This window comes from Pogona vitticeps, chromosome 2, assembly GCF_051106095.1.
Source record: "Pogona vitticeps strain Pit_001003342236 chromosome 2, PviZW2.1, whole genome shotgun sequence".
Taxonomy (NCBI): domain Eukaryota; kingdom Metazoa; phylum Chordata; class Lepidosauria; order Squamata; family Agamidae; genus Pogona; species Pogona vitticeps.
In genome coordinates this window covers 204535339-204679517 of record NC_135784.1, presented here as the reverse complement: position 1 = coordinate 204679517, position 144179 = coordinate 204535339, and the positions used below count along the sequence as shown (strand labels likewise).

Below are 144179 nucleotides of genomic sequence, written 5' to 3'. Positions count from 1 at the left end.
GGATTGTTGTGCTCTGCTGTTTTAAATTTTTTTTTAGTATTGATTTTATTGACCATTTTAAATATAATACTTGTTTAATTCTTTTTAAATATTTGTACACTCACTGTTTTTAGCTTTTAAATGTTGTATTTTAATTGCTGTAACCTGCCTTGGGTTCTTTTAAGGAGAAAGGTGCTGTAAAAATACTTTAAATAAAAGCATTTTTAAGTGAGTTATGCGTTTCTAAAGCAACATTAATCAAAGATAAGCGGCTTCTTTCTTCTAAAATCCTCAAAATGATTCTAGCCTTGTCTTTTCTCCCCCCCCCCCCCCCCCATGGTAAATGCTTGTGTTTTAGATTGCAGCCAGGATTGCTGGCTTGGAAGATTTTGAGAGTTCAAAAACGTAACTACTTCCTATCATCATTGTTTTCCCCTGGACCAGGTCTACTTTCAGGCAGAAGAAAGTAACTACCTTGAGTGGCCAATAATGGGAATGGGGTCTGGCTCTGAGACAGTGAAGGGCAGAGATAATTTACTTTGCATAGAGGACACTGCCCCACTATTATTGCTGAAGTGACATTCCACTACTAGTCTGTTTGGCTTCTGTACATCAGACAGGACAGGGAGGAACTGGCTTGGCCTTTGCCTGGACAGCAAAATGTCTTGGACTGGTCCTTGTTTGCTTGGAATCTCTTAATTGTGGGGCAGTGGTTAATTTGCTGTACTGCAGCCAGAACTGTTCTCATGACCCAGGGTTCAATCCCAGGTAGCTGGCTCAAGGTTCTCTCAACCTTCCATCCTTCTGAGGTTAGTAAAATTAAAACCCAGATAATTGGAGGGGGGGAATGTGTACCCTGCATAATTAACTTTTAAACCACCCAGAGAATGCTTTGATTGCTATGGGGCGGTACATAAGCAGCATGCTTTGCTTTGCTTTAATTGTCACAAACCAATTCAGAGCATCTGAAAGTTTTGGAGGGACAGGGTTATATGACATTAGATAGGATGGAGCTCTGTCCTATGTTTCTACCCCAGCTCCTGCGAATGATCTATATTTCTCTTCCCCATACAAACACCTGCTTTCCTTAGTGTTGAGACTTTAAGGCATATGGCCCATATTAGCATACAATCAGAAGTTATACATTATGCCCGTAATGTGGCGGAGAAAATGGAGGCACGGTTGAATGGAAGCATTGCTAAATTAGACTTGCAAGAATAAGAAGACTGCTGGTAAGACAGATGGCAGCTACATCATAAGTACCGTATTTTTCTGTGTATAAAACAACACTTTCCCCTAAAATAATTAGAGGAAAAATTGAGGGTCATTTTCTACATGGAAGGAGGCAGAGGCAAAGGAGCAGTCGCACACGTCCACCGCCGCCCAGTTGCCTCCTCCAGGGCTCATGGCTTGTCCCCTCCAGAGGCAACAGCAGGAGGAGATGGAGGCAAAGGAGCATTCACACGCGCTCAGGTGCCTCTTGCTGCTGCCTCCCCCACTCGCCCAATCACCTCCTCCAGTGGGACTGACAGGGCTCACCTCCAGCTCACGTCTGCCTTGTCCCCTCCGGTGGCGGAGGCAGCAGCAGGCGAGACAGAGGTGGAGGAGCAGTTGCCCATTAACTGCTCCTCCGCCTCCAGCAAGGGTCAAAATTAGGGGGTCGTTTTATACATTGGGGGGTCATTTACATGGAAAAATATGGTATTATGAGAACTGGAAGGAAATTTATAGAGAATGATAAGCATTGTGAACCCCACAAGCCTAGGATCTATTTGGAAAAGAGTTGCCAGGTCTCAGGATGTTGCTTGAAGCCTCAAGGAACTGTGGTGCTTCTGCGACGTTCAGGCAGGAAGACAAATTTCAGGGCAAATAGCATCACAGGAAGTGGAGGTTTGAAGGAAGCTTTTTTCTGTGTGAGCTCTTGATGCTCATTTCCATCCATTCGCAGCTGTCAGAAGGGCCCACCTGATCATTGTGAAGATATCTTTGTGTGTCTTGCACTTGTGCAGCACTGACACACTTAAAATCTGGGAGTGAGAAGAAGGGATGAGGAGAGAGGCAGTGGGCTCAGGCACCTGGGCCCATTAAGCCATTTGGAGCTCCATTTAGAGTGGAGGACCTGCATTTTGACTTGCGAGCCTTTCTGTTAAAAAGGGCCTGACAGCAGTGCTGCAGGGCCTGTGGTAGTGGTGGGGAACCCAACTCCCTGGAGGTTGGTGGTGAGCCTTGCACATATCCCAGCAATAAGGCTTGACCTGGAGGACCTCTTATGTGTCATGAGTATGTGAGTTCTAGTGGGAGTGATGATAGCAACATGGATCCACTACTTGGACTCTGGTTTTTGAGCTGAAATCTTAAGGAATGGAAAGTGCCTAACCAGCATCTCTAGTTTGGAATGATGCTCATAGTTGGGTTGGGGAACACCCGGTGGCTTTTCAGATGGGCCTATAAATGACCCACGTTTCTACAAAAAATCCTTGAGTCTGGCTGTTCTGTCCCACTTCTTTTCTTCTACTGCTGCAAACCTTCCCTCCCCATTTTGTATACTGTAAGATCACAAAGTAACAGAAGCACTAGGGAGTGGAAAGCTGTTAATATGTCTACAAGTAAGTATGTAATGACTATCTGTATTTTTACTGATTGCTAAGAAAATGTATACCCTGTCCTTTCACTCCAGTTGCAGCATTCAGAAAGATACTTAAAAGGAGCTTTTTAAAATAAAATAAAATAAAATAAAAATAAATTACAAATGACAACAATAAAACAAGAGACAACCATTCTAGCTTGTGGGAGTCAAAACGGGAGTAAATTCACAGTTGAGAAGAACTGTCTTGAACATAACGAAAGGTTTCTGAAATGTATTTGTGCCGAAGGAGAAAGATAAATAGAAGTAGCACGAAGGGCAGCACAAGAATAGTTGTCGAAGGTGGTGTACCAGCAGGCAAGAACGAGGAAGGCACAAAATGGGACAATATACAAAATCACCCTGTGAAATAGCAAATCATTGCACTAAAAGCACTGTGTTTAAAAGGAAGCCAGCAGGACTAGGCAAAGAACAAAATGTACATTCTGAATACAAAGGTCCACTGGACAGGACAATAGAACCTTTTTTTCAGTATGGATTATGAGATACTACCCTCCTTTCCTCCTGAAGGTCATGGACTAGATATGGGGGCACAGGCCAAGTTGCACAGAGCTGCACACAACTTTTGCCTCCAATAGCTTGCTGCCACCTCCCAGCATCTTCTGCCTAAGTTTGAGCATCTTGGCTTAATGGAAGGGCCACTCCAGCAAACTCATGCATGACTGGAGCAGCCACCGCAACAGTGGGTGTTGGTAATACTATGCTGCCTGCGCTTCTTTGTTTGAAGAACTGGGGCATGATATCTATTCAACAGCTCCCTTAGCTGTAACTTAAAAGCCACAACTCCATTGTGGCCTGCATCTTTCCTGATGTATGTCTAAGATCAATGCCTGGCTAAACCTACTGGCCATAAACTTTTGGGACTCTGGCCTTTTTGCACTAAGGAGAAGACACCGGTGCAAGCCTGAGGGAGTGGCCTTTCTGATCCACAAAGGCTATCAGATTGTATGATTTCTTCAGTGTTCTATAAAAGTATTGCCTGCTCCTGCATTGATCATCTGAGAGTTAGCCATTTGCAAAATTCCATCTCAAGAAAGTCACAGCTTCTTTTGCGGATAAAAAAAATGCAGGGTCATTTCAAATGCTGATGTCCTACTCTGCACTTCAACATCCAGGTCAAATGAGCAGCTGCATCTTTTCTGAAGAGGCACCTTTGTTTGGAAGTACAGCCCTTAAGAGCATATGTGGGCGGTGTTGACTTTCTCTCTTGTGCTTTTCCCTTATGGTAGCTCCTTTACAAATGCGACTCACCGCTTGGTGTCACTGCAGTCCCTCAAGGGAGAAACTGAACTCATATATAAGAAGCACACTCAAGAAAACCTTGTAAAAATTTTCTGCACAAAACCAATTTCGTGCTTATCCTTTGCCTAACATTTAGGCAAATTTGCCATTTGCTGTCTCTCCTAGTTGCCTTTCTGGGCCCCTGTGTTTTGTGTGGTAAACAAGTCTCTGTAATCATTTTGGAGAAAGAGAAGAACAGTACACTCACCCACTCCAGGAGAAAACATGCACCCTCAGTCAAATCTTAACAAAAATGCCAAAGCCTGCTTGGAATTCTAGAGGAACCTCATGGAGGCTGGCTAGAGCTTAACTAAGTGAACTACTTGGGACTTTGTGTGTACAGGTTCAGAAGGAAACGAGGACAGGCAATCCAGGCAGCAGGAAACCCCTGGGTTTGTCAGGCCCTTATAGTTTAATAAAATTAGGAGCACAGTTCCAGTGATCTTCCTTGGCCAGTAAACCCATACCGCTCTTAATTTTCAGTTTCCCATTCCTTGCCACTGTTCTGGCCCCAATCCCAGCTCTGCAACTTGCCTCAGGGACATCGTTCAGGTTAGAATTCAGATACAGTCTTTACTTGAAACTCTAATGAACTCTGCTAGACCTGCAGAAAAGGTTGTGACCAAAGCAGGCACCTCACCGCCTTGTTTCTCCCATGAGCTGCAGTTACCAAACACACGCAAGGCCCAGCCCTATCATTAGGCAGATTGAAGCAAGTGTCTGAGGTAGCAGATGTTGCTGTAGATCAGCTTCCTCTCTGTCCACCTGACCTCCACAGTTGTTCTATTTTGCCATGCAATTTACCCTCACTGCTCTTAATCGAGGGATATTTTAGGGTGCTCACCTAGTAACATGAGTTTGAGCTGCTCATTTCAGGTCCTAGAGACACAACATTATCCTTCACCTTAGGCACCCTAGGATCTTTTACTGGTCCTGAAGGCGTGCTTGCTTTTCCTCCACCATAAGAGGCTGCTCTCTCCATAGCTTTTTATGTTGATGAATTATCTCCTCCCAAAAAATCTTTAGCAGCTATAGTCCAGTGGCACAATGCAGCTATTAGGTAGGTGATAATCCATCTTGCTTTCGGGGAGTGGTCCAAAATTCACTGCTCTTGAAATCAATAAGTTCCTTTTCCATTTGCATGTGGTGCAGGCTCATCATCAGCCAGTGTTTATTAAACTGCTCTTTTTCAGTGTTATTTCAAGCACTGATATTATTCAGTTTATAGTTCTATCAAACTTGATTTAACAACAGCAGAACAGCACCACTGTGCTTCAACAATAATGAAGAATTCACACTCAGCTTGTTTGTATAGCTCATGAAAAAGTTTAATTGTAACCATTTGAGTGTTATGGCCTATAAAATTTGAATGCCAGCTGTCCCTAGCTTTACAGATTAAGAAAATTTCTGAGGTGAGCCTCACCAGGCAGCACCTTATTTCACACACCCGTGTCAGATTCTCCATTCCTCCTCCTCCTCCTCCTCCTCGTCTTCTTTATATGCCACATTTCTCCCAACAAGGGACCCAATGAATAAGTGCTCCCATTTCCAGTAAGGTCATGGTTGTAAATACATGCTAAGAGGACTAATTATTAACCTTACCCGGACTCTCTTCAAAATCCACAGGGTCAACTGTTTGTAGAAGATTCACAGGTTTTCTGGTTCAAACTCACATGATTTTCTCCTACATGTGCACAAAGTAGCACATATCCCTCCTCTCTTCCCAAGTTAACCTTGACTCCAATTTTAATATTGTAATGTTGAATATATATTTTAAAGAGTCTCATTTAACCATGATTGCATGTATCCATGCATGTATGTACGTATGCACATATTTATTTATTTATTTAGTGCTTGTTGATTTAATCTCTTCATTAGACATGCTTAGTGCCAGGTTTTCAGAATTCATATGGCTTTCCCTCTACTATGGAAAACACAAATGTTACTGCTGTGAATAAACCTGGACTTAGCGTGACAAGCAGTCTTTTCCAGGGTGGGTGGAGCGACTGGGGCTTTTGGTTCATGCTACCAAAGTTTGTTATGTGCCTTCAAGCTGGAACCAACTTACAGAGACCTTAAGAAGGCTTTCAAAGTAAGTAAGACATTTAAGGAGTGGTTTTACCAGTTCTGCACTCCCAGTGAGTTTCCATGGCTGAGCGGGGATTCAAACCCAGGCCTCCTGAGTCCCAGTCCATTACTTTATCCACTATACTGGGCATCAAAATCAAGAGGTGAATCTTCTGGTGTGTATGTTAGGAAAATAAGTGGCAACACCCCCCATTCCTAGTCACATTCCTTTTTCAGAAAGCACAAAGCTTTTCTTTCTTTGGGGCACATACCATGTTCTCCTCCTCCTTTTCAACTGGAGGGGGGAGCATGTGCCCATACCTCGGGAAACTGTGGATAGGAAAAGGTGTCACTTGCCCTGGGGCCCAAAACGCCAGTTACAGCTTTGATCCTTGGTCACCCAAATGCAATGTTTCATCTGCACAATCCAGCCAATGATTTCCTCACTTGAAAATATAATCAGTGTACTGTACTGTTGTTGCATAGTATCTCTGGGACTGTTCCCTTTCAAAACTCATGACATTCAGGAAACTGGATTGTCAGGGGGAAATGCTACTCTAGAAATTGTCTCACTTTCTGACCTGCCAGTTTTCCTTGGGGCGGTGGGATGGGTGGGATTTTATGTCAAGACCATTCAAACACACTGTAGAACTCTCTCCTTGCAATAATTCCAAAAAGTTCATATCACATGAATCGTTTGTGGGTTCATATGTGTGATTGGCTTAGTAATTGGTTGTCTGGGAGGGGTTTTTAAGTGGCATTTTGTTTACTATTTTTAGTGTGATTTGTTTCTTTTAAATATCTGCATACTTTTTTTTGCATGTTGCCTTCCAATGATGCAAGCCACCTTGGGTCTTTTTTAAGAAAAAAGGCAGGGTAAAAATATTTTAAATAAATAAATAACAAATAGATGGGTGGTGGTCTGAGGACTGGCGAGACTTGTCCAAATGTGTTAAACCAGGATGTTCAAAGTGTTTACATTGTTATAAGAATCTGCTTTGCAATAAAAAGAATGAAGAGCCCTATGACCCCATAAAGACTACCCAGTCTCGTTTTGGCAGAAAAATTAAGGTATTGTTGCTCCCTTCGTTAGATGCACAGAGCATGGCTTCTGATGAAGTGGGATGCTGCCCATGAAAGTCTGGGCCAAATAAGGCAGATTTATCTTCAAATGCTACACAGGTCCTTTATTGCTTTTGCCACAACAGAACAACATGGTTCACCTCTCAAGAAATGCTTTCAAGGCTGTCTGTGAGCCACCAGATTCGATGCTCAGTCCATCATCTTGGAGATAACTCAACATGCAGAGTCAGGTGTTGGGTCCAGCCTTTACTTTACTGATCCCTCCCTCTCAGAACCCATGGGGTCTCTCTGTAATGCACAGACATATTGAGAAGGTTTTGACATGGGGATCATTTTAAGTGAGCAGCCCTCCATGATCGTTCTGCCCATGGGTGGTTGTAGCAAGTCACTATATCTGAACCTTGAACTGACTCTCATTTCTGAATGGGTGTTCTTCAGGATTAGGGTACTGCTCACTCATGGCAATGGTAAGTGTTCAGATAACCTGTCTGTGCTATCTTAGGGTCATGAAAAAGCTCGCTATGAAGCAGAGTCCTATTTAGTTTTCTTACCATTCTCCTAAGTGTTGTTGCATGTAGCACCAAGGAAACGAATGCGAGGTTTTGGCTTTGCTTCCCCGTGCATCACCACCAGGGGGCATTGTTTACTTTCATACCTCTTTAATGCAATTATTATGTGCAGGGTTATGCAACTTCCTGCTGAGCAAACTCCACATGAGTCATTTGTGTTATGAAGGACAGGTGGAACCTGCAACAAAATGCTGCAGTAAATTTATCGACTCACTCTGGGGGACTTTTCAGACAGACAACAAGAGATCCTTCCCTCTGGATATTATAAGCTCTTATTGATTTAGTTCAGTCAATTTGTTTACCCTCAGTTTTCTGAGTTTGCTTTTCAAGTTACACAACACAGTCTGCACTCGTGAATCTGTCTCCATTGAGCATTGGCCCCTGCTAACTGGGCTGTTTGAGAGGGTAGGGGGAATGGGATTTTTTTTGGAGAATTTCTTGACAGGATTTCTTTTATTTGTACCTTTGCAACTATCATCCGCACATGTTCTTATATTTCCCTTGCTTTTAGGAGCCCTCTTTTTCACTCTGCGGGCACTAGAGTAAGCAAAGTGGGTCTCCATCACCAAGCCTGTATGTTTGGGACTTTCCCATCCTCCGAGGCGGGGGGGGGAGGTGAATTCGGCTCTCACAACCCTTCTGGAGGCATAACTCACCTTTTAAAACAGACTCCAGCTCCTCTGCTGCACAGTTTAGCACCCAAAATGTCAGGGGCAGTGTGTGTGTGTGTGTTCCATATCACAGGCCAAAGACTTGTAGCATCCAGTTTTTAAAAAATAACTATAGTAATTATTTAGTTGCTTTTGAGGAAAAGGAAAAAAACACAATATTTTAACTTTTAAGCCATAATGGTAACTAATAATCACTTTAAGCTAAGAAATAGTGGCACCTTTCCAATATGATAAAGATGGAGGAAGTGACTGGGCAAGGCTAAGTTGTATGGAAATGACAAAGAATTATGGGTCTAGTAGTGCTCGCCTTTGGTGCTCAGAAATCTCAATTCTGGAAGTCTTCCTGGAGGCTGGAAACCTTTGCTTGTCATCAGTTCAGTTGGGGAGAAGGCCTAGCTCTACCTTTGCTCTAGCTCCAGATACTGGAAGACTGGCATTCTGCTCAACTAGGAAGCCCATTTTATGTTACCCATGGAAAAGGGGTGTATGTGTGGGGGGGGAGATAGACTTCGGGCTCAGTCTACCAAGAATGGAAGTTTCCATAGCCAAGAGGGGATTTGAACCAAAGTTGCCTTAGGCCTACTTCGTCAATATGTCCATGCCACCTCACTGAATGTCTTTAAATTTGGTTTAGTTATTTTTATTTATTTCTGTGCATCTCTTTATGTGCATTCGTCTTGCAAGGATTGAGCTCCCCATCCCTTGCCGAGCCATCATCTGTTCTCACGGTTCTGGAGGGGGCCACTCACAGAAGCGGTTTTGAGGGCATATTTCTCCTTGGGTCTCACAAACAGCATCTGCCACTTCCCAAGTTGGCTATTTTTCATGGTGTTGTTGAGGCACTTCCCTTTTCAGACCCAGGGAAAGAAGAGACACACACGGGGTGTCTTTCCTCCTCCAGAACATAGGATACCTCACCTTCAGTCTCCTCCTCCACCATGTTTGTCTTTTTTGGGATCACACACTTGAAGATCTCACCATCCTCCAATGGGTTGGGAGCCACTTTTCGGTTCCTCTGCTGTAGTCCTATCCGAAAGAGTCTCCGGCTGATCTGAGAAGGGAAAGTAAGGCATCATCAAGGTGAGCCTCACAGCTGGGCTGAACCAGCAGCCAAGTCAGACAGGGATCCGGTGGGGAAGAAAGACTGAGGCAGTGCATGGGGTGGGGGAAACCCAGGAGGGTCTTGATCTGGGAGGGACTGCTGGGCCGTTTCCCCAACTTTTTAGTTTTCCCTTTGGAAATGAAAAGCTGTCTTGAGGGTGGGGGTGCTCAAACTCTTCTCAGGTGCTTTCTGTTTCAAAATAACCAAAGTACCCTTTAGAATTTCTGTTTAAATTCCATGTTATATTTATTGTAGGAGAGAGGAATGGACAAAGTTCACCCTGACAGCTGATTTTGAAACCTTTTTGACAATGAAGAAAGGAATCCTTAGTAACCCTCTGCTGTGCTTTACTATCTGGAAGCTTTTAGGAGCAGCTAGTCCTATGTTAGAAGAGTCACACACCCTGCTCTGTATAATAGTATCCAAATACCCCCCACACTTTCTTCCAAATGGGAGGTGGACTTCTGCCCATTTTTGATTTTATCTTTTCATTTAAGGGGTGTTCTTGATGCTCTTTTGTCCTGCAGAGGCTTCTGGGGATATCAACATGGGTCCCCAGCACCCCCATCTTTGCCTATCCTGACAACAGGACCCACACCACCAGGCTTGACATAGATCACCCCAGTACTTATAAGAGGTATAATATGGCAGCCGTGGCACTCAGAGCAGAAATGGCCACCTTCTCAGTCTTCCGATAATGGACAGCCACTCTTCCCTTTATCTGAGTGGCAAGTGATAATAGACATGTTGAACCGGCATTCTTTGTTTACTGGCGTCTCCAGAGAGAATGGAAAATAGAATGCCCCCTTCCTCTCTGTTCTGTTCCTCCCCCTCCCAGCTGACCTTTGCCTGGTCAGGTTCTCTGGAGCCCCTTTAGTGGTGCTCCATCCATCCCGTTCCAAGGGATCACCATCCTCCCAGGGTTTTCTAGGTACTCCATCCCCAAAAGTGGTTCCCCAGACAAGGGCCACCATTGGTGTTGACCTGCGACCCCCCCTCCATGCAGCTTGTCCAAGGCCACCCAGGTGGGACATCGTCATCATCAGAACTTCAGAGCTGGAATGGACCCTATGGATCATTGTGTCAAGGAGGCCCAGTGGGAAATGAAACTTTCAACTTCTGGCTCTGCAGCCACATCCTTAAACCACTGAACTATCCCGCAGGTGTCATACATTCTCCTTTGAGTAATCTTGGTTGGCCCCAGGATTTGGATTCTGAGAGTCCTTTTCCTGTTGCTCTCTGCCATTGGGGTGTTTTGGACGTTGGATTTGTTGTCCAGCTTGCAGGCAGGGGTTCCTGAAAGGTGCCTTGCAAAGAGTGGAAAAAGGAACGAGACCTCCCAGGAACTTGCATTCATAGTTGCCTGTGTTACTTTCTTTTGGGGGAAATCAAGCTGATTATTTTTTGTGGGGGAGGGTTAGCAAGGGGTACCTCTCCCAGATGCACATCCTTCCACTGCAAATAAATTTGCTTGTTTAAAAAATATTAGCCTCTTCATTGGGGAAAATAAATTTGGATTGGTGGGCAAAAACTCCAAGCTGGTTCTCATTGACTTGTGCTTTGCGGAGTCAAGGGAGAAGAAGGCAAATGTGACCAACCCAACCCCAGAGCCTTTCCTTCCTTATTTGTGAAGGTAGCCCAATCCTTGGTTGGACCTTCCTGGCCCTGGGCTCCTGTCTTTTTTGGGTGTGTGTGTGTGTCTGTTTCAAGGAAGAAAGATTCTCTGTTTCCATGGGCCTGTTGGAATTTTTCCTGAAAGTCATTCTCACCATTTCAAACATTTCCACCGTTTGTCATTTCGAGAAATAGCTGCTGCTATTCTCTGTGTTAAAACACTTCCCTCTTGTGGGAAAAAGAATCCATCGCGGTCCAGCCTCTTTGAATTCTTGAGGTACAATTTTGATTTCTTGGCTTGGGCTCCCTGAGAAGCCTTCCTTTCAGAAAGGACCTCTCTTCTTCTGGCTGTCTTTGCAGGGCCACTGCCCAAGGATGGCTTTTATTTAAGAGGTGCCCCTTTCAAAAGCTGAGCGGCTAAAATTCAGGAAGAGGTTTCCCTGTGATTGGCTGCATGTTGCTTAGAGAAGCCTTCTATGACACCCCTGCCTGGTTTGATATCTGATTTTTATGCCCTGTGTTCTTCTGCCTGATCTAATCTATGGGGTCGTGAAGAGTTGGACACAACTTAACGACTAAACAAATAGTCTCTTGATTTTATTTAGAACTCTATTGTTGTGTGGTTATATTTTATTTTGCTGTAAACTACCCCAAATAGTGAGTTGCATGAATGGGGTGATAACAAACAAACAAACAAACAAACAAACAAACAAACAAACAAACAAACAAACAAACTAACTAACTAACTAACTAACTAACTAACTAACTAACTGTGGCGATCCCCCTTTGTGCCCTTTATATCTCTGGGCTCCACAAAGGTAAATACGCCCTTTTCGCTGCCACCAGGTATTATCCTAATACCAAATCAAGTCCCACACACATAGGAGCTGTCACCCCAAAGGATCATATAATTTCAGGAATCAAGGGTTTTAAATAAATATTCTTTTATTATTGAACAAAATCATAAGGAGAATCAAATGTAACTGTGTCATATATTCATGTATATTAAATCAGGTGTTAAAGTATATCAGATCTTGTCAATATTTCTCTTGTTATACTGATGTGTTCATTCCTGCTTGTTCAATATATTTTACTCTTTCAATTTCCTTTCATAACCCCTGTTAGCTATTCCTAAACCCTAGCACTCTCTCAATAACTTCTGGTCCCTAACTCTCTCTATCCCTATCTCTTTCCAACTCCTAACTGTCTCTTCTAGCTGTCCCAACTGTCATTCTGACTCCGCCCCTCCTGCTCTATCCTCTGATTGACATGCAGGAATGACATCATACTTTGGGTTCCATCACACTAACTAACTAACTAACTAACTAACTAACTAACTAACTAACTAACTAACTAACTAACTAACTAACTAACTAATTAACTAACTAACTAACTAACTAACTAACTAACTAACTACTCCAAATAGTGTGGGTAGCATTGGGCTTCTTTCCAATTGACACAATTCAGTGGGAGATCCTCTTCCACCCTGTGTGCCAAAGCTGATTGTTTTTGTGGGGGAGGGTTAGCACAGATGCACTTCCTTCCACTGCAAATAAATTTGCAGCAGAACACTTTCCCTGTTTAAAGATGCATTTGTAACATGCGCCCTGAGAAAGTAAATATTAGGCAGTGGGCATTTGGAAGGCATGTACTGTTGGAGAAGTTCTGTTTCTCTGCAAACTGAGAGGCAGTTAACAGTCAGGCTGAGCCTTCAACTGGTCAGGATGGATCTTCCTGTTGAGGGTTGAAGGTGGGCTTTATGACTTGTTTACAGCTATGGTGTCATAGTGGATAGAGTGTCAGGCAGGAATTCAGGAGGCCTTGAGTGAGGAACCTAAAGGAGTGGATAGGAGCTTAAAATATAACTTTATACTGAAAAGATTCAAGGTCCCCTTGTACTAATAGTCAGCTACCTATTTTCCTTAAAGATGCTCCTGAAATTATTAATACCTGAGTGTCAATTAAGCTATTGATAGGGAAAATATGTCCTGTGACTGAGGATGTCACACTTCAGGTAACGAGTGATCCCCAAGGTTTGGGATCTGTGTCTTTGCTTTTCTACTGGAAGCAGGCTTTTAGGTCACGCTAAAGGTTTCTTTGGGTATTGTTACGAAGGCTGGTTGTGGAGAAAGAGGTTGGGAGTTGAATTTTCCGCTGTCCCTTCAGGGAGGAAGAGCTGGCCTGTGTCGCCTTGGGCAAGCTCATCACATGCCAAGCAGAGCTTGATAAAGTTGCTTTCTTTGACTGCAGCTCCCACAATTCTCCTAACCAGCCTAGCCATAGGTCAGAATCCTCCGATGTCAGGATGAGGTCACAATCTGGTCTGTATCTCTGCAAACTGAGAGGCAGTTAACAGTCAGGCTGAGCCTTCATCTGGTCAGGATGGATCTTCCTATTAGGTCAAGTTGCAGGTTGGTGAGTTATATGACCTGTTTACAGCTATGGTGTCATAGTGGATAGTGTGTCAGGCAGGAACTCAGGAAGCCTTCAGCAAGGATCCTAAAGGAGTGGGCAGGAGCCCACTAAAAAGCTTCAAGACCCCCTTTTACTAATAGTCAACTACCCATTTTCTTTAAAGATGCTCCTAAAATTCTTAATTCCTTATTTTCAGTTAAGCTATTGATAGGGAGCCAGGTAGGTGGGACTCGTCAGCCTTGGAAGGCAGCCCATCTAGGAGAAGGAAAACTCCAAATTCAAACCTCCACTGCCTTGTGGCTATATCCACTGAGGGAAAGGGCTTCAAGAATTAATCTTGAGGCAAAATCCGGAGCCGGAGTCCCAGAGGCAGTTTGTGTCGTTCTGGCAACTCCTGTGATGCTGCTGGAACCAGTTGTATTGGCTCTTGCCTTTCCATTGGACCATTTCAGCAATGTGGAGAGGGGGGATTTGCTGCTTGGGTAACAGCCTATCTTCCATATTATTTTACCCAGGCTTCATGCTCTGGAGAGGACACTCAGCTTCACATACAGTGTTGAAGTCCTCCATACAGAGCACATTACCAGAGTCTCTCAAGATTGAAGGATGCCTATGACTGTTGCCCTAGTAGTCTAGAAAAATCCCCTCACCTAGGGCTTTAGCAATCATCATCATCATCATCATCATCGTCATCGTCATCGTCATCGTCATCGTCATCGTCATCGTCATCATCATCATCATCATCATCTGTGATTTAACAGATACATAGGTTTTTGGTTAAAACATGTATCTGTTATATAATACTAGTCAATGTTTTTATAATTTTGATTGACTGTGCTATCATTTTTGAATACTACTACTAATACTAAGAAGAAGAAGAATCCCAGTTTGCCATTACTAAGGGGCTTGAAACCAAATTAACTTCTAAAAGTAGCTTTCCAAACATTATTTAGTAGGGATATGCACTGACTTCAGATACATGTGTAAATATAAGCTGAATTAGAGGTTGTCACACACACCCAGTTCCCCTGTTTCTTCTTCTACATACCCAGGTTCACTTTCGGGCATGACGTTTAATTTTCACTCTTTTCCGCTGCCACTAGTGGATTTCTTTTATCCACAATGTAAATTATTTCACTCAAAGACTGGCTGGCAATCATTGAAGGTTTTTATTAAAGTTACAGATGTTCTTTATTTATTTACTCAGAATCACAATCATTGCAATGTCTTCTTTTGTTTAATTATTTGCCATTTAATCAGCTTGTATATTTACTTATTACTATTCTCACTTCTAACTTTGACTATCCAGCTCTTTCTCCAACTCCTGACCAACTAAAATCTTAACTCTAACTCTTACTCATCCCTAACTGAAGTCCCTAACTGATCTTTAACTGTCATCCATTCTCTTCTTATATTTCCTTGGTTCCGCCCCTTCTGTTCAACCATTGGTTGCTAAATCAGGGTTCCATTGTGATGGACAGGTTACTGACCTGTCCATCACAGAGGTATTTGTGCCTCTCTCTAGGGTTATCATGGGGCAGAGCAGAAGGACCAGAGGCATTGACAGGGCAGAGCAGCACCCACAGAAGTCCCTCATGATAGGTCCAGCATGCATGCATGGTGGTTAAAAGTGGGGAAACAGAAAGTGTAGTGGAAAGCTGTGCATTGGTGCACATATGCATGCCAGTGTATTAACATGGAAGTGAGAATGGATTTTAAAAAAAAGAACACTTGCAATCATTGGCATGGCAGAAAGTGGGGCAGAGCTGATTTTCTCAACTGCACCATTAAATCTTGGGGCAAAGAGGAGTCTGGATCAACAAACTAGTACAAGAGGCTCCTTTCCGGGTCAGATTCTGAATGACAACATTCTTTATGTGACTGCTTCAACATTAAAAACAGAACTTTTAGAATTTACTTTTTTTGGATAACAATTCCCAGAATCCCCAGTTTCTAGACCTGGCATCTTACTTGTTATTGAAACCAGTTCAGCTGAACTTGATTCCACGGTATGTTAAAGTGGTCTTCTTCTAGACTACAGTAGTCTGTTTAGATTGTTTTGCCAAGAAGACTGGGGCAACTCTTCAATGTACACACAAAGGACTCTGGTGTCTCCCTGGGGACCCATTAAGAGCTGTTGCAAGACGAAAGAGGGTGTGAGTAACAGCCACAGAGGGGCAGACTTGGCTTTTTGCTGGGACAATCAGAAAAAGCATTCAAATACTCAGTGACTCAGAGTTCAGATATTTAATGAGTCATGTACAAAAGGAGTCACGCTGCTGGCTGCTGCCTCGTCCTCCCTGGGAGGCCTGAATCTTTTCTTCCTCTCTTGTTAGGAAGAGGCTACGAGCTATATTCCTCTTTTGTGAGAAAGAAAACGAAGGTAATAATAATAATAGCAATAAAGATCTATATTCTTTATGCAAGTCCTTTGGCTGTTCCTGATGTTTCCATATGGACCTTGTACCCATGTGCCCCAGAACCTCCTCCCTCCCTATCAGTGATATGGTGCTTAAGAGTGGCTTTGCTTCATTTCAGGGAATAACTGTAGGGGACTCAGGCAGTTCAGGGTCTCTCCGCCAATTTCCATAGAATAAACAAATCAGGAGGGCAGGCTAGAGAAGCAAGTGAGAAAGTGTGTTTTCCACCCACACAGGATTTGGGAGCTTAGACTTAGGGAGCCTAGTTTCGTATTAGGGCTTGATTCTATTGACAATAAGAACTGGTGTTGTATCATGCTCTGTTTTTTTTAACAGTTTAAAACAAGGTGTCTCCATGACGTAAACAGAAGAACAGATTATTTTGCCAGGGAAGCACGTTTTCTGGTTGGAAAGCATCGTAAAATACTCTTCCACCAAAGGGTTTTTTATTTTAGCATGCCTATGAAACTTGATTTGTTTCAATCATAGGTAAACCTCTCTGTTGCTGCGAATGGCTTGCACCTTTGGGTAACCAGCAGAGGGGAGTGAGAGAGGAGGCGGCAGCAACAAGAACCACAGCTTGGAAAAGAAAAGAGAGATGGGTGGGCACAGGGTTGCCTGAGAGGAAAGGGAGGACACAGCCAGGCCTTCTCTCACAGCCCCTCCCCACTCTTGCCATAAACTGTCCCTTTAAGAAGGCTCCTGCTGTTCTCTGAGAGGCAGAAAGAAGCAGCATTTAGGAAAAGAGGCAGAGAGAGTGAGCGAGAGCGGTTAGGGAGTAGAAAGAGCTCTTCACTCCTCCAACTCTGCAATTCAGGCTCTGCCATTTGCCTCCCTCAAGACTGAACAGGCTCACATACTGTACTTTATGCCTCTTTTCCTAAATGCTGCTTCTCTCTGCCTCCCAGGGAACAGCGGGAGCCTTCTTAAAGGGACAGACGCAACCAAGCTTTCTAAAGGGGCAAGCAGCTTTGCCAGCAGACCCTCCCTCTCTCTCACCACAGCAGCAGGGGCAAGCGAGCAGTGTGAGAGCAAGGAGGGTGAGCGTAGGACAAAGCCTCAAATGCAATGCTTCTAAAAGCCAATGCAGGCCCCTCAATCAAGATACAACACAGGTTAAATATGGATTAAACGTTTTCCCAAGAGGATCCATGCATTGACCCAATTATCATGTGACTACCACTGTGAGATTTCTAAATTGATTCCATTGAGAATGGAGCTTATTGTGAGAGAAATGTAAATATAAACAAGCTAAGAGCTACCTCCCAGCTCAAGGAGATGTTGTGCAAAGTGGATGGACTTAAATCTAGGTCCCTGACCCTCGGGAGATAAGGGCTGGAAACAATAGTTGCCCTCACAGGAGTGCTGAAGATCTTGCAGCTGCTGAGAGGCTACTGATGATTTAACCTGGACAAAGGACTGACTTTTGGTACATTGCAGTGTGGAAGTCGTTCTGTTGTGCATCAATCCCTGACCCAGGACTAGACAACCTACAAATTATTTTGCCTTGCTATGATACATTGAACCCCCCCGCCCCAACAGTGGCTGCTCAAAAGTGCCAACAGAGGCAGGAGTTGGAAAGTGAGGTTTCAGAGAACTGTAGGCTGGCTTTGTCAGCTGGAAGATTCTGGGAGATATAGTTCAAAAATGCAGTTCCAAATGGCTTTGAAACACAGATCATTTTTAAAAGGTGGGTGAAAAAAAACTCAGCAATTAAACGAGCACCACCCTTTCAGATTTCAGAATTGGATGGCAATGGGATTTAGCATACTATACATGACAAAAATAAAGTATAATAATTCAGTATACATGGGGGAATATAATGCATCATTCAATTGGGGACACAATTATTCTCTATTACTGTTTATGTATGCTCATCAAAGTGCATGGGTTTGTAGAATCATGCAACACAAGGCTGGTCCTTATCAAACGATGCTCTGCAGAATAGTATTTAGCAACAGAGCTACAGCTGCCCATAAAAGGGTTTATGCCCATTGATAACAGCTTCCCGTGATGGATTTTGTAGTCACTTTTAACAGCATATTGCATCTCAATTAATCAATAGTCCTTTATTTTCCACTGAGGTCTTATGTAATGCATTTAGCACGCCAAACCACAATTTCCTGGAAGGAATATTTATTTGTTCTGCATTTGTCTGAAAGACGCACAGTTCCGCCAGAGATGTTTATATGCAGTGGACCAATTTTGTTGTACTATATGTGCCTTCCCCATTTGCCTAGGATGCACATGTGCCTTGTTCTGTGTGCAAGTTTGTTACCTCTGGTGCCTACCATCTACTGGAAACCATCCTCCCCCATTTCAATGTTTATCTAAGCATCTCATTGCATCACAATTGCCCTTGGGCACCTTGTGAGGCACATGAATGGCTTTTGCTGGGGGCATGTTGTCACAATATATTTGCGTACTTAGAGTTTGCATAACTTTGATCAGTAAGCAGGTACAGTACTCGTTTTATCGTCTTTGATCATATGCCACTGCAAACCAAATGTATAGTTAAAGCTGGTTACTATTAGATAATAAAATGCAAATCTAATCTAGATAGCCAACAACTGAACTGCTAGATAGCTCAGTGGTTTTAGCCATGGAGCCAGAGGGCGGGAATTTGATCCCTCCCACCATGACTCCTTGACAAGGGCTGAATGAACCATGGTGTCCCTTCCAGCTCTGGAGTTCTAAGAGTATTACAGTGGACCCTCTACTTAAGGAATTAATCCGTATTGGAACAGTGGCTGCAAGTCGAAAAGTCTGTAGGTCGAATCTCCATTGACCTACAATGCATTGAAAATCGATTAATCCCATAACTGGCGGTTTTTATTCTATTTTTGTTCCATTTTGGGTTTTTTCTGGTCTGTAAGTCGATTCTCCAGCTGCAAGTCGAATCTAAATTTTGCAGCCAGAGAAGTCTGTAACTCGAAAAGTCTGTAAGTCGAGGGTCCACTGTATTATGACACTACAACTTCGAGAATCTCCCAGCCAGCTTTGGTTATCAGATCTGTAATTCAGAAATAGAGAGCTGGTCACTTCTGGTTTCTTTTTTTTAAAGAATATGATATATTCTGATATATATAAAGTTGTTGCTACTTTGATTTTTAAAAAATGGTCCTGGTTTTGCTCTCTCCTTTTCACACTGGTGACTCCTTGGGCTCTTCTGCCTCAGTGTATCCACATTCTCTTTGACGATAACTCCTCTCGGCCCTGGCAAGGGTCTTTGACTCACTCATAAAGGGGAAACGTATAAGGACCCATAGCAAAGAGGAGAAACAACAGGGCAAAGGTGACCTGCTGGTTGGCCTTCAGTTGAGGCATAGGTCTTGGCCTGTGGCTGGCAATGCTGAATGTTGGCTGTACCTACTCAGATGACAAAAGCTTTGATGTTGGTATCATGGCAGCATGGACTATCCCGTTGGATATGGGGTATTGTGGAGGTCAGGAGAGCAATGTATAATTCCAGATGCCATGAGACTTAGAAGCATTGCCAGTGGTCAGGGGAAATTGGAGATATCTGGTTAGCAACATCTAGAGGTTTAACTCCTGGGGATTCAACAAGTTAGAGCTTCTGCTCCTGCCCATGCAAACTGTACAGCTACCCTCTAAACTGTGCATGCAGATATGCAATTCAGGTAGGGGTGGGGCGTGACCCCTGGCCGTGCTTGCCCAAAATAATGAGAATTTCAGTCCCAACTACTTGGAGGGCACTAGCTGGAGAAACCTGGCGTGTGGGGCTGTACTCTAAAACATCTGCCAAAGGTATTGATTTATATAAATGCCTTTGTTCACAAGCAAAGAGGAAAATATGATTTCACACATACATTTAGAGTAAGACATGCTACTGCTGTGAGCTATACTTACAAGGCCCCATGAGACCACCAAAAAGAAGAGTCAGCACCAGATGATAATAATGATGATTACTACTGCTTCTACTTTTGTTATTATTATTGTTGAAAAAAGTTTGGGTTTTTCTGTATTTTTTTTAAATGATGATTGTACTTAAAGGCTCTTTGTAATCTAAGACCCTGAGTTGTTACTTATGTAGCTTAAATCAAGCACTATAAGCACAAGTATGTGTGTTGACTTCCCCACCCACCCAAACTGTAGCACTTTCAGCATCCAGGCAAAGTTACGCATTGCCACGTTTCATTGTTTTCAGCTGGAGGACAAGCAGTGTGCTGAAATTTCTCCCGTTGAAATCCAGAAGATCCAAGAACACTCCCTGGATTGTAGCCTCTGTTTTCATAGTTGGTGTGTGTGTGTGTGTGTGTGTGTGTGTGTGTGTGTGTGTGTGGAAATGACGACGCACACACGCAGGCAAATATTTACTGTTTCAGAAAACTGGAGGACTCAGGTTCATGACTGAATTCTTCAAATTCAAAGTTAAAATGTAACCTTTTAGGAAATCTATCTATCATTAGACGTTTCCAGTGTGTAGGCATAATCATATAAATGACTTAATCATATAAGTGACTGGCATAAACATATAAATTATGTGGTCAAGTACGCCTTCCTCTCCCACCAGTAAGATATTAGTAGGCTAGAAGGAACCCCAAGATCTGCAGAAGTATGAAAAACTATTTATATTTTTCTCCATAAAACCGGGTGGCGGAGGTGGGCAATTGCTCTAAGAGCAGTCCAGTGAGGCCTGGACCTACAGTGGGGTCTCTACTTAAGAACGTCCCTACTTAAGAACAATCCAACTTAAGAACAGCTCCATTTGCTAAATTTTGCTTCTACTTGAGAACAGAAATCCAAGATAAGAACAGGGAAAAAAAACGTTCCTGCTCTTTTTTTAACCTTAGGTCATCTTAGGTTAAAAAAAAATTCTCCCCCTAGTGGTAGAGTACGTATTAACCAGCTTTGCATTAGTTCCTATGGGAACTAATGCTTCAATGTACGAACACACCGCTACATAACAAAAAAACAGCCAGAATGGATTAATTGGTTTTCAGTCCATTCCTATGGGAAATTTTGCTTCAACTTAAGAACGTTTCAACTTAGGAACACCATTCCAAAATGGATTAAGTTCTTAAGTAGAGGTTCCATTGTAGTTTCTATGGACGGAAAAGAGCAGATACAGATTAAATGGTTTTCAATGCATTCCTATGGGAAATGCAGATTCAACATAAGAACTTTTCAACTTGAGAACCACCTTCCAATACGGATTAAGTTCTTAAGTAGAGACCCCACTGTACTCTGTGGTCACAGACTGTTAAATTTTAGCTGTGGAAAAGAAGCCAGGCATCTTCAAGTGTTAAATAATCCTAGTCATGCCAGCCCAGGCCTGCTGAATCTGTGGGGATTTGGTGAGCCAACTCTTCCATAAATTCCATCAATCCAAATGGGTCCACTTTGGTTGAGATTTACTTCAGCACAGAAAGTTGCAGCTAGACTAGGCCCATTTGAATCGATGGCACTTAAGGAGGAGTTGAATCCCCAAATTCCCATTGAATCAATGGGCCTACTCAAGTGTGACTTAACAGTACTATGATTTCACTCACAACATATTTAGCATACGTGTGTGTGTGTGTTTGGGATGAGAACACTTTTGGAATATTCTTCCTAAGGATGCTCCTCTGACTACTTCTCCCACTGCGAAGGTTTTAAACCACCAGGCAAAGATCTTTTCAATTCCCCCAGGCTTTTAAGTCTTCCTGATTTGTTTTGGTTATCGAGCTTGTTCTTGTGATTTCTATATTTTTGGACCACTTTGATAACATCTGCTGCTTTTACATTTGTGTCTGCATTGTGTTTTCAGGGGGCTTTATTGAACGACACCCCAAATAAAGGACAGAGTATAGATGTAAGTACTAAATAAAGCAAGCACATGAACTAACCCATGATAATTTACCTGCAGCAAGATTATTGGTGCAGTTTGATGACTCATCTGTTTTATGATGCATGAGGCAGTGTGCCTTTTGTGGGTGTAAGTGGCACTACATAGGTTTGTTTGTTTGTTTCGAAGAAGACTGCCCACAAATCTTTGAGCAGCTCCAAGATGGGAGTGCGACAGAAAATGAGCCGTCTCTGGTATGAAACACAGGGAAGTAGAAAATGTCCTCCTTCTTAAAACATGCCCTAGGGTGGTATGAGTTTGCCTCTGCATGAATCCTAAATGCACGGAGCAGCATTTTCTTCCAAGGAGTTGCTTCCAGGAATTCCTGAAAATAAATACAAATTAGTTTGTCTTTGGCAGACTACAAGGAGGAACTTACATTATAATGACAGCTAGTACATTACCTTTCTCTTGTTCCAAGACACTTCATTCGACTCTTCAGGCCCTCCAAGGGAAGCAACTTGACACTACCTCCTGCGGCATTTGGTGGACTGCGATCGGAGCTTGAATTTGATTACAACACGAGCAGAACTGCACCCCTGGGAGCCTCGTGGGGAGAAGAGGGGGCAAACCACGCAAGCACATGCTGACAGCGTCTGGTGTGTGTAGGCGTTTTGGAAAAGAGACGAAAACAGCCTTGGCTGGCGTCCATCTGCTGTACAAGCCCTCCTGGAAAGATGTACCATTACAACCTTTACAGGTGGCTGTGGCAAAGGCATCTCTCTCTGCACCAGCCATTGCCTCGGAGAAGGGAGAAGAGGAAGTGGTCTTGGTACTTCTCCGAGGAGAGAAAACAAATGACCAGGGAGCAACTAAGAAAAGGCGAAAACCTGATTTGCATGATGCCCAAATTTCTCTCTCTCCGTCTTCCACCCCACCCCAATTATATGATTATTATTTATTATAAAGTTATACATTACAAAGCTGAAATGGAATTTCAGGCTGGTTGGGATTGATGGTACTTACGACAGCTGAAATCAAGAATAAATATGGCTGTAGCTGAGAGATTCTTCCATCAAAAATAAATGAGACTGCTTAAATATACAAGACACTTGGTGTATGTGTACGACTGCACATAGACATATAGGTTGGGGCTGGCAGAGTATGTTCTCTATCTTGTTTAAACCATTTTGAAGCTGCAGTGCTATCTCTAGCACAGATATGAGAAATACATAGGCTTCCAGAAGTTGCTGAACTGCAGGTCCTTTTAGCCCTCCCGAGTTGGCTTACTGCCTTGAGCTGATAGGAGGGACATATATTCCCTTTCCTGATGCAATAATGCAACTTTTCCATGTTTACCAAATTTTGAATTTCTAAGATAGCGAAGCAGAGAGCAACGCCAGCAGGAGGCCAATCTCCGTTATGAGCTTGAACAACTAGAAGGGTCATCCAAGGCAGAATAGTCACAGCTGAGACACCAGACCAAGATGTAGGTTCAAGGTAGCTACTGGGCAGTGGCAGCAGCTGAGGGTGACAATGGTGGAGGGGAGTGACATTCAGGATAACTTATTAGTACTGTGCAGATGGTGGCAATGGTAAACCCTTACCATAAACACCTTGGCATAAGAAAATCCAAAATGAAACAAGAAATAGTGCTGAAAGATGAGACTCCTGGGTTGGAAAGCACTCAATCAGTGGCTGGGGAAGAGCAAAGGACAAATACTAATAGCTTTGTTGCTAATGACACAACTAGACTAAAGTTGAAAGGACATCTAATGGCTGCCATGTAAAAAGGAAAGTAAAAAGGAAAGTCTGATGTTGTACAACACATACAATTGAAACATGGAATGTGAGAAGTATGAATCAAGGTAAACTGGAAACTATAAAGCAAGAAATGGAACATATAACCATTGAATTGCTTGATGTCTGTGAACGAAAGTGGATTAGAATGGGATATTTTCAGTGACATAACTATAAAGTATTTTACTGTGGAAATGACAAATCCAAAAGAAATGGAGTGTCTCTAATACTGAGACAAGATTTGGTAGAGGCAGTTAGGGGCTACAATGCAAGGTCTGACCAAATAATATCCATCAGACTCAATGGAAAACCTATCAACATCATTCAAGTCTATGCTCCAACTCCAGTGTTGAAGAAGATGAAACTGAAAGCTTTTATGCAAGCATCCAAGAGGAAATTGGTCACACATCAAAACAAGACATGCTTATACTACTACAGTAGTTGACTAGAATGCCAAAGTAGGGAACAAAGCAGAGCCAAATGTTGAAAAATTTGGCCTAGGGGAAAGAAATAAAGCAGAAGGATGGCCCATAGAGTTCTGCAGAACCAATACATGCTTCAGGTAACTGAATAGATGGCTATACTGTACACATAAACATCAACAGATAGTCAATATACAGTAGAAATCAAATAGACTACATAACTGGAAGCAAGAGACAGAGAAGCTGTATTCTGTTTGCCAAAACAAGACCAGGAGCAGATTGCGGTGCTGATCATGAACTGTTAATATACATTACCGCACAACTGAAAAAGAACACTAAAGGAATTGTAGTGCCAAATATAATTTAAACAACATTCCTGATGAATTTAAAGTCCACACAAGGAACAGATTTGCATTACTTAAGTCAATTGATCATGAACGAGAAGAATTGGATTGAAACCAAAGATATTATTAGGAAAGAATGCAAAAGGACAACTCCTATAGTAAAAAAAAAAGAAAAAAGAAAACTCTAAATGGATGATGGAAGAAACACTTAAAATTATAAAGAGGAGAGAAACAAAAGTAAAAGGTGACAGAAACTGAACGCAGTTTTTCAACAACTCTCATGTAAAGACAAAGAGTATTATTACAATAACCATTGCAAAGAAATAGAAGAGGACAACAAAAGAGGAAAAACAATTTTATTTGTTTGTTTGTTTGTTTGTTTAAACGCCACCTATCTGGTCATTTTGACCACTCTAGGCGGCTTACAACATAAAATATAACAAATATAAGAAAAAAATTACACAATTAAATAATTCCGCAAGATGGGTGTGAGGGTTCATTTGCTGGAGGGTCAGTCACACTCAGTAAAGGCTGAGATGGGTTAAACAATCCAACAGGTTCAGTATTTATTGGAACATTAACTTTAACAGGAACAGCTTGCTTAACCTCATTTAACTTCTCTTGAGCCTCTGGTCTAGGGCGCAAGGGTGTCCACAAACTTCCCAAAAAGGGGTTAGTCTCTTCTACCATCCAAGGACCAGTTACCTCCTTCACTGGTCCCCCAGGTTCGGGAATACCATCACTCGGCAGAATCAAGGGAAGGGTTTCTTCATCGCCGCTCCAGCCCCATGGGGACGACTTCTCCGGGGTCCTTCAACCAGGGTCCGGGTAAACCCCCATCTTCCCCAATTCTTCCAAATGCCATGCCTTTTTCTTTTCTATCTCCCTCAACACCGCCTCTCTCTCCTCTCGCAACTTACGTCTCCAATCCTTAGCCTCCGTTTCCCCCCAATAAGAGGGTCGGGGTTTCAGACCTTGTCTCCTTCTTCTCTCCGCCTCCTCATGAGGCACCCTCACCTGCTCCCACTTGCCGGTCCACGGATCTTCCACCCAGATCCATTCCCAGCCACCTGGGATCTCTTCCCGCTTTTCCCTTATATCCCCGGTGGCTGCCTCTATCTCCTCCCTCCCTTTTCCCACAGAAACCTTCTCCCTCTTTGGTGTCAGGGTTAACTCCTTCAGCACCGAAGTTAAGTCTCGGGTATCTACCCCAATCTCTTGGGTTCCTGGTTCTTCAGGTGTCACTCCTAATCCCTCAGTATCAACCTGCTTATCCTCCCGACGGGGTGGAGAAGGAGGGGGTGAGGTTTGGGTAATTTGGGTCCGCGACGGGAGTGACGGCACTCCTACATAGGCCTCCTGTACGGGGCCTCACAATGGGAAGCATTCAAAATACTGTAAATCAAATAGAGATAGGAGGGAAGAGGGTCAGGAATTAACTGTGGGGGAAGGCCTACCTATACATCCACGTTTTTAATTGATTTTTAAAAGTACCCAGCGAGGATGCCGCACGAATCTCCAGAGGCAGATTGTTCCAGAGGCGAGGAGCCACCCCCGAGAAGGCCTGGTTCCTTGTTTTTTCCTTCCGGGCCTCCCTCGGCATCAGGCTCCTCAGCCTCACCTCCTGACTCGCATGAGTGACACGGGTAGAGCTAGGTGGGAGTAAGCGTTCCGCCAAGTATCGAGGCCCTAAACCATTTAGGGCTTTATATGTAAACATAAAAACTTTGAAGTCAACGTGGAACTGAGTGGGCAGCCAATGCATTGTGGCCAAAATAGGAGAAATATGGTGTAATTTTCTTGCTTTGCTAAGGATTCTGGCTGCTGCATTCTGCACCACTTCGAGTTTCCATGTCAACTTCAAAGGTAGCCCCACGTAGAGCGCGTTACAGTGGTCTAATCTCGAGATTACGAGCACATGAACCAAGGTAGTGACAAGAGATCTCTTGCAGAAGAGTCAAGAAAACAAAGGGACATTTATGCCTAGATTAGGAATGCTGAATGACTAACAGGGAAGTTCATTATCTGACCAGGAGAAAATAAAAAGGAAGTGGAAATAGTATACTGAAGACCTATGCAGAAGTGATAAAAGGATGAGAATCTCTATTGAAGAAGAAGCCTATGATGATGAACTTACGGTTCTAAAAAATGAAGTGAAAGCAGCTTTGAAAGCACTAGGAAGAAATAAATCTTCAGGGGTGAATGGAATTCCAACAGTACTATTTCAAGCCACAGAGACTGAACCTTTTAAAATCCTAACAGGCATAGGCCAACAAATATGGAAAATAAAGCAATGACTTACAGACTGGCAACATTCAATACACATTCCAATCGAGAAAGGAGATGCCAAGGAGTGTATTAACTATAGGGACATTGCTTTAATTTCCTATGCAAGCAAAGTGCTCAAGGTATTGCAACCAAGGTTTTTTATCTTATGTGGAGTAAGAAATGCCTGATGCTCAAGATGGATTTTGAAAAGGAAGAGGCACTTGAGATTGCGAATATCTACTGGATACTAGAGTGCACCAAAGAATTTCAGATGATCAGTCTATTCTTTATAGACTACATCAAGGCTGTGGATCTTAAGAAACTATGGTTTGTTCTGAAAGAAATGAGTGTGCCTCAGCACTTGATTGTCCTGATGTGTAGCCTATATTGCAGACAAGAAGCTACTGTTAGGACAGAATATGCAGAGACAGGATGGTTTCCTACAAGCAAAAATGTCAGACAAGGGTGCATTTTATCACCTTATCTGTTTAATCTGTACACAGAAAATATCATACTGAAAGCCAGACTAAATTCAGATGGAGGAGGAGTGGAAATTAGTAGAAAAAACATCAATAATTTAATATATACAGATGACACTGCCCTACTTGGTAGAAAGCAGCAATGACTTGAAACGACTTTTAGTTAAAGTGAAGGAAGAAAGTGCCAAAGTAGGATTGCAGTTGAACATTAAGAAGACCTAAATCCTGAATACAAAAGAACTACACAACTTTAATGCTGACAATGATGGAATTGAAAAAGTTAGAGATTTTGTATACCTTGGTTCAATCATCAGTCGAAATGGAGATTGCAGCCAAGAAATCGGAAGACTGAGACTAGGAAGGGAAGCAATGAAAGAACTAGAAAAGATCAGCAAGTGTAAGAATGTGTCATCAGAGACCAAGACCACCCACACTCTTGTATTTCTGATTACTATGTATGGGTGTGAAAACTGTTCAGAAAAGAAAGCTGACAAGAAAAAAAAATGGATTCATTTGAAATATCATGCTGTGTGGATATCCTGGATTGCCAAAAAAGTTGAAGTAGTAGGTTTTAGTTTAAGTCACCCCATCTCTGCCGGCAAAAATTATGAAATGGAGACTGTCCAACTTTGGGCACATTGTAAGAAGGCAAGATTCTCTGAAAAAAGACAATAATGCTAGAAAAGGTTGAAGGCAGCAGGAAAAAGAGGGAGAGCAAACACAGGTTTGATTGACACCCTAAAGGAAACCAAAAGTTTGAGTTTGCAACAGCTGAGTAGGGTTGTTGTTGTGGACAGGACATGATGAAGATCTCTAATTCGTAAGGTTGCCAGAAGCTGGAGGCAACTTGACTGCATGGAAAGATAACAAAAAGGTAGACACAGAGGGTTGCATTCACAGATGACATCAGGGTGGAGGTTAACTATGGAGTCTCATCCAAAGAATTTCAAGCCGGCTTCTATCTGTGTGACCCCATTATGTGTCTGTTCTTTTGGTCATTTTAGAGTCTTCCTGGTCTAGAATGTAACTGAATGCTGGGAATTCATGGTTATGGAGTGGCACAGTTAAGTAATTGTAGACCTCAGATACAATGATGTCCTTCAGATCAAGAGTGGTGAGCAACTTGAGATCCTCCAGATGCTGTGGGATTACAACTCTTTATCACTCCTTCCATTAGCAGCTGGAGGCCAGGAACTTCCAGAGGGCTGCAAATTGCCTCTCCTTGCTTCTGATGGTTATATAATGTATTTAGCTCACTAAAATGTGGTGATCCAGCCCTGCTGGGTTTGCAGATTCTCCTGCATGGGAGGTCCTGTAAATAAAGTCCTGCTTTGTTGATAGCTCAGTGGCTTTTATGTACATACAGCAGTCGAGTGATGCTTTGCATCTGTCCAGATGTTCTGCTCCAGATCCTGGTACAGAACAGAGAGGTCAAATTCTCTCCAGATACTTTTGCCTTATTCTGTTGAGCATTCTCTCCACCCACACCTGCCATCTTTAGAATTTGCTAAGTGCAGCAATTTCTTAAGCAAACTCCTCCAAGCCATCAGATTTCAGACACACTCCTGTCTCCAGGGCATTGTGACACAGACCCAAGACTGGAGCTCTGGAAAGTATTTTAAGCGCGGCAACAGTCCCGTCCCTCTGGACCTGCTACTGCAGGCCTTTGTTTCGTCACTTGTGAAATAAATAACCCCTTACAATAATCTAGCACAAAGATCATGGAAAGGCCTGGGCAGCAAAAAGACTGCAGATTTTAGGAATGTACTTTAAGAATACTAGGCTCTGTGGTTTTGAGAGAATCACTAGGAGCATGCGACAAGAGGTTTTGGGGCCTTATCACAGACTTTGGGTTCCTAATAGAGCCCTTGCTGTACAATGAAATGAAGGCCATGCTAGAAGGCCATGGCTTAGGATACTAGAGGCTCAAATACATCCTGTCATTTCACGTGGGAAGCTGGGGTGTGGAGTGGCCATACATCCTCTGGGTAGGAAGGACCGCCCCCTGTTTGAAGGTGGCACCTATTCAAAGAGCTATCTAGTCCAAGTGTGATTTAGATCAGTGGTTCTTAACCTTGGGTTACTCAGGTGTTTTTGGACTGTGATTCCCAAAAGCCTTAACCACCAGCTGTGCTGGCTGGGGTTTCTGGGAGTTGCAGTTCAAAAACACCTGACTAACCCAAGGTTAAGAACCACTGATTTAGATAAGCTTAAGGAGGTCAGGGGCCTTGAAGTAGCTCATCCACAGTGAACGCCTGTAGGGCAGGCTCCGCAGGCACATAAGTCTCATGGTCACAGTCTCACTCAAACAAAGTGCACCATAAATCCATATAAACTGTAAAAGCCATTCCAGATTTGGGGCTGGGCATATAAAGAAATACATGCCATGTTATGCAAATCAGCAACCCTCTTTTGTCTTCCTTTTGGGTGTTTAAGTAGCCACCCTGCAGGAGAGGCAGGTTGATACTGAGCTAAAGGCTTTGCAAGGGAACATAATTCATTTTGTAAGCAATAGTAGTAGAAGAAGTAGTAACAACAACAACACCAACATGAAACCAGCGGTATATAAATAGGTTTTATCTTCATGATCCCACTTTGATTCACCTGTCAAACATTTTGAAGATGGGCAGTTTATTTCTTGTTGGTGGCATAGTTTTCAATTAGCAGCTTAACCCCTGGCTAGCTTCAGTGTGGGAGTTCAGTTCCCCACTGTGCTTCCTTGCAGGGGCTGATCTCTATGATCCATAGGATCCCTTCCAGATCTGTCATTCTAAGGGATTATTATAAATTTTATTCTTAGAGGCCACCATTTTATTTTTGCAGAACATAGGACAGTCTTCCAATATCTTGGAAGGGTCGGCACAGGGAAGAGGGCATCAAATTATTCTCCATTGTGCCTGAGGGTAGGATAAGAAACCAATGGGTGGAAACTCCTCGGAGGGAGACCGAACCTGAAAATAAGGAGGAATTTCTGGACGGTGAGAACCATTAAGCAGTGGAACAGCTTGCCTGCCAATGTTGTGGGTGCCCCATTGCTGGAGGTTTTCAAGAAAAGATTGGACAGCCTTCTGTCCAGGATGGTGTGAGGTCTCATGCCTTGGGCAGTGGGTTGGACTAGAAGTCCTCCAAGCTCCCTTCCAACCCTACGACAATTCTATTATTCCATAACATTACATTGTTCCAGGATGTTCCAGAAATCATAGCAGTTGCTCTTGGGGCACTTGATTTGTAAATGTGAATGTGGTCCACCGTTTTTCATTTCACATTCTACCATAATAGAGAGCAACCTGAGGAACGAAAATGGCCGCTCCTCACAGGGCCTTTTCAAACCATGCCAAACATGTAAAAGAAAGAAACAAAACAAAATGTGATAAAGCAAAAACAAATGCAGTCTTTGAGAATGAATAATTAAATAATATTTTTTACAAATGGCCAGGAAAAAAAGAGCATTAAGTAATTAGTAATGAAATGAAATAATAAAATGGTTTTCCGCCCCTTGTGTACTTTCAACAAAGAACTCTTTCTTAAAACCTCTCTTGTCAGTGAATGGATTTGTTTTGCCCAGGATATACCTCAGGCAGGGAAACATTTGCAAAAATCTTTGAAAAATGAAGACTCATCAAGTTGAGGTGGATTTAAGGTTTTGGTGACAAATCTGTCTCCCGATCCCTTGGATTGCTTAATAAATCTGAAGCTGGATCCCCAAGCCTGTTTGACACCTCTGCTTTGAACATATTTCCTGTCTTCTCTGATTCATCTTCATTCTTTGTTAAGTGAAAAAAACAACAACACAAAATTCTGCAAAAACTGATGAAAATGAGGAAGATGTGTATGATACCTCATCCAGCTTTCAGAAGAAAATGTTCTGTTTCATGTCTACGAGAGGATGTGTCTGCAACTATGACGTATCAAATTTGGTTCCAAACTGAGCCTTTATATTGATTTTTTTAGAGGGAATCTGACCTGATTAAATCTTTTTTAAGTGAGCAATGTGTCAGGCTCCAAGCTTGGTCTTCAAAACGTGACCCAGAAAAACAGGTACATGTTTTACAAATAAGTACAATCCTCCAGGATTTTTTACTTCTTTCCCCAGGCCGATTGAAATGAATGGGAGCTGCCTGAAAATGCACACATGCTTTTGAATACATCCAATTTATTTCATTGGAGTTTTCCAAGAGAACTTTGTAACAGGTCATGCGCTATGAATGTATAAAGAACTCGTGATGAGACTACAGACAGATCAAACTGAGCAGCCTTATTCATGAGGACTAGTGACATCAAATTATGGCATAAAACACACATCTGGTTCAGAAAACAATACATTATTCAAACACTGAACATTTAGTACATAGTGCCATTTTGCCTTCAGCTGAATCCCAGCATTTTTCAGACTATCTATGACCTTTCAGGCAGAAAACAGTATCTTTTAAGAAGGGGGAAATGAGATTATAATAAAATAAAGCATTTAATTGGAATTTTTATCCATTTTGAATAGGAATAAGAAGCAACCACCAGCACCTCCCATTAAAATCTATTATGTAACTAGCCACAAAATGTAAGGGAAATTTTCTCTAGGACATTTATGTGCTATATATCCAGATATGTACATTAGAGGGCACACTTTCCCTTCCGTCACGCCTGGCTTAAAGCTACTGCTTATTTTCTGCCGAGCAGTGGGTATCGGATGGAGGCTAGGTTACTGGTGCATCCAAGATTTGGTCTGGGTAGGCTTTGAGCCCTTTGTGTGGTCCATCTCTTTGTATGGTCTACAGGTACTTCCAGATGAGGCTTTTGATGCATGACAGCCCTGCCTTGTTCACAGAATTTTACAGGAGGTCCTGAGTCAGATGTTATGGCCTTCCTGGTGTAACCCTCATAGGTTTCTGTGTTTTGTCTTTTTAATTGGTATAGACATTTTATAAAGGAGGGAAAGACAGAATACCTCCGTAATATCTTTTGACCAGCCAGCATGGAGATTCCGAGCATTACAGTCTAATAAATTAACTTTTCGAGGCTAGGTAGAACTCTCTCCTCATGTGCTCTGGAAAAAACAATTAGGAAAAGCCAGTGTTCTTGCCCTGCCCACCCTGGCTCCATTAGTGCCCATGCTGGAGTCTGAGAAATGAGCTTAAGCTGTCCAGTTAGCATTTCTTCCTCCCAAACCAAATTTCATTCCCAGAACTGCTCCTGAAATTTGGTTGGGTCCATAGGTGTGTCGTTTCATGGAAATAGTAAGGATGGAAAGAGCTCTGATGTCCAAGAGGCTCAACTGGTACATCGTGTTGGTATCTTCACCAGCCAGCCAGCTTCTAAATCTACGGTTGTCACATCTCTCCTCTCCCTGAGTCTTGACGTTGGATTATGTTGCCAACTCTTGAGGGAGCAAAGAGACTAGCTTGTGCGCACGCATGAATCATCCCAAGGTTATGTATTTGCCTAAGATTTAATTGTTGTAAGCTAAGATTTCCATCCTTTTCCATCTCACTCGGTGAATTTGAATCTGTTCTTCTCTATGAACCCTTGCACTTCGGTTGTGGTGCTAGAGGAATTCAACCAAAAATTCAAAACTCTGCAGCATGAACCACTAGCATTCTGTGGACCAATAGGTTGGGAACCACTCTTGTAATTTTCATAGTCAACTAATCTTTCTTGGTGAGAAGCTGGGACAATATAACTGAATCAATGAATAATAAAACTATCCTGTGGAGGATTGCAGCCTTCGCTTTTATTTCCCTCTTCTACTCAGCAGTATGAGTTTGCCTGACCTTAAGTCAACTATTGAATCCTGTGAGCTTAAATCAGGTGAAGGTGAATGTCTACTTTTGTAAACAGCCTTATCTACTGTGGGGCCTTTTATTGGGCACTGAATGGATGAACCCTTTTTGAGGCTACGCCACAAATGAGCGCGGGGGGGGGAACACCTCTGCCCAAATTCATATCAAGAGCTTTATTTCTCTGACAGCCAAACCATTTTCTTAAATGTGTCAGCAACTCACCAGGGGACCCAGTGTCCTCGACCACAGTAGCTACCCTATCACTTTCTTTTCCTCCTACAGTTGTTAGTTGCACCAGCTTATTATACGGCACAAGCAACATTTGAAGGACTGTACTATTTCATAGCACAGGTGGACATTTGCCACATTAAAAAGAAAACACCTCAAACCTCTCTGGATGCCAGAAAAGTAATCAAGGAAATACCTAGGATAGAATCACTCAGCGGATGGTGATCTGTATAGTCTTCTCCTTTATGAACCAGTTTTCCATGTGATGAAACATTCCAACATGCAACCATATCCTGTATGTGCTGAGTTCATGCCAGCTCTGTAAATAAGAATTACGTGTAGTCAAGTGAATTCTGATTTAGGGCAACCCTCCCATGGTTTTCTAGGTATTAAGTATTCAGAAAGGATTTCCCGCCCCCCCCCTTGCTTCTAGTGGTGTTCTAAGAGCTTGCCCAAGACTACCGCACCACTTACCTAAACAGGTGCAAGGGTGTCATATAGTGTAAAATTTTGAAAAGCAGAAAAAACAAAACATGCTGCTTATATACCACCACATAGTGCTTCAAGCACTCTCTGGGCAGTTTACAAGTTAATTATGCAAGCTACACATTGCCCCCCCCCCCCCAAATGAGCTCAGTACTCATTTTACCAACCTCAGAAGGCTAGAAGGCTGAGTCAACCTTGGTCCCCAGGTCGTGAGCACAGTTTTGGCTGCATCATAGGCATCCTTCAGTCTCAAGAGACTATGGTAGCATGCTCTGTATGGAGGACTTGGGACAGTGTCTAGTGTTTTGACGCTGTACGCGAAGCTAGAGTGTCCTCTCCAGAGCACGAAGCCTGGGTAAAATAATATGGAGGATAGGCTGTTACCCAAGCAGCAAATTCCCCCTCTCCATGTCACTGAAATAGTCCAATGGAAAGGCAAGAGCCAATACAACTGGTTTCAGCAACGTCACAGGAGTTGACAGAATCACACAAACTGCCTCTGGGACTCCAGCTCCGAATTTTGCCTCGAGGTTAACTCCTGACGCCTTTTCCATCAGTGGATATAGCCACAAGGCAGTGGAGGTTTGAATTCGGAGTTTTCCTTCTCCTAGATGGGCTGCCTTCCAAGGCTGAACGAGTCCCACCTACCTGGCCTGTTCCCTCACGGCATGGAGGACAATGGTGGCACCTCAGTGGGGGTTTGAAATCAGAGTTTCCCTTTTCTTAGATGGGCTGCCTTCCAGGGCTGAACGAGTACAGCAGTTTAACCACTGCACCATGAGGCTCAGTGGTTATGTTGCTTTCAGCAATCCCTGCAGACAATTTCCTAAGCTGAGTCTACAAAACTACAAGAAGCTGTGTCAGTCTTTGTCACCAAACTAGTTCTAAATTTTTTCATTTCCACAAGAAGCAGGTCTTCTGTAAAACTAATTAAAAAAAAAGGGTTGGGGAGAAATTCCTGTGTGGCTTTGTAAATGCTCTGAAGGTAAGGATGGGTGATACCTTCAATAGATTACTAAAAAGCATAAACCAGCTTTGCACCCTATACAAGTTTTCACCTGGCTGGGCACCGCATAGAGGTGGATGGTGAACCGTATTGAAAGCTAGGCTATGTTTGTGATTTTTTTTAGTGGTCTATCATCTACTCCTACCTTCGGACTGTATTAAAACTAACGAGCCTTGATTGCTTTTTCAAGACCACATTTCCCCCAAATATTTTGCTTTCAAACATGGATAGCTCATGTTTGATGGGGAAATTCATTCTTTCCCAACTGCTGTGAGGACTTCAGCTAAACTCAGAGGAAACTGCAAAACCTTAGTAGCATCCCTCTGGATCACAAAATGCTGACAAGTCAATGCTGGTATCTTTAGCATCTCTCTCTTAATCCACCGCAGGCTTCAAGGGAGAATAGGCAGAGAAAATGTCCCCCTGTGCTCAGTGGCTGAATTGATTTTCCCATCTATCATATTGATTGGTTTCAACAAAAACCCAGGATCGCCTCTCTGCTTGTCTACCTGCCAACTTCAGAACCCAAAGCAAATTAATCATATAAATGTTGCATACAAGTATGGGGGAAAATATACTATCTTGGGAATAATTTCAGTAGAACTCTGTGGAAGTTTCTTCAAATAAACCTGCCCAAGACTGGACAATATGTTACCAGGGAGAAATCCCTAAAGTGCTCTCATGGTGAATAATCTGGAGCAAACTCCATAAAGACCCTCATCCGCTTCTCAGACATGTGTGCCATTTTCTTCCAAACAGTGCTATCAAGGGCTCTTTATTTATGTCATGCACAAATCCATTTATTACCTCATGGGTTTATTGAATAGTGAGTTAGTAGAAAGGCTCGCAGAAGTAACGGTTTCGATCCATCTGCATTCCCTGATGGCAGCATAAAAATTGTACAAACTCCAGAGAAGGCCTACGAGCGCAGATTAGCTATTGTGCTAGAACGCAGACTTTTACCAGTCACGAATATTAACATTAACTTTAAATGCATTCCAGCACTCTGAAATAGGTGGGGCTTTGTATAGATGTGCACAATTTCAGAGAAAAGGAAACATTTCGATCTATGGCAGCGGTACAGGATAACACATTGATGCTTGAGAGGGCTATCTGGTGCAAATCGGTAATCTACAGAGTTTGGAAACTGTTTTCATTATTGTTATTATTAATGATTTATCATTGTCCCTACAATTCTCTATCCAGAATGGTGTGCTCCAGGTGGGAGGTTCCCAGGGGTGTTATTCCAAGGATGTTGTGGAACTATTCTAGCCAGCATCCAGCCAGGAGGACATGCTCTGATAAAACTACTTCTCCCAAAGAAATTGGAGGATGAGGACAAACTCTTTGGCCTACTAGAGATTTGTGTGTTGTGGAAAGACAAAGCACAGAGGGTAGCAAATGGAAGACTTATTTGGGGACTGACTAGGAAAAGAAGGCAGGGTTCCTGAACCTTTAATAGTTGTGCGGAGGATGGAACAAGCTTGAGTCTACAAGAGCTGAGTCAAGCAGTGGAGGGTGGAGATTTTTGGAGAACTTTCATTCATGGGGTCGCCATAAGTCAGAGGCGACTTGACGGCACCTAAAAACAACAAAAAACAACAACAAATAGCTCGATGCAGGGGCAGCCTTGTGTAGTTTGTGTAGGTGCTCTGTTGTTTAATTTTGATTTGCTATAGCTGTTTTGTTTATTGTTCTTAAATTCTTGTCTTTTATGTTTTGTACTGTAAACAGCCCAGAGTGACCTTGGCAGCCAGATAGCCGATATAAAAATGAAATGAAATGAAATGAAATGAATGAATGAATGAATGAATGAATGAATAACTTGTGTTATACTCATTTTCATCTGGTCACTCTATTTGGGACTCTCCTCCTTCCATGGAAAACAAAACAAACAACAAAGCAAAGTGGGCTGCTTATATACTGACCCATAGTGCTCAAAGCACTCTCTGGGCAGTTTACAATTTACTTATGCAAGCTACATATTCCTCCCCCCCCCGCCTCCATTCAAGCTGGGTACTCAGTTTACCAACCATGGAAAGTTTATGTATGTATGTATGTATGTATGTATGTATGTATGTATGTATGTATGTATGTATGTACGTATGTACGTATGTACGTATGTACGTATGTACTTATGTACGTATGTACGTACGTACGTACGTACGTACATACGTACATACGTACATACGTACTCATTCATTCATTCATTCATTCATTCATTCATTCATTAAACTACTATACCACCCATCTAGAACATGTCTACTCTGGGCAGTTGAGTCAACCTTGACCCAGCTACCTGAGCCTGGGGATTGTACTCTGGTTATGAGCAGAGACTTCACGGCAGTACTGCAGTTTAACCACAATACCATGCAGCTACTGTGAAAGTCCTTTCAACAAGGCTAGAGTGATTACATGATACATGATGCTTTCAGCTGGAAGCAGCCTTAGTTTTTGGGCTGGGGGAGGTGGATACAGGATTTCAAAGATAGTTTTTCTAGGTTGGAGGCAAATAAATGTCTTTTATTATTAAAATGTCAAAACTTCTGAATTTCTCTGACAACCCGATTTAAACCCATCACTGCTGGATGTTTCACAATTACACCCAAGAAGGTGTGCTAAATCTAGGGTCAAACTAGAGAAGACACTCAACTGGTATTTAAAAGTTGTGCCCTGTGGGGAAATTGTATGCTTTTACAATGTGTATAGCAGAAATTGTTTTGGGCACAGGTCAGTTTCCAGTAAGGATGATCATTAACCTGCTGTCTATTGTCTCTGGGTAATGTAGTTAAAGTGTCTGCCTCAGGAATGTTTACATTTTCTGTATATTTGGAGTTACAGTATCTGTGTCTGTTTACTATTAGCTGTCTGTTTACCAGCCTGTCTGTTTACCAACCACTCTGTTTACTGATGCCTTTGTATTCAAGGAAATTACTTGTCTCTGTTTACCAGCACTCTGGTTATTCTGTTGTGTATTCAAGAAATTAGTTACCTCTGTATTGATTGACTAGTGCTGTGGTAGGAGAAAACAATAAAAGAAGAGGAGGCGGGGGAACAAGGGAGTCCCTCGGAACAGCTGTCATACACTTGAGTGTCCCGTCTTTTCTTTTCCCCCTTGCTGGTCAAGGAGAAAGATCCCTGCCCTGAGGCTTCATCTGCAAGATCCCTACTTCCCCTCATCTTGCAGATCCCAACAGTGCCCCCCTCAAGCTTGTTGACTTTTATGTATTCCATTTCGAATCTGCTTTGTTCTGTGGTTAGTTTAAGGAAGATAAGCATGGGGTACATTTGGAAGATGGATTGTACCTTCCCCTGACCATCTATGAGAAAAGTATATCTCTAATAAAATCACATTTTAGGATCACATTAAATTATGATTCTAGAGGAGACTTTGTCTGGCTTGACCCCTCGTGACACCATTTCTGTATACGATAGTTCTATAAACATTTCATTAAAACTGTTTAGCACAGAAAGAGATTTTTATTTTAAACAATAGCAACAGGGCTGAATCAGATGGCTTAAAAATATTGCTTACGCTTTGCCCAAGTGCTTACCTTCCCTTAGGACTCAGCAGTATGAGACAGTTGTCAGGTACTGGGGGGGGGGGAATGATTAAATAGAAGTCTATTTTAACCACAAGCACATACATCACACATGGCTACCATTATAAAAAGATTGAGGCAAAGTTAAGATCTTTGAATTTTCTTCCAGTTGGTAAATGGGCAGTGTGATTCTCCTCCTGTTTAATTAGAAGTAAGTCCCAGTGACTTAGTGGGCCTTTTTTTTCTGTGTAAGTATTGATGGCATTGCCTTCTTAAGCATGTGCTTAACTCTCCCATTGAATTGGGACTTTGCGGCTCAGTCTTGAACATTAATAAGCTTAACTCTACATACTATGTGGCTAAGCAGTCTACTGTGGCAGTGCTGCAGTCTTGCTGAAAAGCAAACAATTATGCAGTGGTTCTAGCCATTGTTCAGCTATGGTTGATGAGAGGTTCCCATGGTATCTCCCTCCTGGAAATACATTTTGCTTCTTTTTCTTTACTTTTCAACACCTTTTTATTCTGGCCATTACAAGGATGCTGCAGTTCTGCCTATCAATTCTATTGACCATTTTATGTGTGGCTTTTTCCCAAGGTAATATTTTAGAGTTCCATTGATTATGGGGTAAAAATTCTGATTTGCCTTCCTGCCGAGATGTGGGAAATGTCTGATGCTTAAATCAGTTTCCTGGGGAAATTCTTGAGCTGAGCAGAGGAACTGCAGTCTCTCCAAAAGAAAGGCTTAAGTGGCAACTAGTTCTTCTGTGTATACATGTGTGTGTATTTTGAAAAGAGATCTAGTTGGCTAGGAAAACAATTTTTTATAAGTTGACTTTTTTAAAAAAAATCTCTGACCTTATGTTGTTAAAAACAGACTTTGGTTTCCCAACATTGAAAATGTTGTTTCTCCTTTGTTTTAAAAAGCATAAGGTAAAGGTAAAGGTTCCCCTTGACAATTTTTGTCTAGTCGTCTTCGACTCTAGGGGGCGGTGCTCATCCCCGTTTCCAAGCCATTGAGCCAGCGTTTGTCCGAAGATAATCTTCTGTGGTCACATGGCCAGTGCGACTTAGACACAGAACGCTGTTACCTTCCCACCGAGGTGGTCCCTATTGATCTACTTGCATTTGCATGCTTTCGAACCGCTAGGTTGGCGGGAGCTGGGACAAGCGACGGGCGCTCACTCCGTCACGTGGATTCGATCTTACGACTGCTTGGTCTTCTGACCCTGCAGCACAGGCTTCTGCCCGCAGTGCCACCACGTCCCCTTAAATTAAAAAGCATGGACAGCCCTAAAAGAGAGGAAACATCTTCTTTGGTCTAAAGCAGCAGTGTCCAACCTTTCACCTTCCCTGGGCCACATTAGAAGATGAAAATTTGGTTTGGGCTGCACATAAATTTGGTTTGGGCTGCATCGGGGGGGCAGCCCTAGCCATCCTCCGCAGCCCCGCTCCAAGCATGCTTACCGGCAGCTGCGATCTCAGACAGCAGAGGCTGCCAGCTTCAACTCTGGTGGCTTAATGGGGCTGGAAGGGGGTCCACCTATTGACGGGGATGGCACAATGCAATCACACAGCCCCCCTCTCCCCTCCCCTCCCGCTCCTTCCTTCCTTCCCTCTCCACCCCCCCCGTTGTGACGTGCCCCAGCCACATTCCAGCCGCAAGCACCTGCAGTGTAACTTGAAACTTTGGAATTTATTTTTTTAAAAATTGCACTGGGCCGCATTATGAGCTGACCTGGGCTGCATGCGGCCCTTCGGCCACAGGTTGGACAACCCTGGTCTAAAGCAAGATGTTATTGTTAAAGCTGCACTCCCCACCCCCAAAAAGTAAGGAAATTCAGACCACAAATCAAACTACCCATTAAAAAGAAGGGTTAATTGATGTGCTGTTCTGGTACAGTGACTTCTATCCCAAAGGAACACCAGAGCATTATTCTACTAGTCATCCTACCTGTCTATCAGGTACATCATTGCAATATATGCTACGTCAATAATGAGACAGAAACACCAAGATTAAACACAGGCTTTGACATCTGCAAAAAGCAGATTTGCAGGCATACCTATTGAAGGTTACAAAATTTTAATTAGTCTATATTTAGTCCACTTGATCTGTATTTGAGGGAAGGATGTCTTATGGTTAGGAAGTTTAGTTCTAAGCAAGAAGTCTTTTTTTTAATGTAGGGAATCAAAAAGTGGCACTCAAATTAATAGCAACAAAAACAATACCCCCTCCAAAAAAACTTAGTGACTACCTTGAGACTAACAAATTTATTTCAAGTTTTCATGGATTGCAGTCTGCTTTTTCAGATGCATTGCAATCCATGAAAGCTCACTCTAAATCAGCAGTCCCCAACCTTTTTCAGTCCATGGATGGGCTGGGGAAGGCATGGCACCCCACCCCCCATGCTCATGTGCATGCATGAACAAGCATGCGGGCTCTCTTGCACGAGCGCACCTGCATGAGTGCTGCACCACTGTTCGCACACACGCATGAGTGCATGTGCATGCGCAAATGGGGATGTGGTGCACGTGACGTGCGGGGCTTGCACAGGCATGCTGGAGTGCATGCACAGGTGGAAATGGGCTGCGGGGGGTGAGTTTATGTGGGGGTGGGGCGGGAGATCTGTCTCGGCGGCCCGGTCCAGCTCAACACATGGACCGGCACTGGGGTGCGGCCCGGGGGTTGGGGACCTCTGCTCTAAATGAATGTATTAGTCTCAGAAGAGGCACAATATTTTTGGTTTAGTTTTGTTGTCATTGCTGCTGAAACAGACTCATATGGCTACTTTTCTGAAACTTTTTGTATTTACTTGGGGTGGATGTTTTAAGAAGGGTGCATCAATGGCTGAAATGGAGTAGTAAGTTGCAACTAGAGTAGGCCCATTGGATCAGTGGGGATTTGGTTCCATTGATTTAGTGGGCCTACTCTAGTTGTGACTTACTATTGGATTCCAAACAATATGAACAAGCGTTGAGTGTGGGCAAACTTGCTCTGTCAGCTGAATTTCCTTACTTTTCAGGGTACAGATTCAACTATGACTTCTTCTTCTTCTTCTTCTTCTTCTTCTTCTTCTTCTTCTTCTTCTTCTTCTTCTTCTTCTTCTTCTTCTTCTTCTTCTTCTTCTTCTTCTTCTTCTTCTTCTTCTTCTTCTTCTTCTTCTGGTTAAACCAAAGGTTTTTTTCCCACTCTTTTGGAAATTGTCCTGAAGCAGGTAAAAGAGAAGTAAAAATGAATTAGGATATTCCATCATGACATGCAAAAGGCTGCCATTGTTCATGGCTGAAGATTCTTTCTATGCTAGGGTAACTCTACTTATTTTGATGGGAAAGGAGGACGCAGGTTGGTGGAGTAAGAAGAATCTGTTCTTATAGTTCTGATGAATTGTTTAATAAATATGTGGAGACAAAAGGCAGTTGGCTGCCTCAGTCTGCATTGGCAAATATAGTGACTTTGTCCGTGGGAAAGCCAGATCTCAGTAGGGACTGGAACTTTTCTTTAGACCAAAAAGTAAAACAATACCATAATACCTTTCCCTGCCTTCAAACCCACTACAGTATCTCACCCTCTCTTTCCCAATTTTCTGCAGCCTGACCAGCAGAAGATCATTTTTTAAACCCTGACACCCTCTGAGCTTGCTCAGCAGAGGAAAGCAGCAAGCAACGGAAGAAAAGACTTGGTTTCCACACCCACCCCTGGAATGAGAAATGGACAACACTCGTCTGTCTCTTTCAATTGCATGCTTTTCAGAAAAAATAAAATAAAAATATGGCTGGCAAGACAACCAGATGCTCTTGGCGTGTGGTATTTGGCTCCGCGGCATTTTTAACGAAAACGTACTCAAGCAAAAATGCAGCAAGGACTGTTCTAAATCCAATGCCTGGATTTTTACTGGAAGCAGGCTTTGACTGTCTGCATGCATAAATAAAAGAGAGGATTCCTTCTATTAAAGGGGGAAAAGCAGAGTGTTGAAACATGCCCTCACACTGGCTAAGTGATTGAAGACTCTGGCAGCTAAAGAGTTAAGCATATTTGAAGGAATAGACAACCCTTCCATCTGGAAGAGATTTGAAGAGATGTATCTATAAAAGATACCTTCCTAGACATTAACTGATCCATATGACCTGAAATGTATATCTAGAACCAAGAAAGCAGTGGTAGCAGAGCGCCTCCATTGCTTTGCCTCTGTCCTGTCTCAGTTATCACCTGATGATGAATCTTCTCCTCTTCTCTATCCTAGCATGTCTTTTTTTTTGGGGGGGGGGGGAACTGTGTTTGTAAAATACTTTTAAATTTTTTTTATAAAAGTATTAATAGCAAAAAGAAGGAAGCAAGAAACACAGTGGTATGGAACTATTTTGCAATAGTAGCCCAAAGATCCCAGGATGAAGTAGTCATTGTTTTAAAAAAAGGAAACAGCTTGAAGGAATGGGAACTATATTTGTTACCATTGCATTGCTATTTTTAAAGTTGAAACTACTATGATTACAAACTTTCCCCCCATTTAAAATGCATGTGTAGGTTGATGTGGAAGATTCCTGATTGCAAATTGTTTGGCTTGAGGTGTTCCAAGATGAAAGGAAGAAATTTGGGGAATATATTCCAGGGATCGCAAAATGCTATCTGAACTGGCAAAAAGTTGTGACCAAAAGGAGGGCAATGGAGTTCTGACTTCTAATCCCAAAAACTCTCAATCTGGGAGTTTTGGGATTTGTAGTCCAGAAATAGACTCTAGTCCCAAATCACCAAATGCTTCTACATATTGTTTCCATTTCTCTTTATGTTTTTTTCTGCACATGGAACATATTTCCACATCACATTGTTCAACATCCCTTATTTTGATTTAAATTCCCCTTTGATTTCTTGAATCTTACCAAACAGACAACCCCTTTCACCTCTTTGGAATGATTATTGTAATGGCTGTCGGTGTGCAACTGCACTGGAAAATTCCTCTGGTTTTAACTCACAGCTCTTCTGGTTGATTATAAATATGAATCTTAGGTGCCCATAATTCTTCTCTTCCTTCAGCTGCTCAAGAGGCCAGAGCTGCCAACTAAGCACCTGCAACATTTCAAATCCCTATGCCTCATTGCATCAGCCAATGGAGCAGCTGTGATTTCTCCCACTGACTCATCTTCTGACATGAACAGGGCTCCAGGTGTACCACACAGCAAGTGCAAGGCTGTAAGTCATAAGACAAGCAGAAGTACTGTATGGTGGAAGCTGTGAATGCCTCACATCTTGGCATGAGAATTCAGAGCAAACACTCTGTCATAATGGTGGTTGTGGGTTTTTCGGGCTCTTTGGCCGTGTCCTGAAGGTTGTTCTTCCTGACGTTTCACCAGTCTCTGTGGCCGGCATCTTCAAAGGACAGCACTCTGTGCTCTGTTGTAGTTGGCTTGGGAGTGCAGTATAATACTGCACTCCCAAGCCAACTACACCAGAGCACAGAGTGCTATCCTCTGAAGATGCCGGCCACAGAGACTGGCAAAATGTTAGGAAGAACAACCTTCAGAACACGGCCAAAGAGCCCGAAAAACCCACAACAACCATTAGATCCCGGCCATGAAAGCCTTCGTGAATACACTCTGTCATAAGTTTAGCAGAGATATCCCACAAGAACTTATGTGACACCCAGGGAGCAGGTCCCAATCTTTCCCCCCTAGGAAGACACGGGATATATCAAACACTTTATGTGTTTCTGGTAGATTTGTGCTTGGGCCATCCTTAGGAAATCTCAAAGGAAGGAGATGCCAGAACTTTCCAAGGAAGATTCCTCCATTGGTGAGCAGATGTTGGAGTTAGGAACACTTTGCTCATGTTTTTATCTAACAATACTTTCCTGTAATTTAAATCCCATTACTTCATTTCCTGTCTTCCTGTGGATGCCGTGGAAAGAAACAATGCATGTGCTTAAACATTTCACAGATGAAAACAAGGCATCATTGTGTACTTGTAGCCTCAAACTAAGGGTGACTATATTGAACAGGATGTTGTTGCCCACGGGCATGATAATTTTAGTTGAGCCTTTTTCTGAAGTCTTAATTATTTATTATTTAAATTATTTATTTAAAATATTTTCATCCTGACTTTCTCCTTAAAAAGAACTGCCTAAAACCCCTTCTTTTAAGTATACAATTTATTGACATTTTAATTTAAGAATTTACTGATTTTTTTCATGAGGGAAAATGCTTAGTAGCTTAGTAGCACTGGATATTTTGTGGAAGCAATGAGTTAACATAACTGGAATGAGTTACATTACAGGAGGGTTACAAGGGCATAGCAAAGTTATATTTCCAAACCAACATAGCAAGTGGAAGCAAAGTCACTTTACTGGTGTAACAAGTAATAGGTTCTAATTACTTCTCAAGGTCACTAAAGGCATTTTGGAGGCTTTTTGACAGGAAATTTTCAAGTATTATGTTATTCAGTTCTGAATCGTACATTTTTAAAAATAAAGTAATGAAAATATAATCAAAAAAGAGAGAAGCCATGCAGTGACTTATTTTCTGAACGCTGTACTTAGTAAGAATAATACATTACCTTTTTAAAGCAAAAAGTAAAGCGTGCTGCTTATATATCACCCCATAGCGCTTCAAGCATTCTCTGGGCGATTTACAAGTTAATTATGCAGGCTACACATCAACCCCCCCCCCAGCGAGGTGGGAACTCATTTTACCAATCTCGGAAGGACAGAAGGCTGAGTCAACCTTGAGCCAGCTACCTGGGATTGAACCCCCAGCTGTGAGCACAGTTTTGGCTGCAGTACAGCACTGCACCATGAGGCATTTAAAACATCCTAACATGTCCCAGGAAATAGTTACTTTAAAAAAAAGTTTTCCATGCTCTAGATATGTTGGTTTCACCAATGGAATCCCATGAATGATTCCTGGGAATAAAGTTCTACTGCATTCACTGGGGGGTATTCCATAAGGCACAAACCTTGAAATGAGCTGAAAAGGAGACATATAAGAGTGTGCTGTAACACATGTAACTCACAATGCAGCCACAAAGGCCTAACTAAAGGTGATACTATTTGTGCAAGTAGTGATTTTTCTGATTTTAAAAGAATAATTCAATTATAGGTCCAGATTGGGACCCAGATGAGGGAGGGTTAAGGGACTTTATTCCTTTGTCACCCACAACAGGCCCAATCTAGATCAACATTCTCTTGCACCTATTATTTGCATAATCAAAAAGCCACAGCAAAAGCAGTCTGCACCATGTGTACGTTGTGATAGGAGGACAAGAGACCCCATAGCAGAAATTAAATATATTCTCCAACCAATGTATTCTTAAACTGAGTATAATGCCTTCTTTGGAAAATGCTTCTAGCAGCAATTCTCATGCACAAAGGACACTCTAGTGAGTCCTGCTTTCTATAGTTTGCATCCACTGTGAATTACATTGAAAAACTGAGAACTGCTGCTAGAAATGTGTTATCAAAGAAGGATTTTTCTAAAACCATCGACCTGCAATAAATTTTATATCTAGAGTTTGGACTGCTCTTTTCTTTTCAACGTTTTCATTTGAAACAAATATTCCATAGCCAACACCTGTTAACTGAATGGAGTGTGATGAATTTTGTCCTTTGGATTCATGCTGGACTTCCTCTACATATCATAGTTACTTCCTTAGGTTTAGTACTGCTAACTTAGTACCATGGGTGGATTTACAGACAAGACTTCATAATGGAGGAAATAAACATATTGCTTGTGTATCATGTCAAAAAAAATACACCAATTCTTTGACAGCTATTCTGAGCAGTCTATATTTGACTAATTTATAGGCAAATCCAGCTACCCAATGAATATCAAGGTACAGCTACATGTGCAGCAGGGAGAAAGCCTTCTCCTAAAGGGCTGTTTGAGAAAGGGCCTGTAGCTAAAGCCACCACCATGGATTAGCCTGCAGGTGGCTTCTCAACAGCCTTTTAATGTGGAGCAAAGAAAAGATTCAATTTTTTTAAAAAATGACTGATGTAGTACATCTGTGGTAGTCTTGTTGTTTAGCCATTTAGTCGTGTCCAACTCTTCATGACCCCATGGACCAGAGCACACCAGGCCCTCCTGTCTTCCACTGCCTCCCAGAGTTGGGTTAAATTCATGTTGGTAGTTTCAATGACGCTGTCCAACCATTTTGTCCTCTGCTGTCCCCTTCTCCTCTTGCCTTCACACTTTCCCAACATCACGGTCTTTTCCAGGGAGTCTTCTCTTCTCATGAGATGGCCAAAGTATTGGAGCCTCAGCTTCAGGATCTGTCCTTCCAGTGAACAGTCTACTTACAGTCAAAAACAATCTTCTTCACTTTCCCTGCCCTCTGCCAAGCAGGGGAAGTTATTATTTTGCCAAGATCCTGAAGCGGCTTCCTTGTTCATGATATTGGTGAAAGAGGAAGATTTGCTTTGGATCAATTCCATCCATCGTATGTGCTGAAACTGATCCAAGCAGAGAGAAATGATCTACACCAGAAAATAAGAAGCCCCTTGACAGGGGCCAGAAAGGTGCAGGTAGGAAACTTCCGGGGGGTGGGCTAGCACACTATAGCAAATACATCATCTGATTGCTGTCTTTATGACTGTGCCAGCCTGTCCATGAAGCACGCCCAAACTGGGGGCTTATCAGCTTGAGTAGTCAGCCTCTCAGATCGTTCCAGAATACTTGATCAGTCCTGGTGTTGTGATTCTTCCAGCCTTTCTGTGACTTTTCTTCCAGCTGGAAATAATTGTAATTGGGCTGCGGAGAGTTTTATGCCCTGACCTAAATGCGCTCAAGCCAGTGTTAGCTTGCTTTGAGCCTCGGGTCCCAGGCAAAGTAAACAGCCTTAATTATGAACAGTAGGAATTGCCCAATCATAAGTTCCCCGCTGAAAGCAACAAAACTGTAAGCTGCTAAATGTTGGTTGGATCATATACATGATGAAGCAAGACTCAACTTAGTACTTTGTGGAGTAACAAGAGTGTAGCGCATTTACATTTCAAAAACATCACTACCAGAGGATATGTCAGTATTTGTGTGTGTTTGTGTTGTATTAACATTTTCTAGTTACTTTTAAAAATCATCTTTTATGAAAGACTTTAGACATGTTGAGTTATTTTACAAGTTTCATGCCCTGATCTTATCAATTATAAGGTTGTAAAATTTATAAACAGTGGCTAACGTAGTGAGTCATTGTTGTTGCAACATTAATAGTAACAAATTAATTTTAGGATACTGTTAACAAGTGCTGTGGGCTAAACTGCAGGGTCAGAAGACCATCAGTCGTAAGATCGAATCCACGCGACGGAGTGAGCTCCCGTCGCTTTGTCCCAGCTCCTCGCCAGTCTAGCAGTTTGAAAGCATGCAAATGCAAGTAGATACATAAGCACCACCTTGGTGGGAAGGCAAAATGGCGTTCCCTAGTCACGCTGGCCATGTGATTACAGAAACTGTCTTCGGACAAGCGTTGGCTTTACAGCTTGAAAACGGGATGAGCACCACCCCCTAGAGTCAGACACGACTGGAGTAAAAAAATGTCAAGGGGAACCTTTACCTTTACCTTTTTAACAAGTCACATAAAGATTATTTTAATGTATTTCCCATGCTCATTAGATAAGAAATATACAGCAGGACTCCCATATTCAGGTATCTAGTATCTGCATTTTCTACTGCCTGCTACCACCCAGCCCGCAGTGTACATGCATACATCACAGTGTGCATAGGCACCTACCTCCTCCTCTCATCCTTCGTCCTGCCTCTTGTTCTCTTTAATGAGTTTGCTACTATCTGTGGTTTCATGCATCCACACAGGGGCTTGGAACCTATCCCCCACTGATACCAGGAGAATCCACAGTCTGGGAGAGGGCACCAAGAAATGCCCGTCTCATTGATTTTGTGGCGGTCTGTTATCTTTCAAGGAACCTGATCGCTTGCCATCTTCTCACATCCCCAATGATTTAACAGACCACACCTACCCAGTTTGTATAAGGTAATGCAAAAGTTAATGCTTGAAAATGGAACCCTACAGCCTACAGGAAGGGTGAAGTAACTTTCCATCCTCCTGCCAGCACGGCCAGTATTGCAGTATAAAATATCTACAAGGAACAACAACAACAACAACAACAACAACAACAATAATAATATGAAAACTCAATTCCTGTCATTGTGCAATGGCCATTTGAAGAAGCAATAGTTTTTTCCAAGCTAAAAGTCTTTTTCAGTGGACTCTGATTGCTTGCTCATTCCCCAGCAATAATGGTAAGGGAATTAAGTGCTGTTTCACACGTTCATTCCTACGCTACAGGAATGCATCTATGGAAGATAACTGAGTCTCATCCGCCATTGGGATGCATTTAGTACATGTGATGGAACCAGTGTTGTAGTGAAGCTGGGGCTCACAGGGTCAAACCCTTGAGACCTTTGGATTGGCAGAGTCAATGAAGTCATCGGCCACTCCTTTCAGACTTTCCTGTTCCCAATGAGTTCAGCTGCTATGCTCAAGCTTGCTTTCTGGGGGGGCCTACAGTGGATTTTATCAGCAACAATGTATTGTTGTGAACAACCCCCTTTCATTGCAAAGGATCTGGGATGACTAGGACTTGAACAGGCAATTAAGACCTGCTATCTTTACAAAGAATATGTTCCTTGTAGAGATTAAAAACTGCTAGAACCAGTTTGTTGATGCTGAATTAAACCATTGCTCTTTCTTTCTGGGAAAAGAAGCTCTTGAGGGATCTTAAGCTGGTAGTCTTATGGTACCTGGGGGCAGTTTGTGTCCTTTTGTTGAGCTTTCCTGTATCATCTCAGGCCTCTCCAGTCAAAGCCCAAGCAGTCAGCTACTGTATGTTGTCCTTTGCCACTTCATTCAATTATGGTTGCCATCTAATCTAAGGAATGAAGTATTATACTTATACACATACACACACACACACACAGAGAGAGAGAGAGAGAGAGAGACAGAGACAGAGAGAGAGAGAGAGAGAGATGTGGATTGACCCAACTGCTTGCATTCTTGGATCTACCTATAAAGACTATAACAATTAGCACCTATACTTCAAAACTAACCACACCACCACTGGGTAGGATGCAATTAGATGCAATGCTCCTTTCCAGATGTTTAGGTGGTAACTCTATGTTTGGATTCAGAAGTTCCAATCTGCTATTGCTGATGTCACATGGTAAGTTTTTCATACAACAGCAAAACAGAATTTATTACTGTCATATGACTCATACAGAAAAGGTATACAGTAAAATAATGGGAGGGACTACAGGAAGATGGGTACATTGAGAGATTAGGTGATTGGAACGAACTCCACCCTCTTACACATTGCAGCTAGGAAAAACCTTGCCACCTGTGCAGTGATGTAAGGGTTTTGGTCTGATAAACAGTATTCTACTAACCAACTGGAAGGGTAGCCTTGCAACTTGTACAGCAATGGGCGGATTAGGTTATTCCTGATTTGTTCATAAAATAGGCAGTATAAAAATGTATCTGTCAGAAATCCAGGGGATCTTTTTCTACAAGGGCAGAATCTTTCTTGGTGCGGGATTCCCTTAAGTCTGCCCTGAAGAAGGGCTGAGGGCAGCACATTCAGTCTAGCCAGCATAAATGCTCTACAGACCTGCGGTGAGCAGAGTGAGGTAAGGTAGTCTGCAGGGGTGACAGAGGGGAGCACGTCCTGTTTGCCTGGGCAAAGAGTTCCTGCTTTTCAATGTCCTGTAGCCTCTGAGTGAAAGCTCTTGGATGAAAGATTGCCACTGACTATGGTGAGAATCGAGTAGCACATAGTGCATGTGTCCCAGCTGATCTGCTGAGAAAAGTAATCTAAGCCAGTACTTTAGGGTCAGAGTCCAAGCGTTAGTTTTTTTAAAAAATTCTGTAATTCCAGCAATTATTGTATGTACAGAGTTTTGAACCTAATCATGTTTAAAACATTCCTTCAACCAATCAATACTTAAGGGCTGAGCTGAACATACTACGTGAATGCAAAAGGTTGCCAATGAGAATGAACTAAACCTAAGGATTTTATGCACCTCCCTTTGACAAGATGGTAACACAGAACTCCCTGCTTTCTTGCCACTCGCCTAGTTGTATATGAAGTGAAAACCAGAATTGTCCATTGCCATTAAATTTCACTTAAAGTTAAGATTAAGATAAATTTGGAGATGTTTGCTAAGGAACAAAACATACAAGGCATTTCAGATAACAGAAGGAAATTTTATAAGACAGATAAAATTTCTTGGGGGAGGCATAGTACATCATTGCATGCAACAGAGATTTTTTTTAAATGTAAGGTTTGTTTGTTTATTTAAAGGTAAATTAGGCTTTCTTCTTCTCATTTATTCTCAGAGTGTAGGACTTGTTGAACAAACTCCAAGCAGTGAGCAAATCTCATGAGACCTGGAACAAGAATTGCCAGTTCATTTTGCATTCTTTTTTTCTGCAGGAAAAGAAACAGAACCGTATTTGAAGGGGAAGAGAAAAATATACAAAGAAGTAAGCGAACGAGTTTCACAAGAGGAGTGACATTTCTCAGGAGGGTTCTACAGAATCCTAATTGCAACACACAAGAAACATGGAGGCAATGAAGAAGTGGCATGATGAAGTGGCCTTCACCAACTCTTTCTGGCAGAAGGTACAATGTCTGTGCACAGCTCCTGTCCGTTTCAGTAATATCACTGATGGACTGGGGCATTCTTTACCTTCTCCCTAGATCTCAAAAAAGAAAAAGGAAAGAAAAAGACAGGTGCAATTTATTGACAGTTAAATGCCAGAAACCTGCCTCTACTCTCCCCTCCTGTGTTATGCAAAACAGTCTCCTACATACCATAACCTTTGTGGAACTGAACTAAAATACTGTAGTCATTAAAGCTCACTGAATCTGATGCTAGAGAAAGACAACCAGGCTTACACCGGCTTAATGGTTAACTGGACGGCGATGTGGTGGTAACCTGTTGTCCTTTCCTCTGTAGGGCCAACAACAAAATTCGAGGGTGTGGTGTGTTGGAGAGGTAGATTGGGAGGGGGAAAACAAGGTAAAGAAAAAGAAACAAAGCTGCTCCCTCGGTCCCCCTTGAAGACTTGCAGGGTCGACAGCTGTTTTTGGTGACAAATCAAACAAAGCCCCTCCCCATAGAGTTCATGTAACGTGCCATCTGAAATCTGTCACAGGTACCTGTTGTTCCGCCTTCTCGCTGCAAATAAGGCTGCTATCCTGTGCGCACTTACCTGGCATTAAACTCAGCAACACACAGTGAGGTTTACCTTTTAAAGTGAATGTGCACAAGTTTATGGAACATAGGGAAGCAAGCGATTTGCTTCGGGAATCAACCCCGATCTGCTCGCAAACATTGCCCTTCCAGAGACGAAAGATCTGATCACGCATCTCGAGCCTCGGATCTGTTCGGGCCCGAAGAGATGAAAATAGTGGCTATGAGAAATCTATGGAAGTCAGCCTAGTGCACCGGGCCATCTCTTTCCACGATGACAAGGGTTGACTGCGCGTTTGGTAACAGAACAAAAAGGAGGTTTAAGGGCCGGCTGCAGACTCAACCCTCTCTCTCTCCCCCCCCCCTACTTCCCTCCCCTCCTGTTTGTCCTTGGCCAGCCACTTTGACTCCACTAATTCAACCCCCCCCTCCCTCGTCCGCCTCCACTTGGGATGCTTCGAGCCAATAGGTGCTGGGCGTCATTTGCATATTCACAGCACTTAAGGCGCCAGGGGGGAGACCCCAGCGCGGTAGTGGCGGGCGCGGGTTGATCCGTTGCAACGAAGGAGACGCTCGCACCAAACTTTGGGGAAAACTTTCTCGTCCTTTCCCCGCTCTCTTTGCACAGCCGCACCCGCCACTTTTACGCACGCGGAGGTTCGACCCGGGCAGGCACCCGCCTCGTCTCCGAGCCATGGGCCAAAGGGGAGCGCTGCTGGCAACCCTCTGGGTCTGGAGCCACTGCCTGGTCGCCGTTTGCGGAGAGGTCGCGGCCGCGGTTACGCTTGCCGGCAACTCCGCGCCAAGTAAGTCCCGGCTGCTTGCGAGCGCGCCAGGGGTTGCTCCGGCCAACGCGCTACCTTTGCAACGCCGCGCCAGCCTCGGTACCCGCCGCCCGGGGTTGGAGTTGGCGGCGGAGCTGGTCGCCGGGCAACCCGCCAGGAGGGGGAATATATGAAAGGCTGGCAGGGAGGCGGCAGAAAAGAGGGCGGGAAGGCGGCACCGCGACAAACGAGGCGCTGAGGGGAGTCGCGGGGTCCAGGGCGGGGAGAGGAAGGGAGAGAGCTATTAACTGACGAGAGGGCGCAGCCTCTCGTGAAGATTGCGCGGAAAGCTCAATCCCGCTGCAAGTGCATAGCGTTCCCGCTTCCTCGCCGGCCGGCCTGAGGTTCAGAAAGCGGTGCCGAGCGGGCTGCCTTCGCCACGGCGTTTCTTCCCTCCCGAGGAGGGAGGGGGGAAAATAGGCTGGGGAAAGGCCGCGACCCGGGGAAGGGGCCGGTGCCACCTGCCTCGTGTCGGCGCGGTTTCTTGTGGGAAGCCGCACAACTGCCTGGCTTTTCTGTCGGCTTTTTTTTGGGGGGGGGGGACGCAAAAGGAAGCCTCCCGCCTTTCCCACCCCACAAATTGTTCCAGGCCGGCTAGGAAAGAGGTTCCTCTCCGGGCCAGCAAGTGGAGGGAGTGGAGCCGGAGGAGGACAGCCAGAGGCTGCAACGTTATATTATCGGCAAAAAAAGAGAAGAGACGGGCGGGAAGCCGGCTGAAGGAAGCTACGGCTTCCCTAAGCTGGAGGTTTTTCGGGGGACAGGGGGATAATTGGGGGGGGGAGCGGTGGTAAGAAGACAACGAGGGAGAGACTATGGGTTGGCTGCTCTACAGCATGAGAGGATTGTTTTTAATGACAGAAGCAGCGAGACCGCCGGCGGCGCGGGAAGCAGGTCTATGCGTGACAGGCAGTCTCCGCGGCGCGTGCCCCCAGGGAAGGAACTTCCTTCCGTTTGGGGGGGGGTTGCGTTTGTGTGTGTGTGTGTGTGTGTGTGTGTGTGTGTGTGTGTGTGTGTGGTTTTGTTTTGTCTTGTCGCATCTGGCTCTCCTCTTTTCCGTCCCGCGGCGTCAGGCACGGGCGCGCCTTCTGGAGGCGCAGGAGTGGCGGAGCGCGCTGGGCGGGGAAGGGGCCTGCCGGCGTCGTCGTCGGCATCTGCCCTGGGTGACCGCGAGTAAACTCCTTCGCTGGCGAGCCCAGGAATGCCTGGAACGTGGGCCAAGGTCACCCTGGTTCAGGGGCTGCGGGAAACCCGGGCGGCCCTTGTGGGAACGAGGGCGGGGGGGGGAGGAGGGAGGAGGAGGAGGAGGGAGGGCGAGAGGCTGCAATAGTATTGTCTTTTTCGCTCTTCAGGAAAGGATGGTTGGGGCGTGCCTTGGGAAGATAAAAGCAGCAGAGGAGGGAAAGGCGGGGAGGAGGCCGCGCCCAAAAAAGCTGAAGCTGAGCCCAGAAAGAAGGCAAGGCTCGCCAAGTATTCACTTGTCCCAATGTAGGTATAAATAGCACGTGGAGAGACGGCCATCTAGGCTTCCAGTACGTGCATCTGTATGGACAGAAACAACTCCTGCCATTCGCTCAAGATTTTCGAGAAAGAACTGAGAATGGATTTTTTTGTATTCTCGAAGGCTTTCACAGTCTGGATCTGATGGTGGTTGTGGGTTTTTCGGGCTCTTTGGCCGTGTTCTGAAGGTTGTTCTTCCTGACGTTTCGCCAGTCTCTCTGGCCTGCATCTTCAGAGGACTCCTCTGAAGAACAGGCCAAAGAGCCCGAAAAACCCACAACAACCAATGGATTTTTTGTTTGTTAAACCTGCGTGCTAAATTTAGGAATCTGGGGAGAATGAACAATAGCAAAATCATTCCCCACCCTCAGAATGCCAGTTTGGATAATTTTACAAATGGCCAAAGGCCAGGGTGAGACAACCCTCCAACCCACCCTAGGTAGTGTTAGTTTTCAACCTGTACAGCCTAGGCACCACAAAGCTGTGGATGGTGCAGAAAAAGGGATCTGACTGGGGGAGGGGAATGACAAAATGACCAAAGGGATTTTCCCAAAAGTTATAGTGAATAGTGTATTTTCCAAACAGGCTTTGCAAACTCTCTTAACATTTTTTTAAAAAGTTTAATTTCAGTGATGAGCAAAGTGTACTGGAGGCAGGAGTTGCACTTGTGTAAACATCATACGACTGCAGAGTGCACTGCCTGACAGTTGGAATGTCCTAGCTGGTGAGGTTAAAGGTCAGACTATTCCAAACATGTAATCGGACGATTATCTTTTGTTTAGATCTCTTTGTAAATTGGAAGAGAACATGTTTTCCAGAACAAATAGGTATATAGGACACAGGCAAGAACTTTAGCAATATATTATAAATGGGGGTTCAAGTGGCATGAGAATGAGAATGCAGCAAAAAAGTAGAAGTATCCCAGTTTTCATCAGTGAAGTGCTAGAATTTAACAACACTAGGCAGTCCCTCTAGCACTGACAAATGTATGTTTTCTTGAAAGCACACACTAGCACAGATCCTGTTGCTTAACATAGTCAATTGCACTAGAGGAGGCCCACTGAATCCCCAGAGATTTGGTGAATTAACTTCTCCAGAAGTGCCATTGATTCAAATAAGCCTAGTCTAGCACAGTAAATTGCAGCTAGACTAAGTCCCTTTGAATCAATGGCACTTACAGAAGAGTTGACTCACTAAATCCTCATTGACTCAGTGGGCCTACTTTGTTGTGACTTAATATGCTGATTTTTAGCCATGGTATTGATCCCTTGTTTCCCCTATGGCCCATTTCTTACAGATTTCTTGAAGTTTTAAAAAACTTTTCCTGCAGAGTCAGTATAATCCTTTCAGGCATGAGTGGACTGTAGCACACTCATCTTCTCTGGGCTGGGGAAGCACTCGGTGACATTATTGATGGTATTCTAGTTCTGTTTCTCCAGCCAAAGCAAATCTTCCTGCCCTGGTGCCATGTGTACTTCTTGTTACTCTTACATAGCACAAAAACTGCACAATGCTGCCTCTTTCCTACAGCAGTGTAAGAGACTTACTGAAACGGGCAAACTTCACCAGGCTTGTAGCAGGGCAATTTCTTGAGGATTCTCCAAGCCTCCAGTGTGAGAGTAAGACTCCAAGTACTTTTCCAGCTGTGCTCTTCTTACAACTGGCACAAAATATCTGGGTGGAATTAGCATCTTTTCTCTTTCTATAGTTAAGTGCACACACATAGCAAGCATAAAAGGACAGGTTGATTGATCCACAGATTGCAAATTGACCATCCAGTGTGACTACTTTTTAAAATAAACCATGCAGCAAGGAAACAGCTGTTACCATTTCAAATTCTATGTATTTAAAGAAATGTGCAAAAAAAGAGACCAGTTTTGAAAGTGCATTGAATTTCTTTAGACAGAAGAGGAAGCAGGGAGTCACCACCTTGCAGCAAGGAGAAAATAATTCACTTGTTTTCCTATTTAACACCTAGGAGTGGCCCAACATTTACATCCGTAGTGTGAAGAAAGCTGCTTTCATTTGAGGCGGTATGTCAACATGGTAGCATATTATTATTTCTTTAAAAAAACAAGCATAGATTAAATTGACCACCTTTCTTCATACTCTCCCCAAAGCTATATAATCTTGTCATTTTCAATACAATTCTGAGGGCTGTATGGGGCACGATTACTAATGAGTAAGCATGATTATTTAGATGCCACTGAGTTTGCAGAATTGGCACGGCACAGATGTAGTAATAACACAGAGGAACTGCTTTACATGGCTGTAGTGAGCAACCACTTGGCAAATAGGCATGGCATGTACCCAGGTAAAGAATCATATTTTAACTTGTTTTAAATGTTTACCTAATATGATAATCTGCCTGTGTAGATGCAGGTTCAGCCCTCATGTACTTTTAATAGGTTTGTGGTGGACAGAAACATAGCAACAATTCTTTCTCATATGTTCATACCAAGAAATAAGGGACGTGGTGGCGCTGCCAGTTAAACCGCAGAAGCCTCTGCGCTGCAAGGTCAGAAGACCAGCAGTTGTAGGATTGAATCCATGCGACGGAGTGGGCTCTCGTCGCTTGTTCCAGCTCCTGCCAACCTAGCAGTTCAAAAGCATGCAAAATGTGAGTAGATAAATAGGTACCACCACGGTGGGAAGGTAATGGCATTCCGTGTCTAGTCGCGCTGGCCACGTGACCACGGAAACTCTATGGACAAACGCTGGCTCTACAGCTTGAAAATGGGGATGAGCATCGCACCCTAGAGTTGAGCACGACTGGACTAAATGTCAAAGGGAACCTTTACCTTACCAAAAAAATACTTAAATCTGGAATTTCTCTTGCCAGCTACTTCTTAAGGGTTCTGGCATCTTTCCAGAAGGGGAAAAGGGATGACTAGCTTAATATAGAAATAGGAGGTGAATGACAGAATTTTTAAAAAGTACATAAAACTTGTAATCTACTCAATTGATGGTCCTTTTGTTGGATGCCCATAACTAATAGCCTCAGCTGGCCAGTGGAGAGTCTGACTGGTGTAGGATATGTGTTTGACTTTCTAGCAAAAACTGTAGTGCTACATGACTACCCTAACTACCCATTCAGTTCAGTGGGTCTGTCTAAATCTAGTTAGAGGGATGTGTCTCATTTATGTCAATGGTATTTCCTTTTAGTGAAATATGCATGCTGTTTTTCTTTTCATTAGCTCAATTTTGTGCGTGCACACTTTGGGAAATAAATTCCTGTGATTTCAGTTGAGGCTTCCTCTTGATTAAGCACAGACGCTGCAGTTGTTAGAACCACAACCTTTTAGCTGCACTTAGAATGTCAAAATGCATGTTGAGCCAGATTCTATTTAGTTGATTCTGGTACATATACAGCAGAAATTATAAGTAAAAGCAAAATAGAAATAAAAGTTTTTTTAAAAAGACAAAACCATGGTGGCACCTTAAAGACTAAGTTTTTATCTTTTTTAATGTTAGCTTTCATGGACAAGTCCACTTCCTCAGATATAAGAGAGATTCAACATGGCAAATATTTATACATGGCATCAGAATATAGATACCAAATACAGAAATTGTGCTTGTTCGGCAAGAAAGTTAGTGGGCGTGTAACCCTGCGGTGATAGTGCCTTTGATATGCCGGTCTTTCATTGTGCTGTGAAAAATGTGAGAAACGGTTATAAAATAACAAAGGTAGAGTAACATGAATGTTAATTAGATCGGCTGTTTACAGTCTTTGATACAGCAGAAAATCTGTCACACCCTACATGTGTATCAGAGACCTGACCTAAAACATTTTGCAACCTAAGTTGAAAGAGATAATATTGCTGCTTTCCATTCCATGTAACAAAGCAGACCAGATTGACAACTCAGTCTTAGTTCTATGTGGGTAGTGGAATGGTACCTTCCATCACACCCGAGGGCAGAAGGATAGTTTAGATGTTGCAAGCAGTGCGTACACAGCTCTGTCTTTTCACTGTTTCTGTGGCCCTCTTAGCATCTCTTACCCACACCAGATGCCTCACCCTGTCTAATGACGGGGCCACTTCTCATGTATAAATACTCTGTGTGAATACACCGACTCATTGCAGACACTGTCTATCCAGGGGTTCAAAATGACATGGATGAAGATCACAGGTATATAATTTCAACAGGACATAATATTTTTTCTGAGCTTTCTCCAAGCAGTCCCTGCATGAGCAACACTAGCAGCCATGTTCCACTCAAACTTATGAACTTGGTCTGTACTTTACAAACATGGTGTAACATATCTTGTCTGACGTGGACAGAACAGGATCACATACTTTCAGCCATCATCATTAGTGCTAAAGGAGAATGTAGATTGTTAATACAGTGTGCAGAATCTGAGAATGGTAGTGAGAATCTTTCATATAAGTACAAAATAAAAAACTGCAAAGGTTTTCATAAATCGTTGTAAATACGTCACTTGTAGCTAAAATAAGCACCCATCCCTCAAGAATTAGGTATGGTCAGTGATCTTTTGTTCCTAATCAGCAGAGTTGTGTGTGTTGGCAGTGTTACATCCACCCACTATTGACAGTAGAATTGGATTGAAAAGAGACTTCTTATTTTGTGAAAGAGTGAACAAACCCATTCCTAGATGTTCAGTTGTCCAATTAATGTTTGACTACAGGGATGTTAACACACACTCTCTCTCTCACTTACTCAACTCACCGCCCCCGGTTCATAAGATGCAACATATAGTTTTCATTTAAAAGGGACTTTGTAAACTAAACTGATTTTACTGTGGATTATTGAGTTATAGGAAAATTCTGACCAAGAACTTAGTAAAACTGATGCATATTTTCAAGTTGTTAAATGAATTGTAGCTCATTATTTGCAGCAGGACTAGTTCCTTCTGGAATATACTTGCTCCTTGTATAAATGGTGTTGTTTGTGAATGTGCGTGTATTTGCTTTTTAATGGGACCATGCTAGTCTAGGCTTGTTGAGGTTTTTCTCCTGTGATATGACATTACTGATCCCCCCCCCCGGTTTGTATCTATTTTGCCTCCCTGTTAGTAAGCAATAATGAAATCAGTATGGAGGCCAGATAACATTGCAACGTAGTTATCTTGCAGTCTTGTGTGTATGGTCCAAATACAGTTGTTTGTAGTCATTTCCAAATCCTACCATTTCTCCTGTTTTTTCTCCCATAAACTTAGACAAATTCCTTTATATTGCACTGTAACTAGAACATGAAATATATTCTCATAATGAGGAGGGTGCAATCTCATATGTAAATAGAACACATTTGGGAGGTAATAACTTGATGCCTCTAACCATTACACAAAAAGACAAAATAGAAACATGTTATCTTCTGAGTTGCAGCTCCCAAACTGGGGCTAAGGATTAATCACTGCCTTAAAAGAAGGCCTACGAAATGTGTGAAGGGCCCATATCACACATCCTTTAGTTCTCTTCAGGATACTGTTATTTGCAGCACATGTGAAGAGCCTTTCACTTATTTGTTGGATCAGGGAAACCATTATGGACTTACTAGATGGAAACTACCTGTATATTTGCATAACACTTCCATCTCCCTTTCCAGAACAACCACTATATTGGGTATGATGAAAACCAAATCTGTCCTTTAGTTCTCTACAGTAAACATGAAAACTTTCTGAAGCAGGCCTGATTCGCTTGCCATCACATCATCATCTTTTGCTGCTTGAGATTCTGCTAAAAATTCCTTCTCAGCCATATCTGCAAGAAAGGCTAGCTTTGATAATCTCACAAAGGAAAGCTGCTTGCATAATTTGACTTATTCTTGACACTTATATAATGACTGATCTCTATGGATTGCTGGTTTAATTACTTTAATTGGTGGCTAGTGTGGCACAGCTGCAAAAAGTAAGCACTGTGAAATGTGAAGTCCATAGTTAGAATTTCACGTTGGCCATGGATATAATAACAATACAGCTTAACCCAAACAATTTGCACAGTACAATTCCATTGTTCATATGAGTGGCATTGCCTTCAGAGTGTTTCACATACATTTTCCAAGCAGTCCTTATAACCACCCTGTCAGGTATAAGCTTAATAGGCTACACCTTGTTTGTGATATAGATGAAGTGGTCAAATACCAAGTGTTCATGTGATCCTGGAAAAGTTGGCCTCTCAAATTCTGGAGTGGGTATGAGCAGCTGATCTGGTTGAAATTAGTGGCACAAAGTCATGATTAATATAAATCTCATTGATTTCAGTGGGTCTGCTCTAATGGTGCCTATTTGTTGAGGCAACCCATAGAGTGTGCTCTTGAATTTAAACTAACATCCTTTAAAAAACTTCAGTTGGTCAATGGCAACTTTCTCCTTAGAATTAGTACCATCATTTGCTAGAAAGGTGGTAGAGGAGAGAAGGGCCATGGAGAGATTGGTTGGTATCACAATGGAAAGGAAAAGGCTAATGTTCCCCTCCGACTGTGGTTCCAATCTCAACTGCCCCAAAGTTAGTGTGATTTAGTATTTTTAAACAATATTTATACAACAAGAGATTATCTTTGGCAGCCTGTATGCACTGGCTTTGACTGAACAGTCAATACCATTCTGTGCTGGCTGCACTTCAGAATTGTCTTACTGCCTCCTACCTAGTTCCTAAGCGTGCACTGAGTCTACACTGTAAAGTATTTGAGCTGTTCAGAGGTTGTGTAGAAATTTCACTTAATCATATATTTTTCTTCATAACAATATGTAATAGACTCCTATGTATGCTATGCGTACTTACCATACATAGGAGGCAGTAATTTAAATGAAAGAGCTGGACTTTTCATGCCAAGATGCCTTGGACGGTATGAACCAATAAAACTTATATTATGTTTATGAAGTAATTTTAACAGTTGATAGATGTATAGCAGCTAAATATTGAAAAGAAAAGAGGTGTAAATGAAATGCAGACATAGGGCTCTTGTGTGCCATTCCTATTTGGAATAGGAACCTTTCATGACCAGAAGTTCATTCTGAGTTTCCTGTATATATTCTGTACAGTTGAAAGCTCTTTTTATACCAGTCCCACACTTTGTTGATTCATCAGTGGATGGAAAAGCAAAGGGTTTGTGTTAAATTAAGTCTTATTCAGTCATGAGCACATTTATTTTCTTAGTAGGTAAAATAAATATTTAATTCTAGTGAATGCCCTTGACTTTTCTCAGGTTTAGTTCCCATCTCCAAATCCTGTCTTATCCCAATGCTGCCTTTTCCCTTCTGCCCTTTTCCCCTTCATGCTGGCTTTTCTTTCTTTGCAACCGGGTCGTCGTTTGGCCTAGTTTAGAAAACTTTGTCTCATCCCATTACGTTCTTTCCTATCCCATTCTGTGGCCTTTCACTCTCTCCACTCTGGTTTTCATCAAGTCTTCCTCTCTCTCCTAACTTAGCTCCCTACCAAGGTACTGTACATTTTCTCTCTGTCTCTCTACAAGCTTGCTATATTTTAGTTCTGCAAATCCAGGCAACCACCTTCACAGGTTACTGAAACCATCTGCCTATTATGTAAATTATGTGGTGAGTCATGAAAGGCTTGACCAGTATGCATATGCATGGACATATACTGTTTATTGTCCAGCCAAAAGCATGCTTTGCAAAGTTTCTCTCATCAATAAGAAACAGAAGGCTGTATTTTCTTCTTTTTTTAGCATGTAATATATCTTCACAGCCAAGGAGTTTTGTATCCTTTGAAACATTTCTTAACATCTTTCTCCTTTTCAGCAGGTACAGCTTTCATGAATAATGATTTCCATAGTTTTGGGATTCTCCAGTGAGGCCTGACTGTGCTTGACTGTTCAGCCTTGTACTCACATTTGATCTGTGAAATCTGAAAAGATCATACCTGACTTACCTGACTCAGATTTTGGATAACTATGACTTCACCCATTGGCTAAACACATTGAAAGGCAGTGACTGGTTTACTTCTAGAAAGTTAATTCAGTTAATTTTTTGGAATCAAAGTTCAAAGGTATAAATCTGCTAATACCTGTTTGAAGTCTTTGCCAGTGACAGAAGACACAGAAGTGAGTTGAATAAACCTATCTTTCTTGAAAGGTAGTTCTGTGACATGGGCCCTGAGCATTTAGTAGGGTAGAATAAAGATATGGAATGTTTAATTCTGAGATTATGTAGAAGTAGCTTTAATAAATGCACAATATGGTATGTGTGAACCTAGCCATACTAGAACATTTTCCCAGTTAGTGGATCCACAATAATAAGTTCCAATGTTTTAAAATAACTCTTATGGAAATAGCTGAGCTTAATTGCTTCCTTTACTTCCTTCCCACCATACAGACCTCTTAGTACTTCTGGCAATGCTATGCAGGAGTTGCTGAGGCGAAATTTATTTTCACTTCTAAAGGGGAATATATTTACAGTGTTATAGTGCAGAACTGATTTTGCAAATACATCCTTGCTTCACTTTCAAATCAGAATGCTTCTCTTAAAATTGCTGGCATTTCTTCAATTAAAGTATAACATATTTAATTTGTAACTATCACTAGTGGATAATATGATTTATCATTTTGAGTACCTTTAGTGGAAAGATGGCACTAAAACAGTGTACGAATATCTGATGCTTAGAATCTTTTATAACCATTATTTCCTTATCCAGTTCTAGGAAAACAAACAAACATTATCTAAATTGTGAATAATCCTAGCCCCTGTTCAACACAAATGTAACACAGTGAACTTTTGCTGTTTTTCTTTGCTGCTTCTGTGCGGCAATTCACAAACATTTCTGAGAACATTGTGAAATCTTCATGGAAAAAACCTAATTGAGTGTGCAGTACAATTGTGTTGACATTTGCTGTGTTACGAAAAGGTGAATAAATATTTGATACATGGAGGTGGACCAAGTACGTTTGGAGACCTCATGACTGTTACTGATAGAAATAACTCTGCATAGGATTAACATGGTATCTATTTATTTAAATGTTTCTTGATATTATAATATTTATTTATTTGGACTGATGTTAGCTCATGTACTTACATTGAAATATTTATCTATATCCAGATACTTCTTCCCAGTCCATGTAAAAGCAGGAACACGGCATTTCAAAATCGCTGCATTTCACAAAATCGCTGCATTTATTAAAACGGTCCACTGCCTGTAGGGTCGTTATTACTTTTGGTCAGTGTGTACCAAGGCAGGTTCCCATGATTTTTCTGTCAAACCAGTAAATGGAACCCAGGATATGGATATATAAATGAAAGGTTGGGGCTGGCCAAACTCAAAGTAGCTCTGCCACCCTAGTAACGTAGCCAAGTGCATCCAGTAGTTTATGACATACAAATGACTTGCTTCCTTTCATTTGCATTGTAATGCATTCATAAGGATCTGGGGGGGGGGGAAGTCAATGAGTGTTTGGGGTTTGTTGACAGGAGCCTCAATATGGAGCTGCTGTGAGGCTGACAAGGCTGAAGTGTATATGGCCACCTTTTGCAGATATTTCCCTGTGTAATTGTGTTGTTTTGTTTTGTATTAATTTTGAGGTGGGTTTACTCATAATCTGGATGAATTGTTGTGTGATGACTAACTTGTGAAAAACTTTTTCATTATGTGTGTCATATGAATAATGTTCAGTGTTGCCTCGCCTTGCGATTGCCCTGCATTACGACAAAACTGCATTATGACAATCTTTTTGCAATCGCAATTGTGATCGCAAAACGATGGTCTGAATGGGGTTTTTTTGCTTTGCGATGATTGGTTCCCTGCTTCGGGAACCGATTCTTCGCAAAACGACAATTTTCCTCCAGCTGATCAGCAGTTTAAAAATGACCACCAGGTAAATAAAATGGCTCCCCGCTGTTTTCTGGGACGGATTCCTCGCAAGACAGCCACCAAAAATGGCCGCCCAATGGAAGATCTTCGCTGGATGGTGAGTTTCCAGCCCATTGGAACGCATTGAAGGGGTTTCATTGGAACGCAGTGAAAGGGTTTCTGTTCGAAACGTTTGCAATAGAACTGGATTTAAAACATTCTATATGCACTGTACAGAACAATCTCATTATTTGCTGAAACTGACTTTTTCTAAGACTCTCTAAATTTCTTCTTTTCAATTCAGAAACTTCTCTTGAAAAAAAGTGGGACTTCAGTGATATTGAAAGCAAATTTTCTTTAAGAACACTTGGGAATCCTGATGAAGACACCTGCTACATAGTTCCGGGAGTGGAGTCAAGCGTAGAACAATGCAACTTCAATCACACAAGTAAAACTTTCGTGGTGATACATGGATGGACGGTAAGAAGGGTTGGGCAGCCTTCCAGCTGCTTCAGTAAGAATTCGCATATTGGGCTGTATTTGAATAGAGGCCTACTAGTTAATCTGTTACATACTAGTAAATCTGTTACATAGTTTACTTACCTTTTTGGATAGTCTGTTTCTGACAGCAGTAAGTACCCCATTCTGTCAAAGTGTTTTGAATTGTGTTTAGAAATTGTGCTGTAGTTTTTATAGCACATGCTATCTTTGTATGAACTTAGGGTTCTCTTAAACTCAATTTTCATCATATCTATAGCGAAATAATAATTTAACTATTGCCTAGTTAAAAAATGGCAGAATACGATTAATATATTTTGTAATGGTGGTAAAAGACCAAGGATAAATAAAAATTATGGTATATTTCACAAAGGCTAGGAGGATTGGGAATACCCAATATTAAAATATATTACATAGCAAATCAGTTAAGACATGTCCTGGAAACTATGGAAAATAGCAAAGAAACTATGTGGTATAAATTGGAGCTACCTAATTTGGAACAAAGCTTGGAAAATCAATTTTTAAGGAAAATATCAAAGATTGTATTAAAAATATTATAAAACTCTTATTAAAATGTTACAATGTTGGAACTGATACAAGAAAATATTGAGCCCACCAATTTCTTCATTAAGTCAAGTGACTGAATTAGATTCCTGGAAAATCTTGAAAGTGTGAAAGATACTACTTGAACAAAGAGTTATAAGATTAACAGACTGGTTAAGGAAAATTTCCAATAGAGCACTGGTTCTTAACCTTGGGTTACTCAGGAGTTTTGGACTGCAACTCCCAGAAGCTTTCACCACCAGCTGTGCTGACTGGGGTTTCTGGGAGTTGCAGTTCAAAAGCATCTGAGTAACAAAGGTTAACAACCACTGCAATAGAGAACAAATTAACATGTGGATTAAAGGTTAGGAAAGAAATATTGAAAATAAATTATTTTAAAGATCTATGGAATGTATTTTAGCACATGTGTTTGAGAAAAGAAACATTCCAGACCAAGATTCACTATATTTTTTGGAAAGAAACATGGCATAATGAAGCAAAAACTTTTCTTATATCCCGAGAGTGGAGGGATGTACCTGATGTTTATTGTATCAAGTATTTTGAGTTTAAATTAATTGTATTTTCTTTTTTCTTTTATTTGCATTTGCTCTATTTTTGTATTTTTGTTTCGTAATAATAAAATATTTTTAAAAATCAGTTTCATCACAGCTCTAGCAAAACAATAATATACAGTGGTGCCTCGCTTAGAGATCGCTCCGTTGAGTGACGAAATCGCTTAGCGATGGAGTTTAAGCGATTGCAAAAGTGATTGCTTAGCGATGGACCCTACGGGGAAAATTTGCTTTGTGATGATTGTGAGGAAGCGATCATCGCAAAGCCCCCATTTTCGGCCAGCTGACCGGCGGTTTCAAAATGGCCACCGGGTAAACAAAATGGCTGCCCGCTGTGTGTCCTCTCTTTAGAGGCACCGAAAATGGCCACCCCTATGGAGGATTTTCACTTAAGGTTAGTTTTGAAGCCCATAGGAATGCATTAATGGCGTTTTAATGCGTTTCTATGGGCTTTTTAATTCCGTTTAGCAATGAAATTGCTTAGCAATGTTTTTTCCTGCACGGATTAACGTCGCTAAGCGAGGCACCACTGTAGTTGTTGCCTAATTGTGTCCATCTGGTCTGACATTCTTCCTCCAGTGGTGGCCAACCAGATACCTTTGGGAGCTAACAAATGGTCAAGCCTGAGCTAAAGGCAGTTGCCAGAAGATAGCTGGAGAGTCAGAGTCCAGGGAATGTCCTGGAATCAGTGCCAAGAGAGAGGCAGAACCATTCTAGAACCAGGAAAACCTTATTGGTTAGGCAAGTCTTGCCACAGTTCAAACAGGAATCCCATCATAGCCTTTCCTGTCAAGGGACTGAAGGCCAGCTGGGGCAGGCAGAGGAAGAACTGTTGTTTTTTTCTCCAGTGCTTGACATTTGGTGATACACTGTTTCCATTTAGATACCATGGCTTATAATATACTTACCTTTCACTGAAGTATATAATCACAGTGGCCTACTTGGGAGGCAGGGTGAAGTGCTCACCTCTGGGAGTGGAGTCTTTAAGGGATGCTAAATCATGCCCTCCTCTACAGAGTGGGACCCCCAATGCTGCTCCTGGGGGCGTTTCTTCTGGAAGATGTCTTCAGAACAAGGCACTGAGGCTGGGGTAGCTTTGAGGACTGCTTGTGCTGCAGAAATGCAAGTAAGTTCCTTGGCTGTTTCAGCCGCAGTGCCTCATTTTGAGGAAGGGTTGACTGCTCAGTAGTGGCTTCTGTTATAGACTGAAGCAGTTTGTTTTTCTGTTTTTTCCAGATTACCGGCATGTTTGAGAGCTGGGTCCCCAAGCTAGTAAGCGCCCTGTATTTGAGAGAACCTGACTCTAATGTCATTATTGTGGATTGGCTGGCTCGGTCCAGCATGCATTATCCAGTATCTGCTGCTTACACAAAACTAGTGGGGCAAGACGTTGCCACATTTGTTGACTGGATGGAGGTAAGCAATTATACTTTGTTCCATTTTGGCATACAGTCGGGAGGGTTGAATACACAGAACTCAAAGTACTGTCTCTCAGTTACACAGTCAGTAGACTCTTCTGACACAGGGGTTGCTGAATAGCGCCATTTGGGATTCTAGTAGCGAAAATGTACATTTGAATGCTTCTCCCATGGGGAACAAGTTTAGAGAACAGGCCTGATCAAAGCTTTTGTTCTTTGTGTATTAGTTCTCAAGTGCAAGGGATATTTTAATACCAACTGCCACTTGAAATGGTGCACTCCATAAGAATTTGAATCTATTCCATTATAGCAGATTGGTTTTAGTCTGCCAGACAGAGGAGTGGTAATCATCTTGCAGGATGTTGTGGACATTATATATGGCCGCTGGGATTATGTAGCTTGTTTTGCTGCAGTTGAACCTGTCAAGATGCCCAAATAGTAATTAAATTGCACTAATGAGGTTTATATTTATGGTGGGGAAATATGTTGATTTGGTGTCAGTCCTGTACTGGATATGGTATCCCCCTCTCAAGGATCTGACTTACATCTTAAATCTGGCTTTAGATCTGCTCTTGAATGTCCACTTCACATCTTTAGTCAGGAATTTTTTTTTTTGCTGACATTGTATGTTTGTGCTGCACCTTCTCAACTGTGCATACATTGGCCACTTCAGTACTCACATTATAACTAGATTATTATAATGCAGTTGCTATGCCTTTGAAAAACTCTGACTCGTCTAGGGCATAGTGGTAAATTTATATATAAAAAGATTCTCCCCCTCCCCACTAAGGCTGATGCTCCAAGTTCATTAGCTGGCTCCTATTTCTGAGTGAAATTCACACTGCTGATTTTGACTTTTAAAGCCCTAAATCACTGGTTCTTAACCTTGGGTTACTCAGGAGTTTTGGACTGCAACTCCCAGAAGCCTTCACCACTAGCTGTCCTGGCTGGGGTTTCTGGGAGTTGCAGTTCAAAAGCATCCGAGTAACAAAGGTTAAGAACCACTGCCCTAAATGACTGGAGGTGACATCAGGATCTGTAAAGAACCACCTTATCTTGCAAGGCTCTATCTTCATGCTTACATATTTAACCATAGCCCTGAGGCTTGTACCACCCCAAGAAGGTGGCTGCTTGAGAGTTGACTAAGTATTACATAAACATCCTGGTGCTTCCTCACTTCATTTGTAAGCATTTATTAGTAAGCACTAGAGGATGTTAGGATGTTCACTTCAAATTCTTGTAAGGCCTTGCTTATAACCCCTTGGTCAGTCTCCCCAGTCTAGAGCCCCCTCCCCTATGACCAGACTACATAGGTGGCACAGGCAAGGGTGGGACAGCCATAAGGTGAACATCTTCTGCCACTCTGTCTCAGGCCTGGATATAAGTGTCAGACTCCCAAACTCGACTAAGAGAAGAAATTCAGGTTCCAGGATCAGGGCGAGCTTCATTCTGAGTAAGGGACTGGCTCTGAACCATAAGTAACAAATATCCTTATCTGTGAACATCCTAGATCAAATGCTTGCCATAGCTGTAGGCAGAACATTCTCCTCAGCGGAATTGAGATGAGGAAATTTTCTGTCCAGAAAAGTCTAATTCTGTAATTTTCTTCTCCTTTACAATTTATAAATTTGAGTGGAATCGTAGTAACTTTCTTGATGTTCCTGTGGCATTTTTCTCTTTAAACAAATGTTTACTAGACTCCCTATAGGAGTTTATTCACTGCTTACCTGAAAGCAAACTATAGAGCTTAATATTTTAAAATGATAATTTTATAGGAACAGTTTGGTTACTCCCTGGACAAAGTTCACATCCTGGGATATAGCCTCGGTGCCCATGCTGCCGGTGTTGCTGGAAGTCTGACTGGTAAAAAAATTAACAGAATTACTGGTAAGCAAGTTTTGTTGAGGTTGGGGTGATAGAAAGAAAGTGGAATATGCCCTTTCCCCCCCTCTCTGTGGTGTGTTTTAATGTGGAATGTTGGTAGGATTGGTGTAGAGGTACCACAAGGGCAGGGGAGAAGTTCTCATATCTGTGCATTTATAAATAGACTAGGTTTTTGTAGTCTTAATAGTGCTTTAGGGATAAGTAGCATCAATATTCAGATTTGGAATTTGGAATAACACAATTCAGCTTCGAAATTTAAAACATTTGGAATTTCTGGTTATCTAGAACTCTGTTGCAGTCAATGTGAATACTGTATAGTCATTATTTTCCCCTTCAAAAGAAAAACAAACAGGCAATGCGTTTTAAAAGGATTTTCCTATGTTTCCTGACGCCTTCCCCATGGTTGTGCCAAACAAAAAGAGTGCACATCAATAGACAGCAGTGCCTGGGTATTAGGAAATGACTGTAATGGACATGCTGATTGAACCTTTAACAGTGGGAATGCTAGCAGGAAATGCCAGTAGCATTGGGGAAGCAGAGAACAGGTTGCACTGCGGAATGGGCGGATTGGAGCAGCAGATAGCCTGTGGTGGGTGAGAACTGTGCCAACAGCATGGGGGAACAACACAGTTGAGCAAGTGAGCACAATTTTAGAGTGGAAGTTGGAAGAATGAAAGGGACAGAAGGGGAAGGAGCAGGAGACTGAAGAACAGTGAAGGCCATTGAGAGGAATTTTAACATTAACTTGAATTAATTGGAAATCTATCTGAAAGGTGTGATATTAATGGTGCAGTGTTACATAGTAGCAGTATTAGAGGCCAACTAATGTAGCTTTCTTTTCTCTTGTCCTTATTAAGGTTTAGATCCTGCTGGGCCCAATTTTGAATATGCTGAGGCAGCTGACCGCCTTTCTCCAGATGATGCCATCTTTGTAGATGTTTTGCACACAAATACAAGGGGGTCCCCTAATCGTAGTATTGGGATACAGCGGCCTGTTGGGCATATTGATATTTACCCTAATGGAGGTGGTTTCCAGCCGGGTTGCAATATACCAGAAGCCCTGCGAATGATTGCTGAAAAAGGGTTGCAAGGTGAGTTGTCATGTCTGAATTCTAGTGGAACTATAAGTATTTTTTAAAATTACAGTATTGTGACGTCTAATTTCTTTTATCAATTTTCTATAACATGCAAAAATCACAAGTTTACAAAACATTACAGTAAATCAACTTCAAAATAAACAAAACCACACTTCCAACCCTGTGCAAACACCCTCCCAACCCTTGGAACTAGTTTCATTTTCTTTATCCTTATATTTTGTATCACCCCATCTCTCTCTGGTGGATACCCCTTCCTTTTCTGAAACACATATTCCAAAAATAAATTCCATATTTCTTTAAAATCATTAGAATTTGATATTCCTCTTTTGATCTTGGTTTCATAGGATAATTTATCATTAATTTCCTTATTCCACATTTCTTTGTACCATTCATACTAAATTGGTTATTACTTTTCCAATCCTTTGCAAATATTAACCTTGCCACAATCACCATTATAATAATTAATTCCTTTTCTAGTAGAACTATAAATATAACTAAAACCCAGCGGTTGCTCATATGAAATAATTATCATCTTTCTCAAACTTATCTTTTTTAGATGTTTTACGAAAGGATCCATTATACCAATAATCTGTCTTAGCTGAATTTATTGTGCATAACTAACTCCCTCTTCATTGTGGTTCCAGGTTTAGCTGGATATTTTTGTTTCCTGTGTCACAGCTTGTAGAATATTGAGCATTGCCTTTAAAGGCTCTCCTGCAGCTGTAGTGTCTGAGCAATTAAGGAAATGCTCAGTGTTCCTCAGTGGTGGTGTGTGTTGCAATTGTGTCACTTTCACATTGGATGTGTGTTCCCACTACATCAGCAGCAAAGACAAACTTGGCTTATATTATTTGACAAACAGAGGACAATCTGCAGTGTGGTAGGTTATATTAACCTGCTGCTTTTTTGTGTGCTGGACTGTAGAAATAGATATAGGCCAAATTATTTTGTGCAGTAGTTGGTGTACCACTAATGCTATAACTTTGGAGGGAAACTGCTTCAATTAAGGAAACACTGTAGATATTATCTGTTGAGTATTGAGCAGCATGCGTATCCCTCTCATCTCCCTGTTTACCTCCCCCATTTCTCTATGTGTCTCTCAAATTTGTGGTTGCATTCATTTGTTAGTCCCAATGGGGATGAGTGGCATCCTTTTCAGCATTCCATTGCACAAGTGTTCATACGTTTACACTGCCTTCATTTGGTTTCCTCCATCATTATGTATCCTGATCTGAGCAGCTACAGGACCTTGTAGTACCATTGTCTGCATTGTACTGTTTGTGACTGGAGGTGATTAATAATTCCTTCTGAGAAGATAAATAAATAGAGACCAAGAGGAAAATGTAGCAATGTAGAACCAGCAGTCAGAAGCAGCAGCATAATATTTTAAAAGAAAAAAGTTACCACAATCTATATCACTGGTTCTTAACCTTGCGTTACTCAGGAGTTTTTGACTGCAACTCCCAGAAGCCTTCACCACCACCTGTGCTGGCCGGGGTTTCTGGGAGTTGCAGTTCAAAAGCATCTGAGTAACAAAGGTTAAGAACCACTGATCTATATGATTTCCAGGGAGAAATATCCTATCTCACCCAACTTAATAATTTTATATACACATGATGCAGCTGTGCTTTATCTTACATATGCTGGTAAAGAATAGCTACACATTTTATTTGCAATGCATCCAGTAAATATTACTTTTTTTTCCTATTAAAGATGCAGATCAACTGGTCAAATGTTCTCATGAACGCTCCATCCATCTCTTCATTGATTCCCTTTTGCATGAAGAAAAACCAATTATGGCCTACCGCTGCACCTCAAAAGAAGCATTTGAAAGAGGTCGCTGCCTGAGCTGCAGGAAGAACCGCTGCAACAATGTAGGCTACAAAGTCAACAGAGTGAGAAGCAAGAGGAATATCAAAATGTATTTGAGGACTCGAGCACGAACGCCTTACAAAGGTAAGATTACTAAAATGATAATGTGTGCTCTCTCTCCCTCTTTTTTTTTTTTTTTTTGGATGTATGATTCCTGCTTTTCAGAAAATGGGGAAATGAATCTGTTTGGGACCTGATTGAACAGAAAGTTCTCCTGCACAAATTTCCTACTTTTCACCTAGTTTTTTTGTTTCAACTACAAATGTTTCTGAAACCCTGAATTAGTTCATAACCGGAATAAAGCAGGTTTGTGAATATCAGATGAGCTCTAGTTTCATTCTAGCAAATTTTAATATTTTTTGAATGCAAGCAGATATTGATTATGAGTTAATTTACATTTTGTATGCTATGTGGACTGCATGGCTGGCACAACTAAGCGGCTACACTCCACCCTGGTTGAGTACAAGTTATTTCTTCCTGGCAACTTATACTATATAGTATATAGTATAAGGAGTTGCCAGGAAGGAATAACTTAACTTGTGCTCAACCAGGGTGGAGTGTGGTTGCTTAGTTGTGCCAGCCATGCAGTCCACATAGCATACAAAATACTATAGTATATAGTATAAGGAGTTATAGATAGATATAGACAGACAGACAGATAGATATATATTTCTGTTGTTGACACTCTGATTCCACTGCTGATCTAGTGTAAACAAAGAGTATCTGACAGGAGCCAGCTGGAGAAGGAAATTATCATAAATCATGATGGATAGTATATGTTAGTTTGCATGTCATGTGCTAGAATGCACTTCACTGATGCACATGTGCAAAAACCTGAAGGTGCTGCAAAACTTTATAATGGTTGTAGACTCAGCCAGTCCAGTGTGGACTGACAGATCACTCCTTAATATACCCAATAGGGGGTGATACATGTGGCCAAATTCTATAGATTCTTGGGGAGTCATTGCATAAGTTGCTTCTGGGTGCATGTCGGTTGTGTGCCTGGTCATGTGTCTGATTACCACCCTGCTCCCAGCATGTGCCTTGGTATGTCTTAAATAAGCTGCAGTTACAAGCTTATGCAACCCCTCTGTGAACACCAAAATAATTTTGCTGTGTTCGATAAGGACAGTGTGCTTGTTGATGCCCTATCTGGATGTTCTACTACATTCTACATTTAAAGTGCAGTTGCACTCCATGCATGCCTTGGCTCTTGCTACGGAAAAACAAAGGAAGGGCAGCAGAAAGCATGCAGAAACAAGAACTTGGTGATGATAAGTGATCTGAAGCCATCTTGTACCTTAGTAAGCAGCCACTGCCACCCTTCCAATACCTGCCACAGGGATAGTAATTAACCTTACATATTGATCCTAAGATATGCAGTACTTAGGAAAGGAGTACTAAAATGGGAGAACATTGATTCTTGAATAAATTCGACACCACATGACATGGTGTCCCCCCCTCAACACCTCCCCACGGTTTGTATTGGGGAGGTGAGAAAATTCTAAGATGGTACTTTCGAAACTTTTAAAATTATTGTGTTGTCCAGTTGCTTGTGAATGAATGACTTCCAAAAAGTCATGTTATCAGCCCTACATAGGTCTCATCCCATCTGAAGTTACTTTTTCTTTTTTTTCCTGCTGCCTTAATATTTTCCTAACATTTTTGGCATTTCCAATAAGTAGTGTCTTATTGTGATATGTCCGAAGTACAGTAGCCTCAATTTAGTCATTTTAGCTTCTACGGAGAGTTCAAGTGTGAGTTAATCTAGGATCTCCCTGGTGGTCCATGATATCTGCAAAGTTCTCCTTCAAAATCTCATTTCAAATAAGTTGATGTTTCCCCCTGGTAACTTCCTTTGCTGTCCAGCTTTCACATCCATACATAGTAATCAGGAGTGCCATAATATGGAAGGACTTAGCTTTGGTCTCAATTAGCACATCCTTTCTCTTAAGGATGTTTTCTAGCTTCTGTTCTGAATACCTGTTCTTCCAAATCTCAGTCTTCTGTCTGCAGTCTCCAGTTGCGATTAATTGCTGAATTGGGGTATTAAAAGTATTTGACAATTTTAATGTATTAATTTATTGTCAATGGTAAAATTATGTAATGTTTCTCTAGTTGTGATATTTCTCTTTAACATTCAGTTGTAATCTTGCTTTTGGACTTCTTTAATATGCATCAATAGTCACTTAAAGTCATTATTATTTTCTGCCAGTAGTTTGGTATCTTAAGTTTATTGATGCTATTTCCACCAGTTTTCTCTTCTTTATCTGAATATAATTCTGCTTTTGTTTTTATATGTTCTGTGTGGCTAAATTAGACAATGGAGTAAAATGTACAAAAGTAACTTTGCAATTTCTGCTCAAAAATATTACTGGTTGAGTAATGGTAGTAGACTGAAAACCACACTGTTTTTAAAGTTTCAAAATTACTGCCTTTTTAATCTTCATTTCTTCTTTGTTTATTTGCTTCCAGTGTTCCATTATCAAGTCAAGATCCATTTTTTTGGAAAGGTCAGCATGACTAAGACAAACCAGCAATTCCTTATCTCTCTGTATGGCACTAAGGATGAAAGTGAGAACATTGCATTTGCACTGTGAGTATTAACAGAAATGACTGACCTTGTATTAGTTGCTAGAAAATTGTATTGTCTGGGAACCAGAAGAAACACTTGTGTCTAATTTAGATTTTAAAAATTATCAGCAGGATTTCTGCTTTTTTCTTCAATTTGTGGTGTCTTATCCTAATCAGAAGTAATCTTCAGAGCTGCTATGGAATGGAACATGCATGTGCTCGGAGAATTGCTTAGATGTTTTTTTCTCAGTGGACTGTACAGAAGCAGGTCATTAAGGGAGGGTTACATACCTTGTACAGTGGTGCCTCACTAGACAGTTACCCCGCATGACAGGTTTTTTTGCTAGATATTGGCCTTTTGTGATTGCTATAGCGATTCGCAAAACAGTGATTCCTATGGGGGAATTTCGCTGGACAGTGTTTGGTCCCTGCTTCGCAAACCAATTTTCACTAGACGACGATTTTGACAGCTCACTCCGTGAGCTCGCAAAACAGGTGTTTTCGGGACCTAAGCTTCGCAAGATAGTGATTTAAATAGCTGATTGGCGGTTCACAAAGTGGCTTTCCTATGGCCGATTTTCGCTGGACAATGACGATTCTTCTCCATTGGAACACATTAAACAGGTTTCAGTGTATTCCAATGGGGAAATGCTTTTCGCTAGACAATGATTTCGCTAAACAGCGATTTCAGTGGAACGGATTATCATCGTCTAGTAAGGCACCACTGTATATATTGTAATTTCACTGGAACAAATGATGCACCTGCAACATTTTAAGTTGTGGTGAGCTGCATACATTTGCCAAAGGAAAAGGAGAACCTTTTAGTCTCGTTTTGCATTTTAAAGAAGTCTGAAAACTTGTCAAAAATAAGAGTTGCACTTTTTCCTCTTGATACTCACCTTCACATTCTGCAAAGTGTGACATGATGTCTGCATTTCCCCTAGCTTATGTACTCTAGAATAATGGTTGCCAACCTTGGTTCCCCAGATGTTCTTGGACTGAAACTTCCAGAAGCCTTCACCACTAGCTGTGCTGGCCACAATTTCTGGGAGTATTAGTCCAAGAACATCTGGGGACCCAAGGTAAGGAACCATGGATCTAGAGGCATTAAAAAGAGGAAGGAAGAGCTTTCTATTTGAACAACTTCTACATGGTTTGTGTATATATGTCTGTAAATTTCTACTTAGTAAATTGGGTCCAAGACACACGAATAGCTTATAACATTGAGATTGGCACTTTTAAAGGCAAGTTGTCCAGTTCAATCTAAAGAGCTGTAGGCGGAAGAAAAGGAAGTGGCATTTCCTTTCCCTACTTCTTTTCTACTATAAATGGCAAAAATCTAAAATTGCCTGGAGTGCCTTTTTCATCTAGTCTTGTGAATTGTGTAATAAATACTCTGATGGTTCACAGTTATTTAAAATTATTAGTCATTTCTTGTGTATGAAGATCTCTCCCACGCTTTAAAGGATAAGTGAAGAGTTTATTTTAAACACCATATGTATTTCAGTGTCTTTGTGCATAGCTGGTTTTGACTCTATTTGGCCATGTCTGGAAAAATCACCATCTTGAGACAGTTAGGTGCACCAAAATCCAGCTGAAACTGAGATTAGTCACCAAAGATGTAAAAATAAATACTGACTGTTGTGTATGGACAGATGTATTTATTTATTTATTTTATTTATACCCGGCCCATCTGGTCTTACAACAGATGGGTTGTAGTAGTCATTCTTTATTCATATCAGAGTGTGGAACAATTCAAAATCATGGGTTTTTGACCAGAGACAGTCGGAGCTTTTGATGTGTGCAGAAACCTTCATCCATCATATGGGGAGTCGGCATCCATGAAGTGGGTGGGTTTGGTGCCGTTCCATTGCAGTGTTTCTGGACACGAAGGATTTGCCATCTGCATGCCATTGCCCAGGGGATTCCCAAGTGTACTTGCAATGCTTTTCCACTCTTCGTGGAGGCTCCTTCTCTGTTCCCCAGTTGTAAGAGGGCTAACAAACGATAGAATATAGCCTGTTTCTTCTACTTCTGAGTCCTGTCAGTTTGGAATTCCTCAAAGTTCTGCTGCACATCATTGTATTGTCAAATTGTGTGCATACTCCTGCAATGAAAACAACCTAGAAATGTGATCATTGATATTGAAGAAAATCTGTTCTCCTTTAAATGGCTTTCATTGGTCTTGATCCAGCTGTTTGTTCCAACCAGAGAAGGCACGGTGAGTTAATAGGACTTTTGTAAATTAACTGATACAGAAATTCCATTGATACATTGACTTTCCTCTCTTTGGGATGAACAACTGGGTTTATCCCATTGTCTCCTTGGTTGCTACTACTGTACAGTGAATTAGATATTGGTTGAAACAACGGTTCAGTGACATAACTTTTACTCCTTTACATGCTTGGGAAGATACATGCTGTGTCTCACAAACTAACATATCTGTATTCCTAAGAAAAGCACAGTACAGCTAAACTTAGAGACCTGAGCTTCCATGTCAAAGAAGGAATACTTGAGCAAAGATTTTATTTATTTTTAACAGGCCAGAGATCACCTCAAATAAAACTCATTCCATCCTGGTATACACAGAAGTTGATATTGGAGAGCTGCTGATTGTCAAACTGCAGTGGACGAGTGACTCTATTTTCACATGGTCAGATTGGTGGAATATCCCTGAGCTTGGCATCAAAAGGGTCAGAGTCAAAGCTGGAGAAACCCAAAAAAAGTAAGGCAGTTTCTTTTTGTTATAGGAAATGAGATTATATTATTTTTTTATGAAGTATTATTTTAGCATTGTTTACTTTATGGCACATTCCTCTATCATCTAGAAGCAGTTACTATCTCAAAAGGTAGTATTCTGCCATTCAAACTCTTGAGCTACATGACAGAAGATTTTTTAAAGCTTTTTGTCCTGAGTATCTGAACAACAAGCTGAATGGGCAGCAGGAATGGCGTAGCTAGAGCAGGCTCAGATTCTGCTGGGTGTATTTAACAGAAAGCAATTGTCATATTAAGGAAACTTGAATATTTGTAAACTTTATAAATATAATTACTGATTTTTAGCCTTGGCATAACTAATTAGCTATAAAATGGCTCCCAAGCTCTGTTTCCACAGTTACAACATTTAATAAGGCAGCAAATCCACATATATTTACACAGTCATCTGATGTTTAACCTGCTCTGCAGTGCTGTTTTTAATGTTTATCTTTTGCATTTTTAATGGGTTTTTAAAAAATAGCTGATTTTTATGGTGAGGTGGGTTTGTTTGTTTGTTTGTTTGTTTGTTTATACCCCGCCTATCTAGTCATTTTGACCAGTCTAGGCAGCTTACAACATAAAAACATATGTTTATATTATGTTATTAAGGTTTTAGCTAACAGTTGGTCATATCTTCAAAAATCTTGTAAGCTACCTTGAGTGCTGTCTTTTAGTGGAAGGGCAGGGCATAAATGTAGTAAATAATAAATACATTTACAGAGGTTTTTTTTTTAAAAAAATTGGGAAGCCAGTTAAATAACAAGAGAATAAGACATTATATTTAAAATATTTTGGTACAGTAATCCTTTCTTCATGCATATTAACAGGTTAGTGTTCTGCTCTCCGAATGGATTCTCTCATCTCAAAAAAGGAGATAAAGTTGCAGAGTTTGTGAGATGCCATGTAGACTCATCCAATGAGGCAGATTCGTGGTAAGAACTTCACAGTTGCCAAACAAGGAATGACCAAGGATCAGCCAATGCATGCTTTTCACAAATACTACGGGCCAAGCTCTGTGTGTAACAGATTCTCATGTTACACTTTTGCAGGCACTCACATCGTCATGTTGCTATATGGACTCCCCTGCAGAGAAGGGTGTCTAGGACATAAAACCATGTTCTGTGACATGTTTCAGTCCCTAACTTTAAACCTCATTTAATACCCACCATAACCTACACACCCCATATTAGAAAAATGCAATATAAAGTCTTCCATATGCATTCTGAAAGTGTACCGTCTGGCTGTAAAGTTAAGAAACTGCAACTAATATGTACACAGAATGGCAGCTTGTAAGAGATGCAGCATCTCTATCTCTGTCTTACATTGGTGGAAATGATTACAAAATGTCCTGCTGTGTTAATAGTCCCATTAATTTTTCTAAAAAAAGAACACTGCATTTTTGACTGACGAAGACAGTGAGGGGGAATCTTTCGACTGGCTGCTAGTGTTCTAAAAACAAGGACAGCCTTTTGGAAAGTAGCTTAACCTTTAAATCGGGTCTTTTTGCAGGATACTTTACATTCATCTATTACAGTGACCATTGTCAGCATTATGCAGACTCTTAATTTGAAGGGGTCCCTATTGCAAACAAGACCTAAAACCCAACCACTGAATATCCTGAGATTTCTCTGGCCTTATCCAAATACTTACAAGTGCCTCTGGGGGGAAACTGTACTTGCTATGATGAAAACAGTTTTCCCAAGCTCCTGTTTCCCACATAATATACTACTAGCATAATATACTCATGGCGTTTGCCAGAAGCATTTGTGTGTATGTGTGTGAGAGAGGGGGGGCAGGGAGGGAGGGAAAGGGTAAGGAGAAAAATTAATAATCCGTCTTGTCTGATATCTCTCCCCTCCGAATGCATCCTTTTCCTCCCTTGAATTTGTTTACTGTATATTCCCTGCCTCCACAGGGAAGGCAGGAGTATAGGTACTGAAGGCCAGTACCTATACTCTTGGGGAATATTAACCATTCCTCTGTCTCTGACTGAGGATCCTCCTCTCAAATGCTCTGCCTCCCCAGCATTCCTGTGAACTGACACCCACGTGTTTAGGAAATGGGTTTTCTGTCAATATCTAAGTTAATATCTTGCAGTTCCATTATTTTTTACTTTACCAATACGGTGGCTATTTAATTTGTATGTAAGGTATACAAGAGCTCAGCAAAAATCTTAATGTTGTACTATTGGTATCTGTTACCTTTCCCAGTGGTTTAGAATTCTGTGCACTGTTCCCAGAATACTTTACTGCTTCCTTGTATGATGCTGCAGTTAAGGAAAGGCAGTGTGGAATAACATCTGGAGGAATCATTAAATTTTACCTTAAGCACTCCTGTCAACAAAGGCACAGTAGCAGCTTTGCACTGTCCTTATACACATCACTTTTGTGCTAGTTTTGTTGTATAATTTCTGAAAGAATCCTGAGAAATGAAGTTTGGAGAGGACTTTAAAGACTCTGTTAAAGATATCTGGTTAACTCCCTTAGACCTTCAAGTTCCCAGGATTCTTTTGAGAGGTGAGGGTGGAATTTAGATTATTAAACCAGTTTATACAGTATCTTCAGGTGGGTGAACTCAATTTCACTTTCCAGCAAGACAGGATCTAGAAAGTTCTGTTAACTCCTGAGTTTTCTAAATGGTGGTTATTGTTGTTTTTTTCTGTTTAGAAACCAGTCAAATTATGAAATATTCCCACTTGGAGTTCTTCAAAGAATGAAAAATGAGTGAAGAAACTGAGTTCTGGGAAGGAAACCCCAGAGTGCTGGGCATCCAGGACTGAATATTTTGCAATATTTATCTGCCTTCTGTAATAACTGTCAACCTTGTTTAGTCTTGGAGACTTTCACCTAAATCCAGCTCTATAGTCTAGTTGCACCAGAATGTGGTTTGGGAATCGGCATTCAAATGCAAATCCCACTGAAAGAGCAGTGTAATGGAGATAAGCAATATTTTCATTCAAATTAGCACCTAAAGGCACACCTAATGTGTGTGTAACACCAGAGAGTGTTATGTTATGTGTCCAGAAGCCTACTTTTTTGTGCTGCTTATCAGGATCCAGGGTATCTTTGCATCATCCTGTCACATTAAAGAAGACATTGGTCAAGCATTGGGGAGGAGGGAAATAAACTTTCTCGCATATGGTGACAGGTACATTATTGGCAGGAACCTGCAAGAATTTTCACATGATCATGTAACAAATGTTTCTTGGTTTTTATAATGTACTGCATTTAAACTTTACTATTTATTTAAAAGCTGTATACATGGGCTGTCTTGAAGTTTATTGAACTGATGCAGTGGCTGGCTTTTTTCTTTTTAATCTGCGACTGGACAACTTGCTGGGCAGTGTCCATTCAGCTTATTCATCCATTTTCACATTCTCTGCTCGCTGCAATTCAGTTATTCCTCTTAAATGATTAGGACAGTAGATAACCATATGACTCATGCTTGTGTTACCCCTTGAAGAGGATTGAGTAGTTGCCTCTTGTTGCTTTTGAAAATTCCAAGGTAAGGGCTTCAGTAACAGGTCAGCAGTCCCTACATTTAGGAATGACTTATTTACCCGTATTGTCTTTATATGACAAATACATTTTTTTTTCAGAAGAGAAGGTGGCATTGTCATTGTTTTGTGCTTGTCTGTTAAATATGAATCCAGTACATTTCATTAAAAGCCTATTCAGTCCCTGATTTTTTTTCTTTTACAAAGTCATTGTTTTCACAATGAATTTCCAATTGTACTTATTGGATACTACACCTAGTCTTGGACAATGGTCCCAATCGAATTCTTTCTTGCTCCCCTAAACCCAAATTCCGGCTGACAGTTGCCCTTCCCTTATTGAATCCAGTGTTCCTGTCTTTGAAAGAGGATGTAATTTGTTGCTGAGCTGTAAGAATGACGTAACTTGAAGGCAGTGTTTAGCTATAAGGGTAAAGTAAGTTTTAGCAAAATGCAGTGTTGTGTGCTGTCAGAATATGTACAAATATAATACACTTTGGATAACAAAGGTCACATGGATAAGCTATAGAAAATAGGTGAGTGCAGCTGAAGAAGCATTCAGGCTGAAGAAAGTTTGCTTCATTCAGTCAGACATTCAAACTTGGAAGCAGGGTTGCAATATTTGTGCAGTATGTTTAAACCAGACAGTGTAAACTGTGTTTATATGAAGACAGGCATATCTGAACCAATCTTTTAGCACCCCTCTGATTATTGTATGATAGTATTTATTATATTTGGAAAATTTTATCACAGGAAAATTGTGTGTGGAGAGAAACAAACTGAAGTCCAATATGAAGCAATTAAAAAAAAAAAACTTCATTAAAAACATGAACAACCAATTACTATAGGAGATTTATAAAGTGCTCCTATAGTGTATTCTCGACAAATTCTGACTTCCATTTTCAATTGTTTGAAGAGTAAACTTTTTGCTTTGAAGTAAGACATATTATGAATTGCACATTTGAATACATGGACAAATATGAACACCAACAGCACTTGATCACCAGCTGGTGAATGATTCTTTTATACATGAGAAAATATAACTTGGCTTTAAATATTTCTATTTATTTTTTTGTAAAATATATGTATATGGGTGTAAAAGTTACTATGTATATATTGCTGAAGCTATCAAAGCAAGGCTTACATATGCATTTATACTGTTGTGTGGTTTAATTTCTGTAAATAGCTCCCCCCTCAAAGTATTATATATTTGGAAAATGCTGCTGCAACTGTCAACTTTTTCCCCTAGATACACCTCTATTTTGTGCTACATGGAAATCTGCAAATTTATTAAAACCAACAATTTATTACAAAATAAAATGGCTGAAATGATGTGTTTTTTTGGGGGGGAGGGGGGCAGTATCGGAATGAACTACCAGAACAAAAATTAGAGGAATAGCTACTCCTAACATACTTGGGTCAAGTGTATACACAATTATCTACTTTAAATAGTGTGAATGAAGACAGCTATTTCATGTGAATGAAATGCCACTTAATGTGTACAATAACTTGGTATGATAGCTAAAGGATCTACTGAGAAAAATCTGCCTCCTACTGCCTTTCAAGTTGTTTCTGAATCAGGGTTCTATATACAGATAAAGTTTTCTAGGATGGTTTTGGCTGAGAACAACCCATGCTGTGAGATAAAAGGCTTATTACAGTGGTACCTCACTAAACGACGATGACGCTAAATGATGAATTAGCATAATGATGACTTTTTGCGATCGCTATAGCGATTCGCAAAACAGTAATTCCTATGAGGGGTTTTCGCTGGACATCGATTAAGTCTGTGCTTCGCGAACCATTTGTTAGCAAGACAATGATTTTTTCGGCTCTGCACAATGGCTGCCCTGTGTTTTTTGGACCCATGCTTCGCAGGGCAGCGATTTTTACAGCTGATCGGTGCTCGCAAAATGGTTTCCCTATAGGCGATCTTCACTGGATGACAAGGTATTTTCCCCATTGGAACACATTAAACCGGGTTTCAATGCATTCCAGTGGGGAAAGGGTTTTCGCATGACGATTTCGCTAAACAGCGATTTTCACGGGACGGATTATCATCGTCATGGGAGGCACCACTGTCTTTTAGTTCCAAAATTCAGGTCAAATGGTTGTCATTCTTTGTCATGTTTCCCTATTACCTGCTTCATTTCTCATTATCTTCGTTTCAAGGATAAGTTTTGTAGGGTTGGGGATTTCACAAATGTAGACATTCTGAGACACCCGAATCAACATTTGTGAAATCTGCAACTTTCTTCCCCAACTGCAAACACTCTTCACGGGTAATTTGTCTTCTGAGCTACAGCCCATCCTTTATCTGTTTACTCAGTACTAAGCTCCATTGAGCTCAACAGTATTTGGAATATGTGCGCACGTGAGAGAGATTAAGACTGAAGTAATAACTGAATTCTGCAAAAGAAAATACAGTATATTTGTGCTGAACTGGGAAGCCTGCAAATTTCCAGAGATAGTCTTCAGGTGGGTTTCTGAAAGCAGGAGCAAGTTCCTTTCTCTGAGAATAGATGCGTTGGAAAGGCATTTTTAAACTCTTGTCATAGTATCACTGCTACTACACCACATTGGTGTCATGGATAAAGCAGTAGACCAGGACTCGGGAGACATGTGTTTGAATCCTGGCTTCCACAGGAAACTTGGTGTATTTGTGTGTGTCACACCACTCCCTAAATATCTCACCTTGAAAGTCCTTTCAGAGTCATTAAAGAGTCAGTTCCAACTTGATGGCATACAACACAATCATGCTTAGCATTTTTTTTTTAAAAAATGAGCTTTCAAAACAGATTCTTCACATTAGTTTAGTAATCCTTACAGCACATCTGTGATTTTAGACTATGCTTAAATCTGAGTAGGAAATTAGGGTGTATGTGTCCTGGTCAATCCTTTTATGACACACTACATGAGTTATGTGCAATGAGCAAACAGCACTGCATATTATCCAATTTAACTGCTTGGATTTGGGATGCTGTGACAACTTGGAAAGGAGAGAAAGTCCTGGTGCTTGGTATGGGTAAGCGGGAGGTTTAAGTTAAGGTTAAGGTTCCCCTTGACAATTTTTGTCCAGTCGTGTTCGACTCTAGGGGGCGGTGCTCATCCCCGTTTCCAAGCCATAGAGCCAGCATTTGTCCGAAGACAATCTTCCATGGTCACATGGCCAGTGTGACTTAGACACAGAACGCTGTTAGCTTCCCACCGAGGTGGACCCTATTTATCTACTCGCATTTGCATGCTTTCGGACCGCTAGGTTGGCGGGAGCTGGGACAAGGCAACGAGAGCTCACTCCGTTGCGTGCATTCGATCTTACGACTGCTTGGTCTTCTGACCCTGCAGCACAGGCTTCTGCGGTTTAGCCCGCAGTGCGGAGAGGGAAAATCTGAACAAGGACAGAGGAACAGAAACACCAATGAAGAAAAAGAGAGAAGAGAGGAGAGAAGGAAATGGAAAGAAAGCTCATGAGTCAGGTTAAGGGGTTTCTTACTCCTATTCCTATTAACCCAGATTTATAGGAAACCCTGATACAGGCTGAGAAGATCAAGTATAAAGGAAGAGAGAAGTAGGAGAGAGAGAGAACACTTGCCTGGGAATAGGAGTGATCATATTCTTGCTAGCAGTAAATAACGTAAGTACTACTAACATATCTTCTTTACTGTGAACAAGGCTAACTTGTCTGACACCAAGCCTTTCCAAGGAAAGTACATGGCTCCTATGTCTTACAACAATGGCAGTCTGTTTTTACATGCCAAAGGTTTCCTTTTGGTGAAGGGGAAAGAGGAGGCATTTAATGAAAGGCACAGTTAAAACTTATTTGAAAAGATAATTTTCCAGAGACAAGAATGCTTTCGGTATAGATTGCCTATAGTGGCATGGAAACACTGAGCCACAACACCAGTAAAGAATGGGATGAGATGGGAACTCAAGCATTAAAGCCACCCCACCCAATAACATCAGGTTTTTTTTTCCTCCTTTATGATTTGAGATTCACCCTGAGATTTGCCACCCTGCCTGGCAATGGACTAGAGACCATCCATCAAGCAGAAATGCCTTCCAAATAAAAAACTTCCCCTTTGATATAGAGTGTATGTGGCCAACCGTCATGTCCTGTTGGCCAAACAAAGCTGTTTCTCTTGGGGAAAGCCTGCATCTATGTACTCATTTACTTGATACACGAACCTCCCCCTGGTTCTTTGCTCTGATGTGTGATAAGATGTGGTGATCTCATTTACTTGGCTCTCACATTTACTCTGGGAGGATGCTTTCATTTTTCAGGGAAAGCCTTTGTGAGAAATCTTGCAGGACTGGGAGGCTTTTGAAATAATATCTAATGAAAGGAGATTATGAACAGGCAAACACCATGGTGCAATATAATCTCTTGTTATAAATCTACTGGGAAGTGTGTGAGCATTGAAGAAACACAGTCAGATACAGTGAGGGGGACTGTACACAACAACACAAGAGATGGAGAGAAGAGGGAGGCCTGTTGGACTTAAAAGCAGAAGGTCAGCCAATTATGTTTTGCCTGCCTTCCAAAATATTTACTGATTCTTCAGCTGAAATTTATGCAGACTAAGGGATAGGTGGAAACCTAGTGTGGTGTAGTGGACAGACTGACAGACTAGAATTCTGGAAACCAGGGTTCAAATCCTCACTCTGCCATGGAAACCCACTGGGGCTGTGGAGCTGGTAAAGCAACTGCTTAAATCTCTCAATTACCTTGAAAACTCTATTAGAGTCAGTATAAGTTGACTTGACAGCACATAACAATATGGGATAGTTACTTCTTTGGGCTACAGTTCCCAACCTACCTGGGAGTTGCATTTTCCCCCTCCATAACTTTCCCCAAATTCTGGATATCTACTATGACAAACTCCTGATTGGTTTACAATGGAAGCAGCAGTAAGGTTTGAAGCGATCATCGCCCGCCACCCATTCTCAAAGAATTCCCAGCTTGTTTCCCTGAAGAATCTGAAGGGCTGTGTTTGCCCTAGTATGCTCTCCTTTGGAACTCCTTGCCTCATGAGACATTTTTGTCATGTTCCCTGCTTATTTTCAGAAGGTTCTTGTGCTGTTCTCAGCTTAAGGGCGTTAAGAAATATATACAATTTTCTCTTCACTGAATAAACCTGTTTTGACACATAAAGAGACCTGTTTTAAGGAATGAGCAAAGCTGTGAGATTTTTTAAAACTTCTGCACAAGAGCAAAAAGACTGGCTGCCACCTTTTCCTTCCATAGTAGCCCATATAAACCCTGTGGTTGTTTTGATGAACACCTGTGTGGGGTTTTTGTGATTACATTTTTTTTGTGATTAAAAAAGGTTTTCTGTGCAAAGTGCAAGGTGGGTTTTTTTTTGTGTGAAAAACACAATAACCTTTTCTTTGGAGTGCTGTTTGCAAAACAATGGCAAAATGTGAAATATGCACAAAATTTCATGCTCAGTGAGGAGAAACATGTTGAAATATTTCATCCTTGTCTGTGAAAGATAAAGAAGCAGAAATTTACATTCTTAGCTTCGTTTCTTTAGAGGGAAACTATATATCACATAAGAGACAAACAAATAAATAGTTCCCTGATGTTGCTACTGAAATGCTGGGGCCCCTAATAGCGCTGCTAGTGTAGATATGCGGGGAACACCTGGCATGTACATTTGTGATGAGGTCTTGCTCCTGTCTCCAATATGTATTGTCTATTGTGTTCCAGTGCTACTATAGCTATGCTATGCTATGCTTTATTTGGTTCCTTCTGTAATTACATTGTCCTTGGCTTTTAGATGGGCTGTCTGGCAACTAGTTCACAGAAAAGTTCCATTAAACAAACCCAGTTTGTTGACAGGCTGGCACCAAAAAAGTTACAAAGCCACATTTTTTAAAGAAAAAAACACACACATTTGTTTGCTGGAATCAAATAAAGAAAGGGAAAGGGGGTGGAATAAAACATTTTTCCTCTTTAAGCTCTATAGATCAACCAAATTTCAGATAATAATTATTATTTTAAATTTTTTTATTATTGTTATTGTTATTTCAGGGTTTTCCCTCCTTGCTTCACAACCATATCCAGCAGGCTTGGGGAAACACCTGAAAGATAAAAGACCAAGATAAAAAAGAAAATCCAATACATACTTATCTTTCCTCCTCTTAAAAATAATCATGCAAAGACAGGTTCTCATGTGTTGGCTCAATGCCTAGGAACACAAAGTGCTTCATCTTGGCTGAACCTCCGAGGCATCATAAAAGAAATGGTAAAGTGGAAAGAGTTCTGGATGAAGAAGTTTTCTTCTCCTTATCTCTCTCAGACAGACATAATGGCAGGGGCCTCTCGGGGCCTCTGAACATATAGCCTTCTTCATTAGTTGTTGTTCCTGGGCTTTGCGGAGAGATTTCATACAAGGTTATCCATGACAAGCCAGAACAATCTCCTGCCTTTTCGCTCAGAAGTGTCAGTTCAACAGGACTTTCTCCCAGTCCTCAATAAAACAAATATGAGATTTAACCAAAAAGTTTTCAGCTTCCTCAAGAAATGGAGGCCTGCAGCCAAAGGTTTGTTTATATGTAGTATTTAAACAAAGAGAAATAAAAGAAACGATTGCCATGGAAGCATATCATGGTTAGGAATACTACCCCGAAGAAGAAAGTAATTTAAATGCCTGCCACAGGGGGAGGTGAAGATAGCTCTCCAGATGTTGCTAGACAAGTAACCTGTGGTTGGTGATACCATATAATGGCATAGCTGAATCTGCTCGTCTGCTATCGTGACACTTCCCATTTGTTAACCCAGAAAGGAGAGGCTGTCCAACAAAATTTGACACCCTCCCCTCTCTGATCTACCTTGTGAAGGTTACTGTGTGGTCATGGAATGACGTGCCCCCCTTGAGAAATTATACTTGTGCCTTAAATACAATCCTGGATTTTATGATTAGCCTTTATAAATTCCAGAGTGATTTTTTTCTTAACCTTGAAGATGATATATCCACTTAGCTATTATTGACCATTTAGGGATTTTCTTTTCTGTCCACACTATAGTTGGCTACTGCTGAGGTTCTGCAAATGAGCCAAAGAGGTTTCTTTTCAGTGGCCTGCTTTGATGGTGAGGAGATGCTCCTCAAATGAATCCTCATCATTCGAAGAGGCCCTGGGACAGAGGCAGAGATAGTGAGCAAGCAGTCAATTGCCTCCTATTAAAGAAGAAGGGAAAGGATGATGGAGTACTGCATTAAAGGTGTATGTGCTAACATACAAAAGGGAGCTAGAGTGGTGTGTAGTGGACCAGCGGCTGGACTCACACTCAGGAGACCTGGTTCAGATCCTTGCTCAACCACGGAAACTTAGGGGAGGGCGGCAATGGTGAACCACACCTTGGAAGCTCTATTAAGATTGCCATAATTTGGAAGTTTGTGGACTTGACATTACACAATGACAACAATGCTTAAAAATGTAAAATGAAAAAGAATTGCTATAAGTTCATTGGAAATACATTCCATCTCTCTTTAGTAGACAAAATGGTGACCAAGTGATGTGTATGCCCACTGAGTCTCCTGTCCAGGGTGCAGAGGGGTGATGGGTAGAAATCCTTACCTTCCTGCTGCTCTCCTTTCTTACTGTTCATTATGTTTCAGCTGGGCTCAGACTGTTTAAACAGAGAATGCCTTCAAACAGAGGACTGGCTTGTGACAGCTCTTCAGACTGAGAAGAGTAAAGTAGCACACATGGCTCTCCTGTGCATCTACTACTACTACTACTACTACTACTACTACTACTGATGATGATGATGATGATGATGATGATGATGATAAAGACTATTATTATTATTATTATTATTATTATTATTATTATTATTATTATTATTATTATTATTATTATTATTATTATTATTATTATTATTATTATTATTATTATTATTTAATAATAATAATAATAATAATAATAATAATAATAATAATAATAATAATAATAATAATAATAATAATAATAATAATAATAAAGATGAAATCTCAATTCCTGTCTGTGACGTGTGCCATGACGTCACCTGCCTGTCTTGGCTAAGGCTGGGGTTTCCTGGCCTATGGCAGGACAGGAGGTGGGTCTTGAAGGGGTGGAGTTTATGTATCTAAGGGTGAAGTGCGAAGAGAAGGGGGGGTGAGAGGGTTGAGATAGGGTTGGAGAGAGAGTTGAGTGAGGGCTTGAAAGAAGATCTGTAAGGGTTAGATATAGGTTAGGTAATTGAGTGTTAAGTAACAAAGATCTGTGCAGGGTTAAGGTCTGAGAAATATAGTGTGACAAGTGATTCTTTCATTCAGTGATTTACATTTTATTTTTTTTATTCAATAAATCATCATTTTTTTTTGAAATCCATAATAAGTCTGATGTGTCAGGTTTATGTGTGGTTAGTGGCAGCAAAGTTGTGTATGTGTGAGTGAAGGATCGTGACCTGTCATCTCTTGTGGTGACGTAGGAGGAGGTGGCAGTCGCGACACTGTCATTGTGCAATGGCCATTTGAAGAAGCAATAGTTTTTTCCAAGCTAAAAGTCTTTTTCTATTCCAACTTATGGCAACCTTCCTCAGGGTTTCCAAGTACAGAGTACGTACTCAGATGTGGTTTAATTTCTCTTCTTCTGGGGGCACGCCTAGGACAGTGCCACTTGCCCTAGGCTGTACAGCCTGACTCTCCACCCCCCAGTGGGGGAATCAAACTTCTGACTTTGGGCTTGGCAGCCAGGTACCCAACTCATTCACCAGCCAGAAAGTCATGTGGAAGTGTGTGCTATGGCTCAGAGTGTACCTGATGCCAATGGGGATAAACCAGAAAAACAGTTTGGAGGGGATCATAGAGTGCAAAGGGCTCTCAGCTATCCCCTGAGGTATATTTTCCCTGCTTTTCCTTTTCTAATGACACTTTCCTTCTCAATAAGCTCCAGCACAGGATTGAGCCTGGCTGAGTGAAATGAGTATGGAAAGTGAGAAGGTAAGTGGGTGGCACTTTGCTCTACTAGATTCCCCCCCCCATATCTTCTTTTTTTTTTTTAACATGTGGCCCATGTTTAAATAAATGGGTCTGCTGCTCATGTAGTTTGACCCTTCAGAGGGTATACTGTACGATGTATTTGAGGAGGGAAACTATATTATGTAAATAGTTGGAGAGATGTGGTGTGATTATCACAGGGAAAAGCATTTCTGAAGTTCTGCATCTAGTGGGGGCGAGAAGTGACTGCTGCTTAATACAGAAGTTGTCTGCTCTCCTCCATTCAGTGTGATGCATTTATGAATTCAAGGAAACTGCAAAATGTACCATTCATCTTGGTGATCTGTCACCTAATGGGGAACAAAACCTTCTAGCTTGGTTTCCAAATTGCCTTCTCACTCTTCAGGAAAGATTTATGTCCATCTGTTTGCAATATCTTCTGTTCTGCATTTGGAATCTAATGTGTCACCATTTATGTCTATCTGACTTTCATGAAGATTTGATTTATGAGGTTTTTATTGATGTGTTTCAAATTTGCTTTGATGTTTTGTTTGTGTTTTTAAACTGTGATGTTATTCTTGGCAGATAAAATAAAATCAATAAAAATAAATGTATGATGTGTTGTAATGATTTGCTGCATTTCAATACCCCTGGACTGTTTGGTGATTAACATGTCCCACAACCAGCTACCCTAGTGAGGAAGGTCAGAGAACTGCTTAGAAAACCTTCTCCACGGCCTGAAACAGAGCCTCCAAATCTGATCTTCTGATCATCAGCATTCTTCCTCCCTTAGAGAGATGCACCAGCACCTTCTGTTATTTGGAAAGTCGGAGTTTTCAGCAACAGTCTTGTCTACCTTTTTTTTTCCTTTTTGGTTTGTTTATCTCACAATCTGACATTTCTCTCTGTGTTTTGATGAGGCAAACCTCAGAACCACCCACAGTGGCTGTTCCCATTGTTGCTCCTTCAATGTCAAGTCTTGATTCTGTCCAAGTCCCCCTCTCTCAAAAGCTGGTGAAAGGTTCCTTTCCTGCTCCGAAACAAGCTTGTTGCAGCAAAGTGAACAGAACATCACAATTGCTCATGACAACTTTTGGTTCCTAATTTTTAAAAACAGAATTTGTTATTCCCTCCTCTGAATACCTTTTGGGACTACACACAACCTGATTTTGTGTTATGCTTCCTCCAGTGCTTTTCAGTTGAAAATAAGGATGCTTTTACTTAGCAATGAGAAACAACCTTTTTAAAATGACATCTCCCGGAATACCCCTGCCAGAATGATTGCAGTTCTCCCAAAAAAGGAGCTTTCTATGTCTCTGCTTTTATACCCAAAGATTGTTTCCTGGGCATGCTTACTGCAGCTTTCTCTGGCTTTGCCAACTGTGTTGATTCATTTTGGAATGGTAAGTCCAAACTGCACTCACTTCTGAACCTAGGTGTGTAATGAACACAAGGGAAAGCATGTCAGGGCAAAGGAGCCCATGGCTTTCCAGATAATAACATAAAAGAAACCCTGATGAATCCGACTAAGGGCCCATCTGGTCCAGCATTCTTACACAGTGGCCAACCACACACCTACATGAATGCTGACTGTGGGACATGTCCTTACTTTGTCCCAGATTTGTCAACAACTGACACACAAAGTCACATTGCATCTTATAGTGAAGGTGGCTTATGACAACCTGTCTTATGGCCCTAACCTCTATGAATTTATCCATTTTAAAACCTTCCCTTTAAAGTCTTCCAAGTCAGCAGTGATCACCCTATCATGCAGCAGTGAATTCCACAATTTAACTATGTGCTGTAGTGAGACACACCTTGTTTCATCTGCCACCTTTCAACTTCAGTAGGTGATTTTTGATTCTAGTATTATGAAGGCAAGTAAAGGCAGACTACTTTTTTTTCACATCATAGATTGTTTTATACACTTCTACCATATCCGCCCTTACTAACATTTTATTCTGAGCTAATTAGCCCTGAACTCCCCCACAAGGGAATTTCTCCAGTCCTTTGTTCACTCTGCTGGCCCTTTTCTGTAACTTTTCCAGCTTTATGATCAGAGCTGTAATTAGCCATTCTGGCACTGGGATAATTTGCACCATGTCCCATCCATTCGACTCTAATGTATGGATTCAAGCTCCCCCCCCCCAAAAGAAGCACTCCACCAAAACCGAGAAAGATTATGCTTTCAAAAGAGAGTGAGAGAGAAAGAGGAGAGAGAGGGAGAGGTCTGGCCAATTATTTTCCTAATGTTCATCAGTAGATTCACCTTTAGATTTTGGTGCTTTCTATATTTTGGTGCCCTGGGGCTAACCTTAAGCCCCAGTTGTTCCAACCTAGCTATGGTCCTATCTGTAATATCAAGTTTATTGACTAGAACTGTACACAGTACTCCAGATGTGGTTGCAACATGGATCTGTGGAAGGGCAGCATGATATGGGGAGCTTTGATTTATTTTTTAGTTATGCCCAAAATGGAATTTATCCCTCTCCCTTTTTTTAACAGCAACCACACACGGTCAATATTTCCATGGGTCCATCTACCATAACATCAGGATTCTTTTCTTAGTTATTCACTGCCAGAAGTTAGTGAACTATAGTCCTCATCTGCTCTAGGCAGCTTACCTAACCGGGAGGTATGAGGAGACCAGCAGTTCATGAACATCTGGAAGGCTGAAGGTTTGTCACCTTTTGTAATATATTTCTTCTCTGGCTAGACAATCAGGTAGGATGGGAAGGAAACATTATTCATACTTTATATGCATGTGTATGCTACTAACAAAATGGATCCATGCTCTTCTCTATTTTGTGACTGGGGTTTGGACAGAAATTCATTGATGGCCTGTCCAGACTGGCCATTTTGCGTGTGGAGTGGATTACGCTATAAAGGGTCCGTTGATGTCTGGAGGAGGAGTGATGTGCCCTTTGGCATGCTCCTGCCATCCTAATAGCAAACAACCCCTGCCAATTAAGTGCTTCCCTAATTGTCTGTGGAAGATCAGGTTAAATTATTATTTTGCTGCACTTCTTTCCTTCTTTTGGTGTCTGTTCCAGCCTTGAATAAAACCAAGTGCCTTGGGTAACTGAGGGCATGAAGGAATGAAAGTTACTGGAGGGAAAGGCTGGGGTGGTAGTGGCTCCTGAGCAGCTGAATTTATTTATTTGAGAAAGTCTGCCTGTCCCTCTTCACACACTTCTCTAGCCCTTTCCATCAGCACTGAGGAGAAAATGATACACTGTGTCTTGCTGATGAAACCCATTCCTTGCAAGACCAAACCATGCAGACCACAAAAAGCAGCAGCAATAACAAAGGAGAGAGAGAGAGAGAGAGAGAGAGGTGGAGGATAATCCATTTATTACTACTATCCTCCCTGTTTCCCTTTCCTCATTCTCTCCACACTTTCTCTGCCACATTTCTCTCTGGGAATCTGCTGTTGGAGGCAGCTATATGGCTAAATGATCATGCCAAAAAGAATGCATGTCCTACCTCTGGGCCAGAAAAGTGTGTAACAGCTCATAAAGTAGAAGGATGGATCATTCTAAGTGGAAACACAAGCAGATAAACTCCCCCAGCCCATTCAAACCATGCCCTCAGAGGTCCATATACTGTATAATAACTATATGCTAGTGTGGACAGGCTCTGTAACTTCTTTATAAGGATTTCCCTCTTTTCTCTGGAATAAAGAATGGGAAACCAGATTTGGTGCAATATTTGACAAGGGAATGTACTAGGAAAAAAACCAGAGAATGTCACTAATAAGTGGAGAGTGTTTGAACACATGCCATGACAAGCTAACAGCATCTTTCCTTTCTCCATGAAAATATATTCCACTAAGTAATGAATTCAGCTTGCACATCTCCTCCTTTTTTTCATCTGTGACATGTATTCTACCATCTTTTGGCTGTGCCTCCAGCAAAAGGGAGCTTGAATTCAGATGTCTCCACTCTTGAGAGTGACAGAAGGTTAGGTCGTGATTGAGCCATCTGTTGTAAGTGAGGAACAGTGGGCCACAGGGCAGAGTCTGGAAGAGGCGACCAGGGATTGCATCTCATTTTCTTAATAAGAGGTTCTCTCCTTTGAGTAGAGCCAGCAATTTTCAGACCGTCCGGAAAGCTGTGTTGGGATCTGCTTGCCAAAAACTGGAAGAGCCAGCTTTATCAGCATGGCATTTTCAGACAAAAGATGCAATCATATCCTTGTCAAAATATATATGGTAAAGGTTCCCTGGAGCTAAATGAAAATGGATTTCATCATAAAGCTGAAATTGCTTGTGAGGGTAAGTACCAGTGATTACAACAGGACTCATGTCTGAGAGAACAGGTATCGCAGGTGTGGGGGGGACCTTCAGTCTGTCCTGGAGAGAGCCTTGTGGCACAGTTTTTAAAATGTTGTCCTACAGTCAAAATTCTGTTCACGGTGCAGGTTCAATCCCAGGTAGCCAGCTTGAGGCTCAGACTGCCTCAAGCTGGCTACCTGGGATATATATCACCCATAGTGCTTAAAGCACTCTCTAGGCAGTTTACATAGTGCATACTATACTTTTTGTTTCATCTTGTTTTGGCCTATAAATCTCATAACCCTTAACTTTGGCTGAGGCGTCCCAGAATCAAATTCTTAAATGTCTTGGGGACCAACATTTCCCCACTCCTGATGTATAGAATCAGCCTTCCTTATTTCATTTTTTAAAGGATTCTGCAAGATTTTTAAGAGAGATTCTAAAGAGAGCTGATTTCTGAAAGACAGGCAATTTATGACCCTCCAGATGTTATTGGGCCATATTTGTGATGGACCATGGGGCCCTTAGAGAATTTTTGTTGTAAGCCGCCTAGAGTGGTTGCAATGACCAGATAGGTGGGGTATAAATGGAATAAAATAAATACAGTAGCTAAATAAATTAGCTATAGATGTCTGTCATGTCACAAGCTTTCAGGTTAGCACTCCTCCACTTAAACAAATCAAAGCAACAACCACAAAATCCCAGCAGAGAAGATCATTTCTAGGGCTTCCTTCTGATTATTTTGAAGAGATTTTAATTTTTTTCCCCTGAGGTTGGTTAATAGCAAATGTCTGCTGCTATCAGAAGCTTTCAATTTAGCAGTAATGCACTAAAGGAAAAGGAGGAAAAAAAGATGCTGCGGACAAGATGGTTTTAAAGGATTTAACATGTTTTAAAGGGTTCAACGTGTTTTAATGACTTTTTCTCAGGAGCGTCTTCAAGATTTTTGGAAGATTGCTGATCTGTTACCTAAAGAGATGTTAAAAAAGAAGGAAAACAGGGATTTAATGAGAACTGCTTACAGACATCCCTGTAAGATCCCAGTCAAGTGGCACTAAGTGGCAACAAGTAATACAAAGTTGGGGTTGGGGTTGGGGAAATCCTCCATCTGGATGAGCCCTGGCTTTAATAGCACAGTGAGTTTCAATTCTCACCATCCCCAACTGGCATGGCTGACTATGATGATGAGGGCTGTAGGCCCATACATCTGGAGGGTGTTAGGCAGGCAAAGCAATCTATACACAGTTGGAGCATTGTAGATGAATTATGGTAGATGGGGAGAAACCTATGCCATGAACAGAAATGAGAACAGCTTATCTTGTCTATGTCTGAGCTGTGCAATAGCAAAGTCACAGGTTATAAATATAGTATTTCAGAGTCCTTGGTCTCCCTTCTCACGCATATCCTGAAGTAGTTTGTGCCTCTGTAAATTGGGTAATCTTTAAGAAGGCACAAAATCCTGCCCTCCTACCCAGCATGTTTTTATGCAATTTCTTACTTCTAGTTTATTCTAAGGGACAAATGAGGTTCATTTGTATCAGACAGTAATGCCTGACATGCAAGTTTTATTTTTTAAACAAATTAATAGTCCACTGTTGAAGTCGGCCTTCTCATACTTTCAGTGGCAGGGACTGTTTATGTTATTGACAAGCTCTTGCAGATGGGAAGGAAATAGGAAGAGAAGCAAACTCAGTCACATGCTTTTAATCCCATGAGGTTTCTGGAGTAGCCCACTCTGCCATTTTGGCATGAGGCACCTCCACCCAGTACCAGACATTTGTTGGTGAAGGTTCCTCATACTGGTGGAATGGTTACTGAAAACCTAGTGGAATTGATTTCTCATGAGAAAGCTCACTGGTTTTTCCTTCCTTCCTTCCTTCCTTCCTTCCTTCCTTCCTTCCTTCCTTCCTTCCTTCCTTCCTTCCTTCCTTCCTTCCTTCCTTCCTTCCTTCCTTCCTTCCTTCCTTCCTTCTTTCTTTCTTTCTTTCTTTAGGTCATCCCCAATTTATGTTGACCTTAATTGTGTTTTTGAGACATGTGAGATGTCCAGGGAATGGCTTACCCTTGCCACATCCCAGGGAGTTTCCATAACTGAGAAGGGATTTGGGCTAAGGTCTCCTGAGTCTAGCCCTCCATCTCCTAAGCCACCTTATTCTAGGCACTGAATAAAGTCTTTGTTACAGTCACTACATATGCATCTCTTGAGGGTTTGTTTAGGATTTCCCATATTACCACAAGGGACAGAAACTTAACACCCGCTCTTCAAAGCCAGATCAAATCACTGGTCTCTCCTCATCTGTTTCATACTGCCTAAAGAGAAGCCAAAGGAGAGGCTTTGGGTTTCTGTGGACCAAGATTAATTATGTTGGCCAAAAAAAAAAAAAAAAAAAAAAATTATGAAAATGTCATTCAAGGTGGCTGTTGAGAACTCCTCATTGAAGATCTCTAGTCCACTGGTCCCCAACCTTGGACCTCCAGATGTTCTTGGACTTTAACTCCCAGAAATCCTGGCCAGCAGAGGTGGCGGTGAAGGCTTCTGGGAGTTGTAGTCCAAGAACATATGGAGACCAAGTTTGGGGACCACTGCGTCTAGTTTATCCCCATCAATGGAAAGTTCCAGCTTTTTCTAGGCAGAGGGGATCACTGTTTTTGATGCCCAAGATACAGACCAGCCATCTGTATGCATTTGGATATAAAAAGTGATCACTGATAGAAATCATGCCCTCCCCACCCCTATGTGTGTATGTGTTTATGGAAAGATAGGCAATTTATGACCCTCCAGATGTTATTGGGCCATATTTGTGATGGACCATGGGGCCCTTAGAGAATTCTGTGGGGAAACAAAATTGGCCCCTGCGCTCAGTGAAGTTGGCTGCCTCACCCTGGATTAGACACGTTTGTTCATCCCCGAGATAAGTGAAGCTGAAAAGGCTACATTGTCTGAATGTTACATTCACCAGGGAATGGAGATGAGCTTCCATCCACTTTCCCCATCCACTCAAATTCGTGGGGAGGAGCAGACAGAGCTAAAGACAAAATGCTTGACCTTTAGCAAGGAGTCTGGTTTAATTATGTAACTGGCTGGAGCAATGTGCCGCATCGTTCAGCACCCGCTTGCCTCACTCTTTCCAGATCACAAAATCCTTTCCTTGATAACCTGATGGGGAGGCTTTTAGGATAACGAGCACCCCTTTTGTGCAAAAATCTTTATATTTGTTCAGATGAAATCTCTCGTCTTTGTACCGGTTCACAAGGAAAGAGGGCCATACTGTATAAGGTTAGGGGAAGGACCATTCACTGGCAATACAACATCTTTTTGCTTTCATGGGAGAATAAGATGAATGTGTTTTGGATGTATATTGGATAAATATATTGGATGCATTTAAAACCTGTAACAGCCTTCTGTAATCTTGTGCCAGCCAGCTATGTTGAACTACAGCTCCCATCATCCCCAGCCAGCAGGTGGGATAAGGGGCAGCAGCAGGAGAAGTAAGACCCATATTAGACTATTATTTTATTAGGCCAGCCTGATACAGAGTGTGAGTTCTTGAATTCTCTAGCATTCTCCTTAGGATAAACAGTAAACAAAGCCAATGGTGTGTGGGCTGTGGAGAACAAACGAGCTAGCTGATGTTGAAGCCAGGGAATCTTCATTTAGTCACAGGTGGATGGTTGTAGACATTTAATAAGTCTCCAGTGAGCCACAAATACACTTTTCAAGCACAAAATGCACAAAGGAGGACAGGGTTACAGAGAACGTCTGCTCCCACAACAGGAGCTTTCAGGAGCCTCATGGCACAGTGGTTAAACTGCAGTACTGCAGTGAAGACTACTTTGCACACAACCTGAGTTCGATCCCAGACTTGGATAACTGGTTTGAGGTTGTCTCAACCAGTTTCTGAGGTCAATATAGTGAATATCCAGCTTCCGGGGGGGGGGGGGCGCAATGTGTATCACACATAATTAAATTGTAAATTGCCCAGAGAGAGCTTTAAGTGCTATGAGATACATAAGCAGCACCTTTTGCTTTTTTCCTGCTTCCTTCCCCTTATAGACCCTCGTGGCTCTCCAAAAGCCTAGACACCAGTGCATTCTTTAGCATGTGTTGGGGGAGGAACACCATGAGGCTGCACTTCTGTGAGTGTGCACCACATGGGTGGGAGTATCCTGCAGAAGTCAAGTACCACACCAGGAACTCTGTTTATCCCTCCTGGAGAAAAATAATCAGAAAGATGGCAAAAGTGCAATACATTACAACTGTCGAGAAGTGGAGAACCTCGGGCTCCGGGGTACCAAGTCTGACCCTTCTGAGGACCCAGTCCAGCCCACTGGGACTCTTCAAGATGATTGTGGCCTCTTCCCCATGATACTGTCTTTTGATGGTTTCACATTTTTGGTATGCCTTTTAAGAGATGAAACATTCCCTCCTAGCCATTGTTACTACTGGCAAATAAAAACTGTGAACTGCAAAATGCTGCTTTTATGGCCCTATCCTCTAGCTCTGCCCACCACTGGAACGTGGTCCATAGGAACTCCCCGAGAACTGAGTTCACACTTTGAGATGAAAGAGATCCTCCACCTTTGATATATAAGGTCAGATCTCTGTCTCATAATGCAAGGTGTGTATTTGTGGGCAATGGGGAAGCAAATAGCAAAGAATAGGAATATAAGAAGCTGGTTTACATCAACTTGGATCATGGGTTCTTCTTGCTTTGTATTCTCTACATCACTGCTGGAGAGTGGGGAAGAAAGGTGAAAACTACATTGCAATGCATTAAGTTGATGATGCAGTACATCATTATCATTATGACCACAACAATCACTATCACCATCATTGGTGTCATCATTGTACTTCCCTAAGGACATCAGTTATGTAAGTCATAAAAAAGATATAAAATGTTTTTAAATAGTGTGGGAAACCTAAAACACAGGAGACTTTTATTATGTTTGGTTGATATATAGGGAATAATTTCATAATTAGACTTGAAAGTTCACCTGGAAAGCATAGATTAAAGAAGAATGTGAAGGTCCAGTCAGGGAAAAGATAGATTAGTAACTATAGTAATACTGGAAAATGTGCTGTTGTTCTTTTTATCTCTCTTTTTAGTATAATTGTACAAGCTGAGGTAAAAAGGTACTCTCTCACTCTCTGGAATTTTACCCTTTCCCTATCCATACCTACCCCCTAACCCTAAATTTCCTTCCCCATAATCCTACCCCCATTGAAAAGAATAAAAAAATTGGAATTGTAAAGTTATGTAAGCCATATTAAAGTATATTATATTATGGCCAAAATATTGTTGCTTAGCATGGTAAATCAAACTAAAGAAGCGTCATTGGATCAATGGGGATTGGGTGAGTCAACTCCTCTGTACATTCCATTGTTTCAAATGGGTCTCTCTATTGCAACTTACTAGGCTAAAGTAAGTCAGTTAAAGTAGATCCATAAGAATCTATAGAAATCATCATCATCCCCTTAGAACTGCAGAGCTGGAAGGGACCCTGTGGATTGTTGAGTCCAGCCCCTGTCAAGGAGGCCCAGTGGGGAATCGAACTCCCAACCTCTGGCTCTGCAGCTGGGCATCCAGCAGTTCCTATGCAGGAGTTGACTCACCAGTGGGTTTACTCTAGTGCAGTTTAATACACTAAGCAAACAAGATTTTGGCCAATTACTCAAAACACATATATAATAGCATATAGGCACTTGAAATAGTCAGCAGTGAAATGACGTCTGAGCTGAGGCTGTTTGACTATTATGTTATAGTCTAACAGTTTTGACTGCCTGCTGAAGTGTATGCTTACTTCCATTCTTACTAATGAATGCCTTGTTTGATTCTAGCAAATTTCTTCCCTTCTCTGACTTTTTAATTTTTTTTTGGCTCTGCTTTACTTTGTGACCCTGCCGTGCTTTTTGTTCCTGAATTAAACAGGGGGGTTGGAGAAACCTACCTTGTGGGATAGTGCCCTCTAGAGGTGGAAAGCAACACTGCTCCAGTGCTTTTCTCTTGGAATCCCCTTGTGATTGATGGTGCTTCATTTTCACTATTGAAAATATTATTTTCATTCCGATTGCATTTAGACCAACGGTGTTGTGCAAAAGCATTTTGTTCTCATTCTAGATCCTGGAAATGACAGCAAAAGATGGAATAAAGGTAGAACGACCAATGGTGGCTCTACTGTTTGGGCAGATGGGATACCTCCCACCTCATCTCCTCCTGAACATAAGCATCTAATGAAGAGGCTGTGTAGCAAAAATAGCTCGAATTGATTCCATCGCTGGCAGCCCTTCTATCTATCCTACCACCCCATGGGCAAAACCCATAATGGAAAGCATTTTTATAGCAGCGTGGGCAGTTCTGTGGGTCTGGGAGCCAGTGATCTCAAGACTAACTGTAAGGTGGACCACCTTTGCTGCCATCTTGCTGCCAATATTTGGGAGCTGTACAAGTTGATTCCTGTTGCCTGTAACCAATGTAGATAAATATGGCTTTCCCAATACCTCACACTTAACAGTTTACATGAATCCAAGGGTGTTGTCAAGGCATTTGCTTGGGAAAAGCTGTGCAGGGAGGTTTACAATCCCCAAAACTGCAGATTTGACTCTGCTGTCAAGAACACAGGAAGGTGCCATCTTCTGCCCTAGACCCAACACCAACCCTCCTGTTGGACAATCACACAGACATCTCAAGTGGCAAGTTGATCCTTTCTCATCAGAACGCTGGCCTAGATCAGAGCTCAGGATTCTTTTCTGAACCAGAACTGCCAGGAACCCCAGTCAAATTCTAGGCTTGATAGTACACGGGTCTGACCCAACCAGGCTTTTCTAATGTTCTTAAATGGCAAGGTTATTAAGAACAACTTCTCTAACAGCCCCCACACAATGGGAATCAGCACCGAGTGAAATTTGCACTCCCCTTCAGCAGGACACTTAAGTCCCTCTAAGTTCCTCTGTCACAAAGCACTGAGTGATACCTCAGACCAATACGGTTCATAGGAATCCAGAGTGCCTTCTGCAAGCCAAAAATGTCAACATGGACTGAGTGGGCCTTGTTAACCTTTGTTTGTTGTGACTATAGGCGCTTGCCAGTGATAGTTTATCTTTGCGTCAGGAGATGTCAAAACGGCAGCACAGAACGTGCTCCACTGCTTTAGATGCTGATGGGGGTTCTTTTTTGAGTTTTCCTCTGATTCCTTAAGTTAAAACCCAGTCTCAAGATTTGCTGGGTCAGCACACAAGTGCACAGGACAGCCACACACTTGCCAATATCTGCACAATATCTCAGAGCATGCTTGAAAGCAAGATATATATATATATATATAATAAAAATTACAGAGAGAGTTGTCCTGCAGATATTTAGGTCTTCAGGACCAGGCTCAAGTAATTAATTTTCAGCATCAGCTTCTTGTCTGTATAAAAAGATGGAAGTAGTAGCCTACCTCACAAGGTCATTTTGAGGGAAACAAAACAAAAGAAAACACCACACAATTTGGATAATAAACACACAATTTAAAATAGTTTTGCATGTTGAAACGTCTGACAAGTTTTATTACTTGCTTTTGGGTAAGGGGCTTGTGCATGTGCTTAATCAAATTATTGGGACCTATATTGTGTAAATGTCTACTGGATCTTGTAATGTTTTTAAGACAGGGAGACATGTAATCCTCCTGATGTTGTTGGTCTGAGCACCATTAGCTAAGTAGGCTGGGGCTGATAGGAGTTGGAGTCCATCAATATCTGAAGGCCATATATTTTCCAGCCCTTTAATATGAGCTGCCACCACCTTTGGGTTTGAATCTTTTCATCTCCATTGTTATGATCAATATCTATCTGTGGCAGGTAGCGAAGTACTGTAACATGCTATGTAACATGCTATGAACTCCAGGCAGTTCACAACAAAAGGAACAGGCATTAAATCATAGTTAAATAAACATGACAACTAGTCAAAATTAAATAAATGTACAATCAATTAAACTAAAAACAACAGCAGTGTAAAACAATTAATAAAAGCAAGAAAGTGGAGTTGGTGACTGAAGAGTTGATTACTGCACTCTGTAAATGTAAAATCTGGGAAGTGACTTGATTGGTGCCACAAGGCATTGCCCCTCCATGGAGGATCTCTCTTGGTGACAGCTGGCCGTGCGTTGTAGGAGTAAAGTCCTTATAACAGTGCTTCAATTTTCCACCTATGTGGTGGCATATAGAGAGATCCAGTGTGGTGTAGTGGATGAAAAAAATATTTTTTCTTTTTAAATATTGTATATTGTAAGACTTTTGGTCAGAAACAATAAAGTATTCTATACCAAGGAATACAGACCAAATGAGGATTGTATAAGTTGCATAACAAAGCTCATAAGATGATGTGTGAAGAATTGTTTATAGTCTGTGGCCCCCTTCAAATGGGCCAGGGCCCATTTGAATGGCTGCTCTAGAGGAAGGCAGCTGGCTGGATATCACTGTGAGTTGTGTACCTGGCTGAGAAGACAGAGGTTGAGCATTCAAATCCAAAAAGTGTCTCCTAGGAGAAGAGCCAGCCTGTGTGGCCTTGGGTGAGCTGCACAGTCTCAGAACGTCCCCAGAAGAACGGACTTGATAAACCATTCCTGAGCACTCTTTATCTAGAAAACCCTGGAAAGTGTCTCCATAAGTCAGAGTCAACTTAACAACCCACAAATAATTAGGGCAACAGCGGAGGAACTTGTTCAGATGTCATTGTCATATCGTTGATGCTATTATCTCTCACCATTTATGCAGACTACATCTGATAGGAATTGCAATCTGAAAACATCTGGAAAGGTATAAGGTGCCAGCAATTGCTGTAAGGGAATATGAGCAGCTTCATACACAGAAAAATCACACCTACTTCTCTGCGCTTGGCCTCTCATGAGTTCTGCTTCTTGGTCTCACTGAGGGCTGATGGAATGTCGAAAGAACATTCTGGAGTGAGGTCATGCTGGCAGAGACCACAATACATTTTCTTTATGATGTGCATGTTAACATTCCTCAGTGACTCCTTTCGTAATGATAACTATCACCCTCTCTCAACAACAGCAGCAGCAGCAGAAATGACAACAACAGTGCGCTGTCAAGTCAATTCTGACTTATGGTGAACATTTTGAGGGTTTTCTGGGTAGAAAGTACTGTACTCACAACTATTTTAATATTTCCTTATTCTGGCCGCATCTTGGGGCTGCGCGGCTTGCCCAAGGCTACACAAGCTGGGTATTCTGGCATGCACAGTGGAGAACTGAACTTGCAACTCTATACACCATTAATATTTTTGGAAGTTTTATTGTCCTCTTTTTTTTTCCTGGGAGGGGGGAGATGAAGGATTTAGTGGGAAAGGGTGATAGAAATACAAAGCTGCACAAAACTGTTACAAGTCCAGGGCCTTGATTTTTGGTGGGGGAAGGCATGAAATCTCATTGATGCAAAGGGAAGTCTTGACAGGAAGACTCAGCACAGCAGGGCTATGACTAAGGTGGAGCAACTAGGGCTTGTCCCAGGGCACCAAAACTGAGAGCACACTGAAGCCTAGTGGTGACTCTACTAGTGTGAGGAAAATACTGTAAATGGCAACCCTTCCAGACCCTGTTCACTTTCCTTTTATTTGAAAATACAGACTTTCTCTTCCTTTTAGTGGGACACTACACTCTCCTCCTCCTTTTTCAACAGAAATCACATTGGATAGCAATCACATACTCTTACTTTGCAAAGTGTACAAATTTATTTACAAAATAAAGGTAGAGTTCAATCCAACATCCTGACCTCCAAGAGATACTGTTCTTTATCAGATTTCTATGGAAACCCGCAGTGATGTGGGATTCTTACAGAGAACAATTCACTTAACTGTGTATCCCTTTCAATCTTACAATAAAACTGTGAGGTTTTCCATATGTTTCCTGCTTACATTCATGACTCCTCTTATAGTATACATTCATGCATGTGTATTAATGGCTGGCCTCACTTCCCACTAAGGCACATCAGCTGGATGTAGTGGGCTATCAACAGTCTTCCACCTGTTCCCAAGAAGTATTGGCCTCCAGTTGGTTACTCTCAAATCCTAGGAGACCCCAATGAAAGCATAGGTATGCAACTTGGGAGGGGGTGCTCCTGGATTTGTCTCTGAGCTTGAATGCTCAGGTTTTGGTGGTGCCCAGGAGTGCATTTGCACAACTAAAACTAGTGCACCAGCTGTACTTGTTCCTGGAGAAATGTGATCTGATAATGGTGACACACGCCTTCCTTACATCTCAGCTGGATTACTTTAACACACCCTGGCTGCCTCTGGGAAAGTGTCTGGAAACACCAGCAGGTTCAAAACACAGCAGCCAGGTTGCTAACTGGGGCTGATTACAGACATCACATAACCCCTCTGTTACATCAGCTTCACAGGCTGCTAATCTGTTTCTAGGCACAATTGGCCTGGACTCCCTTGGCTTTGCAGGATTGGGCCCTTACTGCCTTTGGCTGCCACCACCCCCTCCTCAACATGAGCCACCTGGCTCAGAGGGGGAAGAAGGGGCTTTAGAAGGTGTTTTTTTTAAAATTGTGATTATTAATTGCCATCAATTAAGAGAGACCCACAATGGATTTGAGGGAACAGGAGGGGGGAGGGAATTGGAGGGGGCAGCCATTGAGGTGGTGCTGGGTAGAGGAAGGAATGGTGGGGGTGGTAGAACATGCCCATGTTGGAGAAGAGAGGTTAGATGTCGTACATCTATCCCCTCTTCTAGTCCTACCCCCAACCAGATGGTATCAGGTGACCATATCAGCAAACTCTCGAGCCACACGGTGCTGTTGATGAATGCCAGATCAGTACAAAATAAGACTGCCCTCATCCATGATGTAATTCTGGATGAGGGTGCTGACCTGGCGTGCATTACTGAGACCTGGGTGAGAGAGGAGGGTGGTGTTCCCCTCTCCCAGCTGTGTCCGCCTGGGTACTCGGTTCAGTACTAATGTCGCTTGGAGGGTCAGGGAGGGGGAGTTGCTATAGTCTATAGGAGTTCTATCTCCTTGACGAGGCTTCCTATCCCTTTGAGAGGAGGTCTTGAGGGCCTGTATTGTGTGTTGGGCTTACGAGACAGATTGGGGATTCTGTTGGTGTGCCTCCCACCATGCTGCGTACCAACAGTCTCTCTGTCTGAGCTGACGGAGATAGTCTCAGACCTGGTGTTGAGGACTCCCAGGCTGTTGGTGCTGGGGGACCTCAACATCCATGCCAAGGTTGCCTTGACTGGGGCGGCTCAAGACTTCATGACTGCCATGACAACCATGGGGTTGTCTCAATGTGTCATCAGCCTGACACATTAGAAGGGCCATACCTTGAACCTGGTTTTCTCAATGGGACTGGAAGATGTTGGTTTGGATGTGGAGGGGCTGGTTGTGACCCCATTGTCATGGTCAGACCACTTCCTAGTCAAGTTTAGCGTATTAGCTTCTTCTCCCCTCTGCAAGGGTGGGGGATCTATTAAGATGATCTGCCCTCGGAGACTAATGGATACAGATGGTTTCTTGAATGCTCTGGGGGATTATCTGTCTGATATGGTTGGTGCTCCTGTCGAAGCTCAGATCACCCTATGGAATAGGGAGATGACTCGGGGGGTTGACGTGATTGCACCTAAGCGCCCACTCCCTGCACGCAGAGCCCAGACAGCTCGTTGGTATACTTCTGAGCTGCGGGCAATGAAGCGAGAGGGGAGATGGCTGGAGCGCAGGTGGAGGAAATCCCACTGGGAGTCCAATTGAACACAACTTAGAGCCCATTATTAGGCCTATTTCGTGGCAATACAGCTGGCAAAATGACAATATTTCTCCAGCCATATTGCTTCCTCAGAATGTTGTCTGGCAGAGCTGTTTTGGATGGTCCGGGATCTTCTTCAACCTGGAAATCTGGTGGAGGTCCCGGACTGCTCATCAGCTCGCTGTGATGAGTTTGCCATTCATTTTGAGGGAGAAATCGCTCAGATTCGCAGTGGGTTGGACTCCACCGTTACTACAGAATCAGAGGATGTGTCCAGTATGTCGTGCTTAGGTCAAGTATTAATGGATGAGTTTCAATTTTTGGGACCTGAGGATGGGGACAGGGTGCTTGGATCTGTCCATTCTACCACCATTCCGCTTGACCCTTGCCCATCTTGGTTAATTGGAAGATCTGCCAGGGGGTTTTGCATCTGGGTCCAGGAGGCTGTGAACTCCTCTTTGAGAGAGGGAGTGGTCCCTATCACCTTGAAAGAAGTGGTAATTTGGCCACTCCTTAAAAAGCCTAACCTGGATCCAAGGCTGGTAGTTAACTACCAAGCAGTGGCGAACCTCCCTTATTTGGGCAAAGTGTTGGAGCAGGTTGTGGCCAGGCAACTCCATGCACTGCTGGATGAAACGGATTTTCTGGATGCATTTCAATCAGGTTTCAGGCCGGGTTTTGATATGGAGACTCCCTTGGTCACCCTGTACAATGGCCTTTGCTGGGAGAGAGACAGGAGGAGTGTGACCCTGTTGATAATCTTGGACTTTTCAGCAGCTTTTGACACCATCAACCATGGTGTCCTTTTGGGTAGGCTTGCTGGGTTGGGAGTTGGGGGCACTGCTTTACGGTGGTTCCGCTCCTTCCTAGCTGACCATGCCCAGAGGGTGGTGCTGGGGGACGGTTGCTCTGTCCCATGGCATTTATATCATGGAGTTCCTCAGGGCTCGATACTGTCCCCCACACTGTTTAACATCTACATGAAACCGCTGGGAGAGGTCATCAGGAGATTTGGGCTGAGGAGTCAGCAATATGCTGATGATACTCAGCTCTACCTTTCATTTTCCACCAATCCCTGTGAGGTGGTTTCTGTGCTGAACTTGTGAATGGACCTGATAATGGACTGGATGAGGGTTAATAAATTGGAACTCAGTCCAGACAAGATGGAAGTGCTGTTAGTGGGTGCTTCACTGGACAGGCTGGAGGGCCATTTTCATGCCCTGAATGGGGTTACACTCCCCCTAAGGGACAGGGTTCGCAGCCTGGGGGTGCTCCCAGACCCTGGTCTAAATCTAGAAGTCCAGGTGGACTTGGTGTTCAGGGGCGCCTTCCTTCAGCTGTGGAAATTGTACCAGCTATGGCCCTACCTGGACGAGCGGAGTCTCATGATAGTTACACACGCACTGGTAACATCTCGTATAGATTACTGCAATGCACTCTACGTGGGGCTGCCTTTGAAGACAGTCCAGTACCTGCAATTGGTCCAGAATCAAGCTGCATGGCTGGTGAGTGGTGGGGCTGCTAGGGAACACATCAAGCCAATTCTGTTTAAATTACATTGGCTACTAGTTGCTGCCTGGGGCCAATTCAAAGTGCTTGTTTTGACATATAAAGCCCTAAACGGCTTGGGACTTGGAGACCTGAAGGACGTCCTCCTTCCATATGAACCTACCCGGCTGTTAAGATCTAGGGGTAGGGGGCCCTTTTGAAAGAGCCATCCCTCAAGGAGGTAAGAGGGATGGGTTATAGACAAAGGGCCTTTTCGGCAGCTGCCTCCAGACTATGGAATGCCATCCCAATTGAGATTCGTCTGGCACCGACGCTGATGACATTTTGGTGCCAGGTAAAAGCCCTCCTGTTCCAGAAGGCTTTTAATTGAAATAATATCAACTGTGGGTCCTGATGGCAATTTTTAGAGTATATATTTTAATTGTATTGTAATTGTTTTATCTTTTTATTGTATTTTAATTGTTGTCACCCAGAGGCCTTTGGGTATTGTGGGCGGCATATAAGTTGATAGATAGATAGATAGATAGATAGATAGATAGATAGATAGATAGATAGATAGATAGATAGATAGATAGATAGATAGATAGATAGATAGATAGATAGATAGATAGATAGATAGATAGATAGATAGATAGATAGATAGATAGATAGTGCTGGTTCTAACCTATAAAGCCCTAAACATCTTGGGACCACATGGCAGGTTAAAAATATTTCAAATAAATAATTTTTTAGGAAAGTAGAAAGCATGTTGCATTGGCCTCTCATTGAAAGAAATCCCAAACAGAAATTCAAATCCAATACTGTATATCTGAAAAATGCCCGGCATCTCAGAAAAGGTCTTCAATGTCAAAAGTCAAGGCAAAGGTAACAGGTGGATGGATGGAATGATGGATAGATAAACAGACTAATATGTATAGAGAACTTGTGGAGATGGCTTCTCCATCAGAAAGATGAATGTCCTTCATCTCTTCCTTAGCTTTTCCTGGTTGCCCTGCTTTATCTTGAACAATGACATCATCTTACATCATCATATTCTATGGCAGTTATGCTCCTTGCCCCTGCCCCACCAACCGACAGGTTACCATAAGAACAGGCATAAACACTTCTGCATCATCCCCATTCCATTGCCCACTCCTTACCAGATGCTTGTTCAGTTAGGAATGGTGGAAGTGTTCTCTCCAGTAACTGGGGAAAAACACTTCCTCAATCAGCTTATTTGCCATGGCAGGTAGGATGTGTTGCTGTTTGGATGTTCAAGTGGGTCTTTCTTTTTCTTTCTTTTTCCAAGAGGATCACAGGGAAGCCAACTGGTGGACTAAGACATCTAACGAGACACCTGGTTCAAATTGGTTTGACTCATGGCTTGGGGTTCCTCCAGACTAGTGCTTGTGTCTACACCAAACTTTCAGACTAATCTGAGTTTTGGAGGAGTCTTCACCCGGCAGGCAATATGCAAGAGCTTGTTTTGGTTTGCTTTGGTGGGTTCGACTTACTTTTAGATCTTAATGGACACTTGGCCTCCCAGCAAAAGCCAACTGCCCTCCACTCTAGACTCCCTTCTTGGGTTACCATGGCAACAGCAGCAAGCCCATTCCTATGCTCCTGGTCACAACAGTTCCCCCATTTCTGCAGCCTAACTTAAGCAAACCCTTCAGAACCAATTTTTCCCAAAAGAAGCATTTTGCAGTGAAAACGCATGGCAATCAGGCTGATCTTGATTCCAGAGTTTGTGCAACTTTAATCAAATTGAGGGCTAACCAGATCTATTACTGGTTGAGGGCATGTGATAGCTTACAGAAGCCCCTTCCCACACCCTCACATGGAGGGCTGTAGCTCACTGGTAGAGCTTGGGGGGCAGAAGTTCTCAGTTCCAGAGTCTGACATATCTTGTGAAAGAAGCACAAGGGTTAGTCAAAGGAAAAGAAAGCCAGGAGCCAGAAAGCAGTGACTGACAGACAGCAGAGATGGCACAAGGCAAATGGGACCAAGGCCTCAACCCCAGGGAAGGCAGCTTTGAATTTGCACTCAAGTGCACACAAGGGGACTATAGTGTTCTAAGTTATGTATTCATGTTATATGTTAATATGGTTAAGAGGCTGGGCCAAAAGAGATGCTAAAAGGCAGAGTCTGAGAGGGGGTAGAGTTCACCCCTTCTTATGCAAAATAAGTCATGTATTATTCATGTTCTAGGCAAATATGGTGGACAGGCAGAGCTGAGAGAGAGGTTAAAAGGCGGAGCCTGAGAGGAGAAGAATCAGTCAGGAGGGAGAGAGTAAGTTAGAGTCAGAGGCAGAAGAGATAGAGATTGAGTTAGAGACTGGTTAATAGATAGAGAAGGTGGAAATTATATGGCAAGAGAAAAAGTCTGAGATATCTTATTCTCAGTTAGGAGCTAAACTGCTGCAATGTTTGGAGAAATGGATGGAAGGTGAAAATGTCACTTCTCTTGAGCAGATGAAAAATGTGATTGGGTTGGAACAATTTCATTCTATTTTGCCTGGGGAATTGCGTTACTTAGTCAAAGACAAAAATCCTAAAAATCTAGTAGAAGCAGGAGAAACAGCTGATTACATTGGAGAGATTGAAATCCACAGGTTCTCTGAGGTAAATTTTAACAGGCAAAACTGGGACAACCATAAGAAACTCTTTAATAAAAATTTCATCAGCAAAACAACAGGGAAAGAAGGTCAGAGTGGTGCCTCATGTAAATTAGCATGGCCTAGTTCTCAGACCCAAATGAACCCTGAGGAAAAGTTTAACAGATCTCCTCAGAATGAGAGAAGGTCTTACAAATGTTATAACTGCAGAGAGTTTGGGCACTTACAATTCAATTGTATGGAGAACAAAAATAAGAGTAAAATGGGAAAGATGGACAGACCAAAAAAGTATACTGTTTAAAACCAGTTGAAGCCATTGAAGGAGGCTGTAACAATGGTAGTTCTGTCTCCATGGCAACCAAGGCTACTGATCTCGAGGAGATACCTGAAGCCCAAATAGTCCATTGTTTTTACATAAAAAATGACAATACAGTGGTGCCTCGCATAGCGATCGATCCGTATAGCGATGAAATCGCTTAGCAACACTGTTTTTGTGATGTTCCCTATGGGGAAATTTCGCTTTGCGATGATCGCAGGGAAGCGATCATCACAAAGCCCCCATTTTCAGCCAGCTGATCGGCGGTTTCAAAATGGCCACCAGGTAAACAAAATGGCCACCTGCTGCTTTCAGGCATGGATTCTTCGCTTTAGAGGCACCGAAAATGGCGGCGCTATTGAGGATCTTCACTTAAAGGTGAGTTTTAAGCCCATAGGAACGCATTAATCGCGTTTTAATGCATTTCTATAGGCTTTTTATTTTCGCTTAACGATGTTATCACTTAGCAGCGATTTTTTCTGCACCAATTAACATCGCTAAGTGAGACACCACTGTACTCTTCTTAAAAACGCTGGGGAAGAGATAGCAGTGGATGGAAAGAAGTGCATTGCTCTAAGGGACACAGGTTCTCAAATTTCCATTGCACATTCAGATCTGATAGCTCAGGACAACATAATTCCAAGCAGAACTATGACCCTAAAAGGAATTGGAAAGGAAACTGTGGTGTTGGAAATGGCAGAGGTTCAAATAACTTATGGGAATTGGTCTGGAAAGTGGCAAGTGTCCATTTCAGATGAAATACCAGCTGCTTTCCTCATCAGATGGGACTTAATAGAGCATGTTAAGAGTGCTTTTGTACTTACACACTCAAAGAGGGGCCAGAAATCACCCACTGCAGCAGAAATGGATACAGTAGCAGAGGGAAGCCTGGCAGGAGAAAGCTCCTTAGAAAGTCAGTTTGATAGCCATCCAGAAGCTGAGATTATGATTCTGAAGAATCCAAATAAAAATAGTTTTGCTCAGGAGCAGAAGGAGAACTTTAGTTTGGTGAGTTGCTTTGAAGTGACCCGTTCACCCATGTTATTGTCTCCTGAGTGCCCTGAGAGACTTTGTGTGGATAAGGATCTTTTGTATAGGGAAGTTTTAGCCACCCCATACAGAGGAAAAGGAGAACCCCAAAAGTAATTAGTGGTCCCAAATAAATACAGAGAAGAAATCATGAATCAAGCTCACAGTAGTTTGTTTGGAGCACACATGGGGATCATACGAACCAAAAGAAGGGTTGCTTAGAACTTCTTTTGGCCAGACATGGGTAAACAGATTACCTATTACTGCAAGATTTGTGACATATGTCAGAGAAGGGAGACAGGACAGGACAAAACCAAAGCAAGATTATGCCTTTTGCCAGTCATTACTACACCATTCCAAAGGCTAGGGATCGATCTGGTAGGTCCACTGCCTAAAGCCACCAGGTGAGGAAATAAATACATCTTGACGATTATGGACTTTGGCACCAGATATCCGGAGGCAATTCCATTATGTAACATAGAAACTGACACAGTGGCAGATGCCTTGATAAATTATATGAGCCGATTAGGATTCACAAGTGAAATAGTCTGTGATTTGGGAACGAGTTTCACTTCCAGGCTCATAAACAGGTTATGGAAGGCCTGTGGAATAACCCAAATCAACTCTACACCATATCATCCTGAGACTACCGGGCTAATTGAAAAATTCAATGGTACATTAGTACGCATGATCAAAGCTTATGTGGCAGAGAACCCAAATGATTGGGATAGCAAAATACAACCCCTATTATATGCCCACAGGAGCATTCCTCAAGAAAGCACCGGGTTCAGTTCTTTCAAATTGTTACTAGGAGGGGGGGGTGCAAGGACCTCTAGATTTGCTCCGTATGAATTGGGAAGACTATAGGGAGAGTGACCCAGAATCAGTCATCGATTATATGAGCAGGTTGCAAAACATGCTGCAAAGGTCCATGGAGATAGCAGGAGAGAACCTAAGGGCTGCCCAGACCAAGCAAAAGACCTGGTATGACAAAAAATCTCAGGAAAAAACTTTTGGGCCTGATGATGAAGTCCTTGTACTTAGGCCAGTCAAAGGTCACAAGTTACAATTAGCTTGGGAAGGTCCCTATAAAATAGTATCAAAAATGAGTAATGTAAATTATGTGATACAGAAAGAAGAGGGTCGCAAGGTAGTGCATGTCAACATGCTCAAGCCTTATTGCAGAAGAGAGCTCTAGACCCTATATGTGATCAGAGAGAACCCAGGCGATAAAGAAGAATTTATGTGTTGGGAAGGGAGAGGGGAACAGCATTTTAACCCTGATGAAGTAAACCTAGGTCACTCCCTTACCATACAACAGAGGAAGGAAGTAGATGAGATTTTTCAAAAATACCAATCTGTATTTGCAAAAATACCTGGGAAAGCGAAGGGGGTAGTCCACCAAATTTACATCGAGGATGCCCATCCCATAGCTGTCACCCCTTATAGAATCACTGGGGATTATGTTGAAAAAGTGCAACAGGAAGTCCAAGAGATGTTACAGGCAGGCATAATCACCCCATCTGAGAGTCCCTGGGCTGCTCCCATAGTACTAATCGACAAGCCCGATGGTAGCATAAGATTTTGCGTAGACTACCAAAAACTAAACCATGTCACCAAGGCTGATGCCTATCCCATACCATGCCTGGATGACTTGATTGAGACGATAGGAAGGTGCCATTACATCACATGCATTGATATGACCAAGGGGTTTTGGCAAATTCAGATGCACCCTGAGGACCAGGAGAAAACTGCTTTTCAGAGTCCTCTAGTCTTGTTTGAATTCCGGGTCATGACCTTTGGGTTAAAAAATGGTTGTGCATCCTTCCAAAGATTAATGAACAAAACATTACATGGCCTGAGAGAATTTACTGTCACCTACATGGATGACATCGGCATTTTTAGTCAAACAAGGGCTGAGCACAAGGAACATTTAAATCAAGTGCTGCAAAGAATCCAGGGAGCTGGTTTGACTATAAAAGCCAGTAAATGCCACACTGGAGATTCAGAATTAAAATACCTGGGACATTTAGTGGGTGGAGGAGTGATCAAACCCCTGGACTCTAAGATTGAGGCTATATGAAATGGCCTAACCCCACTTCCAAAAAGGTCTGATCTTTTTTAGGACTAGCGGGTTATTATCAGAGGTTAATCTCACAGTTCAGTGCGATCTCTGCCCCGTTGTTGGACCTCACTAGGAAGAAGGAGCCAGAGAGCATCAGATGGACTCCTGAGTGCTAGCAGTCATTTGCCCAGCTGAAGGAAGCATTAACAACCAGACCAGTCCTCTGTGCACCTGACTACAGCCGGGAGTTCATCATCTTCACAGATACTTCGAACGTTGGATTAGGAGCAGTGCTTTGCCAAACAGATGGAGAAGGGACTTTGCATCTAGTAACTTATATTAGTAAGAAATTGCAACCGAGAAACATCTGGCAACCATTGAAAGGGAGTGCCTGGAGATTGTTTGGTCTTTACAGAAACTCAAACCATATATCTGGGGACGCAAATTTACATTATGTACTTACCATTCGCCATTACTGTGGATGCAGTCAATGAAAACTAATAGCAAACTGATGAGATGGGCTCTTCTGCTGCAGGACTTTGATTTTGAAATAAAAAGTGTAAATGGAGCCCACAACATTGTCCCAGATGCACTATCCAGGAGGCCAGGTGAAGGATGCAAGGACTTTAAAAATAAACTGGAATGGACTATTGATTAACTGTTTCATTATTTATATAAAATTTTCATGAAAATGTTATGGTTCTGTAGGATTGTAAAATTAAATGTCGTAATTGTCCATCAAAAGGTAAAGTATATTATTGAATTATATTGGAAATGTGTAAAGTGAGAAGATATTGTGTTATAGAGATATATGGTGTTGTATTGTTTGCAAAACTGTGCCTGAGGGTTAGTAGTTTTTATGCAAAGTTTGTGATGTAAAACATGTTTTCCCTCCCAAACAAACATATTTAAGGGGGGAGGTTCACCCCTTGTTATGCAAAATAAGTCACGTATTATTCATGTTCTAGGCAAATGTGATGGAGAGGCAGAGCTGAGAGAGAGGTTAAAAGGCGGAGCCTGAGAAGAAGAGAGTCAGTCAGGAGGGAGAGAGTGAGAGGCAGAAGAGATAGAGATTGAGTTAGCGACTGGTTAAGATAAATAGATAGAGAAGGTGGAAATTATATGGCAAGAGAATAGCATGTACATCTGAAGAACTTCTGTGATTATTAAATTGGCTTCACTTTAATAAATAAGTTTTGTTTGCATTCACCATACAAGTGTCTGCTCGAATGTCAATTATTTTGTGGACTGAGGTAATCCACTGGTGGCAGTGAAAGGAAAACGACTGGAACCTTTGTGAGGGCATAAAACATAGGTGTCTCAAAAGGGTGAACATCACAGGGGTCAGTCTGAGTCTGGAATCAAAGAGAGAAAGACAGTTTGGGGGTCTGAGGAGTGATTAGTTAAGAGTGTAACCTGGGATAATTAATAGAGTAGGTTAATGTTGATGATTGATGAATCTTGAAGAATGTGCTTATGAAGTATTCCAGAAACCATCCGTAATCAATAAACTTATTCTGTTGAAACATCAGTACTGGATGGACCTTCGTCTTTTCTAAGTAAACTAAGTTGATAAAAAAGATTAACTGGTGGCAGCGTATCAGAGGGCATGCTGAGGTACCTTGTGAGCTCAGTGTTTGAGGAAACAAGCAGGGGCCATGAGGGCAAACGCCACAGGGACTCTTTTCTTTTATGGCAGGGGTAGGGAGAAATGATTACTAAGCATTAGACAACCAGGTCCTGGGGAGAATATAGCAATGGAAAAACCAAAAAAAGAGAATAAAATCAATCTTATAAATAACCACCAGAATTTAGAAGCTGGTCTGATAGGAGCTGGAGAAAGGGCAGAGGGCTCCCTTGCTCTTCTTGAGAGGTTGAAATATGAGAAGAAAAACAAGAGCACAGCGGGAATGAACTGAGGATATAAGGGGGGGGGAGGAAACAATCAGGTTTCCTGCTCCTGAAGCACGGTAAAATGTTACATTTCAGTATACCAACTGGCTAAGGGAAATCCAAAACAGAGCAATTTGTCCCCGATAAGGCTGGTAAGTGTTTAAGACCCTCTCCCATTCATTTCTTTTACAGACCAGATGTTCAAGATGCAGCCAAAAAGAAGGCCCAACCATTCCACAGCACAGCCTCTCACCAGGGGAGGCCACTGTGACACCAGGAGAAAGCCCTCACAGCATCCAAAGAAGCATTCCATCAAAGGCCTCAGACTGGTTGATGGACCAGTCTCTCCACCCAGCAGCAACAGACCCGCATGGAGTCTGCAGGAATCATGGCCAATGCCATTGTCCACCTCTGCAGTTCCCTCTTCCCTCCATAGAGAGGGAACTGGCCATCAGCCTCAAGCTGCTGTACCAATGGTCTTCTTCTATTTGCCATGCGACAAGTGTATGGGTACCCCCCCCTTCACAGCCTCTGCCCAACTTACAACTGGTATGCCTCTCTGGTCAAAGGCAGAGCCACCAACACCACAAAGATGCCTCTGCCCCAAGACCATCCCAAGGGAAACTATCAAGGGCACCCTCTGAGCCTAAACCATCTACCAAGGTGACGAGAAGAGAACCTACACCAAATGAGGGAGAAACATGCATGAAGTTTCTTGAGGGAAAGAGTCTGGAGGCTGAAAAACATCTTCCCAGAAGCAAGGTGTCAAAAGGAGTGGTCTATAAAGAAGTGCCACCTGTAGCAGGGGTCAAAGAAAGTCTCTGCAGGGCCCAGTGGTTCAAAACCAAAATCCCTGAAGACAATTCCTGAAGAACCAAATCCTGTGAAAAAGTGGCCACAAGCTCAAATCCACAGGAAGCAAAGGGTGAGTGCCCCCTTACCTAGTGCCAGAGGGAAACAGAAAGAGATCAAAGATGGCAACTAAGGAGCCCCACAAGCCAATCCCTATGAGCCATTTGGCGTGGCACATGATAGAATCTATAGATGTCTTCCATCCACTGGGAAAGTGCAAGCTCCCACCAGCACCACTGAAGAAGCAGCTCCTTCCACTCCAGCAAAGCCACTCCCGGTGGAGTGACCCTTGGGTTTTCTACTGAGAATCACGAAGATCTTAGCCTCCACATCAGGCCCTCAGCCATCATTCCAATCATTGCCCAATCCTGTGCCATCCTCAAAACCTGTTCCAATCAAAAGACCAGCAGTCAACTCCCTCCCCCATCTTATCCCACATCTATCAAGGAAAGAACCTTTCCTCCCTACTCTACAAGACCAATGAGTGGAGACCACAGGAGAACATCTCCAGAAACAGAAGTGGTCTCCTTTCTTGGTCACCCGCACTTGGCCCAAACCTGTCAAGGCCCACAAACAACACAGAGTCATCCACAGCAGTTGTGTGCCATCATGTGAAGTCCCCTGCTTTCCCCCATACAAAGGGGACACCTTCATCTCATGAAGAACGCCACCTGATGACCCAGAAGTCTCTGAGCCAATTACAGAAGAGCATTGTCGTTCATGGCAAGTGAAAAGAAAAATAGACTTTTGGTTTCTCTACAGGCCGACTTGCACCTTGCAAATATCTACAAAAATACATAGGTGTGCTCTCTTGTTCTCTCTCTCTCTCTCTCTCTCTCTCACACACACACACACACACATGCACACACGAGCACACAAAGACACATGAAGGATTCTTGTGCTGCAACAATTAATAAGGGAATGGTGTAGAATCTGAAGGCTCTCCTTTAAAATGATTCTGCAATTATGACAGGAGAGCTGAGCCATCTCTGTTTCAGACCCTCTCCCTGATTTAAGCTCTCTCTCTGGTGCTCTCTACAGCCTCCAGCATCTCATCAGTTAAGCAACCCATCTAAGAAGGTACTGGAAGAATTTCAACTTCCATTTTCTTCTCTCATGCCTGATCCAAGCACTGATGTATCAGAGCCAAAGATAATAAATTAAGGGACTGCTTTGGATAAGTATTGTTTCACCACTGCCCCAAGGGGCAGGATGTTCTAGGAGCAGCATTTTACAGAGCCAGTTTTCTTGAGAACAGGGAAGATTGCCATTTGGGGGCCCCAATTCAACATGGGCTTTATGTGGCATGATTAAACCCATTGATTTCAAAGCATTCCAGTCGGCCTATTGGCATGCAACCATAGGGGTTTTCTGGTCTATTTACAAGTCATAAGCTTCCCATCTGTCTTAATTTTTTCTCCCTGCCTCCCAAAAGTTGGTCAATGTTCTGTGGAGGGAGGGAGGCAAGCAGGCAAGCATGAAATGCTCCTGCTTCCTTTTGTGGGAGCTTTCAAAGCTGGCTGGTTGGTATATTCACCCACATTCATTCTCTTGATGCCAAAGTGTGAGGTGGGTGTTCATATGGAGGGTAACACAGGTGGGACTCGGATCCCCCATTTCAGATAAGGAAGCAAGGAGAATAGACTGGGGGAACTTTGACCCTGAGGTAGACCAATACCTCATTAGCCCTAGTGGGCCAGCTTTCAGCTTCCTCCTTGTATATGTTTCGTGCTGTTTTGGTTACATAATTGGAGCACCTACCTCTGAACACTGGGCATAGAGGGATTGATTTTTGTGTTCTGTAGTACAGGATGCCAGAATTCTATCTCCATGCTTGATGTCTATCCACTATTGACACTCAGCAACTTGGGTAGATACTACTCTTCCACTCTTGCAACACTCTCCCAATGTATATATTTTGTATTTGTAAGGTCTTTAAAATCTCTGATAGTAGCCAGGCAAAGCCCTTCTCTGACATGGAAAAAAGCAGTAATTTTGCACTTTACACCATGTGGAATATTATCTAAATAAAGCTATACAAACATTTTCTTCCTAAAGAAAGAGGGGGAAGCCTATCTGGATTAAACCTATAGAAAGAAAATTTGCAGTAGAACCCCGTGCCTTTCTACTTGGAAGTAAGCTGGAGTGGGGCTCACTTCCAGGGGAGTGTGTCAATGCCTTAATGGTATTTTCAAGTTAGACATAAATCTGATGTAATGTGTAAAAAACACAGCAACTAATACATTTCTGCATAGAATTTGAAATCAAGGCATAGCATGCCTTCATTGGCTTTGACTGAATGTGAAGATTGCACACCCAGGGATTAAGCCAGTCCTATTAATTACAGATAATTATAAAATTCTATGAGTGTTCTGTTCATGCTGGTCATCTCTGTTTTGACCATATCTCTCTTATTTCCTTTGAACTGCCACCACCATAACATCAGCCTTCCCCAGTGTGATACCTTCCATGACAACCATTATTGAAGACATTGGGAATTGTAGTCTAACACATCTGGCAACAATCCAGTGGGAGAAGGCTCTGCTACCTTTCACCTAGAACCATCCTGTCCAATGGCTCCTGCTTGAAATTCTTCTCTTTGGTCAGCAACCCGTGATCCCTTTTCTCAATATTAGTACAAATTGCACCAAAGCAAAGCAGCAAAGGATATGCTGCTGAGGTCAGGGTGAAAATGCTTCTGTGCAGAAATTTGCTAAAAAGAGACACCCCCAGATGTGAACGGGAGTCAGCAGCCTGCGAACATCATGTGCCAACCTAAATATAGAGCCCACTGATGGGGACAATGTGGGCAAAGGAAAGCGGCCACACACAAAGGTGGTTCCCAACACTGAGTTTGCACAAGAGTGTTTTCTGTTCTTCCTTAAGAAGTAACAATAGAACTGCCCAATGGAACCAGGAAGTGAGGGGGTGTGCGAAAGAGGAAATGCAAGGCCATTGCCATGAACACGCCCGCCTAATCATGGTGTCAGGAGCAATGGCTCACATGACTGAAGGAGTGAGGAAAAGTTACATCTTTTTTTTTTAAAGAACAGCAATACTCGCTTGCTGTGGTAGTGATATATTAATCATAATATGCTGAAAGCAGAATTTTTTCTTCCCCTTTCATAATACTAGAATAAAGCTAAATAATTAAACTAAACGGTCAAAGGTTCAGGATGGGTAAAATGCTACATACCACATAGCTAGGGGATTTGCTGCATCGCAGGCTGGCTCAGAGGGATTGCTGTACTACTTAATTTCACTTCAATCTGTTTCCTCTCCATCTCCCCCACCCTTATTTTCTTTTGCCTTAATGTCATTTTCTTTGCAAGCTGGAAGTAGGGACTGATCCCAAGACAATCTCTTACCAACATTTCATCCATTTCAGAGTTCAGAGAATTAATTTTTAAAAGTAATTATTTTGAGTTACAGAGACCTTTCAGAAAGTACTCAATTACAATTAGAGTGACTTTAAAAAAAACCTTTCCTGGCATTCAAAAGTGAGTAAAAGTGAATGCTGCAATATAGTGGCCTGGACAAAACATATCCAAGTAAAGAGGCCACACAGACTTTGCAGTTCTGAAAATTACTAGAAGCCAACAATAAGTAGACAGGGAATTGAGTGATACTGTATTTGCCTTTATAACAGTGTAATTGTAATTCTGTAATGCCCCAGTGCATGAAATGAATTAATAACAAATAACACGTTACAGTATTTTTACCTACAGTAGTTTCTATGGACGGAAAAGAGCAGATACGGATTAAATGGTTTTCAATGCATTCCTATGGGAAATGCAGATTCAACATAAGAACTTTTCAACTTGAGAACCACCTTCCAATACGGATTAAGTTCTTAAGTAGAGACCCCACTGTACCATGTTTCCCTGAAAAGAAGTCTTATATAAATTTTTGCTCCAAAATATGCATTAGGGCTTATTTTCAGGGGATGTTTTATTTTACAGTCATGTCATCATCTTCTGGTTGCTGCACAATGGTGGAGGTGGGGTTTCACTTAACTGGGGCTTATTTTTTGGGTAGGGCTTATATTATGAGCATCCTGAAAAATTTTATTAGGGTTTATTTTCAGGTTAGGTCTTATTTTCGGGGAAACAGGGTAGTTGCTTCTAAGTTCTGCTGATTTGTAACCCACTGAGGCATAAATTTGGAGGTTTTTTAAAAAAATGAGAGCCACCAAAACCCATGAACATGTCATCATTTCATTCAAAATCTTTATTAATGGTGATATCCTCATTTATAGGATCATGTTGGTAAAACAGCCAACATAGCTTTGCGCTAAAGTTACTACAAATAAGATATTTTTTCCTTCAACTTTTCCCAAGCTGCCAAAAAAGAAAAAAAAATCTGACATTTCTCAGCACTAGTGATTTTCTTTAGAAGCTAGTGACTTTAAAAGCTGAAGAAGAAGAAGATTCTGGAACATGGGAGTCTTCTGACTTGTGGGAGACCCACTTCAGTTACAGAATGAAGGGGGATCACTATCAGTGAGGCCATTGTCACTAGCCTGAGACCTTATGTGGAAACTCAACAGAAATGCCAAAGAAAAGAACATGGGACCACCAGAGCATGGTTGAAGAACAAGCTCTAATAAACTGAATATAATTTGAAGTCACACATCCTTATATTTGCAGGTGACAGAATGGAAATGTTAGCAGCTCCCTCACACAGTCAGTTCCAGAAATAATGTGGCTCCAGGCCTACAGAAGCTTGTAGGATTTTCTGGCTTAACATCAACCTTGTGGCAGGAAAAAAAGAACCCAGGTGGGCAACTCCTTAGGAGGAACCATATTCCAGATGTAGTGTAGAGCACCATTTTCTTAGTTCAGAAATTAATGGATTCACTGCCCATATGTGTTGACACATCAGCAAATGGCTTCTTTCTCCACTTCAGTACCAACTACAAGAGACAGATACCTTGGATAAAGCCCTTGCCTTCTGTACCTCATTCACTCTGAAAGCCAAATTGGCAGAGTGTGTGAAAAACACTTCTATATCAAGGTTTCCAGGTGACCCTGGAAGCTATTCACATTTCTGGGAATATGTTTGTCATGTTCTGAAAACACCCACTTCTTTCAATTAACTGTTGGCTGTATCTGCAAAAAAAATATTCATGCATTAATTCCTGCTGTCTCTTGGCAATGCAACCAAATCTGATTTTCTATGAGGTTTCATAACATCATCCTATACACTGTGTGATCTCTGAGTGGTTGGAATCTTCTTCGAACCAACTGAGGAATCCGTGACAGCTTTGGATCATGGCAAGGAGGAGTATCTCCCGCCTCCAAATTCTGGAGTGACTCAGCCAACTGTTGCAGACCCCTTGTGGCCTGTGCAGGAAATACTGCCATCATTCTTCATTGGCTTATTTTGTCATCAGAGATGTCATCAGATAGCCAAATCAGCTTGGCTACATAGTGCTGTTATGTCATCCTGTTCGCTGTATGATAATTGACTGAAAGAACAGGGGTGAACAGAGCCATTTTCTCTTGTGCATGCCTTCTTACTTCTTGGTTCTACTTTTCAATGCTATATTAGCCCCTCAAATCACAAGAGGGAATATCCGCAGCAGCCTTAGGTAAGGGTAAAGGTTCCCTTGACATTTAGTACAGTTGTGTCTGACTCTAGGGCGCGGTGCTCATCCCCATTTCCAAGCCATAGAGCCAGCGTTTGTCCAAAGACAGTTTCTGTGGTCACATGGCCAGCACGACTACACACAGAACGCCGTTACCTTCCCACTGTGGTGGTACCTATTTACTCACATTTGCATGCTTTCGAACTGCTAGGTTGGCAGGAGCTGGGACAAGCGACGGGAGCTCACTCCATAGCATAGATTCGATCTTACAAATGCTGGTCTTCTGACCTTGCAGCACAGAAGCTTCTGCGGTTTGACCCACAGTGCCACCACATGAGTGCATGAATTAGATTCCCCCCCAATTAAAGAGTCCCTGTTTCAATTCTGTCCTGTGTGCAAAAGCACCCCACTCTTCCACAATAAGCATAAATTTAAGCAGTAAGGAATTGAAGCAAAATTGAAAAATTACCCCAAGCACAGAAATTCTTCTCATTAAATCAAACTATACTTTGTGGTTTAACCCGCAGTGGCACCACGTCCCACACAGCAGCCTTACTGTCATTGAATTGAAGGAGTTCCTTCAGTGCTACAACAGGAAAAGATCTGCATACCGATGCAGCCTCTCTCTTGGCTATGGACTGTTAGTAGGGGAATGTTATATGTATGGATACTCAGCAGAAAGGTTAAAGAGGTAACAAAAGGGATACCTTAAGAAGTCCGCCTGGTCGACTTCTGCCATGACAATTTTGGGCCATTCATTTACAATTTGCTGCATTTCCCACAATATATTGATGCAAGCCAGAGGAAGCGAATTTATTCACAAAGGCTCACTCTTCCCCCCCCCAAGTAGTTATAGTTCCATAATTAGTTACTTTTAAAGAGGGGAAAAAGAGGACCTTTAAGCACATCCAATAGATATCCTGTCACCATTTTTTTCTTTTCTTTTTCAGTGTATAATAATACTGCTGGAAGGTAAACCTGGCAGCAAAAGGAAACATCCATGGAATATCGCTGCTCCAGAACATTTAAATGTCAAAAACATCCACCAGCAACCATTATTTTCCCCAAGAGTTTTCTGTGAAAATGAAAACTTAGCACCTTTTGAAAGGAAAACCTACAGAGATGTTATCCTCAGAATTTTTGTCAATAACCTGATAATTAGCCATGGTAAAAGTGATATGCTTTCTAAATTGGTTGTATATTTTAGGCTTCCAAGGGAACAAACATTTTTAATCAGAAGTTACTATAGTGTGTATCAGGAATGGATACAGCTTCTGGAGTTTTTCTTCTTTCCCTTTTCTTCCTTATCTCTTCCTCATCTTCACTGTATTACTCAGGTAGCAGAACCAAGAGACCATGGAGTGATCTGAGAATGTTATCATTGGTGGCACACCCCCCCCCCCCCGAAACTGGACTTAGAGATTGTATCACAGCAACTCAAGATCATATCATAAGGCATTTGTGCAGAAGAGGAAAATAGCATATGCTCTTTGCGGGTCTGATTTTTTAAAAGGTCTTTTGGAAATTGCTTTTTCATCAAGAAATTGAAATGGTACTTCTGAGAAGTGGAGATGTTCTTGGAACTGACCCTTTGTTCCTGTTGGCAAACATTACCCAGAATCCAATGGATCTTTAGATTTATTACCTCTTAGATAGTGACGTCCCTTCCCAGAAACCAAGTTTTGAAAACACAGATTTGAAAAGTCCATACTGATTGGTGTCTTCTGGGAGTTGTAGTCCAAACAAGAGACTTTCTCCAAGGTTTGAGTCAGAAGTTGAATCTTTATCTTCGTGAAGATTCTCAGTCATCCAGGGGAGGTTATCTGGAAATTGAGTCATGGCAACTGGACTGCTTTCTTATTAGGTGGAAACGTTTTGCTACTCATCCAAATAGCTCCTTCAGTCTGAAGAAAGTACTTGGATGAGTAGCAAAACATTTCCACCTAATCAGAAAGCAGTCCAGTTGCCATGATTCAACTTCCAAATACTCTTGATCTTATGTTTGCAGGTGCACATGGAGTGGAGAAAATTGGTGATGTTATTTAGTTGTTAAGTCATGTCCGACTCTTTGTGACCCCATGGACCAGAGCATGCCAGGCCCTCCTGTCTTCCACTGCCTTCCGGAGTTTGGTTAAATTCATGTTGGTAGCTTCAATGACACTGTCCAACCATCTCGTCCTCTGTCGTCCCCTTCTCCTCTTGCCTTCAGTCTTTCCCAACATCAGGGTCTTTTCCAGGTAGTCTTCTCTTCTCATGAGATGGCCAAAGTATTGGAGCCTCAGCTTCAGGATCTGTCCTTCCAGTGAGCACTCAGGGTTGATTTCCTTCAGAATGGATAGGTTTGTTCTCCTTGCAGTCCAGGGGACTCTCAAGAGTCTCCTCCAGCACCACAATTCAAGAACATCAATTCTTCGGTGGTCAGCCTTCTTTATGGTCCAGCTCTGACTTCCATACATCGTTATTGGGAAAGCCATAGCTTTGGCTATGTGGACCTTTGTTGGAAGGTGACGTCTCTGCTTTTTAAGATGCTGTCACTTTCTGCCATCAGAGTGGTATCATCTGCGTATCTGAGGTTGTTGATATTTCTTCTGGCAATCTTAATTCCGGCTTGGGATTCATCCAGTCCAGCCTTTCACATGATGGATTCTGCATATAAGTTAAATAAGCAGGGAGACTTTTACAGCCTTGTCGTACTCCTTTCCCAATTTTGAACCAATCAGTTGCTCCATATTCAGTTCTAACTTTGTTTTCTGTTCCACATATAAATTTCTCAGGAGATAGATAGGAGATAGATAAGGTGGTGAGGCACTCCCATTTCTTTAAGGACGTGCCATCATTTGAGTTGTGGTCCACACAGTCAAAGGCTTTTGCGTAGTCAGAAAATTGGTGAGACAAGTGCAAATGCATGTGTTTAAAGTCCTCCACAACCTAAGCCACTTCCCTCCTGTAGATTTTCACTGGTGGGCTCAGAATCCCTTTTGCTAATTGATCTTGGGTAATTAAATTTGGGTAACTGAATTTGTTGGGTAATTGAATTTTCCTGTCTCCGCATCAGGACCTTGCATGCAGCTCCATCCAACAGCATCTGCAGGAATTTTTGTAGGAGGCACAGAAGTTGCATAGTCATAGAAAAGCATTATTTTTATGCATAGTGAGTGCTGCTCTAATGCACCAGTGCATTTCCCTTGTGGGTGTGCATTAGACCAGAACAAGCAAGATTCATCTGAACTGCCCAGTGGCTCAAGATGGATCCCCTCCAGAACAGTGCCAAATCTGGCAGATGGGCTCTAAGTAATAGCAGTCACTCTATACCTCTTGCTCATGAGCTGGATGGATGTACACTCCCTATCTATATTAAATGTGTAATAAATGCATGCATTTAGAATGTAGCACCCCATGGCTGCACCTTCAAAAGCATTTTGAAACATGGCTAGAGAGCTGTGCAAAGGAAAAATAAGGGAAATATTCTACTGGGATGGCCCCATCCCTCCATACGAACATAGGACATTTCTATGATTTTGTTATTTTATTGTTTAAAAACTTTTTTTACATGTGGATGTACAAGCCGTGCAAGAATCATAAGCCCATATGCTGATCACAAAGCATGATAACTACTTAGACAGTGACCACTCGTGCACCAGTAGACATAACAATTTCTCATAATAAAAAGGCAAGGTTTTCTGTATCAGTAATTTTCCATGGCAGGTCATTCAGCACATGTCAGATAAAAAGTAGATAACTGCTGATTGCCTCAGCTTGGAACTACTCCCCCCCCCCCTTGCTCTGGATCATCTCCCACACACTGTGCACAGCAGTCACAACTGCACACGCTAGATCGAAATCCTTACAGCTGTTGAAACTGGTGTGTGTGCAGCACAGGGGGGTTTGTTTTCAAACCCCATAATAGTTTTAAAGCCCTGTGGCTTTAACCTGCCCTGCTGTGTTGGCTTTACTGGCAGCCTATGTTGATTTAAATGGTTTCAATGCTTTTATTTGTTTTTACTGATTTTTACACTGGGGTTGGTATGCTTGGTTTTATAGATACATTTCTTCTTATTCTTTTATTACATTTGTAAGTCACCTTGAGAGCTTTTCTTTTTGTATGTGTATGGGGTTTTTTTTGGTTGGAAAGGTAGGGTATAAATGTAATGAAAGAAACAATAAAACAAACAATACAGACTGATGGACTGTTTAACTGATTGATAAAGTCCATTGATTCTCAGTACCAATTCTCTAGCATCTTGCTGTATATGTGGAGACATGTTGACCACGGTGAAATTATTATTTTTTTAATAATATATGGCTGTTGTGGATTAATCAGAGGTGTCACAAGGACTTCTGCCACCTAAGATAGAATGTGAAGCACTGCCCTTCGCATTCCCTGGAGCTGTGGCCGTTACCAGGATGCCTCCCTCCCATGGGCAGACCTGATGGCAGCAGCAGTATCCCATTGTTCCTCTCCCCATTTCATGCTTCTCTTGTTCTGTCACATATTTCTGATATGTGTGGAAAAGTAAGGAAACGGCCAAAGCAGCATTGCCTCTCCCACCTCGTTGCCATCTGAGGTGACTGCCTCAGGTTGGCTGACGGCAGGGCTGGCCCTGAGATTCATCTAGGTGTGACTCATGCTGTCTGTGTGGTTTCACTGTGTTGGAATCTGCTTTGACCTCTGAAGAACATCACTTTCTCTCTGTAGATTTGTCTCCCTGCCCCCCCGCCTTCTCCGCCTCCTTTCTTTAAGCACATTTCCAGTACTCATAAATACAGAGGAAACACACAGCACGATAGGTGGAGCCTGCTCAGAAACGGGCTAAGGAAAATCTCCTCCAGTCAATTTGCAATTTTCAAAATAAAACCTACGAAGTCCTTATCTCAGACGGCTGGTTAATCTTCCATTTACCTTCCTGAGCTCCCCCTCCCCTGAAAACCATCTATTTTTCTTTGTTTCCACATTGATTTTTGCCAGCTTTGTCCTTCCTAAATCAGAGCATTGAAAACTACTTGACAGTTAACAGGGCAGACTGTCTAGTGCATCTGACTAAATATGGGCCACTTTAAAGGTTGACAGATTGTGGTCTACCAAGAGATCTCTGGGTGATATGCAGCAGACTGGCAAGTATTTTGGACCCCCACTCTTTCCTGTCAAGTATGACCCTCAGTCATTTCACCCAGTTCATATTACTCAAACATATAGAGTGGGGGATTGGAGAATCAGGGTTGGATTTGTGTACAAAAGGGACAAAATAAGTCCTCAGTCAGACAGGCATTTCTTCCACAGTTTGGTTCACTTTTTCCAGCGATCAGACAACGTAAATCAATCCATCCCCAAAGCACATCTACCCATATTCTTCTGAGCCCTTGTGCGGAGCTTCTAATTTTTGGTGCAGGCAGATTTCCTTTAGTTTGGTCCAAGCGTTGTCTTCAGGCAGTTTCTCAATCAGCACTTCAGAAAAGGCAAATAATAAATATTTTAAATTACAATTTAAGTGATGTAGCACACCAGTGATAGTGAAGCAATGAAAAAATAATAATAATTTCATTTCCTCTGCCACTCAGCTAAGGAGCAAAGGAAGTATTTAATTTGCTGATATCCATAAATGGCTCACTTATGAAGCCATTTTATGATAGCAGATATTGATAGTCGATTACTCCACTCTGTCACTGTGAAGAAATTGAAACAAACAGGCCACTGAGTAGTTTAGCCAATATGTTCAAATGCATGAGTATGGGGACATTTCACCCTCAAATTCTCCCCCTCCCTCCCTGTTCAGACCATGATGCATCTGCGCTTAGGATATTTCATTTGCATTGACATAAGCAATAGTGTAGTGGTACACTGGGAAGTGCAGGCGCTCAACATGACAGCCCCCATAGCCAGCTCTCTCTACTGCACAGGGACTCCAAAAATGGAAGCAATTGGGTCCATGCCAAGAAGGATGCTCTAACTGTTTTTGTTTTCACTAGGAGCAGGGCTTTAGTAAAGCCAATAGATTTTAATTGTCTGTCCAAGATCAAACCACTCTCAGGCAATCTGTATTATAATAGCAATAAATTGCAGCAATACATTGTTCCCCAGAAATTCCATTTCTCGCCCAGCTGCTATGAGGACTGAACTTCAGGGGAAATGGCAGACAGTGCCACTGTTCCTAATAGGTTTCAAGGCTTTGCTCCTGGAAACTGTGGCTCTCATACACCCCAGGGTATGAGAACTATTGCTCCATTCTTTACAGAAAACACAATTTCCTCTCTCTCGTTTCATTGCCCTATAGCCTGGAACACCAGATGATTTCCTGGCCTATCCGTAGCCTGAGAGGGACTGTCTCAGACCGCATTTACTTTCGTTTTTTCCTTTCTCCATCCCCTTTATGAACATCAACGGCTTATCTTGAAGCTGGGAAATGAAGCAAGAATATTTGCTTTGGGTTATGGGAAGTCAGTAGCAGAAAGGCAGTAGATGGCAATTGAATGTTTTACAGCAGTCTTTCTGCCCTGGTCTGCAAATACCAGAAAGGCAAATCTCTCATATTTTGCATAGTTTCTATGATAGGGAAGAAATGATGTCTGAATATCACAGCATGCATGGGCTTCAAAACTGGGAGCCAGTGAACAGATTTTGGGAAGACGGACCATGTTCTACAGCTGGACACCATGGTGGAATGGGCCGTGCCTTTTTCCTCTCCCCCATCATCACCCTGGCAATAGCACAGTCTACACAGCCCTTTTTCTGACTTCCAGGAATGATTTTGAAGCCTTGCCACCTAGATGGAGCAGCATGGAAAATGGCTGGATTCATCCACCAATGAATTGGTGGAAAATTAAGCACTGTAAGGAAAGACAACATTATTCTTTGACAGTCTTTCCAACAGCTATTGTGATTACATAACTTAGTGCATAAACCCAGCCCTACCAGCCAGAAAATTAAAAGAGAAACTTGACGTGCTGTGACACAGGAAAGCATCTCTTGTTGAACCTCTGCCCCTCACATTGCTGCTAAAGGCAGGAGCAGAGTCAATTGCATAGCAGTGGCTTGTGCACAGATGTAGCAGGCAGCTGTGTTCTTCAGGATGACAAAGAGTTATTTTATATTTGGAGACAATGGACGTACCAATGGAAGAAAAATACAAAATGTTATTGAAGAGACAGTAAACATACCCGGTAGGACAGTGAAAGACAAAGAAATGTCACACTCCTTCTGCACATTGGAAGCTGCTGAAGAACGACGGTGGGCAGCAGCTCCTGGAATGAACAGAGACATAGCTCCTCCCAGGATCAAGGTGTGTGCCAAGGCTCATCAGTTACACAGTACCCAACCCTTATATACCTTTTTACAATACAGCAATAGAACACACCTGTATATTAAGCATATCTACGTACAGCCAACTTTCGGTCTTTTTCATTTCACTAACTGATACAATGGCACAGCATCTCATCAGTAAGCAAAGCGATAACAGAACCAAATGTCAAAGGATAGCAGAATTGGACATCGAAGCAGAAGCATCTGTTAGAACTGTCTGGCCTGGATACTTACTATTATCTTCTAGCATCACACCCCAAATCATCTGAGGCAAACCATTTTTACTTTCTCAAGTGACCACTACTCACAAACAAGACAGGTTTAATCACTTTCCAGCAGTAGAGGATTTCCCCACGTAATCTATAGTAACCATCTTCGGTGTTTGTCAGTGTCAAGCAGCACCTTAAACACTGGACATGGGGAGTGGGAGAATATTGAGGTCTACCACACTAAATCTCCTCAGCATGACAAAGGTCTTCTGCATGGACACTACAGCAGTCTCCCCTGTGGGTTTGCACTGTGGATTTTCCAAAGGGTTTAAAAAGGTCTTTTTCTTGCGATAGGAACAGTCACGGAACGCTGTTTTTGCATCCAAGTGGACCATTTCATCTATCCCAATCAGTACCACTCTAGAATTACTTTACTGAGAGCAGCTCTCCAAGGTTTGAAATTTGATTGAACTTGGGATCTTTTGCATAGAAAGCATATGCTCTGTTACTGAGCCACAGCTTACTCCCCAAAGTAAGTTCTGGTGAAGTGACAACTGAACTGAGGACCTTTTTGGAATGACAGCCTCACTCTTAGCTAAGATGCTGCTCCAGGCCTCACAGAGGAAGCCGCAGGAACAGACGGAGGGTGCTGACCAATGGCACAAGCAGCCTGACTTTGCAATTAGAAACTAGCCTTGCTGCTCTCCTTTGACAACAGAACAGCCACAGATGCGGTCGTTTCTTCAGTACAACCCAAAACACCAACATCATAGAAATTTAGCCCAAGGAGCCTTTTCAGAAAAGAGCAGAGGTTTGAAAAGTTATATTTTAAGTCACAACTCCTGGGATCCTGCAATTAGCCTGATCAGTTAGTTCCCTTGGCCGGCGGTCATGTGAGCGGCAGGATTCTGCGAGTCAATGTCCACAAAGGCATTTCTCCCCAGCTCTGCTGACATTTCCCTTTCATAGCTTTTTGGACTGACTATATTCCTTGTGCAACATTTTTCATTTTTTTTTCTTTTTTGGATAGCTGTGCAAGGAAATGAAATTACTAAATTTACCTCCAGTCCCAGAGCGTCCTGCAATGGGAGATGGTGTGTGCATTTTCTAAATTTGGATGGACATCTGGAAATGCTCAGAATGTGTTCTCAGAAACAATATCCTGAGAATATTCTGATATATCTGCATTGAGATGTGAGTTGTTTTTGAGATGCAAAGAGAGAAAGGGGGAGGGGAAGATGGTTGAGAAATATAGGCTATGCAAAACATAATACGTAGTTTATTGCTTCTTAAATCCGTTTTCTCACATATAGACAAGCAGAAACACAAGGCTTCATGCGTAAGGAAGATATTTTCACAAGGGGTGTTTCGGAGATTTATTAGAATTCCTCATTTATTTATTTATTTATTTATTATTTGGCCTTTACCCTGCCCATCTAGATTCGAAACAAATCTGCTCTGGGCTGCTTGCAGTCTGAGCAATATAAAACAAGAATTAAAACAAACAATATCCTAATAAAAAGAGAAAGAAACAAAGTCCAAGATGGGGAAAAAACAGAGAATTAAGTAATGGAAGGGGGGGAAGGTCTGCCTGAAGAACCAAGTCTTTAGCTTGTTCTTAAAAACTCCCAGCAAGGGTGCCAGGTGAATCTCAGGGAGCAAAATGTTCCAGAGCGAGGGGCCACTGCCTAGAAGGCCCAGTTTCTTTCTTTCTTTTTAAATACATTTTATTGGGTTTTCTACATTTGGTTCCTGCTTATCAAACATCATGTTACATGGGTTGCTTATAATTATTTGGTGTTTGTTTTTTTTTTTTGCATCTTGGTGTCTTCCCAATTGTCCCCCCCCCCCAAATTCCACACATCTTTTGATCATTCAAACCATTCATGTATGTATTTTAGTATACAATAAATGGCTATTATCATAATATTAGAAGAATGGAGGGGAGCAGCCGCTTCATTGCTGCTCCTTGCAATTCACAACCTGAGGCGACTGCCTCAGTCTGGTTAAGAGTCAGCCTAGCCTTGTACATAAGGGTGCCCTTGGAATGCGTCCAAAAAAGTCAGCTGGTTTCAGACACAGTAGTTAATCTAGTACCTGGGATAAGACGTCTTCAGGTGACCTTATTGTGCCTATTCCTAAAGTCCTGTCTTGGTACCAAGATGGATTCCAGGCTGAGTTCAAAGTCCTGGTTTTGATGGCTTAGAGCTGGAGTGCCTGAAGAACCATCATCTTCTATTTAAGCGTGCTCAGTAAATAAGACCCTCAGATAAGAAAAGGACTGGCCCCAGACATATGACAGCCTAAGGCAAAGAAGCTAAAGAGACTCCCACTGTATCTGACTGCAAATTGTTTTTTTCCTACAAAAATGTTTGAATTATTAATTTCCTACTTTTTTTCTTTAACTTTGGGAAGGGGCTTTAACACTTATCTAGTGGAAAGCTGCTTCCTCAATAAACAGATCAATGGGTAGTGGCATGAAATCAGCATTGCTGTTCTGCCTTGGAGGAAAATTTTCTTCCAACTGTTTTTTGTCTTGAGTCAAGGAAGCCGAATCTATTTGGAAAATCAGGATGATGATCTGTCCCACAGTGTGTGTTTGGCTGCAATCACAGACCAGCTCAGATAATAGCCAAGGTTTGTCCGAATTCCAGCATGCAGAGGAAAAGATTTTGGGAGAGGGAGAGGAAGAGGGAGGGAGGAGGAGAAACACTGCAAAGCTGAGTAATCAATGGTTTCTTTAAACAAAACACTTTAAATGACTGCTTTTTTGCTGCAAACATCAAGTGGAGTCATAATGGACTTGATATTCAAGACTGTTGGAGATCCTGTTCTTTTTCTCTAAATTCATCACACTGGGCAAAATCTTGTTTTGCAATTTTGCACTGATGCAGCCTGGATTGGGCACTGGAAACGTTTGATATAAAGTACGTAGTTAAAAGTTCCTTATCCCTTTTGTTTTAGGTTCCAGTACTTCCTGGGGCTCCTCTTGGCCTCGAGGAAGGCTCTAGGAGACTCAGAATTAGGGGGGTGGGTGATAGAGTCCTTAATAGTTAAAAACAAATCCCCACCAGATCACTGTTGACAATCCTGATCTTGGTGGCAATTTTGTTACTATTAAAGTCTATCCTCCCACACATCCTGAGGCTTCAAATGTTACACCAACAGGATTTTGCTCACTTTGTTCCAACCACACAAGTGGATGCAACATAGATGCAGTGGCTGGGGAAACGTGAGGCCTAGTCTACCAGAACAAACATTTATAAGAAATCAGAAGTGCCTTTTGCAAAGGCTAAAGCGATGTACAGGATAGAATAGTAAACAGACTGAATAGTGTCAAACCAGGACCCAGGAGACCTGTATCTGAATCCCAGTTCAGCCATGGAAACCCACTGGGGGGTAGCCTTGATAAAACAACTCAAATACCTGATATACCTTGAAAATCCTATTAGGGTCATCATAAGTCAGAAATGATTTAATGGCACATAACACGCACACACTCCTTTTAAACTATCAGTTGTAAATTAATACAAAATGCTTATTAATTCAAGCATAATTGCCTGTGATGACTTCACAGGAAATGTCAAGGAACAGGAACAAGAAAGATTACACCTTCATCAAGGAGCCTTAGAAACAGAGGTGTTATAATGAGTAAACATTTGCACCTTACCAGCAGTTTGGGATATGTGTGAAGCTTTTATCCTCTTCCCTACTGGAAATAAATAGATAAATGTCACCTGAGCACACACACAAACACACACAGGAAGCACTGGAGAGAAAACTGTGCCAGTAGGAAAGGTAATTGACCAATTATGAAGGTAATATAATTTATCCAATTAGATTACACTTGCCTGCTACATGATGACACATATTGAAATTCTGCCCTTTTAAAAAAAGATGGACAACTGACACGAAGACCATCAACACTTGCAGAGATTGCACTACCTTTCCATTCTGTTCTTTCCTTCTCTTCTTTTTCAAAATCAGACTATCTGCAGTCAGAGAAGCCACAGAAGAACCAAGAACAGAACACAGGTAGGCAAGGAGTCATTGAGTGATGTGGAGTCTGTGCCCTCAAGAAGTACATGAATCATGTGTAGCAATTCTACACTAAACAGCCAATATAGTAGCATTTTACACCAATGGTGACTTGGGCTATGTGAAGGAGCAGTAGATCCAAAGGAGAAAGAGCAGAGTGAGCCGTCCCCTCAGCTAGAGATGTCAGAGCAGGAGAAAGTTATAGAAGTAGGGAGGACAAAGGAAAGTAAGGAATTGAAAGTAGTGGAAGGAAAGAAAGAGGGATCAAAGGAGAATGAGGAGAAGATTGAGATATGTCTGGTGGAGGAGAGAGAGGGAGAAGAGGGAAAGGAGTTAATTTTACTTGTGTGGGAGGAGGAGATAGGGGAAAAAGTTGGAGGAGACAGTTCATTATAAGAGAGAGAGAGGAAAAGAGGAAGGAGGAAAAATATGACAGTGCACGTGGGTTGTTAGAGTACTTCCCGAATTTGAAGGTAGGAGGGTTTCTACCTGATCTGGAAAAATCTAAAGAAAAGAGGACCTCAGTTGAAGCCCTAGAATGGACAGTCGTGGTTTTCCCGCGACGAGAGGGTCACTCGAGGAAGGTGATTCAACCAGACCATTCCTTCAACTATCCACCTCCAGAGGGAGATTGGGCCAGGCACCCTTGATGTGGGACAATATGTGCAGTCCGGAGTGCTCCATTGAGGAAGCCCACAGATCGGGAACGTTTTGGACCAGCCCCTCAATGAATCTTGTCAATTTACAAACAGAGTTATCGTCCTCCCAAATCAAACTGTTGCCAGATCTCAGTTGTTAGAAGTTGTTGTAGGCTCACAAAATGTTAAATTGAATAAATGTGTTAATATTCAAAAGGAGACTCACTTGTCATTTCCCACCAAAAAAGAGGAACTGCTTCCAACCTTTAATGAACCCAATCACAGGCTAAGAGAGAAAATGCCTTTATTTAGCTTGATGGCCAAATTCCTGTTGCTCAGCTTAGTAAGTTTCACTAGAATTCACCCACTGAATCAATGGGGATTTAGTGAGTCACCTCCTCTGCCACTTGTGAAATAAGTCATGGTTAGAGTAGGCCCATTTGATTCAATAGAACTTAAGGGAGTTGACTCACTAAATCCACAGTGAGTCAATGCACTTACAGTACTCTAGTGAAATTTACTATACTAAGAACCAGGATTTTGGCCATTATTTACTTCAAATAAATAATTTGAATAATCGTTTATTTGAATAAATAATCTGGGCATATTTTCAATAAAATATACAAAACGTGAAAGTTATAAAAAGAAAAAAAAACCAATCTATTTAGAGGGGAAAGGCAGTTTTGTAAGTTCCCCCTGCTTTGGCAACTTGCTCACTTTACAGATGATAACATGATTGGTCATGGATTAGCCTTGCAACCAGCATTAGACTGGTTACACAATGGACAGTTTACAAGAGTGGGAATCAGTTACATCAAGGGTTCCCCAGCCAGGAAAAGGGATAGAACATAGAGCTATGAAGGCTGTAGAGCAGTGTTCCCCAACCTTGCCCCATCTCTATGGTCCCTGCTGGAGGCACTTGCTGGGTGGTTTCATGGGTTTCCTGTGTCAGGACTTGGAAGGAGGTGGGCCCTCAGAGCTATTTAGGGGAGGAGAGATGATGGCTCGGGAAGGGTGTCAGTGCTCTGCCCCTGGTAGCAGTGAAACCCCTGATGACCCCTCTGACAAGGGGAGGTGTGTAAATCAAGGGAACCACAAGTATACATATTTTCCCTTCTGCTCCAAGTTTCCTGAATAGGATACCAGTCAATAAGGAATATAAGGCACACATCTCTGTTAGGAAGCAATAACAGAGATAAGGAATGAATTAGGCAGACTGACACATACAAAGCAGCCATCATTCAGCATGTGCACTGCCCCACCTCATGCTCATGCCATTCCCAGGGGCAAAGAGCCTATATGTGTGGGTTATTGCGGGTGCATGTCGCCTCCCTCTGTGTCTGTGTTTGTCTGAGCATGCACGCATGAACGCCTGCTTTTGCTCCTAGTTCCACTCACCATCATCTGCTGTGCCTTTCACTGTACCATCCACAGTATGGACTAGATTCTGGTGACTGGGAGTAAACAAAGTTACTTAAGCTGGCATCCGAAAGAGGATCATGCCGTGGGCAGGCTAGCATCCCTGAGAAGAGCATTCCAAGGGGATGGGAGTTGAGAAGGTAGTGTCCTTTTTTTGCCCCTCTTCACCTCAAATAGCAAGAAACACAAATAACCTCCCACCCAAGAAACACATTTATTTACAAATTAAGCCAAAGGGTCTTAACCTGAAAAAAAAATGTTTATTTTCATGGCCCACTGCTATCTGTGATTAAGAGATTACACTCTGAGGTTGGCATGTTGGACATAAAATTCCTCCAGCCTTTCTTGACCAGTTCTGTGGCCACAGAACATGAAGTTTGTTGTGTTAGAAGGAGGACAAAAATCCAGAGATGGCAGAACAGAAAGGAGTCTCCTGCGAGGGCATGCCCCAAAGAGGAACACCCCACAGAGCACTAGATTGTTGTAGGCCCCGTAGGTTATTTTTACTGTGAGACTGGCAGGTTGTGGCTTTCAAAAGTGTGATGTGGCAAGCAGGCTAAAATAAATAAATAAATATTATTGTACCCTAGCATTCCCATTTCATTGCATTCCTATTTCAGGGGTCACTGATGCCCTCAAGACTGCCATGCTATTACAAAATAGGCATTTGGTATGAAGGAGAAACATTAGACCTTTCACACCATACTGCTGTCTGTTCATTGTGCCCTCTGTTCTAAAGAAAAGTGCAGGCCAGAACTGGCCTGGCCTGATGAAAAGATCGGGCCCAGAACCCGTAACTCTTCTGCCATCTATTGGCTAGTAAAATAACTACAGTGGGATTTTGTTCTAGATAAAACTCACATTTTCAAAACTGTGTATTGTAATTCAGGATGTGGTGAATATTCCCATGTTTCTTCCTTTTGGTGATTTTCTGAGTCTCACCATGCATGTTCTCCACAGAGATTTTGTGGTCAAACCTGAACACAAAACTTCCAACCATGAAATTTCCTGTGATCTTGCACGGAGAAATCTCACTGCTTGCAATTAACAAGACACAGAGAAATGTCTTCCCCAGCACAGAGATTCAGCAGCAAGAAAAAAATTCACTGGATTTTATTTTATTTTTTGTCTATTGATTTTCAGTATGTTGTGCACAGCCCTGCTGCTAACCCATCCTTAAAAGAAAGTATGTTTGCAAAGTTAAAACAAGTGGATTGCCCCTGCCCATTCCCTGAGATGTCTGATCTAGACACAGCAGCACATGCCATCATTGTATGCTATTGGGACAATGCTTCACATCCAGGATGCTGCATCTTAACTCCTGATGGGAACTGTTTAGAAATCCTCTTGTTAACAACAGCTTTGTTGCTATCCGATTCTTTCCAGGCACAATTTGAGTATTGGTCATATATAAAGCCTATAAAGTCATATATTACTTGGGTGCAGGCTGCCTGAAGGACTTATCTTCTGAGTTTTTAAAGATTCTATGGGGAGGCCTTTTTAAAAAAATTAGGACATAAGGGAGGGACTTCTCAGTAGCTGCTCCCAGGCTGGGAACCCCTTTCCATCGGAGACCGTCCGCCTTCCTCCTTGCTGTGTTTCTAGTGGCAAGCAGGCCAGTAAGGAGTAAATAGCTGCTGAGGAAGGGGTTCGATTTATTCAAATTGTTTCAGTTTGGTACTTTTCATTGTAATATATTTTAATATTTAGTTTTTTAAAAACATTCCTTGATCCCTTTGTCAGGAGGGGGGGGGGAGGGATGGAGGCTTACAACTCATGAGTCCTTGTCAAGTCAGAATGAAGTCACACTGGTGACTTGACTGAGATTCAACTCGTGAGGAGCAGTGGGTTGGAAGTTGGAACCTGACTCATGTCTTGGACCTGTTTGTCCGAGTTGCATTGCAACTCTCTATGGGCACCAAACACACACACTCAGAGTTGGAACTTGGGTCCCAAGACTTGCCAGCATCCCTGATGGACAGCATCTGCATCAAAATGTTGCAGAGTGGGTGCTCCTGTACAAAGCTAGCTGTGCCCTCTTCCAGGGCACTCGGTTCCATTCCTCCCTCCAGCAGGTTTTCTGTCTTCCCTTTCAAGAGTGTGTGAGCAATCTGAGCTCACTGAGCATGCTCAGTCCTCTTCAGACTGTTTCAGTGGATTAGTTCAGAATCCTGTCCAAAGCACAGGAGTTCCACATCAAAGTCCCAGGAGGGATTCAGAACAGATCACAGATTTGCTTGGACATTCTGATACAAATTAATGATACAATTTTAAAAACAGTTTGATTTCTAGAATGGTGAGAGATAGATTTGCCTCCTGTACCATCAAGAAAGACATGGAAAGAGTCTCCCAAGTCTACTACCCCTTCAAGTAGAAATGGTATTTAACACCAGTAAAAGTGAAGTGTATGGACGGTAAATTTTCAAATTTATTTTGGAGATGTGGTACCTATTTTCATATGTGGTGGGAATGTAAAAATGTAACAAATTTTTGAGAGTTGGTTTTTGAAGAAATGAATTAAATATTGGAGCTAAATGTAGAGATTACCCCAAGAATAGTACTATCTGTATTCGATAAGGAACAATTAATTTGTTCAGTTAAAAAAAAAATAACAAACTTAGTATCAGCAGCAAGAGTAATTATAGCTAAAAATTGGAAATTAAACCATAAATTTCAATTAGATGAAAGGTATAAAGAAGACAGAAGTAGGGGCAATCAGATAAAGAGCTCCTAAACCTTGCTGAGATGAGTGCTTGCCATTCACGTTCCTCATTAGTGTTCTAACTAGAAATGGGAGTATTTGTATATGAATACAAATAACCCTGCACAGATGGACTTAACAAGGCTCCGGCCCCTGGGGCCGGACCATCCACTCATGTGTCCAGTGGTGGCGGCAGCCTTGGTCAGCCTTCCAATTGCTCAGCAGCTATGCAGGAACACTCATCCTCCCTTCCCTTGCCCGGAGTTGGCTAGATGAGTGGAAAGAGAGCAGTGCTCCAGGAGTGATCGGAAGGCTGACCGAGGCTGTCACCACCACCGGGCACGTGAGTGGACAGTCCAGCCCCAGAGACCAGACCCTCGTTACTTCCAGCTGTGCAGGGGTATTCGTATTCGTATAAAGAGCAATGGAAGATGCTTCAAAAAGGAAAAATAGATAAACAGGTATTGAATATTATTAATTCATACCTATCATGTAAAATATATCTAAAAATAACTCCTCATGACTTGATACTGCCCTGGACAACAGAACAATGGTTTATACTAGTTGCTTGCTAGTTTGTTTTTCAGAAAAAGCCCTCTGGTCTAAAGTGCTTGGTTCTGCATTCCCTTTCTTCGGTCCCTCCACAACTGGCACTGACGTCTCCATCTTCTCTTTCACAGGTGCCACTTCTTTGGACCCTTTGGTTCAGTGAGATCTTTTTCAGCCTCCAGACTGTTCACAAAAAGTCTGTAAGCATCCATGCCCTCCCACATTCTTTATTTATTTTATTTATTTTTTAATTTATATCCTGCCTATCTGGTCGATTAAGACCACTCTTCTCAGGCCATCTTACTCTGCATGGGACTGACTTCTTTTTTGGCCTTGCTACTTTTGAGGGCACTGCTCTGGTTTTCCTCTGTCCCCAGTGTGGTTCTCCACAAGACTTAGATGATTTTATTTTCTTTTGTTTTGACTAATATCTGGTTTACTGCTTAACTGGTTTAGGAGGATCCAGTGCAGATTTATTTAAAGCACTTTCCTCCCATCCACCCCCAGTTTTTTTTTTTTTTTTTTTTTTTTTTGGTGCATTGTGGCCAGGGTGGACTTGCAGACACACCTGAGAAATGTAAACACCGAGAGGGGAAGGGATAAACCTCCTCTCAACAAGTCTTGCCCACATCTGGAATAATGAAGATAAATCTGCCTAGAAATCTGTTGTGCCTGCCCATGAATTTGCTCCAGTCCTGTCGCTGTAAATGTTACCTCCCGATCTAGCTTCACAACCTTTTACAAGCACATCCTATTTAGTATAGACTGGGTTATGAAGAGATTGAATAAATGTCCAGATGCTCAACCCAAAGAGGAAGTTGCAAAGTTACAGCAGTTACAAAGTTATAGATGTTACAAAGTCACAAATATTTACAAAGTTACAGAAAAGAGCAAAGCAATGAGTAGTAACAAGGTTATTTCTCAGGGGTAAAGTTCTTCTGATATTTTCAAAAGTCATTTTAAGGACATGTTTAGACATCTTCATAATCCTTTTAAAGGAGAGCCTTCATGTTCTACACACCATTCCCTTATTAATTGTTACATCCTTTGGGTGTGGGTGTCTGTGAACACATTTTTAAAAAATATTTCAAGGTGCAGGTCAGCCTGTAGAGAAACCAAGAGTGTATTTTTCTCACCTGCCCAAAATGACAATGCAGTAACAATGCCTAATGGAACAGATTACTTGTGTGATCAAAGCATCAGTAAGAGCAACCTGGCTGCTGAGAATTAACAAGTAATGTAGTTTTTCCAAGAGTTTGGTTTGTTTAAAAACTAATACACATTGCTTCTAGAGTTTTCACACTTCTCAGAGTGGCTAACCAGGAAAAACAGTGTTAAAATAATATGCCCAGAATCCTACTGGCACAAATTCGTTAATTGCATGAATTCTTACAGATCCCTTTTCACCTGGGGAAGACTTTGGGGTGCTTGTGATGGGGAGGGAGCCTTTAATGTCCCAACTCACCCCACGTCCAGCCCTAAAAACTGCTGAAGGAATGGCCATTCAGCTGGTAGAAGGGCAGTGTCCTCCATCCACTCTTATATTGTAGTTCTTATTCTTCTTTTCTATTGGATTCAGAGGAAAATCTGAAAATCATAGCTTCAAACAGACTGAATGAGGTCTAATACATCTGAAATGAGCAATGTAGGAAGGAGAAAAGTGGGGGGGGTGTCATACACGGGGGCATATCACGCAAAAATAAAATAAAAAATAAATAAGATAAAAACCTTAAAGACTGCTATATTTCAATGTGAGCTTTCATGGACAAATCCACTTCCTCAGACATAAAGATATTTATTTTGGTGTGAGCTTTCATGGACTAAAATCTGCTTCCTCAGAACCTGTGTCTCAGAACCTGTTTCTGAGCTCTAAATGTTGTGTTCCATAGGATGATTCTTGCTGTAACACTTGAAGTGGGCAACCCCATTCGTACCCAGCACAAATGCCTCAGCAAAGCCTGGGTAAGAGGAGACCATTGTACTGGAATTCAAGCTACAGGAGCTTCCAAATACTGTAGTATGCTGTTTGTCTTAACCAGACCTTCTGCTGTTGCAAAAATGTCTCTGCAACTGACTGTCAACACAGGAGCACATAGTCTGATATAGTTCAACATGTGTGGGTGCAGGTGTGTGCATGAACAGGTGTGTACATATGCATATCTTCCTGTTCATATGGTTAAAAGCACAGACAGGAAAGGTCAGTAAAAGCACACTGAAGAGAAGAGGGTGGCTGCAGGGTTCAAGTGTTCAAAATATCATTACACATACCAAAGCCACATCTCTGCAAAAGGCGGAATAGCACAAAGGCATTTTACACTTGTGGAGACCACACTCTTCTTCCATCCCTTCTCCAAAATTCACATGTGATGATGGCAAATGAAACCAAAGACACATAAAGAAAAAGATAGGAGAATGATGACTGGACTACAACATCATGCAGATGTCTCCTATGGTGAGTGAACACAAAGCACCAATTCCAGGGTGAAAACCCAGGCACCCTCAAAATAATATCTGACTAATAAATTCCCACGCACATGGTCACATATGTACCCTCAAGGGACTACCTCAAAAATCACTTGCACAAATATCAAATTCCTACTTCTGAATACTCCTGCTGTCTTAGACTGCAGACACAGCTTACAATCTTATATCCATTTTTGGGGTAGAACTGAAGAGAACTTTCAAGTAAACATGCCTAGGATTCCACTGTAAATTCCATTACACTCTACAACCTTAGATGCCAGTTTCAAACTGCACTTAACACAGTTGGTGCGGGGAATAAATTTTAAAAAACCCTAGAGAATAACCAGCAAAATACAACCAGCTGTATTTTGGAAATACAACATCCACTCTTGCTTGAGGTTGTTTTTCCCCCCTTTTCCTTTTCCTCTTTCTTCTTTCTTACAAAGGCATGGGGCAAACTGGCATTCACCCACGTTCTGCCTCTGACGCATGAGTTGCCTGTTGTTTACCACTGCTGTAAATTGAGAAATTGATGAATAAAGTGCTCTGAAAGCTTTAGGTTTTTTTCCACTTTACTGCTCAAAACACAGAATAAAACATTTCCCTGAATCATCGTATGGAGTTGCTAATGCAACCTACTTCAGGCTTATGTCACGCTGGTAACCCTTTGAGACACTAGAAAGACACAGTCAGTGTTCACTCACGTGTCAAATCAAAATTCAAGGTGACATTGTCTAATCCTGAGGTGAATTGTTTACGAACCTTCTCTCTAATGCTCCTCTAGATGTATAGATAGCAAAGGGAGTACGCATATTTTAAATGTTGTTTTGATGAGTCACTGCCCTATGTTGGGAAAGAAATATGACACAACAGTAGAACAATACCACGTATAATATCCAGATAGATAAGGCGGTTGATTGTAATGGAATTTACATTGTTCCAAAAGTGAGATCTGGCAAAATAAAACCCCAAACTCCCTGTCATTGTAAAAGGAAAGGATGGGTATTTATGTGTTTAGCAGATTTCTTGATAATTGTGGAAGAAATGCTTGTATGGGATGTTTCTTTTCTTTTCCCTTTGCATCAGAAATGTGATTTACTGTTGGTAGCCTTCAGTTAGGGTTGAGCGGACATCTCTGCTAAGTTGATAGCTGAATCCATACTGGATTGACAAAGCTTGTTTGCAGCTTCTCAGTTTAAAATCCCATCAGGTAGGCTCAGAAATCTTAGACAACTATTGGAGCTTATTTATTAATGCGATAGCAAGCCATCACTACCTTGTGGGTACATATCAGCCTGCAAATTGCTGATTGATGGGGAGAGCACTATGGCTCTTTCATGAGAGGGTTGATGACATCATCTGCCACCCATCTCCCCAGGCTTTCCTTTTCCCTCCCAGTTTGACTGTGATCCCCACAATGGCAGGGATGGATGTTTGGAAATGGTACTTCCCAATAACTAACAAGATAATGGTGTGAGCTATGGCTGATATAATGTGAAACATCTTGGGTGGGCTTGTTTTTGAATGGCTAATTCAGTCCCACTTGCTAATATGCTGCCAAGTTGCGTCCAATTTATGGTAACCCTATACATGACCGCCAAAGGGTCCTATGTTAACTTTGTGATAGGACTTAATGGGGGAGGAAAGGATCTACAATGGTGGAGGTTAGCAGAAGAACAAGCAAGCCATTTCAGCTAAAATTTTACCAAAGGAAGCGTCACTCACATACAATCCTCATCTTCGAGCTGAACAGATCTGTCAAAACTGCAGAGCACAACATGAAAAGCCATCACACATTCCCCGCTCCTGTTAGGAAAGTAGCTCGGTGGAAGAGCACATGATTTGCATGTGGAAAACCCCAGGTTCAATCCCAGATGTCTCCAATAAAGTCTAGGAAAGACTCATGCCTAAGGTGTTGGACAGTTGCTGCCAAGTGTAGCTAATACTTAGCTAGATGAACTCATGGCTTGACTTGGTGCAAAGCAGCTTCCTATGTTCCTAGCAGAGAGAAATCATAGAATCAAAGAATCATAGAAAAGTGAAGTTGGAAGGGGCCTACAAGGCCATGAAGTCCAAACCCCTGCTCAATTCAGGAATACAATCAAAGCATATCTGCCAGGTGATTATCTAAGTTTTTCTTGAATGGGGCACTCACTAACTCCTGAGGTAACTGGTTCCACTGTTGTACTACTTTAACAGTTAGGAAGTTAGGAAAAACTTCCTAACTGTTAGCCAACTGAAATCTGGCTTCCTTTAATTTGAGTCCATTGTTGCATGTCTTGCACTCTGGGATGATCGAGAAAAGATCCTGCCCTTCCTCTGTATGACAGCCTTTCAAATACTTGAAAAGTGCTATCATATCACCCCCTCAGTCTTCTTTTCTCAAGGCTAAACATGCCTAATTCTTTCAGCCTTTCCTCATAAGGCTTGGTTTCCAGCCCCTTGATCATCCTTGTCGCCCTCCTCTGAACTTGTTCCAATTTGTTAGCATCCTTCTTGAAGTGTGGTGTCCAGAACTTGACACAATACTCAAGGTGAGGCCTAATCAATGCTGGATAGAAGGGGACTAGCACCTTGTGGGATTTGGAAGCTGTATTTCTATTAATGCAGCCTAAAATAGCATTTGCCTTTTTTGTAGCTATGTCACACTGTTGGCTCACATGTAGCTTGTGATCTATGACAATTCCAAGATCCTTTTTGCTCATAGTTTTGCAGAGCCAGGTATCCCCCATCTTGTAGCTGTGCAATTGGTTTCTTTTTCTGAGGTGCAGATCTTGATCTGCTGAAGTCAATATCTGCTGAAAGTAAATAAAAGTAGATAGGTCTTAGCTGTAGAACGAAAACGTCGTAATGCGAAAATAAAAAGTCCATTGAAATGCATTGAAACCCCTTCAATGCGTTCCAATGGGCTGGAAACTCACAGTCCAGCGAAAATCCTCCATAGGGCAGCCATTTTTGGTGCCTGTGCAGCGAGGAATCCGTCCCAGAAAACAGCAGGGAGCCATTTTATTTACCCAGCGGCCATTTTGAAACGGCCGATCAGCTGTCTGAAAATCGTCGTTTTGCAAAGAATCGGTTCCCGAAGCAGGGAACCAATCACTGCAAAGCAAAAAACCCCTATTCAGACCATCGTTTTGCAATCGCAATTGATCGTCGTAATGCGGTTTCGTCATAATGCGGGGCAATCGTAAAGCAGGGCACAACTGAAGAAGCAAAATTTTGCAGCCAGAGCTGGTCGTAACTCAAAGTGGTCATAAGCAGGGACGTTCATAAGTCGAGGCACCACTGTACTCACCACTTATGTAAGGACAGCAGCCCTTTGGTGACATACTGTAACCAACATATTCACATATCAGGCACAATTATATATATCTATGACATACATACATACATACATACATACATACATACATACATACATACATACATACATACATACATACATACATACATACATACATACATACGCGTGTGCGTGTGCGTGTGTGTGTGTGTGTGTGTGTGTGTGTGTGTGTGTGTGTGTGTGTGTGTGTGTGTGCGTGCATGCGCGCAGGTTGTGCACACAGGCAATCCCAGTAAGGAATGCACCAGTACAACAAAGGTGTAAAATAACACAATTCTCGTGGCGATGGGAAAATGTTCCACAGTTACACTGCTAGCTGGGAAAATGTCTCAGTCATGATTCTGTGCCGTGTGACCAGAGGAAAAAAATAACAGCACAACTGGTGGATAATTACATAACATTTGCCTTATGTGGTCAGGGCCTTACACATAGGGAAAGTGTCAAAAAACTTCAGTGGGTCCAAAATGCAGCAGTCATTTGGTGACACAGGGATCACATAACTCCCTTGTTAACAGCAGTTCTGCTGCCTGCCAATCTCTTTCCAGGCTGAATTCAAGGTGGTTTCAAGCCTGAAATGGCTTGGGGATGAGCTATCTCAAGGATTGCGTCTCCCTTTATGTGTCTGTTCAAATGTTAAGATTATCACGAGAGGCTTTTCTCTCAGTCCTGCCATCTTCACAGGTGCATTTGGTGGGGACACAGGAGAGGGCCTTTTCTGTTGTTGCTCCCAGACT

At 42.1% G+C, this 144179-nt stretch overlaps 1 protein-coding gene and 2 long non-coding RNA genes across 5 annotated transcripts; 1 reads left to right on the top strand and 2 right to left on the bottom strand.

The window, feature by feature from the left end:
* Positions 1–50154: 50154 nt before the first annotated feature.
* On the bottom strand, positions 50155–51553 carry LOC110083198 (uncharacterized). Of its 2 annotated transcripts, none has more exons than XR_012084241.2 (2): positions 50786–51553; positions 50155–50673 (listed from the first exon to the last, which is right to left on the bottom strand). It is a non-coding gene; the product is annotated as an uncharacterized LOC110083198 (long non-coding RNA). The 2 variants fall into 2 exon arrangements; XR_002301249.3 differs by having other exon boundaries at positions 51223–51553.
* A 146-nt stretch (positions 51554–51699) lies between these two features.
* On the top strand, positions 51700–81274 carry LPL (lipoprotein lipase). Of its 2 annotated transcripts, XM_072991973.2 has the most exons (11): positions 53314–63364; positions 63551–63726; positions 65876–65985; positions 66096–66275; positions 68053–68164; positions 69019–69252; positions 70972–71214; positions 73606–73726; positions 76247–76429; positions 77289–77393; positions 79128–81274. In XM_072991973.2, coding segments are annotated over exons 2-11 (1296 nt in total). In that variant the 5' UTR covers positions 53314–63364; positions 63551–63719; the 3' UTR covers positions 79129–81274. The 2 variants fall into 2 exon arrangements, with proteins under 2 accessions (XP_020657104.3, XP_072848074.1); XM_020801445.3 differs by lacking the exons at positions 53314–63364; positions 65876–65985 and adding an exon at positions 51700–51973.
* Positions 75442–86440, bottom strand: LOC144586517 (uncharacterized). Its single transcript, XR_013541382.1, has 2 exons — positions 86084–86440; positions 75442–75811 (listed from the first exon to the last, which is right to left on the bottom strand). It is a non-coding gene; the product is annotated as an uncharacterized LOC144586517 (long non-coding RNA).
* Between the last annotated feature and the right edge of the window lie 57739 nt (positions 86441–144179).

Bases quoted from the DNA above. Each gene is read 5' to 3' on its own strand.
- LPL (XM_020801445.3), top strand. From the start codon at position 51,862: ATGGGCCAAAGGGGAGCGCTGCTGGCAACCCTCTGGGTCTGGAGCCAC. The intron at 51,974-63,550 runs GTAAGTCCCGGC...TTTTCAATTCAG, and splicing joins TGCCGGCAACTCCGCGCCAA to AAACTTCTCTTGAAAAAAAG. The intron at 71,215-73,605 runs GTAAGATTACTA...ATTTGCTTCCAG, and splicing joins AGCACGAACGCCTTACAAAG to TGTTCCATTATCAAGTCAAG.